At 41.9% G+C, this 114,301-nt stretch overlaps 1 protein-coding gene across 1 annotated transcript; it reads right to left on the minus strand.

The window, feature by feature from the left end:
- Positions 1–20,504: 20,504 nt before the first annotated feature.
- On the minus strand, positions 20,505–66,569 carry NDFIP1 (Nedd4 family interacting protein 1). Its single transcript, XM_008014784.3, has 8 exons — positions 66,206–66,569; positions 40,982–41,069; positions 40,530–40,660; positions 37,056–37,143; positions 35,046–35,170; positions 32,274–32,340; positions 28,245–28,350; positions 20,505–21,548 (listed from the first exon to the last, which is right to left on the minus strand). The coding sequence occupies exons 1-7, from the start codon at positions 66,266–66,268 to the stop codon at positions 28,247–28,249; spliced, it is 666 nt and encodes a 221-aa protein (XP_008012975.1). The 5' UTR covers positions 66,269–66,569; the 3' UTR covers positions 20,505–21,548; positions 28,245–28,246.
- Between the last annotated feature and the right edge of the window lie 47,732 nt (positions 66,570–114,301).

A 114,301-nucleotide genomic window follows, 5' to 3' on the forward strand; every position in this document is an offset into this window, starting at 1 on the left:
TGAGCCACCGCACCCGGCCCCCAGTCTCAGGTACTTCTTTTTTTTTTTTTTTTTTGAGACGGAGTCTCGCTCCGTCGCCCAGGCTGGAGTGCAGTGGCCGGATCTCAGCTCACCGCAAGCTCCGCCTCCCGGGTTTACGCCATTCTCCTGCCTCAGCCTCCCGAGTAGCTGGGACTACAGGCGCCCGCCACCTCGCCCGGGTAGTTTTTTGTAGTTTTTAGTAGAGACGGGGTTTCACCATGTTAGCCAGGATGGTTTCGATCTCCTGACCTCGTGATCTGCCCATCTCGGCCTCCCAAAGTGCTGGGATTACAGGCTTGAGCCACCGCGCCCGGCCAGGTATTTCTTTATAGCAATGCGAAAATGGACTAATATATATGAGGTTACACATTTATATTGATGGGGGTGTAGGAAATACTACCCCAAAATATGGCACTTTGGCATACTGAGTATTTGAAGCTGAAAGAAATTGAGAAAATCTCAGAAGCAGAAGTCTTTCTGACCTTTTCTCTCTCTCTCTTTTTTTTGTTTGTTGAGACGGGGTCTTGCCCTGTCACCCAGGCTGGAGTGCAGTGGCGCTATCTCGGCTCACTGCAAGCTCTGCCTCCCGGGTTCACGTCATTCTCCTGCCTCAGCCTCCAGAGTACTTGGGACTACAGGCACCTGCCACTGTGCCCGGCTAATTCTTTGTATTTTTAGTAGAGATGAGGTTTCACCGTGTTAGCCAGGATGGTCTCCATCTCCTGACCTCATGATCTGCCCGCCTCGGCCTCCCAGAGTGCTGGGATTACAGGCGTGAGCCACCGCACCCGACCTCTGACCTTTTCTCTTGAAGAGCCTTATTTGACAAGTGTTCTGCCCTACACCTGGAAGAAAGGACTATTACACAGACAGGCCAAGAGAAATCTGAACCAACAGGCCAGTTTGTTACCTTTAGATCATACCCTTTTGACCTCCAATCCTATTTCTGCATAACTGTCCATAAAAATACAGTCAACCAGGTGTGGTGGCTCACACCTATAATCCCAGTACTTTGGGAGGCCAAGATGGGTGTGTCAATTGAAGTCAGGAGTTTGAGACCAGCCTGGTCTCAAAGTGAAACCCCATTTCTACAAAAAATACAAAACTTAGCTAGGTGTGGTGGTGCACACCTGTGATCCCGGCTACTCGGGAGGCTGAGGCAGGAGAATGGCTTCAACCCTGGAGGTGGAGGTTGCAGTGAGCCAAGATCATGCCACTGCACTCCAGACCAGGCGACAGAGAAACTCCATCTCAAAAATAAAATAAAAAATAATAAAATAAAATAAAAATACAGTTTTCCCTGGGTCTTTGGGTCTTCATTTCTTTCTTTCTTTTTTTTTTTTCCTTTTTTTTTTTTTTGAGATGGAGTTTCACTCTTGTTGCCCAGGCTGGAGTACAATGGTGCAATCTTGGCTCACTGCAACCTCTTCCTCCCAGGTTCAAGTGATTCTCCTGCCTCAGCCTCCTGAGTAGCTGGGACTACAGGCACCCGCCACCACGCCCGGCTAATTTTGTATTTTTAGTAGATACGGGGTTTCTCCATGTTGGTCAGGTTGGTCTCAAATTCCCGACCTCAGGTGATCTGACCACCTCGGCCTCCCGAAGTGCTGGGATTACAGGCATGAGCCACTGTTCCTGGCCGGGTCTTCATATTTGAATGCTCCTGTGTCACGTAAAACTTGGGTTAAACACATTCGTTGTTTTTCTATTGTTAATCTGTCTTTTGTTATAGGGGTGTTGGCCATAAACCTTGAGATAGGTGAGGAATATATATCTCTTTTCTTTCCTTATTCCTTTTCTTTCCTACAATATTCATTCAAGATACTCAAAATAAGAAAGTCCGTTCAAAATAATAAACTTTTGAAGTTGTGTCTTACCCCAAGATATAAACAGTTAATGTACCCCATTAGTTCTATTTTTTATTGTATGAATTCATACAAAACTATTCTGACAATGATCAAGGATGCTTCCAGGACCTGCTCTCACACGTTCCCTCACCCCCACCAGCTTTTGGCAAAGATAGTCATCTAAATAACACTAAATAGTGGCTTTTTTTTTTTTATATACGATGATCTTATTTTATCTTTTAACTTTATCTGAGTCTTATATACAGACCTGCACAACTGGAAAGCTTTTACACATGCTTCAGAATGCGGCAGTATTGCACAATGGTTTAGAGCAGGTTCTGTGGTTAAACATGGGATGGAATCCCAGCTCCACCTGGCTCAGTTGTACGGCCCTGAGCAAGTGACTCAACATTCCTGCACATGGGGATCCCCACTGGAAAATGGAGATGGTAACAGGTACCAGCCTCATACCTAGGAGGCACTCACTTCATGCTCACTGCTAGGTTTCTTCTGTTTGTCCTGACCTTGCAGCTTTCCCTAATTGCAATTCCCTGCTACAAACATCACAGATGGAGAACACATGGAGGGAACAAATGTTAGGTAGCCTGCTGAAACCTAGGGCCAAGTTCACCAGTAATCCTGCTAGATTTTAGCCTCATAACCCCTCTATCTGGCATGGCCCCACCATCAAGGCCCAGATGACCAAAGACACCCAGGAAGGGAATGAAGACTTCTGTTCTTTAAAGCTGTCCTTCTGTCTGTACTTCACTGCCCTCAGCAAACTGCCACTCCACAGCCATATAATCCTGACCCACTTCCTCTGCTTCCACAGTCAACATCTTCTGAGCACCACAGAGGAACCGAATTTGCCCTTACTTCTGGGTTGCTTTCCATGTTGTCCTCGAGGTGCCTCGGGCATGGGCCACCAGTAAGGATTCACCCAGTGAGGATTCAGCTGTCACCTGGAAGCTCAAAGTCTTCTCCCCATCGAAAGCTGTTGAGCTCACCTGAGCGGGATCAAGCCAGCTGACATCTGCCCTTTCAGCTAAAAGCCAGCTTGCTGCAATAATCAAGATATTTCCACAACATAACTTAATGGGGAGGGGAGGGGATATTAATCACAGATTATTAAATTATGGTACAGTCATGTGATGGAATATGACTCAGCCACTTGAAATGATGTGACTAGAGATTATGAAAAAAGATGTTCAAGACAAGTGGAGTGAAACAAAAAGCAGAGTCAAAAGAGTTTGCACAGGTGCTCTGGACTGAATTGTATACCCCCAAATTCATGTGTTGAAGCCCAGGCCCCCTCAACGTGACTGTAATTGGAGACAGGGCCTGTGAGAAGGTGATAAAAGTTAAACAAGCTGGGATCCAAATCCCATAGGGTTAGTGGCCTTATAAGGAGAGGAAGACACATTGGAGCTCTCTCTCTGCCATGTGAGAAGGCCGCCATTTGCAAGCCAGGAAGAGAGGCCTCACCAGGAGCCAAATCAGCTGGCCCCTTGATCTTGGACTTCCAACCTACAGAACGGTGAGAAAAGAACTTTCTGTTGCTTAAGGCACCCAGTCTGTGGTATTTTGTTATGGCAGCCCAAATTGACTAATGAAACAGTGAAATGCAACTTAAAAGTTAAAAAAAAAAAAGTCCCCTGCATGCGTGTTTATCTGTTTTCTACCTGTACATATATGCAGGCACTGAAAACAGACTAGAAGTAGACACCAAAATGTTCACGGGGTAATCAGCGCATGGTGGAGTTAGGGATAATTCTTTTATTCTTCATTTTGCCTATCAGTATTTTCAATAATGGCTACACATTACTTTTAGAGATGGGGGAAATTAACTCTAGAAGAACGTTAAGCCTTGCCTCACCCCCCGTGTCCTCTTTGGCTTGAGTCACATCTCACAGAGAGAAAGACCAAGGCACGCTGCACCAATGAGCTCCCCCAAGTCATGCTTGTTGTGAGTCCCTCCCATGTTGTGCTGGCATTCTTTCTCCGAGGAAGAGAATGAGTTTCTAGACAGCAGAGCCGGCCCTTCTCAGGGCCAGGATGGTCCTGGCAGGAGTCTTTCTCTAACACGTCACAACATGTGTTTCCAGTAACTGTGTTTGTGGCTGCTTTCTTCTCTTATCACTCCTCCTCCCATGACCTTTGCTGGTTGCAGACGTACCGACTGGAGCCAGGCGGATTGGTTTGATTTTTGTTGATGGTTATTAGGAAGAGGAAGTGCCAGAAGGGATTACCTCAAGTTTAAACCTATTTCCAGCAGAGTCCCAGGGCCTTTAATTACACAGCTTGGGTCTGTTTGGTAAAGAAGTGGTCAAAGATGTGCTTTTTATCTCCCTAGGAATCTCCTGCAACTGGCAGCATTCCATTTGTGCCTGATGTTCCTGTAAACTCCAGCCACAACTCCTGCGGGGAGGAGGGGCTGTTGTGGAGAATGGGATATGAAGTTGAAGCTGGCGAGAGACCTTTTTTTTTTTTTTTTGAGACGGAGTTTCTCTCTTGTCACTCAGGCTAGAGTGCGTGGCGCAATCTTGGCTCACTGCAACCTCTGCTTCCCGGGTTCAAGCAATTCTCCTGCCTCAGCCTCCCGAGTAGCTGGGATTATAGGCGTGAGCCATCACACCTGACTAATTTTGTATTTTTAGTGGAGATGGGTTTTATCCATGTTGGTCAGGCTGGTCTTGAACTCCCGACCTCAGGTGATCCGCCTGCCTCGGCCTCTCAAAGTGCTGGGATTACAGGCGTGAGCCACCGTGCCTGGCCACATATCTGGGAGTTAAAAGCACCATATCTGGGAGTTCTTGGCTAGGCCATGTCATTTTGGGTACTGACAATACAGGAAGATTAGAGCTGCACCAGAGAGAGTTGGAATTTTGTTTTCTGGACCACACTATTGCAGTCCCCAGAAGAGTGTCACGGGTCAGACACTGCTGGACACAAGGATGAGGACAGTCAAAATGCTAAATGCACAGCCCAGTCCACCCAGCCCAGTCCACCCAGCCCAGTCCAAAAGCAGACTGTTTTTCCTTTTCCTTTTTTCCATTTTTTTCCTTAGTGAAATAGTAACAGACTATAGGGAGGCAATAGCTGTGTCTGGGACTAGCAAGACACCAGCTCAGCTGCGCAGCAGACAAATGTCACTTTTCTGATACAGGTGGCCCTAATCAGAGAGATCCTACTACAGCTGGTGCTCAAAATAACCTTTCCCACTCTCTAATTTACCCAGGCAGGTGAAAGAAGACGGACTCCAGCATTCTGTTCCCCAGAGCATCAGTATGTTGCTCTTCTTTATCTAACTTGCTGGTTAGAGGGATTGCCAAATTATAAAGTTGGTTAAGGTCCAAAATTAAAAAGTTTAACATGTAAAATGCAATTTTATTGGGGAGGGTAATGAGGATGCTTTGTTACTGAGGGTCTTAGCCTATTTTGGAATAACAGTGAGGTTAAGAAATTAGGAACGATTCCTCAGCTGCTTTTATTAAAGACATAGCAAGGTAGGTCAAATGCACATACAATTTCAGACAATCAGACTCGAAATTTTCCTTCAGCTTATGCCCCAGAGGGTATGGAATTTAGAGAGGAACACTGAGTTAAAATGGAAATATGAATAAGTGGGCTTTTCGTTAGAGACCTTTTTTATCCTAGGCTGTTATCCTGCCCCTGAAAGGTTATTTCTTCCATAACCCTCAATATCCTAGCAATATCCTTTCAGCAAAAGCACACAGAGTACAGATTCTTGCCCCAGTCCCTGAAATCCTTCAACCCCCTCCAGGAGAGCTAAGCAACATTCTTTTTCTTGGCATCATTGCCTCATTAGAGCAACTAAAACAGGTCCTGAAAGATACAGGGCATGGCCTCCACCGTAAGAGTGCCTTCCCTGGAGTCAAACCCAGCCTCCTCTCTGATGCTCTTAGCACCACTCTTCATGACCCTAGCCTGTCCCTGTGCCAGAAGGGCTGCCTGGGGTGGGTGGCATGAGGGGGTATTTTAGTTTACCCACAGGTCTGCTGCAATATAGATATGTAGTCTTTAAATCATACATTAGGGTTTTTTAAAGCATGGCACCAATACACTGATGACACTCTACATGATATGAAGCAGTATTAATACATAGTTGTTTTTTTTTTTTTGAGATGGAGTCTCCCTCTGTTGCCCAGCCTGGAGTACAGCAGTGCACTCTTGGCTCACTACAACCTCCACCTTCCGTGTTCAAGCGATTCTTCTCCTCCACAGGCACACACCACCACACCTGGCTAATCTTCATAAGATTTTCTGAGAATTAAGTGTGATAATATTTATAAAGTATTTAGCACAGCACCTGGCATATAGCAAGTGCTTAGAAAGTAGGAGTGATTATAATTGCAAAGGCCTCATTTCTAAGGTAGGCTACCCATGTATCTGCCCTGAAGATTACCCTCAAAGAAGATGCAGCCCAAAAAGTACAAGAATATTTAGTCCTTTGATTCATAGGCCAGCTCCCAGAGAAATAGGAATGTAGAGACATTTGCAAACCCCAAAATTGCATACAATTTTAAGACATTAACAGGCCCCCAATTGACACCTCCTTTAACCATAACTATAGACCTGGTAAACTAAGTTGGAGAACCAGGGTAACAAGAGGTATCTCCAACTACTTCCACCATAGGGAGGCCTGGACTCATCCTACCTTCTGGTTGCATTCCTAAGCCAGACTGGTTCTCTCTGGGTGCCTCTTAGTACACAGGCTATCACAGCTTTATTCTCTATGTGGGGCAGAATGCAAATAAGGTCTCGAGGGCCCCCGACACCCTCATCCCCAGTAACTGGCTTGTTCTCCCTGCCCTGGCTCAGTGTCGTACAGCCCAGCCTTGCAATTTAACTCAGTGCTGATGGAGTTGGGTAAACTCGAGTGCCTAGCAAATGTACCTGGAAAACCATGGTCCCTGATAAGCTGTTGATATGGTGTGCTTGTGCTTCCGCCAGTTCTATTTAAACACTGATAGACCCTTGGGGAAACAAGACGCCTTTTGTGCTCTGAGCATCCACAGCTGCCATCCTGAGCCCAATCTGGACATGAGCAAGGCTCACAGTGGGTGGAAGTGAAGGTGGGGAAGAGACAAACTTTTCCTGCATTTTATCAAATATATGCACACAGGCAAAACCAAGCTGATCTTCAACCCTGGGGGTCCGAATCTTTCCCCACACTCCCTACCCTACCTCACAGTGATCTCTCAACAATGGAGATTTAGAAAACATTTTCTAGAAAATGCACTGTAGATCAAGATCATTCAAGCAGGACATGTGGGCTAACCAAAGCCATGATCCACCTGTCACACTAGTAGGAGACAGAAGACTCAACTCACAAAGGAAGGGAAAGCTAATGTGTTTTCCTGCATGCACTGATGCCATCAGAAAGGAAGTTAAGATCAAGCCCAAAGAAACTCCAAGAAAATAAGGCTGCTTTGGAGCCTGAGGACAAGGTTTTTTTATTTTTATTTTTACATGACAATTTGAGTTTTGGCTTACTCTGTAAGTAGCGTTTGTAAAGTTATACTTTTTTTTTTTTTTTTTTGAGATGGAGTCTCACTTTGGAGTGCAGTGGTGTGATCTCTACTCACTGCAACCTCCACCTCCTGGGTTCAAGTTTCTCCTGCCTGAGCCTCCCGAGTAGCTGGGACTACAGGCGTGTGCCACCATGCCCAGCTAATTTTTGTATTTTTAGTAGAGATGGGGTTTCACCATGTTGGCCGGGCTGGTTTCAAACTCCTGACCTCAGGTGATCAGCCCACCTCGGCCTCCCAAAGTGCTGGGATTACAGATGTGAGCCATCAGGCCCAGCCTGTAAAGTTGCACTTTTGAATTTAATTTTTTTCTTGAATATTAATGGGGATTAGAGACTTGCTCATGAAAGTTTAGTTCTGGCCAAGCAGTTTGGTCATCACCTGGGAGGTTGTTACAAACGCAGAATCACAAGCCCCAGCCTAGACCTCCTAAACTAGAACCTGAATTTTATCAAGCTCCCCAGGTAGTTTGTATGCATATTAAAGTGTGAGAAGGACTAGATTCGAGCATTTATCTATAAAGCTACTAAAAAGGTATACTGAATAACAATAACAGTAAATGATTATAGCTTCCTTTCAGATTTGCAACAGATTTTGATCTAAATATTGAGTATAAAAAATAAAAGTTCAATTTAAAGGATGAGACTAATAACAATCATGACTCCTCAAATCTAAATGAATATTTCCTACAGATAACTCAATATATATGACCTCAACTGGGTAGCCTTAGTCACTCTTTGCTAACATAAACACATGCTCTTCCCATGAAGGTTCACATCTGTATACATTATAATTGCTGGCATTTTAAGAGGCTAATGAAACACTCTATTTTGCGCTATTGACAGAAGGCAGATTTCTAAAAATCAGAGTTAAGATGTTCCATAATAAATATGGGTTAACTTTGTAAAATAAAAAGGAGGGGGCAGGGGTGATGGTAGGGGGAGAAGTATTGGTTAGTGGTCAAGAGTGCCTTGATTTGGATTCTTGCTCTATCCACCGTGTGACCTGACCTGTTACTGTACCTCTCTGGGAGCCAGCTCCTTTAGTGTAAAATAGGGATAATAGCGCTGTTGCTGTTCAATTCTGGAGGGTTAAGAGATTCTGCATGAAAAGGACTGTAGCAGCACTTGAACACAATAAATGTTGAATACATGTAAGCTATTAATATGAAATTAGAATTGAAATCCTGTCTCGAGATACATTTTGCTTAATTGAGAGAACTTGCCCTGTCTCTGTCCAGCACTTGATCTGACTCTTAGCTAGAAAGATGAATACTATCAGCTGTGCCTATCTCACTGGCTTAGAGAAAGGATAAAAAAACGCTGCAGTGCAAGCTGGGAGTGGCGGTGGGGGCACTGAAGCCATGCTCCAGGTGAGGTGGGGAGGCACACTGACGGAGGGGTATGAGCCCACTTCATGGGGAACACGCACAAAGAAGAAAACATCTCAGGCTGCTGTGGGAAGGCAGACGTCCTGTGTCTGCAGTCCAGAATCCCCCCCCAATTCCCACCCTCAATAAAGGGAACCCTGTGGGAAGAGAAAGGAATGTGTTAAAGCGTAGATCAAGAAGGGACAGGAGAATAAAAAGAAATGGAAGCAGGTGCACACACAGGAAAGATGATGAGTGTTCTATTGTTAAGAATTCATGCTCTAACAACACAAACCAAATTAATCCCAGCCTCCCCACTTAAGAACGGTAAGGGGCAAGTCAGTTAACATGAGTCTCCATTTTTTTAAAGTATAAAACAAGGATCATAGTTTTATGTCCTACCTCCAAGGATTGGGGAGATGATTAAATGTACCTGTGAAGAATAAAGCAGAGTACTTCGCACATGATAAATGCTCAATAAATGGTATTCATTACTGTCCATCTATGATATGCATCTGCAACACAAAAATATACATGTTTACCGTAGGTTTAATCCCAGGATCAAGGAATTTGATGTGAACTTCCAATCAACAGAGAAACCAGGTCTCTTTTGGATGCCCTATGGATGAAAGAAGACCAAAGGTATAGGAAGCCTTTGTCATAATTGTTGCAAAAGTCTAATTAGTCCTCTTAGCAATGAAGCAATGGAAAAAAGAGGTATTAGACGTTGGCTTTAAAAATACCATCATCGAGGCCGGTTGTGGTGGCTCACACCTGTAATCCTAGCATTTTGGGAGGCTGGGGGTGGGGGTGGGGGCAGATCACTTGAGGTCAGGAGTTCGAGACCAACCTGGCCAAAATAGTGAAGCTCCATCTCTACTAAAAATACAAAAATTAGCCGAGTGTGGTGATGGGCGCCTATAATCCCATCTACATGGGAGACTGAGGCAGAAGAATCACTTGAATCCAGGAAGTGGAGGTTGCAGTGAGCTGAGAAGGCAGCGTAGCACTCCAGCCTGGGTGACAAGAGGGAAAGTCTGTCTCAAAAAAAACAAAAACAAAAACAAAAACATCACGCGGCATTTGTCAGAACGAGCTGAAAAGCAGAAAAAGACAAGATAATCTACAGTGCAACAAAAGACTATTTACAAAATTTAACATCTGACATAAACAGAATGGCTTAAGGGCCTCATCTCACTGGGCTGTGCCAGTATGCTAGTACTACCTATGTAAAAATAAATTCACAAAAACAAGTCTGAAAAAGAACAAACAGTTATTTTCAGAGCTAGTAGGATTAGAAAGTGACTTTTTAGATGTGCTTATAACTTTTGCAAAACAGGGCATTTTGAAACCCCTGTAAGATTGAGGGAGGAAAAAAAATGTATAATGGTCTAACAGTTTTAGGCAAAGTAAGAGATGAGTTGAGTGTTTACCGAAGGCAGTGGTTTTCAAGCCATTTTTTTCAGCTGCAGAATGCTTTTTGTAAAACAAAACCTGAGATCCCAAATAAAGTACTGTGAGTAAATTCATTTATATATTGTTTTAGTATTTGTTCATGTCTGTAAATGAGAGCACAAATAACCACACAATTGAACACACATTTGAAAATATATTTTATTACATGATTAAGGCTGTTTTTTAAAGATAAAATTCCAAATAAAAGCTTACAGAATCCTAGTGTTTTGTGGAAGGTAATTCAGAAGCATCAAAAGGATTATGAAATTTGGGACTAGCCAGGTGCTTCTCCATGGAGGCCCGAGGGTTGTCACAGATTCATGCAGATGCCATTGGAAGTGATCTGGGTAGTAAGAGAGAGCAAAGAGCAGAGGATACCCCAGTGCTTTCTGTTTAATGGCCAAGCCAAACTAGTACTGAAGGGGCATGAAGTGGTGAGCCTGTGAACACTGTGACAAATGCCACAACTATGAAAAGCTCCCCAGACCCCCCAATAAAGGGGAAAACAGGCAGGCCCTATCTGGACAGGCTTGGATTGGCAGGGCTGGGGTCGGGGGCACAGACACAGGCTGGAACCATCTATCCAGGGGCATTCAGGAGCATTCCCTGGAGAGCTTCAGGAAGAGAAAGCAGGTATGTGGTTTTCTTGTTGGATATGGCTAGATGGGATGCGAAGATAGAAACTAACTAGGGTTAGGCCGGACGCGGTAGCTCACGCCCGTAATCCTAGCACTTTAGGAGGCAGAGGTGGGCAGATCACCTGAGGTCAGGAGTTAGAGACCAGCCTGACCAACATGGTGAAACCCCGTCTCTACTAAAAATACAAGTTAGCCAGGCGTGGTGGCGGGTGCCTGTAATCCCAGCAACTTGGGAGGCTGAGGCAGGAGAATCACTTGAACCCAGGAGGCGGAGGTTGCAGTGAGCCAAGATCGCGCCATTGTACTCCAGCCTGGGTGACAAGAGTGAGATTTCGTCTCAAAACAAACAAACAAAAAAACTAAAACAAAACAAAAGAAGTAACTAAGGATCAAATGGCCCATGGCAAGATTTAGAGATGAGAAAGGGAAAGTGGCCACTGAGAAAATGGCCCTGTCTACAGCTGTGTAGGGATTTATGACGGAGAAGTAACAAGAGTGATCTAAGCAGCACTGGAAACAGGGGGATGGGGAGGTGTGGAGAGGCCAGCAAAGAAGACACGGAAAGGGCAAGGAAAGTAGCAGAGAATGTAAGGCCAGTGCAGAAAGAAACAAAGCAAAGGCTAAGAAGTTCAAAGGCTGCTTTGAAGACCTAAATCCATACAAAGATAGTATATGGCAAGTCTTGTAATGTAATACAAATGGACTAAGCAAAAAAGAGGCCAGAGTTTCAGCCTATAGAACTCAGGAAAGGAAATGAGAATCAAAGTTTATTGAATTTATAGAGTGTTATGATGTTGCTGAGTGTTGAAAAATTATTTGCCAGGGGAGGGAGGCTTTGGTTGCTTGGTGGTAAAGAACGCAAAATAATCCCTTTTATAGTAGTATGTGAAGATGAAATGAACATGTATATAAGTTCGTACATAAACATATGATAGTATTACCAGAAAAGCAAGAGTAAACCGCATTCTCATCTGGGCTGCAGGAATTTAGGAGGATAAGAACGGTCTGATTTATCAGGGATGGCCTAATGACATTTAGGAAAGAAGGAATGAGGAAAGGCAGGGTTTATGACAGCTATATGGTCCTGAGAAGGAAATGAATTCCCTTGATTTGAATTATAGGTTTGGGCTTTTCATGTCCTGCCCTTAGACCCAATACTCTAGCTGATCAGCTGTGAAGAGCTATTAGCTAGATGCTGGGCACTTTACCTCCCTAAAAATGGCCCTGTGAGAAAATATTCCAGCACATGGATTAGAAAATCAAAGCTTGGATGCGGCATGCAAATGACCCAAGATTACACAGCCAGTAAATGGGGAGCGAGGGCTCAAGCCCTAGGCTAACAGTCGCAAGTCCCCTTGGCAGCTGGTTTTCTAGGTCCTGGCTGCATAGAACCCTGAGATGTTCCCCCTCCATCCTTCTGGCCCTTTTGGGGGTGGCCTCTTCAAGTGGTAATAGTCTCTCCTTTGAGGGCATTTGGTTTTGCAAACATCTTTAAAAGTGCCCTTCTGGTGAAAATTAAGTTAGCAGCAAGCTTGAAAAGTGTAAAAAGCTTCTTCCATCACTATGCAAACAAAGCAGAAAAACATTACATATTAAGATTTCTTGGACAGGAAAGAACTTTGTCTCCTACCAGTCTCCTCCCAGACTAGAACCTCCTTGTGTTCAGGGGTTGTCTTGTACAAACCTTTGTATATACTACATCCAGCATAAGGTCATGTATGTCATAACTGGCTAATAAGATAGTTTTTATCAAACAAAGGCCCAAAACAACTATATGCAAGAAGGCAGAGCACAATTATTTATAATATATAGAAACTATATTTTTCAAAGTAGAGCATCACTTCTAACACAGGTGATTATACAAATTCTAACTGCAATTCTTTCTGAGGGGAATAAAATACTATGGATGGAGGCAAAGCCAAGGATACATAGAATTTGAAGATGTAGGGAACGTTTCTTGGCTTCTCTTCAGCTGTCTGATGTCACCAAAGAAGTGGGCTGGCTTGGATAAACTAATGACCTCTGTTTGGCCCTGTGTTCCTAAAAATTTTATGGGAAGGTCACTAATAAACTAAGTGTGTAAATGCTCCACCATCTAGTTAAAAAATAACTGCTACTGGAGCTGACTTATACTACACATTTTCTGCAAAACACATTTACTTACCTTTCCTTCTAATAAAATACACCCAGCAATAAATAAAAGGCAGTAAAAAGTATCCATGGCTTGCTATTAAACTTGAAATATTTTTAATGACAGGTTTTAGTATACTGTTTTTGGAAGGATCAGGTACTTGAAAATAAGCACCCAATGAGGACATGATTAAGATTGGCACCAAGGTACAAATATAATAATTTGTCCCAAGTACAGTGTCTGTACTCAGAGAATTTAAATGTCTACCCATGAAAGATCAGATTGCACTTTAAAATGGTCAATACACTTCTAGCAATGAGTCACTTGTATAAAAATGCCACTATAAAGCATATTATAGTCTTTTTGGGTTTTTTGGTTTTTGTTTTTTCAAGTTTAAACTACAGTCTAGTGGATTTAGTTCTTCATGTTTTTGCCTAAGTGCTACAATGGCAGGGAAAGAGGCTTTGGAATTTCAGAATTTTTTTTTTCTTTTTTATAAAGAAAACCTCTCAAGAGGGTATCCAACCACTGTTTGGAGACATAAACATAGGTAAAGCAAAGTGACCCAAATAAAGGAAGAATGAATATATATATATATATTCATTCTTAAATATATTCTTCAATTTAGGCCAATTCTCTTTTATGGGCTCCTTGCAATTAGCTGGCAATCTTATCCTGTGGGTCTGAAGGATTAAAGCAGGAGCAAAGAACAAAAGGAACTGATCTGCTCCACTCCTCCATCGGTCCTTTCTGAACAAATCAGACTTCATCTCCTCCAGCGCCTCCTTACCACCTCATCTTCTTTCCCCTACCCATAGTCCCTTAGGGGAAGGACTGTTAACATGAGAAAATGCTACATAAATGAAATTCCTTCAGAATCAACACAGGTTTGAAAATGGTTCCAGAAACTAGAGGTGTTTTATTTTATGTTATTTTTTTGAGACGGAGCCTTGCTCTGCCGCCCAGGCTGGAGTGCAGTGGCCAGATCTCAGCTCACTGCAAGCTCCGCCTCCTGGGTTTATGCCATTCTCTTGCCTCAGCCTCCTAAGTAGCTGGGACTACAGGCACCCGCCACCTCTCCCGGCTAGTTTTTTGTATTTTTTAGTAGAGATGGGGTTTCACTGTGTTAGCCAGGATGGTCTCGATCTCCTGACCTCGTGATCCGCCCATCTCGGCCTCCCAAAATGCTGGGATTACAGGCTTGAGCCACCGCGCCCGGCCCTAGAGGTGGTTTTTATGGTTTTCTCATTTTGGAATTCTGGGCAAAGCATAGCTTTTTTGGATCACTGAATCTTTAAAAAATATGTAGCAGTAGGTAATAAGCCACCCAAATTAAGTTTACAAGAAGTTTAGATGTACTCCTTTCCCTCTTGCAGACAATTGAGGACAATGCTCCCAGTAGGTCACTACATTAAAGGAAGCATAGCCTGGGAATGGCACACATGACATCTATTGAACTTACTGTTCCATCTGTCACTGACATGGGCCACATACAAATCTCTAGAGCTCTTGGGGTCTTTAAGGGGCCTGCTAATCCATTGCTTTTCCTTTACCCTTAAGTCATTCCAAATAGGAGGATCTATTCTGTGTTTAAAGACTTCCAAGGAAGAGTCCACAATCACTTAACCAAATACTTAGAAATTAATTTCCCTGTGGCCTTTCCCTATTGCTCTGAATGCACATTCCTTCCTATAGTCCTGCCGTTCTGAAGAGGAACATATTGTGGCCATGAGCTTTGAGACCTATATAAAGACAAAATAATTCTCAATCTCACCCAACCATCAATTCCATGATTTTTTTTTTTTTTTTTTTAAGATGGAGTCTCACTCTGTTGCCCAGGCTGGAGTGCAGAGGCGCAATCTTGGCTCACTGCAACCTCCGCCTCTGGGTTCAAGCGATTCTTCTGTCTCAGCCTCCCAAGTAGCTGGGGACTATAGGTGGGCACCACCATATCCGGCTAATTTCTGTATTTTTAGCAGAGACAAGGTTTTGCCATGTTGGCCAGGTCTCAAACTCCTGACCTCAGGTGATCCTCTCACCTTGGCCTCCTAAAGTATTGGGGTTACAGGCGAGAGCCACCGCACTCAGCATTCATCAAATTTTTTTTTTTTTGAGACGGAGTCTCACTCTGTCGCTGAGGCTGGAGTGCCATGGCACGATCTTGGTTCACTGCAAGCTCCGCCTCCTGGGTTCACGCCATTCTCCTGCCTCAGCCTCCCAAGTAGCTGGGACTACAGGTGCCTGCCACCATGCCTGGCTAATTTTTTTTGTATCTTTAGTAGAGACGGGGTTTCACCATGTTAGCCAGGATGGTCTCAATCTCCTGATCTTGTGATCCACCAGCCTCGGCCTCCCAAAGTGCTGGGATTACAGGCATGAGCCACCGTGCCCGGCAAAATTTTTTAATGAAAAATTTCTTCATAATTTATAAAGTGTAGATACAAATGTACTGCACTCAACCTTCTATGGAAGTGAAGATGAGAGGTAAGTACTTACTTACCCATTATCCTTGCCCTCATTTGGAAGCTCTGTGGAATTGCTATAGAAACTAAGTCTATCTATAATTCAATGAGGTGGACATTGGAGAAGAAGAAGAAGAAGAAGAAAAAAAAAAAAAAAATATATATATATATATATATATATATATATTTCCAATACCTAAATCTAGAGAACTGCTAAATCAGAGAAGAGCTTACGGACAAAAACAGGTTATACAGATTCAACTCACTTCACACACAGTCTCAGGGACAAAATATATAATTAACCAAAAAGAGGAAAAAAAGATGATTTTTGTCCTACAGACAACCATGCGTATACAGATCTAGGGCTTGAGAGTCAGAGTCAAACCTAGAAAAATATGTACTACTAATTTTGCTTCTTCAGGTCACCAGTGCCCACTATTTTCATCAACTATACAGTATCAAAGCATACTAGTAATAAATAAAAATACATAAAAAGTAATAAATAGTTGGTGAAAATGTTGATCCATCTGATTTCTCTGCAATCACTGATTTATCTGCAGTCTGTTAAAATATAAACTGGAAATAAATCAAATACATGAAAATCTTCAGTGTTGATAATCAGAGAAAAAAGCAACATATTAAAATGACATCCAAACAGAGGAACTGCCAAATATGGCCTATGAAATGTTCTGTCAAAATAAAGATGTGGAATCAGGAAGCAGATGGCAAAATTCTTTCTAAAACCCCACTTAAGTAGCATTTTAGGCATTTCTGACGGTTCTGCAAATGAAAAGAGGGAAGTTTCATCAAGAATAACTCTAGCCCAGTTATGATGATAGGTTGCTCCAATCCTCTCCAACTTGGCACAGAAGTATCTGGCTTAAATGGGGGAGGGGAAGTGAGAGGCAAAGTAGCTCTCAGCACAGGACACGAATGCAAACCCAGCTATGCAAGGTGAAAATCACTCTAGCTTTGGCATTTTGGATGAATTTCATTAGAATCAGGCTGGGTTTCATAACCAGAAGGCAGAACTTCCTTAGTTTTATGCTTTTTCTAATAATGCTTTGTCAGGGAAATCTTCTTCTCTATTTTAGAGATTTCTTTTAGATTTTTGACCGATTTTCTTGTTTCCCAGGCTACGTATATCACTCGCGAACCTTCCAGACAACTGAAGAATGACAATGAATACTGCCATCTTCCCAGAGCTCCAGCACTAATCTTTGTTAAGACTTAGAGGAAACCACTTTTCTCAGTTTCGATGTCTATGAATCTGCAATCACTAACGAATGGGGAAAAAGTCTGTGAAACATTTCCTACATAAATGATTAAAATTAGCTGCTTTTAGAGCAGAATGAACAACATACAAAGCAGGTTGGACGACTTCTATTTCACACAATTGTATCTCAGTTTCTGACCTAGGTAAAATCCTGCATAAATGCAAGAGAATCCTCTATATTCATATGTTCTGTATTCAGGTTTAAGAGATGTGAATTTACATTTACATTTTATTAATTCATCAATTGATAAACTGAAGAATTAAAACTCTCAAAATCAGAAGACAATGCTTTTTGGTAAAGAAAAAAAGAAACAGGCTTTAGTAAAAACAGGTATAAAAATTAACCCAAAACCTTTGAGTAATGTATTTATCCTACAAGTAGAAAATTCCGAGAATAACTGGAGGACTGAGGGGATTAAAATGCCATGCAGTAGATGGACTATTTCAGATTTTATAGTCAGGGAAACTGGCCTTGGGAGGACAGCTCTCAATTCATATACTTTACATAAGAGCAGTTCTTTCCATAGGCCATAAAGTTGTAGGTGATACAATAAACTGGGTTATAAAATAGCTTCTTTTTAGAATGGAGATGATACAAAATCAATTTCTACAACCATCATTTCCTCCTGAAAACCTCTTTTACATTCAACCTAAACTTACTCTCCCTTTTGGGAATTCCCAGTGTATTTCTATGAGATGTCTTCCACATTAATAGCAGGGCCTACAAAGAACCAACATGCAGACGCTACTTGTCAAAGAGCGCTTTCTGTAGGTAGTCTAAAAGAACATAACTATACACATACACAAACGTGTACAGGTAAATGCAAAAGGAAAAAGGAGATGCAAGAGTACTGTACTACTGCTTTAACAAATGCTCTCACCCAATCCACCTTATCCATCTTATAGGCTAGAAATACTATTTAGGCTTTAAAATATGCAGAAAAAAATTTTTTTAAATATACAAACCATCTGTGGAAGCATATTTTGCCTTCTGCTATGACCCTCATCATCCCTCAAATCATATTCTAAAAGCCTGAGAGGTGAAAATATTCTAAATAGCTGAACCACCCACAGAACCTGAAAATTATTATACATTTTGCACATGATTAACCTATATTCACCACTGAGGTTTAACCAAGAACCAGATTCAGGTAGGTAGTAGGGGTCACAATTACTTTTTCATAAAATATACCCTCCTACTGGCCAGGTGAGGTGGCTCACGCCTGTAATTCCAACAGGCCGAGGCAGGCGGATTCCTTGAGCCCAGGAGTTCAAGACCAGTCTGGGCAACACGGCAAAACCCTGTCTCTACTAAAAATACAAAAATTAGCTGGGTGTGGTGGCACATGCCTGTAGTCCCAGCTACTTGGGAGGCTGAGGTGGGATGACTTGAGCCTGGAAGGTGGAAGTTGCAGTGAGCTGAGATCACGACACTGTACTTAAGCCTGGGCTACAGAGTGAAATCCTGTCTCAAAAAAAAAAAAAAAAAATCTATTCATCCATCTCTACAAACACACATACACACACCCTCCTACTTTACATAAATGTACAATTCTATGTCTATTCTTAGTATGTTTTAAGTTAAAATTAGATTACTGATGTTTACAAGAAGCACGGCCAAATGATCTTTTTCATTTTATGTCAATGTTTACACACCAACCCTTCAGAAGGTTGGGACAATGGGAAGAGGGCATTGGACTGGATGTAAAGCCTGAGGCCAGGGGTTTAGTTTTGCTGGGGTCTAGTTTTGTCGATTCTCACCTCAGAATCTTGCCCCCTCAGGCAATCACTCAAATTGAAGTATCACTTCTATTGGTCCTGATACTCCACTCCAGTAATTTATTTCTTCCTTTGAATGTAAACCATTTATAGCTAAGTACAGTATATTTTAGTAAAAGAACACAGTGAAGACCAAGCAAAACTTCATCTGTACTAATAATGACTCACGGTGGGCCACAGCTCAAGTCAGATTTGTAGTAAGAAAGCAAAGGGGAAAAAAAATCATTTACTTCACTAAAAATTTTGTTGTTTCTTTAAAACTCTAAACAAAATCGATCCTATTAGTAAAGATATTCATTCTTATCGTTTTTTTAACAAGCAAATTTTAATAATGCCTTTTATTTCTATACAAAGCAATGTAACTTTCTGAAAAAAAAAAAACGACTATACAGAACCCTTTAAACATAGGAGTACAGAGTTTCAAATGGCAACAAGAAGTTAAGAAACACAGGCCACTGTGTCATTACGGGTGAATCCTAGTTGTCCTGTAGCCCAAGGTCCAAGCTAGTTTACTCCATAACCTTAATAACCACGGTTCCTATGAATACCTTTCTAAAACCATTTATTATAAAATATCACCCTTTATCCATTATCAGTATTAACGTATCCAAGTGAGAAAGAAAATGGGAGAGAAAAATGAGAATCAACAATGCAGCATGAACATTTTCATCCTGAATACCAGTAAGGACTCCAGATGATATATGGTGCCAACTTTATGTGCCTCAAAAGATTTTAACTTTCAGAACATTTAAACGATTAAAGAGAAATCATCCTCTTGACTAGGTATTTTAAAGCACATCAAACTGTAGGTTTACATTTGACAAAGTCTTATGGACTACCAAATATGTAGAAATAGGAATTCCAAATATTTCAGTTCGTTGAATATACAAAACCAAATAAGGCACAAGGACCTGAAGAATAAACACAAAGCTAGTCTACAATGTTTGAATTAATGTGATTTAGGACCCTTCTATTTTGTTCTGCAAGATAATTTACATAGTTCTCTCTGCTATATGTGTCCACATCTATTCAGATTGTTATGGACCTTTTCATTCTGGAACTTAAAACATTATAGGCCATACAAAATTCCAGACTCCATTGTTGATACAATCTGATTCAAAACGAAAAAAAAAATCTTCAAAGAAGCTTTCATAAAACTCCCTCCTTCTCTATTATCAAATATAACTTCTGAACAAGAACACACTATACTATTATTCATAATAATCCATAAACTGGTTGGAAGGATCATTGAAATGTCAATCCAGGAGGCTCCTAATTTTCCTGTTTGGCTTTCAAACAACCCACAATTCTGTGCATTACATACTGACATCCTAAATGACTTCCTATGCTGATTCTGGATATTCACACACAGCAGATGAATGGACATTTGCAGCTATCAGACTGTGCTGGTGCTGATTTGTGTAGTAATTTGACCATCTTGGTGTATTTTTTCTTTATATTTCTTAAATAGAAAATAAAAATCAAATGGCTGATATCATAAAAACCACTGGTCTCTAAATGTAACATGGAGACAAGAATAGAAATCAGGAGAAATGAGGAATCTTTAATTTCAACTGACTGAATGCTCACAGGACTCAAACCAGTTGGTGCATTCAACTGAGAAAAAGAACAAATGAGAACATGCAGAAAACACTGGAAATAAATCATCTAAAATTATGTCTAAAAATTGAAGCATAATTAGGAATTCCAGAAGGATTTAAGATCTCTACAACTCCTCTCTACTTTTTTAGTCCATTATCTTTTACAGAACCAATGTTCATATACATTTTTAGGAATGTATTTAGTAGGATATGAAAGAAGAGGACTTCTTGTGCTGAAAATGAAGAAAAAAAACCTGATCCAACATTAGCTTTTTAATCACATCTACTGAATTATTCCCTACGATTAGAAAAAATTGCCTTAGCAATCAACAAATGCAAGCCAAGAAATTAAGCACTAATCTACAGTAAAAGGTGCTACACAAGAGATATTTATTAATGTTCTGTTGTATTTACAGTTTTAACATAGCAAACCAAGATGAATTACCACTTGGGCAGAAAGCACATCATTCTACATTATAACCCACTGGTTTCTGCTAACACATTGTAAAAGCAAGTAGTACAGTATGTTAGGGATCATCTCAAAAGTTCCAAGCTACTTCTTTGCTCCTAAGTACCTAATCCTCTCCTTACTCCCAGCCTTTGGCCTAACCATCAGGAGATAAAAGGAAAATAAGGGGGGGTGGGGATGGGGATGGGGGTGAGGGACTCTAATTATAGAAAGAGTGTCAAGAATTACATTTTAGTAATTAAGTTTCATTTGTATCCTAGTCCTTTCTATTTTATACAGTGACAACACCTTTAGAATCCCTTAGGTACAATAAAGTATTGCAAAATTGTGAATACAGGCTATAAAAAATTAACGCTTATTATTTACCAATTAAAGACATATTTTTGACCACACCTTAAATGTATTTTTGCACTATGATTTTGCTTCCAGGTGTTCACACAGAATTGAATAAATTTCTAGATAAATTTGAACAGCAAATATGGATTATGTGCAAAAACACAGTAACAAAAGTTTAACTTTTGAGAAAACCCCTTTAAAATGGCCAGCATTATACATATCTTACAATAAAATATTTAATTCCAAGTTCACTTTGAGATGGAGGATGAATAAAGCAAGACTGCCCCCTACTGACTACAGGGACATGGCTCATGCTACTTAAAATGACTACAAACAATATATAAGGCATTATTAATACATCACAGACTTGATTGCAAGAGCTTTTTCAAACATTAACCACTAATGATTCAATGATTACAGAATTCTGCATTAACTATTAAAATTTTACACCTAGGAACAAATAGAGAGAAATGATCTTTTCAACAGTACTTTATTTTTTTAAAGCAGGTGATTATTCCTCTGTGTTCTGCATCTTGATTCACTTCCTGCAGGTGTTCTCTTGCTTCTTGAGAGAGAATTCATAAATGCAGGAAGGCCTTTGCCAGAAAACATCTGCCAGAGAAGGATATTGAATATTGAAACTCTAGTTAGCTTGTTATTTTGGCTAAGAGAAGGATGTAGTCACAAAAGAAGGCAGGATGTTTGGAGACACAAGTGCATTTTAACATAGTTTTAAGATTACTGTATACTGACATCATGGTATTCAATAAACATTAAAATTTCAGTTCTTAAAGTTATCAAGGCCTCTAGAACTAGAAAAAACTGGAATGCTTTTTCTAAAAACTCCTGAAGTCAGGGGTCACTCTTTCCAAACCTCTTAACAAAAGAATAGAATGGAAACAGTGCTACTGCATCCCACACTTAACCCTGACTGTAACTTGGGACAGAGAGCATAATCCAAGTGCACAGGTAATTTTCCTAATATACCTGAAGCTACTGTTTACCCTAACAATTCCACTAGATATTGCACAAGGAAGATTTCCAGTAAGGATGTCAACAATGCCATGCTATACCTCAATTGAGCATGGCAAAATTAGAAAACAAGGATAAACTCACAGGTACCACAAATACTTTTAAAAAACAAGTTTTCCAAAAAAGTCATTGTATTTTGGGGGCATGTTTCTCTTAAAATAATATATGTAGTTTCAAACTAATTTTAAGAAAGGAATGTATCCGACTGAAATAAATGCTCTCAAAATAATGCCTATGCATTTTACTAAATGCAGTTTTCATCTAATACTTTGAGGCATTTCTGTACTAGTACATTGTTTTGGTTCTCATGAAAACAACTTGCGAAAAACTACAAGTAATTCCCTATATTAATAATAAAAGAAGAAATATTAACAACAAAAGAAACACTAAAGAGATACATTTACTGCTTAATAAATATTTATTGAGAAACTATTTTGTGGTACTCAGGAACAAGTAAGAGTTGGATCGGCTCACATATGGGTCCATAACTTACTTTTCTATCCCCCAGATTACTGTAAAAGCCACAAGAAACTCTTCTGTGTCTTTTCTTTCTTTTTTTTTTTTTTGGAGACAAGAGTCTGTCACTCAGGCCGGAGTGCAGTGGCGCAAGCTTGGCTCACTGCAACCTACACCTCCGGGGCTCAAGCCATACTTCTGCCTCAGCTCCCCAAGTAACTGGGACTAACAGGTGTGCGCTACTATGCCTGACGTCTTCTGTATCTTTTCTGATTAATTACTGCATAAATATTTAAAAGGCTGCCAAAATGGAGAGACACTACAAACACACTGGAGGAAATTAACATATTTTAATATTATCAACATTTTTCCAAACTATAAATTCACTTGTATTGTGATTTGAAGTAAACCACTGAAACTGATACAAGGACATCTTTTCTTTAGATTGAGATATAAGAGACGGAAAGACCTCGGAAAGCACAGAGACAGAGACACAAGAATATAAGGAATTCTAAAGCCAAGTAGAAGCAAAAAGAAAATTGGCAGATGAATATTAAATGAACATTTTTGCAATGAGGCCAGACTCATTATAAACATAAGTAATTTCTGTTTTATCAGTTTAATAGATGAAAACTGATGAAACAGTGACTAGTAGGTCAAAACAGAGTTTGCAAGAATATGCAATATGGTACAATTACCTGGTCACTTCCTTAGTTTATGATGCTTTAGCATAGGTAAACAGCTTTAATAGATTCCTCAAAGTCAAAGTCTGCCACCCAACAAACATTAAAAATCCCTTTGCTTGTTCAGTAAGAAAAGTAAAAATTAAATTAAATTAAATTAAAATCTCTCAAGAGGACCTAGATAGGTGACCAGTGGGTAATCTCAATCACCACACAATTTCCAAATGAAAGACTGCTAGCAGGCACTGCTGTCTGAGACTTGGAGGCTTGAATGGCAGTGTTACACAAATGCTGGCAGTACGCAAACTGAAGGACAAACAGATCTTAGGGACTCTGGACCACATTACTAAATTGTAGATCAGATCACTTTGTAAAAAAAAGGAATCCAATAGCTTACAGATCATTTAATTCCAACAGGAAGACAACCAGTTCTTCTTGGAGATATTATGTAAATTTTGTTCAGCAAAAATTCTACTGGAAACACCATTTCTACTATCTTGCTATCTTATAACACAGTCCAATAAGTAAACCTTTACCTTGAGATGAATTTCCTTTAATAAAAGAGATATTAAGGAATAGGAGAAAAATTACAGAAAAGGAGAAATGAAAGTGTCTGTTATCACATGGAAAAAAATTAAAATATTTGATGCCTAATAGGTACAGGTCACTAGGTCACTTTTTAAATTATGAAGGCCCTAGTTCATTAATGCTAGGGCTCAAAAACCTCCTCTTTTTCCTTCTATTTCAGATGTAGTTAAAATAAATAATTTTAAAATACATTATGCTTCGTATGTACAAGTGCTTTTGGTACCACACAAATAGTGTTATAAGACACTATTATAACCAATATATAACCAATCAACTGTGTTACCACCTTATTACTGTAGTTAACTCCTCATTCACTTGGCAGCATCAGAGGAGGCAGTAATCCATAAAAATGTATTTTCCAGTGAACTGGTAAATAGGAACAAGTATGAACACTTTACATTTTTTACCATTTCAGGTACAGATGTTTATAACAGGTTATCTGTTTCTTCTGCTTCCTCGGTCACATACTTTTTTTTTTTTTGAGACAGAGTCTTGCTCAGTTGCCCAGGCTGGAGTGTAGTGACATGATCTTGGCTCAATGCAACCTCCACCTCCTGGGTTCAAGTTATTCTTCTGCCTCAGCCTCCCAAGTAGCTGGGATTAGAGGTGCACATCACCACGCCCAGCTAATTTTTGTATTTTTAGTAGAGATGGGGTTTTATCATGTTGGCCAGGCTGGTCTCAAACTTCTAACCTCAGGTGACCTGCCCACCTCGGCCTCCCCAAGTGCTGGGATTACAGTCGAGAGCCACCGCGCCCAGCCCAGTCACATACTTCTTGATGGCCACTGTGCACACCTTTAGCAGTTCCTTCTGGCATTTTGTTATGAAGTAGGAAAACAGATAACAGCTTATTAATACATTTTCCCTCCCTTAAGCTTAAACGGACTCTGAAAGGGAACCTGAGAGCTGCCCCTATGATAGTAGTACACGAGCTCTAATGTTTAGCTTTTGTAACATCTACCTTGGCTGATTAGAAAGAGGTGTTTCGGGATCACTTTAAGATTGGTTTATTTGTACTATATTTTAGGTAGCCTGACTAGAAAAGTCACTATTCTTACACCCTTTTGTAGTAAATTGCCAAATCTTAGTACAATACGGAAAGTATTATTTTTCTGTTATGGTGAAGTTATTTTAAAAATTCTGTATCTGTATCTTTCCGGCAAAGTTATTTTAAAAATTCCCTACCTGTGTCTTTCTTCAGCTACCTTTTAACTGGTGAGATCTCCATCAAAGAAGTAGAAGTCCATAAAAGAAAATAAAGCTTTTGGGAACACTGACCCCATCTTCTAAAGTTTGTGTTCTCTGATTGGCCATTCCCAGCTTTCTACTTGCATAAATTCTGTATTCTGATCCTTTTGATGACTTCAGGTTGACAATGTCGAGACAGGGAATTTAGCAGAGGAGTCACTAATTTATCAGTGATTTTCCTCAGCAGGAGTTAGCCTAGGTTTTTTTAAACTACATTTTCCCTCTCCCCTACCCCTATCTCCCTAGAAGAATCACTATACATGACAGTTAGAAAGAAGATCAAAGTTATCCTTTAGTAATCTGACTGCCTGCTAGGCAAAAACTCAACAACCTTCTGATAAAATTCAGAGCTCACAATCTCTACAACATGATAACCGACAATGCTGCAACAAAGAAATGACTGGCCAGGTATGTAAAAACAGGAAAATGTAACCCAGAGTCAAGAGAAAAAATCCATCAATACAAATAGACTTATCTATCTTGATGTTGGAATTAGCAGATAATGACTTTTTAAAAACTGTGATAAACATAATAAAGAATCCATAGAGAGGAAAAAAAATAAAGCTTTCATACTTCACATGACAATTTCCTAATATGTCTTCTAACAAAATTAAACTAAATGTCCTCTGAACTAGAGAAAGAAAGGATTCTACATCTGGATCTGGACATAGTTCTTACCCTTTCAATGGACAAAGGGAACTCAGTCCCATAGGATATTATGGTTTTTCAGGTTCCCTCTGGGGACCCCTGGAAAATTAGTGAAGTCATTAGAATTCTAAAGTCTGCTGTAAGTTCCTCAAACCCTTAATTTAGAGCTCTGAATTCTCTGGGTGTGTCAGGAATTATTTCAAACAAACCAGGGTATCACAGTTAAACAGAAAAGCAAATAAACTCTATTATGCCCTCCAATGGAGTGCATCCATTTACCTGAGTAAGTTTCTGACAACTCTTAATGTATACTCCTGAAGCACCAGCAGGTTCATCACTTCAATCTCCCTTAGCAGTTCCTACAACATTATTATTACTAAGGACTGCCTACTTCAAATCACAACCCCACATGCATAGTTTTAAATTTAGAACATCAAAAAACATTTCAAAAATTTTAGAAAATCCAAACAATAATAACAAAATTTTCAGTAAAGTACCAAACAACACAGGAAAACTGAGACGTTCAGGCTTTCTGTCAACTGGACTGCTATTTCTTATGCTTAGAACCAAGATGAAGAAGGTATGCAATCCCCTAATAAAGATGCAAATTTCCTTCTAACTGAAGGATGAAGAGAATAGGCAGAGGTGTGATCTCAGTCCATTTAGAAATTCAGAGCTAACATTAAACTACACCTACAGAATCGATGACTTTTTTTAAAAACAGAAAGAAATCTGTCCCCTCAGTATATTTTGGGTGTCAATGTATCAGGGGGAAAATATTAGGTGATTTCAGCACCCTTCATAAGGAGGACTTGTAGCAATCCAATAGTACTAACTTTTGAATCCTTGATAGGTAAAAGTTAAACCTAAGGCTAACTATAAATTCCAATCAGATATATAGATGAAAGATGACAATGGTAACTAAATAAAACTGCAAAGAATATTTAATAAGCCTCTTATGTTCCAGACATAAACAAAGACACATCGTAAGCATTAAGGCCCAGGCCAGTGGTGTGAATGTTCATCTACATCCAGACTGTGTGGCTGAATTCAAATTCATGACATGCTACACATTTTTAAACATGCAAAGATTCCTGTTTTTTAGTAATGAATACTAGTATATATTTAATACTAGTATATATTTCTTTGAGAAACTAACTTTAAAAGCAGTTTAAGCCTTCTTTACTTACATACATTTAATTATCCATGTAAAATGCTTATTATCTGACACATGGAAAACTCCATGAATGTTAATTTTAGTTTACTATATATACTATGCTTGAAAAAATGTTTGTTATATTCAAGATGGTCTCATTATATTATTCTGTTGCCTAAAGTTGCCAATGCTGTTCTATCACTTGGAAAATGAACTATGGTAGATGCCTTATTTTCTTGAAACATACCTCCTGAGACCACCACAAATCTTCAAAATTGAGAACCTGATTATTAGCGTATGATTGCCTATATAAACTGATACTCTAAGAGTACAGAACAAATTCGTGTTCCACGTGGGCTTAGTCTTGCATTGACCCAACATGTCATGGGCTCCATCAATTTGATGGTTCTACTAAATTGACTTGGTGCTCAAGGTTATTTCAGAAACCTGTTTCAACCTGACTTTTTAGCCTTGACCCTCAATACTCCTTTATGCCCCAAATCAAGCTACTGTCCTTTGAACAAGCTCCATACTTCCCTATTTTTGCTCTTCACTCTGCCTCAGATGATTCTGAAATTCCTCCCCACACTCTCCACTATCGTGTAAAGTTATCTGAACTACTACACCTACCCTTTACAAAGCTTTGCCTAAGACCTTCAACTGGACTGGCCTCTAGGTGGTGCTCAAGGTTCTACTCTATGATCAATACAGTCCCCAAAAGTCCCAAGGAACAGCCAAGTCCAAGAAAGTCTATTAGAACTTGTTACCAAAGAGAGCTCTCTCTGGTGACTCTTTCTCAAGATTCTCTACCTCTTCCTTTAGGCAGCCACTGATGTAAGATGGAATGTCAGCCTCTGGGGAAAATCATGTGTGAATCAAAGAGCCTTGCCAGGGCTTAGTCCTCCTGTTCTAGGCAAGGGAAAAGGTCCTTTCTCTTGTTTTCTTGGGTTTGACCTTCCTTAGAGCAGTATCACAATGTCCACCTCAAGAAAGCCATCAGGAAAGCCTCAATGACAATTTTAAGAGATGGAAGACTTGGTGGGCTTGTCAGCAGCCCAGATAAACGGAGTTCTTAAAGTATTACACAGTCTCTCCAGGTTCTGGGATTTAGGGGCAGAGACAAGTGATTAGGCCTGAAGGTTTCCTTCTGAATGTCATCCTCTGGAACTGGTACAACAGTAAGCAGGGGATTCAGGATGCTGGATTCAGTCAAGCAGCCAAATATCCTAGCTTTCTGATGACTGCTAAGTCCCCTGCCTCTTTCACACTGTCAAAGCACAAAGTAACAATTTCTCCTATGGCAATTTTTCTAATTTGACTTTGTCAATAGCTTTTTGTAAAAATCCCTGTCACTAGACAAGAAACTGCTAAAAGGCAGGGACTGTGCCTTCCTTACCTTCTCTATATCCCCCTACCACAGATACTTACTCTAAAACTGAACAGAAATCTACAATGTAGCACATGGTTACACTGGGACTAGAATAAATTTTAATACCTTTAATAAATAAAGAGAACTCTGGTCCTGGGGAGATTTGAGAAAGTTTCTGGCATCTTCCGAACTTTTGCATAATTGATAAATCCTCTGAGAAACAGGAGAAAGCCTAATTTAAAAAAGAAAAGTCATGAATGAATTTATAATTTCCGTGGCAAGTCCCCTCCCCAGAAATCCCTCTCCTGATAGCAATACATTGTTATTTTTCTGCTAAAGGTAATCAAAGCATGAGCAATTTCCTCCAGAATCTGCAAAGGATTTTCATACCAAATTATCCATCCTTCAATGAGAAGGTATAATGCAAGAGTCAATAGTGTCTTTTGCACATTCAGAATTGAATTGGTCTAAAAAGGAAATAAAAGATGTGGCCAAACATTTACATATGAAAGCCTCATTGAGAAACATATCAAAATCTACCTACTGAGCTCCAAAAAAGCATGCCAATATAATTAACTCCAAACAACAACAACAAAAGAGATTATAACTGTGATTTTCTCAAGTAAAAAGAAAAAATGTAACCTTCCTTGTCATGAGCTGTTTTTTCTGTGGACAGTATATAATGTTGTCCACTAGATGTCAGGATCCCCTTATCTATTACAGCAATTCTCATCGTCTCAACTTGAAACTCTAGTTCTCTATTTTTTTTTTCCCCCAACAGACAGGGTCTTGCTCTGTTGCCCAGGCTGGAGTGCAGTTGTACGATCACAGCTCTGTAAGCTTGAACTCCTGGGCCCAGATGATCCTCCTGCCTCTGCCTCCCAAGTAGCTAGGATAACAGGTTCACACCACCATGCCCAGCTAGCTAATTTTTAAATTTTCTGTAGAGATAGGCGTCTCGCTATGTTGCCCAGGCTGGCCTCGAACTCCTAGGCTCAACTGATTCTCCTGTCTCAGCCTCCCAAAGAGTTGGGATTATAGGTGTGAACCACTGCACCCAGCCTATTTTTCTCTTCTTAGTAATACTCTTTTTTGTGTGACGACACCAGAATCTGTAACATTCACAAAACTTTGTACCTCTTAAAACTGTCAGCAGAGAGGTGATATGCACCTCCAGTGGAAACTCGGATACTCTTCTTGGCCGCCTTCTTTCAGAGATGGTCTCTGAGCCCTTACCACATTTTTTTAAAAAACACTTTTACTGGGATACTCAGTGGCAGAAAACTGTACTTGGACAGCTGAACTGATTTTTAGCAGTAACCAAGAGCTGTCAGCTCTGAGCTTGGGGAACATCATTCTGTTTGGCACCCAAAGCAGCAAGTGAGTATCGAGCAGGGGTTACCCCTTCAAATACTAAGTTGGGGTACGGTGGTGGGATCTTACTGAACTGGAAGGCACATGACCTATATAGAGGAGACAGCAACAACTCAGCTTTAGCCAAAGGGTGCCATGGGGAATGTAGGCTAGCTTTGCTTGATATTCCAACTTGTAAGAAAAGTAAAAACATTCAGATATTTTATGTGAAATAATTTTGATTTTTAAAATGTTGGCAACCAATTAAGAAAAACTTTAAAAGTAACTGTGGAACAAATAAACTATAGGCTAACTGTAGCTCAAGAGCGGCCAGCTTAGGAGCTCTGCATATAGCTCTGCAAGAGCCATGAAACTGGTTCTCTTCAAAAGGGAAGTTCCGAAAATGACCCGAATATTGGGTATAAATGCTCATAAGTGTATCCAAACTCTTATTACTATATATATGTATTTTGAGATGGAATCTTGCTCTGTCGCCCAGGCTGGAGTGCAGTGGCACGATCTTAGCTCACTGCAACCTCCGTCTCTCAGGTTCAAGCCATTCTCCTCCCAAGTAGCTGGGATCACAGGCATGAGCAACTGCACCCAGCTAATTTTTGTAGTTTTAGTAGAGACGGGGTTTCACCATGGTGGCCATGCTGGTCTCGAACTCCTGACCTCAAGTGATCTGCCTGCCTCAGCCTCCCAAAGTGCTGGGATTACAGGCATGAGCCACCATGCCCGGCCAAACTCTTATTTTTCACATACAAGCAAATGGTACATAGCAAGAATGATCACTGATAAAGTATTATAAAACCACCTCCCATGAAACTTTAATATAGAAAGAGAATCAATCCATTAAATTTCCTTAAATCATTTATGCCATAAGCAATCAATCTGAACATATGCTTAAGGGCTCTTCTTTGGTCCATTCAGGATTTGACTTGGGGAAACAGGAGTGGTCAGCCTTTCTCTTAAAGGTACAGTTTAGAAAATAAGCAAGCCAAGGAACTATTTCTTCTAAATTATTCTCCTGTTGGTCATTTTTATTATTAAAGTTCTCAATAATCAAGAGAGGAAAAAAAATTACTATTTCTCTTTCCTTAGAATTCTAATGACCAATCATAGAGTAGATTATGCTGTTGAGGAAGTGGTAGACGGTGTAATGAATGATTTATATTTTCTAAGTAAAATGTAGGGTCAGCAATGCAAGGCTCTGTTAGTCTTGGCAAAACAGGTCCTGAACTGTTTTGTTTTTAGGGATACACTGTCTTGCTGTCACCCAAGCTGAAGTGCAGTGGTGCCATCATAGTTCATTGCAGGCTCCAACTCCTGGGTTCAAGGGGTCCTCCTGCCTCAGTCTCCTGAGTAGCTAGGACTACAGGCACAAACCACCATGCTTTGCTAATTTTAAAAAATTTTTTGTAGAGATGAGGTCTTACTATGTTGCCCAGGCTGGTCTTGAAATCCTGGCCTCAAGGTGAAATCCTCCTGACTCAGCCTCCCAAAATGCTGAGATTACAGGTGTGAGCCACCATGCCTGGCCCAGGTCCTCAATTTATTAAGCACCTGTCAGGCATGGGTGCCAGGATATGCTAGCCAGACCCATTAGCAGCACCACCAACAAGAATCTTAATTAAGGAGGCAATAAGAAGCAAAACAGGAGACAGGAGAAACTGATGTCACAGAAGCACAGTGAGGCAATCGCATCGTCTTTAACAGCCACAAGATGGCCCTGTTATTCTTTTGTAGAAATGATAGAAGTGATGGTGATCTCTCTTACTGTATCATATATATTTTCTTTACAAATAATCAAGAAGCCAACATTGAAATAATTTACTCCAATGTTCATCTCTTTGTTTTAATGTCTAGGAAAAAAATATTTAAAAATAGATGTTTAGAGTAAAAAAAAAAATCCAAAGACCAGAAACCTGAAATACCTGGTATATATATTAAAAAAAAAAAATTCCGGCCGGACATGGTGGCTCACACCTGTAACCCCAGCACTTTGGGAGGCTGAGGCGCGTGGATCACCTGAGGTCAGAAGTTCGAGACTAGCCTGGCCAACATGGCGAAACACCGTCTCTACTAAAAATACAAAAAATTAGCTAGGTGCGGTTGCGGACACCTATAATCCCAGCTACTTGGGAGGCTGGGGAAGGAAAATTGCTTGAACCCGGGAGGTGGAGATTGCAGTGAGCCGAAATCATGCCATTACACTCCAGCCTGTGCAACAGAGCAAGACTCTGTCAAAAAAAAAAAAAGAGTCCTCTTGCCTATTGTAAAATAATTCTTATTCCCACCAATAGTAAACTAAAGAATTCTGGAAATCCAATAGTGGTTCTTTCAGAAGTTATATCTAGTGAGGTTATATATTTTCTGTTTTCTACTGACAGACCCACCAAAGATGGGCCACCTGCACTTACAAGTTAGTTCAACTGGCTGCAGTAAGCCTATAAGCAATTCTGGTTTGAGTTTGTGAATGCTGTGTGGCAATAGCTCACAAGGGGAAAAAACTGACTGACTACAGAGTCATCAGTACACCCCACTGATCACATGGAGGAGAAGAATGTATGTATAGGTTAGGAAAAACCTACAACCACAAAGAAACTGTTTATTACTCTGCACGTTACTCTGACGGTAACGAAAGACTATTCTTTAAGAAAGCAACATTTTAAAAATGTTTATTAACAATTATTAACATATTACTATACAGTAATCAAGATGAACGTTTACTAAAAGTAATTTTACTTATAAAATTTAATGTAATGTTTTCTTGCCTTTTCTTACATTAAAAACACTTACCTAAAACCAGGAACACCCACCAGAGCCAGTACTGACCATCAAAATATCCAGGGAAATAGGTGGAAAACTAAAAAATAAGGCAAAACACTTTATAGCAGCTTAACAGACACAATTTCTCATTTTAACTTAAGGGTACACAAAATCACAAAATGCAAGACTGATTTTTTTTTTTTTTTGAGACAGAATTTCCCTCTTGTTGCCCAGGCAGGAGTGCAATGGCGCGATCTCGGCTCACTGCAACCTCTGCCTCCCGGGTTCAAGCGATTCTCCTGTCTTAGCCTCCTGAGTAGCTGGGATTACAGGTATGCATCACCATGCCTGGCTAATTTTGTATTTTTAGTAGAGATGGGGTTTCTCCATGTTGGTCAGGCTGGTCTCAGACTCCCTACCTCAGGTGATCCACCTACCTTGGCCTCCCAAAGTTCTGGGATTACAGGCATGAGCTACTGTGCCCGGCAAGACTTATTTGTTCTACCAATGCCATCGCTTAGCCTTTAGAATAATTTTAAAATATAAGTGAAAGTATTTTACATATTACTTGCTTGAAATGGTTACAATAAATGCAAATCTATTTCCTTTCAGAGAAAAGCAATTGTTAAATATGATAGCTTTTAGCTTTATGAACTTATTTTGAAAGTATACAAAAATTTGTTTTTTAGAAAACATTTTTTCCCCACATAATATTTGCTCTTCTAGAAATGTGTTTCAATAATGATCGTTTTACCTTGCTTATTCAGTGCCAAAAGCAATTTCATTATTATTAATTTTAAGAGACAGGATCTCACTATGTTGTCCAGGCTGGATTTGAACTCCTGAGCTCAAGTAATCCTCCCACCTCAGCCTCCTAAGTAGCTGATATCATTGCCTTCTTTCTAATGAGGCCTGACTTTGTTCCTACTCCTCCAGCCTTGTCTTGACTTTGGAAGCTTTATCATGTATACCAGGGTAATCCCCTTCCCTTGCTGGCAACTGGTTTAGGAATGGGCACAGGATGCCATTCTGACCAATGGAAGTTGAGGGCTTCTGAGAAGCTTTCCTGGCTCTTAGAGAAAAAACAGTTCTTTCTAAAGGTGGTAGAAAAAAATTTTTTTAAATAGTTCTTTTTCTTCTCTTGAGCACTGCTGTGTTTCAATGTAATGCTGATACATGAAACTGCCATCTTTTAACCCTGAGGGCAGGGGGCATCTGTGCCAATATGCTGATAGGTCAGCTGACCTTGATGATGTCAAATAGCCACTGACTTAACTAACCTCCTTGTCAGGGACTTGTTTTCAGGGGAAATAAACTTTCCCCATTTAAAATAACAATTAAAATTTTTTTTCTAGGCCATTTTGAGCTAGGTTTTTGTTACTCACAGTCAAAAGCATCCTAACTGATACAAGTTAATTCATTTGATCAATTGTTGTTTTTTTTGAGACGGAATCTCACTCTGTCGCCCAGACTGGAGTGCAGTGGCACGATCTTGGCTCACTGCAAGCTCCCCCTCCTGGGTTCACGCCATTCTCCTTCCTTAGCCTCACAAGCACCTGGGACTACAGGGCCCCGCCACCACGTCCCACTATTTTTTTTTGTATTTTTTTAGTAGAGATGGGGTTTCACCGTGTTAGCCAGGATGGTCTTGATCTCCTGATCTTGTGATCTGTCCACCTCAGCCTCCCAAAGTGCTGGGATTACAGGCGTGAGCCACAGCGCGCGGCCCATTTAATTCACTTTTTAAATGCAGTTGAAAATTTAATTTGAAAAAAAAAAAAAAGACTGGAATTAATTTTATTTCTCTTTTCCTTGGAGGCTTTGGTGTCCAAGAGTTTAATGTAGTTTGAAAATTAAAATATAGCATTTTATTTGTTAATAAAGTAACAATTAAGAGTTAGGGAAGGAATGAAAACCTCTTTAGGGCTTGAGTTCTTAACCTAAAGTCCATTATTATAGATAAGTACATATTAGCTATGCGGGGGAAAAGTTTATAACTTTCATCAGATTCTCAAAGGATTCTAGAACCCTAACAACGTTAACAAATGTTTTTATAATAAATAAGATGGCACTACTTAGAAAAACTACAGTGGTCAAGCAACACCCATTAGTTAAGTATGCCAATTTATGATGGATAAATTGTTTTTGTTTATAAGGTTGACGATAGCAATAAATGTATCTGAAATCAGAGGATACTTTAAAAGCCTAGATCTTTTACAACTTTAAATTACTTCATGCAAATTTAACTAACTGGTAACTCTTAAGTCACTAAAGACATACATCTCTATAATTTACTTCAGAGGTAGGCTCCTAATGGAGCAATACTTGTTAAACAGTTTTGGCTCCCCAAACATTTTGGCATAAGCAATCCTGGAAGGGAGAGGGGAAGAGAAGGAGAAAAGAAAAGAAGGAAGAAGAGAGCTAGATTAAAACTGTAACAGAAATGAGAGGAATGGCTGCTTTTGATGAGACATCAAAGGGGTAAATATCCTTCCTTTTATTATAAAAACAACTAATTTCAGAACATATACATTATCATATTATAAACATTAAAAACAAAGAAAGCAGATGGTGAACAATATTAATGATAGACCAATATTCAATAGCTTTGACAACAAAACTTGTGTGCATGAACCATTTGCAAATGATTTTGGTTCGGCTTCATCATGAAACCACAGACAAACCAAAAATCATTTAACACGTTGAAATAACTTTTAAAAAAGCAAATGAAAAATCAAATGTTCAAAAATATTCTAATTATTGTCCCTCTGTAGAGCCCACCTTTTCTGTTGTACAACTTACCCTGACAATCAGGATCCACTTAATTAGAGAGAGACCAAATCCCGAAATGGCCCCATACCTTCCTGCAGCTGAAGTGGTCAGGCAAAAAGACAGGAAAAACCCAATCCAGTTAAAGAGGAATGCCACTGCAAAAGCAGAGGAGGGGAAAGATGTTAGACATGTCCTGTTACCCAAGAACAAGAGTGCCTTACACCTGCCTCTGTTTTAATGACTTTCCAAAGGATAAAAGCCTGTCCTCCACAACCCTCACCATACCTCCTCTAAAAGAACCATTCTTCTGTCTTTCCCCAAAAAGCAAACAAGAAAAATTCCTCCCTATCAGGTTTTACACAATTATGTCTACTGTTAGTTACTTTCAAAAACGCCTTAACAGGCTGAGCACAGTAGCTCACACCTGTAATCCTAGCACTTTGGGAGGCCAATGTGAGAGGATCCCCTGAGCCCAGCAGTTTGAGACCAGCCTGAGCACCACAGTAAGACCCATCTCTACAAAAACTGAAAGAAAAAAAAAAATTAGCTGGGCACAGTGGTGCACACCTGCAGTCCCAGTTACTTGGGAGGCTGAGGTGGGGGGAGCACTTGAGCCCAGGAGGTCAAGGGTACAGTGAGAAGTGACCAGACCACGGCATTCCAAATTCAGCCTGGGCAACAGAGCAAGACCTTGTCTCAAAAGGAAAAAAAACAAAAAACAAAAAACAGCAAAAAACAAAAAGCAAACCTTAACAGTCTCCAAACTATACACTTACAACCTCCGCTTTTTCTTTTTTTGAGACCGAGTCTCACTCTATCACCCAAGTTGGAGTGCAGTTGCACAATCTTGGCTCACTGCAACCTCTGCCTCCCAGGTTCAAGCGATTCTCCTGCCTCAGCCTCCCGAGTGGCTGGGACTACAGGTGTGCACAGTCATACCCGGCTAATTTTTGTTTTTAGTAGAGACGGGGTTTCTCCGTGTTGGCCAGGCTGGTCTTGAACTCCTAGCCTCAGGTGATCCGCCCACCTCAGCCTTCTAAAGTGCTGGGATTACAGGCATGAGCCACTGTGCCCTGGCTTTGACCTCTGCTTTTTTTTTTTTTTGAGACGAAGTCTCGCTCTTGTCACCCAGGCTGGAGTGCAATGGCACGATCTCAGCTCACTGCAATCTCTACCTCCCGGATTCAATCGATTCTCCTGCCTCAGCCTCCCGAGTAGCTGGGATTACAGGCGCCTGCCACCACACCCAGCTAATTTTTGTATTTTTAGTAGAGATAGGGTTTCACCATGGTGGCCAGTCTGGTCTCAAATTCCTGACCTCAGGTGATCCACCCACCTCAGCCTCCCAAAGTGCTGGGATTATAGGCGTGAGCCCCCATGCCCAGCCTGACCTCTGCTTTTTACTGTGTGTGTTATATATATAGTCCAGTAAATAAAATAAATGCATTCAACATTAAATAAGTGCCCCCAAATAATCTGATTCAAGTCACTCGTCCTCCTGTTCTCTGAATTTTGACAACTTATATAACATCACCTCTAAAAGCATTGCATTTTCTTATCTTTCTAATACAACAAATAAAGGAAATGGTTGCTCACTTATATGTGAGGCACACAAAAAGATAAATGCAAAATAACATGAAGGGAGAAAATCAGGCTGACTTTGATCTGTCAGAAAAAAGAAGCTTTCAGAGCAAAATTCATCAAAGGCATTTAATTCCTATTCTACAGATTAAGGATGAGTAGAAGCAATGCAAAAGGGCCCCGTAGACCTGGAAGATGAGGCTTAGCTCATGTAAAAATGCAGCATCCTCATAACTGCTTTAATTATATTTTCCACAGATATTCATGAAAATGGAAGGCAAAGAGAAGGGATATTAAAACAAAGGTATATTAAGCTTTGAACATTCCAGTAAAAGGCACCAAATAAATATAATGTATTAATACATTAGATCAACTAGTTATTTTAATTCAGTCAGATTCACCCATAATCCAAAGCACTCTGGTTTGGAGGGGGTGGTTCTGCTATGCATACATACTTACTGAAAAAAGTTAACATGAAAATCCCATCATTTCCTATCCTCAGCTGGTCAGCATCATCAAAATCATCCCGACCCACAAAATCCTCATCCTAAATGAAAAGAAAAAGAATTATTTCTAGGCAAAGGGAGATACAAAGAAAAATGAAAGTGTAAGTTTGAGTAGCAAGGAAAAAAGTTATTGCTTTGGCTCAGTTCAAAATTATGAGCATTAAAGGCTCAATGTGTGTTTAGAATTCCATTTTGCATTATTAATATATAATTAGAAAAGAAGCAAATCTTTTTTCTATCCCCAGTGTTCAAAATGAAATTTTCATCTGATAACCCAAGTTCTTTAATAATACACTTCAAACATTTAAAAGTTCACAAGAACTATTTACTCTTCCTTTAAAAAAATATACCTCAAGAAAAGACAAAAGACAAAATTTACTTACACATTTGGTTTAAATTCTAGAATATCAGTAATCGAGGACCTGTTTAGGACCTAAAATATTAGTAATCCAGGGACTATTAAAGAGATAAAATCAGCCAAGTGCGGTGGTGGCTCATGCCTATAATCCCAGCACTTTGGGAGGCGGAGGTGGACGGATCATGAGGTCAGGAGATCGAAACCATCCTGGCTAACATGGTGAAACCCCGTCTCTACTAAAAATACAAAAAAATTAGCCAGGAGTGGTGGCGGGCACCTGCAGTCCCAGCTACTCAGGAGGCTGAGGCAGCAGAATGGCATGAACCCGGGAGGCACAACATGCAGTGAGCCGATATCATACCACTACACTCCAGCCTGGGCGACAGAGTGAGACTCCGTCTCAAAAAATAAAAAAAATTAAAAAAATAAAAAAAATAAGTGCTTTACGAGGCTGATATGGGGAAAAAAGAATAGTACGATCATATACGAATAGTCCACAGAACTGCCCACTGCTCAACTCCATAATCATGTATTTGTATTGGCATACAGATCTAAAACAATCTCACTTCTAACTTTATCAGCAGATAAGACCTCTTCCATCCTAACTTGATAACATAATATTGCAGATCTAGAAATAACATGATCCTGAACAATACCAACACATGTGTGCTATCTTTTTAACTGATGTAGGTATGTGTTGAGATATTTAAAAATAATTGAATATATACTTAAAAGTGATAGATCTGTACACAGTTCAATGAGGGCTCCTCAAATGAAAAACATTTTAGGGAATATCAAAACTTGTTATACACAGAAAAGAGTCTCGAAGATCCAAATTGTTAACAGTGGTTTCCCTGGGGAGTGGGAACTAGAGAAAGGGAGGTCGGTGGCAATGGCAGCTTCCTTTTCTAACTTAACATACTTCCACTATTGTTTGAAAATTTCTATTAAAATGAACTGTTTTATAATTAATTTTTTAAAACATTAAATATCTAGTATTCTTACTTCATATTAGCAGAATAAGATTTTGCCAAAATTAAAAGCTAATTCTGTTTTTTGCATAACTACTCAAAGATATACTCCAAAAAACACATGGAAGTAACATCTAATAATATTACAAATGCATCTTCCTGTCCTCTTGGTATCTCTTCTACCATGACTCCTCCTAGAAATTGTTGCCAAGTTAATGTTTCCAGAACACCACACAAGTCCTCTCATACTGCTGCTCAAAAACTCTGAAGGATTCTCTAAAAGTTGCATATAGAAGTTTAAATACCCCCATCTAACATTCCAAGGATTCTATAAACAACAGTTCTAGTCACAACTTTGTATCTCCCTTCACAAACTCTGTGCTTATACAAAGCCAATTACTACATACACAGAACTGCCCTCACCTGGCTGGATTCACACCTGCTTTCTGTGTTCTTTCCCTCTGGAATGTTCTTACCCATCAAAACTCCGGGCCCACATCAAATCATATCTTCCCCTATGATCACCCAGTAAAAAGTTTCAGTTCGTGATGCCCACTGCTCTTAAGTGTCTTAGTTATCAGTATTTGTGGGCCCTTTACCCTAGTTGGATTTTAGGCTTTTGAGTAACAATGAGGAACAGTGCCTTATACAAAGCTTTTTGCCTATCCACTGTAAAATACACTGCATCTTAGATTTTAAAAGTGCTTTATACATGTCTGCTGAATACTAGACCCCTTTAAGAAGTTCCTAAATATGTACCTGTATCAAATGAAAGTATTCTGAAGAGTTTTGTGATTTATCAGACTAATTTCCATACTGATCTATTTACCATATATTGCAACAGGTCTGCAGAGTACAGTGAAACAAATAAGGACTTTGGGTTCTAGAATATCTGGGTTTGGCTTTCACTTCTGCCACTTACCAGTCGTATGACTTTGGGAAAATTACTTTATCTCTCTGGACCTAAATTTTCACATCTGTAAAATGGAGATAATATAATCTCTACCTTTCAAGGTTACTATGAAGACTGGAAACAATATACAAAATACATAAAAGCATCAAGCACAGTACCAAGCATGTTGTTTGCTTCCAATATAAGGCAGTTACCTTATGATTGTCTTGCCTTTAGACACTAGGGTTCTTAGTTTCTCCCTGGCACCTATAAGAACTGAATGCACATCATCACCATTTAGGATCATCCTAGATTGCGCTCATAAATTATTTCTGCTAAGCAATGATTTTAGGAGCTCCACTCCTCACAGTAGGTGTGGTCTGTAAACAGTCTACTATCTTCAAGCCAAGAGGGGAACTTCTGGGCCTATGACATCACACTGCCTAGACTAGGTTTCTGTTCTTGCTCATCACTCACTCCAGTTTCTTGCTAGAATAGAGCCTAGAGGCTTGATGGTCCCTACATTACTGGGGACTTATACTGCTTCCATTCTCCCAACATCTGATCCAATGCCCTACCTGCATCAACCTCAATCTGGATAAATATTTACAAAATGACAAATACAGCACTTACATATCTGACATCGAGAACCAAGAGTGCCCAATAATCTCCACTGGTTTATATGGCATCCCAATCTCCACCTCCATGAATCTACGTCAAGCTAGATGGAATCTGAACTCACTATGTCCCCACAAATGACATGATCTGGACTGCTGTAAGAATGGAGTTCATCTAAATCAATGTGAAGATCTCTTTTATGAGTTTAATTCTATAAATTTGCACACATTTATTATCTTCCTAGACCTCCTTAGCAGCTATCCACCCAACAGCAAAATATTAAGTGTGCAGAATCAAGGAAACGTTACTGTGCTCCTGCTTCAAGATACTTCAGCCATCCCAGGAGACTTGAAAAAGTAGTGGTAATAGGAGAGATAAAGGAAAAATGAGCAGGTTTGACTAGTAATTTACCTTGTCATTTTTAGGAAGAGATAAGTTTATTATCCCAAAAGCAAATATACCTGATTTTTAAAATTAGCTCTACTTTCACTAATCAATACAATCATAAGTAATGAATCAAAATTGGACAATGAAAATAACTTAATTCCCATAGAGCAGCCATCAAGTAACATGGCAAATTATACTCACTCTCCCAGGAACCAAAGGGATAGTAGCTTCAGCCTTGGTCCGCTCCGCTTCATCATAACTGGGCAGTGTTGTAGCTACATTGTAAGATGGGGGCTTTGGAAACCCAGACTCATCCTTGTAGTCAAAATATGCTGCAGAATTTTAACAGTCACAATTTTTTGATGATTAGCTGAATTGAAATAAAAGGAGTTCCACTAACTCTAGCAGACAAAACCCAGCCATTCCCTTAAGAGTACATATATAACAATTGAACCAAAAGACATTTCTAGATGAATGTCTAAGAGACTGGGGGTGATTTTAAATGTATCCACTTCTCAATTATTTAAAATCCAGACTCGCTTTGTAACCTTTCTTCCGACTGCTTCTGAAACGTTTTTTTTTTTTTTTAAACTGTAATGTCAAAGCGCAGAGTGTTTTTAAGGATTCTGTAATCACCTTGCCCTGTTACCTACCTGCGCTCTCTGCAGAAATGCTGCTGTAAGGTGGAGGAGCATCACCAGCAGCCTGTTCAGGTTCTCCAGACTCTTCTTCATTCTGTAACTAAATAAAAATTTCATATTTTAATGCAAGCATAAAGGCAATTAGAAAGATAAGAACCCAAAAACTGAAATAAATAGCCTTTCTAGAAAGCTATTTAGCAATGTATTATGAAAGCCTTGATACACAAATCCTTTAAGAATTCTACTCCCAAGGCCGGGCGCGGTGGCTCAAGCCTGTAATCCCAGCACTTTGGGAGGCCGAGACGGGTGGATCACGAGGTCAGGAGATCGAGACCATCCTGGCTAATATGGTGAAACCCCGTCTCTACTAAAAAATACAAAAAAACTAGCCGGGCGAGGTGGCGGCGCCTGTGGTCCCAGCTACTCGGGAGGCTGAGGCAGGAGAATGGCGTGAACCCGGGAGGCGGAGCTTGCAGTGAGCTGAGATCCGGCCACTGCACTCCAGCCTGGGCGACAAAGCGAGACTCCGTCTCAAAAAAAAAAAAAAAAAAAAAAAAAAAAAAAGAATTCTACTCCCAGGAAGTTATTCTATGAAAATATTCAAAGAGGCAAAAAGGGTACATATAAGTGTTGTGTCAGCAAAAATTAGAAACAACCTAAATTCCAATCACAGGAGACAAATAAATTATAGTACATCTCACAAAGGACTACTAAACAGCCATTAAAAATTAAATTTCGCCATCCTGACCAACATGGCAAAACCCCATCTCTACTAAAAATACAAAAATTAGCCAAGCATGGTGGCACACTCCTATAGTCCCAGCTGCTCAGGAGGCGGAGGCACAAGAATCATTTTAACCCGGGAGGCGGAGGTTGCAGTGAGCTGAGATGGTGCCACTACACTCCAGCCTGGGCAACAGAGCGAAACTCTGTGTCAAAAAAATACACATTAAATTTCAGCCAGGTATGGTGGCTCATACCTGTAATCCTAGCACTCTGGGAGGCCTAGGCAGGTGGGATCGCTTGAAATTAGGGGAGCTTAGGAGTTCAAGATTAGCCTGGGCAACATGGCAAAACCCTGTTTCTAAAAAAATACAAAAATCACCTGGGAGTGGTGGCATGCACCTGTGGTCCTAGCTACTCAGGAGGCTGAGGCAGCAGGACGGCTCGAGCCCAGGAGGTCGTGGCTGCAGTGAGCCGAGATTGTGCCATTGCCCTCCAGCCTGGGTGACAGAGTGAGACCATGTCTTTAAAAAAAAAAAATTAAATTTCATTACTCAAATAGGTATTTATGGTGTACTATTATTACATGAAAATAGCTAAATTTGCCAAACAATATGCATCACATATTCCTTTTTAAAAAGGCAGACATATAATGGAAAAGAGGCCTAGAATGAGACATTTACAGTTCAACACTGTTATTTCTAGGTAATAGGAGTACAGGGGAATGTTTCCTTTTTGTTGTGTATCTGCATGTTCAAATTTTTTGTAGTGAATATTTATCACTTGTATACTTTTTTTTGGAGAGACAAGATCTCATTCTTGCTGCCCAGGCAGGAGTGCGGTGGCACAATTATACCCTGGCTTTTTTTAAATTTATTTTTTGTAGAGATGGGGTCTCCCTGTGTTGCCCAGGCTGGTTTCCAACTCCTGGCCTCAAATGACATATACTATTTTAAAGTTAGAAAAATAATCTGTTAAGACAAAAGACAAATCACAGACAAACCATGTTACCGTTATATTTAGCATGCACACCAAATTAAATCTTAAATAACTGAGACATTTATGAAAACATAAAATTCTCCCTAATTCTACATATATCTGTCAATCAATATCCCTTTTCCCTATCTCAGCAACTTTTCTGCCAGTCAAATCTTCAATTTATTTATTTATTTTTTATTTTTTTGAGACGGAGTCTCGCTGTCTCGCCCAGGCTGGAGTGCAGTGGCACGATCTCGGCTCACTGCAAGCTCCGCCTCGCAGGTTCACGCCATTCTCCTGCCTCAGCCTCCCCAGTAGCTGGGACTACAGGCACCCGCCACCACGCCCGGCTAATTTTTTTTGTATTTTTTAGTAGAGACGAGGTTTCACCGAGTTAGCCAGGATGGTCTCGATCTCCTGACCTTGTGATCCGCCTGCCCCGGCCTCCCAAAGTGCTGGGATTACAGGACTTAGCCACCGCGCCCGGCCTTCTTCAATTTTTTAAAATAACTCACACCGAAAGTGTCTGCTGTTGCTAGTCTGTATAGCCTACACAAGTCATCTTCATAGAATAAAGACATTTCATTTGGTTTTTTGAGTCCAGTGTGACAATGAACTATATTAATTTAAAAGATGAGCTGACTGGGACTAGGAGTCAATCTGGAAATTAGTAACAGAATATTTAGTGATATAACTGATGTAGGGGTCTAGTCCTGGCTTTAGTATCATCAGGATATACAGAGCCAACTGACATACTTGTAAAATACATACCACCTCTAAACCATACTGCTACAAAGAACTCTATCTTGAATTGAGACAGAAAAACAGAGAGGCTAAGGTGTACTAACATGAAGTAGGGCTCCATAATCCATTAATTTTTTTTTTTTTTTTTTTTTTTTTTTTTGAGAAGGAGTTTCACTTTTGTTGCCCAGGCTGGAGAGCAATGGCGGGATCTCGGCTCACTGAAACTTCCACCTCCCAGGTTCAAGTGATTCTGTTGCCTCAGCCTTCGAGTAGCTGGGACTACAGGTGTGTGCCACCAGGCCTGGCTAATTTTTGTATTTTTAGTAGATGTTGGTCAGGCTGGTCTCAAACTCCCAACCTCAGGTGATCCGCTTGCCTTGGCCTGTCAAAGTGCTGGAATTACAGGTGTGAGCCATTGTGCCCAGCCATAATCCATTAAATTTTAAGTGATCATCTCAATCTCAAATACTATTCAAAAACAGATGTCAATAAATTTTTCTGACTAACACTACAAAAGCTTCAATTTCAAATGAATTCCTGTGTCAAATTCTCATCAGCATCTACCATCTGGGTACATTTTTTCGAATCCTAGTAATCTAATGTTAAACTTAAGGTACGCCCAAAATAACTGTATTGTAACCTAAGATAATTTTTCCTTTTAAACAAATACATGTGGTCAAAATAACTGCAGTAAAGCCACATGCTCCTGGGACACTGAACTGGTGAATTATTTAAAGAGAGTTCTTGGGACCACAGTTCACCTAAAATACTGGTTTTAACATTATTTGAAGCTCTTGGCAAGGTATTCTTAGCCTCCTTACACCTAACCACTCTTGTGCTGTGGGAAGGTCACCAAAAGAAGCAGAAGAGTCAGCAGCAAGAACAGAGGCGAATACGGACTTTTCGAAAATGTTCCCTTAATACACTGTAGCCAGTAATGAACTTCATTTAAATCTAGCTTGGTTTATATCTAACCCGTTTTATATTTCCTGAGCTTGGTGTCAAAGTAATCACATTACCTCTGCATAATTTAGGTCTCAGAAAGGAAGCATGACAATTCTAAGAAATACAGAAATCCAAAGAACAAAGAGGTTAAGAGGTCTTCTATGACAATATTTATAAGATAGGCTGCCTGTCTCCTGGCAACTTGGAAACGTTAAATTCGATCATCCCCCACCACAGTAAAAGATGACAGTGCAAATAAATTCCAGCCTTCTTAGAAACGCCAATTTTCACTCTGATAAGGAAAAAAGAAACACTTGTATGTGAAGAGTTTGCTCCATTAAAATTCACTACTTTAGAATAGTGTACTTTTTTCAATTAAAAAAAAGAAAAAGAAAAACAATTTAAAACACCATTATGACTATGGCATAATCCCAAGACCTCACTATACAGGCTTCCCACTCTGCCTTATTTCTATAATGCCGGTGTTAAGATTAGGCTCCATCAAGAAAGCTGTTTAAAACAAAACACTGCAAGGTAGGGTGATTGGGGGGAGAGGAAATCACCTTCAAAAAGAGGTATTTAGTGACCACCATCTGCATGAATAATAACTTGCTGAACAATGGAATTCTTAAATATACATCTTTTTACACTTCGGGGGCAACAAGTCAGGCATTCACTAACAAGTGGAGGAACACGTGCTCTAGAACTAGAGTGTACTATAAAATTCATTACTTGGTTCCAAAACTTATTTTTAAGATTCCCCGTCTCTGTCCCTGGGAACTCTTCTGTGCAGCCTCCCTGCCATGTCCCTGGAGCTCAGGTATCTTTGGGCTCTTTCCTGACACTTTCTGAAAGAATACGTAGCATTGTCACTTTGGGGTTAGAGGTGGAAAGATACTCAGTCTCTTCTATCAACTGGGCAGTGGAAGCCTGAGTCCAATTTAACTGTCACAGAATCTGGGTTGTAGGGGATACTCAGAGAGACAGATCTGGGAACCTCTGCTCTCAGTACACAGAGATGTTGGGCAAGGATAGGAGGGATATCCTTTGAGAGACTGTGATAGATAATAAACAGCTGTTGGACACTAGACTTTTTTTTCCTGTCATATAATTTCTGTTAAAATTCTGATCGATTTTACTAACCTTCAAATATGAATTTTATCTTTAATTTTTTAAATTTTTTTTTTTTTGAGACAGAGTTTCACTCTGTCACCTAGGCTGGAGTGCAGTGATACGATCTCACTCACTGCAACCTCTGCCTCCTGGGTTCGAGTGATTCTTCTGCCTTAGCCTCCCAAGTAGTTGGGATCACGGGCATGTGCCACCATACCTGGCTAATTTTTGTATTTTTAGTAGAGATGGGGTTGTGCCATGTTGGCCAGGATGGTATCAAACTCCTGACCTCAAGTGATCTGCCTGCCTCCACCTCCCAAAGTGATGGGATTACAGGTGTGAGCCACCACACACGGCTGAAATATGATTTAAATGGCATTTTTTCCAAATAGAGCTATACAATTACCTACACAGGCCATATAAAGTAGAGTTTAATACACAACTACCTATAACTACCTATGCCTCCATCACTAAGAAATAAATAATCCAATCACCTGAGAATTCAGATGACCTTTCACTTTCTCACACCCAGAGTGTGCCCTTACTCTTGTCCTGATTACCTTTGCTCCTCTCTATATGCTGAGCAGACTAGAATGGCTCCCCAGAAGAACCCTAAAACTCTTCCATTGTTCCCACTTCAGATATATCACAATCTGCCATGGTACCTTTGGCCTTGATGACCTTCAATTTTAAAAAAACATTTATTTACAAATAGGTGCTACTAAGGTTTTGTTCTCAAGTCACACCTGTAATCCCAGCACTTTGGTAGGCCGAAGTGGGCGGATCACTTGAGGTCAGCAGTTTGAGACCAGCCTGGCCAACATGGTAAAACCTCGTCTCTACTAAAAATACAAAAATCAATCAGGTGTGGTGGCGTACACCTGTAGTCCCAACTACTCGGGAGGCTTATGCACAAGAATTGCTTGATCCTGGGAGGTGGAGGTTACAGTAAGCCAAGAGCGGACCACTGCACTCCAGCCTCGGAGACAGAGCGAGATTCTGTCTCAAAAATAAATAAATAAATAAATAAATAAATAAATAAATAAAATAAGAGAGTTGTTTCCCCTCCTTATCACCTTCCTCTGTATCTAGGTACTATTGTTATTAAAAATAAATATGATATTTTTATGAATCTCCAACACAGAAATCACATATAGTTCTAATTATAATAGAAACAAACTTGAATTTAACAAGTTTAAGACATTATACCCTACAGATTTAAACTATTATTTGAGTCCAAGAAAGCTTCATCACTGCCCTCCTCGCTAAGTAGTTCTAAAATGAGTTGTTTTTCAGCAATAGCAGAACTGGGGCTAGGATTAGGGATAAGCAAAGGGCAACATTTATAACTGTAGCAAATGGCAGGACCTAAAGGCACTTAAAAGTCATTCTTGGATTCTCTATATTTACTAAGAATGGGAGAACAACAAAAAACCCTACACTAAACAAAACCCATAAATCCTTATGTATGAGAAAAGGTATCAACATATACCTCAGAATTCATACAAACAAACAAAGCACATGAAAAACAATGCTGGAACTATCCAGTAAATCCATAAAGTTGCAAGTATTTTCATTACTTCACTTTTTTTTGGTTTGGTCCTACTTAAATAGCAAGAAAATTCTTATAAGTTTCAAGTCCCTTCTTTAAGTTATTAAAAATAAGTATCAGAAAGTTCTGGGTCAATGCCTGAACTCTAGCTTTAAATGGTATTTACCACTTCTATCTTAGAGTTAATTTCTAAAACTTTTACCTTAAAATGCAATTTTTAAAGCTCTCATTACCAGCCCACTACTTCTGCATAGTCCCTAAATCCTACCAAAACAAGACGGTATAATTACAAAGCACATTTCTTTTGGTAAATAGCTGAGTATGCTATTTTACTGTTGTTCAGAAATAATCATTAAGTTTGTGTGGCCTGTACATTTACTTTATATATTGTAAACATAAACTCTGTCATTCTAACATCACCAAATTATTTACATTCAAGAAAAATTCTCTATTTAATTATTAATTAGGAGAAGATATTTTAAATAATTCTGACAAGAGAAACTAAACAATAAAAAGGCAACTCAATTATAAAATGGGCAAATGATTTGAATAGACATTTCTCCAAAGAAGATATACAAAAGGCCAGCAGACACAAAATGCTCAACATCATTAAGTCAGCAGGAAAACGCAAATCAAAACCAAGACTCAATACCACTTCATGCTTACTAGGATGGCTATAATCAAAAAGACAGACAATAGCAAGTGCTGAGTATGTGGAGAAACGGGAACTCTAATACCCTGCTGGTGGGAATGCAAAATGATGCAGCTGCTGTGGAAAAGTTTGGCAGTTCCTCAAAATAAGTTAAACACAGGCTGAAAACACACTGGCTCAGCCTGCAATTCCAGCACTTTCAAGAGGCTGAGGCAGGAGGATCACTTGAGGCCAGGAGTTTGAGACCAGCCTGGGCAACACAGCAAGATCCTGTCTCTACTAAAAATTTAAAAATTAGCTGGGCATGGTGGCACACCTGTCATCCACCACTCAAGAGGCTGAGACAGGAGGATCACTTAAGCTGAGGAGTTCAACGCTTCAGTGAGTCCAGTCCAGTCTGTTGCTCAGTCTGAGCAACAGAGTGAGAGCCTGTCTCAAACAAAAACAACAACATAAATTTATATTAACATCAAGCAATTCCACTCCAAGGTATATACCAAGAGAACCGAAAACAAGTTCACACAAAAACTTGTACATGAATCTTCACAGTAGCATTATCCATAATTGCCAACAACGTTCATCAGCTTACGAATAGATCAACAAAATGTGGCATACCTGTACAATGAAATATTATTCATCCAAAAAAAATGAGGTACTGACACATGCTGAAACATGAATGAACCTTAAAAACATTATAGTACAAGAGGCCGGGTGGAGGTAAACCCAGCATTTTGGGAGGTCGAGGCAGGCGGATCATGAGGTTAGGAGATTGAGACCATCCTGGTTAACACGGTGAAACCTTGTCTTTACTGAAAATACAAAAAAATTAGCTGGGTGTGGTGGGGGGCACCTGTAGTCTCAGCTACTTGGGAAGCTGAGGCAGGAGAATGGCGTGAACCCAGGAGGCAGAGCTTGCAGTGAGCTGAGATTGCACCACTGCACTCCAGCCTGAGCGACAGAGTGAGACTCCATCTCAAAAAAAAGAAAAAAAAAATTAAAGTACAACAAAGAAGCCAGTCACAAAAGGCCATATATTGAATGCTTGCATTTATTATAAAATGTCCAGAAAAGGCAAAATCCATAGAGACAAAGTATATCAGTGGTTGCCAGGGGCTAGAGAAGGGGGAGCAACTGACTGCAAATGGGTCCAGGTTTCTTTCTGGGGTGACAAAAAAATGTTTTAGAATTAGGCAGTGACAATGGTTTCACACCTTGTGAATATAATAAAAACCACTGAATCGGATGGGCGTGGTGACTCACGCCTGTAATCCCAGCACCTTGGGAGGCTGAGGCGGGTGGATCACGAGGTTGGAAGTTAGAGACCAGACTGGCCAAGATGGTGAAATTGCGTCTCTACTAAAAATACAAAAAAAATTAGCTGGGCGTGGTGGCACGCACCTGTAATCCCAGCTATTTGGGAGGCTGAAGCAGAGAATTTCTTAAACCTGGGAGGTGGAGGTTGCAGTGAGCTAAGATCACGCCACTGCACTCCAGTCTGGGTGAAAAGCAAGACTCCATCTCAAAAAAAAAACCAAAAAAAACAAAAAACAACACTGAATCATACACTTTAAAAGTATTTTCTAATTTTTAAAAGCAAACCTATATAAACATAAATTTTATTTAAAACAAAACATTCCTCCAAGTATTATTCTCTGGCTAAATAAATGTCCATGCCCCTCAATGGGAAGGAATGGGTCCTGATCATACCAATATACCCAGAACTTAACACAGAACACACATTTGTGAATGAATGAAAACAAAAAAGAGGAAGAGCACACTGAATTATAAACTACTTATAGTAAAAAAAAAAAAAAAAAAAAATCCTTAATGTTCTCTTTTCCTGAAGAGAAGAATTATTAGGATCAAGAGATCAAAGAAAAGTCCAGTTAACATCCTATTTTAAGAGCTGAGGAAAAACATCACTTTTTTCCTACTTTAAGAGTTTGAAAAAGATGACTTTTTTTGTTGCTCTTGTTTTTTATGAGATGAAGTCTCGCTTTGTCACCGAGGCTAGGGTACAGTAGTATGATCTTGGCTCACTACAACCTCCACCTCCCAGATTCAAGCGATTCTCTTGCCTAGCCTCCCGAGTAGCTGGGATTATAGGCCCCTGCCACCACACCCGGCTAATTTTTGTATTTTTAGTAGAGACGGGTTTCGTCATGTTGGTCAGGCTGGTCTTGAACTCCTGACCTCAAGCTATCCACCCGCATTTGCCTCCCAAAGTGCTAGGATTACAGGCGTGAGCCACCGCACCCAACCAAGATAACTTTTAAAAACCAAATCTTCGGCCGGGTACAGTGGCTCACACCTGTAATACCAGCACTTTGGGAGGCCGAGGCAGGCAGATCACAAGGTCAGGGGATTGAGACCACCCTGGCTAATACGGTGAAACCTCATCTCTACTAAAAATACAAAAAATTAGCCGGGCGTGGTGGGATACCTGTAGTCCCAGCTACTCGGAAGGCTGAGGCAGGAGAATGGCGTGAACCCGGGAGGTGGAGCTTGCAGTGAGCCGAGATCGTGCCACTGCACTCCAGCCTGGGCGACAGAGCAAGACTCCATCTCAAAATAAAGAAAAAACATAAAACAGAAAAACTTCAAGTTGCTCATGCAGAACCAAAAAAAAAAAAAAAAAACGGAAAAAACCCACCAAACCAATCACCAGATTTAGACTATCCTCAATATCTCTCATGGAAAAGATAAACGCAAATCCTCTGAATAGCAAAATGAAAACACATTTAAAAATCAAAATTTGCCAAAAGAAAAGTGAAGTAATCAGAATAATGCTTTAAAAAGTCAATACAATAACAGATGAAAAGAATAAAGAATACCCTGATTTTGCAGTAAATCCCCTCAGAAAGGCTAACCGTTTGTAAAGCTTTCTATTTAAAATTTTTGTGGTTATCATCACTGTTAATATGTATCAATATAACTGATGAGTGCAACTTGGTTTGGAAAGAGAAAATGATTTATGTTAGAATGAGTCCTTAGAAATGAAAGCACAAATACTGTGACCTACGATCATCAATTTTGTGGGGTTTTTTTCTGATCTTTCTATTCTTGACGTAGGTCCAAGTAACAAGTGAAGGCATGCCATCCAAAGAGAAAGGCAAGGAACTAGGAGAAATCAACCCTCATCCCTGAAGGCACTAATTAGCCAACCACAGCTATGGTAGTAGCGAGGTTTTGGGGGGGGCACCAGAAAATTATCATCAACCTGCCAACCCCTGGGATCTGTGTCTGACATCCAAGTATTTCTAGTACTGATGGTTCCACCAATATATCGCCAAGCAAATAATCCTCAGTGTTTTCTGACACCCAGCTTGAGAAAAACCTACAGCCAAGAGCCTTTGAGGTTAATGGCAGGCCCGCGATGGGTCATGATCTTACAAAGACTAGGGAAATAAGGAGGGACAATTGTTCAATATTTCCAAATAGTATTTTAATAGCAAGTCTCTCTGCTCATGAACACACAGCATTTTAAATTAAGAAGCAGCATCTACACTATTTATAACCAGTTCATATCCTCAGTAATGTGAGTTCTTCCTTTTCTCCACTTCTTGGTTCCATAAGAAAATTCAGGCTTAGTTCAGAGCTCCAGGGCCCATTTGAGAAGGATTTAAAGCCCTAGAGAAAGACAAGTTGAAGAGGAGACTAAGCACCTGGCTCCCTGACTTTGACAGAATAGCAGGAATCAGTCATCTTTTGTTTACAGAGTAAACAATACTAAAAATAGTGGCTGTATCAGACTCATTTTAAAATAATTTATATAAAATCTAGTCCATAATTTAAACGCAAAGGTGGTAAACACATTGTTTTAACCCCCCACCACCCCACATGTAAATTTCATCTAAGATATGTTAAAGCTCTAAAATAGAAACATAGAAGCAGAAACAAGCTCCTAATTATTTGTCATTTAAAATGATACATTAATGATACATTAAGTAGCCCCTTCCAAAGGGGAAAAAAAAGTCACAACAGACCATGAACTACAACTGGCATCTATTCAAGAATTATTTTATGGCTGTACGTGGTGGATCACACCTATAATCCCAGCATTTTGGGAGGCTGAGGTGGAAGGACTGCTTGAGCCCAGTTCAAGATCAGCCTGGGCAACGTAGCAAGACCCTGCCTCTCAAAAAAAAAAAAAAAAAGAATTCTAGATTTCAAGAACAATTTTTAAAAATCATTTGTTTGGGCCAGGCACAGTGGCTCATGCCTGTGATACCAGCACTTTGGGAGGCCAAAGTGGGAGGATTACTTGAGGTCAGGAGTTTGAGACCAGCCTGGCCAACATGGTGAAACCCCATCTCTACTAAAAATAGAAAAATTAGCTGGGTGTGGTGGCATGCCCCTGTAGTCCTAGCTACTTGGGAGGCTGAGGCACGAGAATCACTTGAACCTGGGAGGTAGAGATTGCAGTGACCTGAGATTACCCCACTGCACTCTAGTCTGGGCAACAGACAAAGACTCTGCCTAAAAAACAAAACAAAACCAAAACACACGCACAAGAACTCTACTATTCATTCAGAAGACACCACCAGGAAAATGAAAAGAAAATCCATAGCCGGGCGCGGTGGCTCACGCCTGTAATCCTAGCACTTTGGGTGGCCAAGGCGGGCGGATCACAAGGTCAGGACATTGAGACCACGGTGAAACCCCGTCTCTGCTAAAAATACAAAAAATTAGCCGGGCGCGGTTGCGGGCACCTGTAGTCCCAGCTACTCGGGAGGCTGAGGCAGGAGAATGGCGGGAACCCGGGAGGCGGAGCTTGCAGTGAGCCGAGATCGGGCCACTGCACTCCAGCCTGGGCGACAGAGCAAGACTCCGTCTCAAAAAAAAAAAAAAGAAAGAAAATCCAAAGAGTGGGAGGATATATTTTTCAGACTTATATCCAAAATACATAAAGAACTTCTTAAAATCAATAAGGAAGCCATTCAATAAAAAAAGGGACAAGACTTGAATAGACATTTCACCAAAAAAGATATCTAAATGGCCAATAAACTTACAAAACGGTGCTCTATTTCACTAGTCATTATAGAAATGAAAATTAAAACCACAGATGATGACCAAAATAAAAAGCAGAAAATACCAAATGTTATTGAGGATATATAATAAACAGAACTCTCACACTACACTACTGATGGGAGTATAAACCGGTACAAGTACTTTAGAAAACTGTTTGCCAATATCAACAAAAGATGCATTTACACATATCCAGCAATTCCACTCCTAGTTATATGTCCAACAGAAACATTTACATATGATACCAAAAGACATATAAGGAGGGGCAAAGCAACAGTATTCATAAAACTGGAAATTACTGAAATGCCTATCTACAGTAGAACAGGTAACTAAATTGTGGTATTTTCACAAAATGAGACAGCAGTGTGCATGAATAAACTGTAACCCACATGGGTAAATTTTGCAAAATCATGTTGAGCAAAAGAAGTCAGACTCAAAACAGTATTTACTGTATGATCAGGTTCATATAAAAGATTTTTTTAAAGAACAGGCAAACTAAACATACCAGTGAGTATGCCCTGGGAGGAGAGTGACTGGAAAGGCCCTGAAGGGACCTTTTGGAGTGCTGGTAATTCTGTTTCTGGATTTAGTATGCTAGAGTAGAGCATACTAGTTAGCTGTGCAAGTTCAGTTTGTGAAAATTCATTGAGCTGCACATTTATGATTGTACATGTTTTTATACATAAACCATACTTCACTAACAATTCAGAAATAGGAATAGAAAAACACTGTATGAGGAATAGTGATGATGCAGGCTGTGAGCCCTCTGTGGACTAAGACCTTTGCATGGTTTATCAATGCATTCACCCCAGCACTTACCAGTGAGTGGCACAGCATGGATACATTAGTGAATGTTGGCCAAAATAGGCATGGAGGTGGATTTCTAACAGAAACTTACCTGAAGAAATAGCAGCTATTCTTAATACCATCTTAACTTACCAGTTCACATCTATGAAAAGTATTCATATTACTTTACAAATCTCCAAATAAATTCACAGGCTATGCATGTAGCCATACACAGATGACTGCTATAACTGTAGAGAGGACAGTGATGATGGTTTCAGGAATGGAGAGTGGCAGTTATGGTATCCCCATCACTACTTAGCACAAGGAGTGCATTTTAAACATGGAAGAATTGAGGAGAAACGTGGCCTTACAAAGCAACTAAGGCAAAAGCTGCTCTCTCCTACTGACTGGTCTAAAAGAACACATGTGAAACAAACTAACTTTCAAAAAAGATGGCTATGATTTGGATGGTAGTCACAGGTCTCTGATTTATTATTATTTTGCATAAGGTACATATATACTCTGTATCCTTTCATATGCATCCATAATTTCACAATAAAAATGAAAAGAATAGTATGGCTCTATAGTTACCAATTTTAAAAAGAAATAACAGAAAAGAAACACCAAGGGAGAAACAGACATCTCCAACCTTTATCTCTTTAGAAATGAGCAGTGTTTAACATTTAGTATTCAATCTACAGCACTTAGCAACAAGTGCTCAGATGTTCAATTAAAGTTTATATATGAAGGAAAACTTATCTTGATCACAATGTAATTCCTAAAATATTGTTTCTTCTAAAAATAACCAATTGGCATACCCCAAAAATGGAATATTCCACATTGAAAAGGCAGTGAAATCAAATGTAGACACTGAAAGACAGTGACAGAGCCATGCCTAGAACCCAGGCTTGCATGTTGACTGCAGCCTGCTCAGCTCTGATAGTGAGAAGTTCCAAAAGTTATGCTTGCTTATTAGCCTAGAGTAGGGCATACTCAGGCAGACATTATGGGTGGGAAAAGGTATTCTATTCAGGAGAGTCCACCTTGATTCAGGCCTGGTCATGAGGTCCTCTCTTCCTGCAAGAACAATGAGAGCCAAAAAGTAGGTACATCGAGCATTTAATACCTTTCCTATTAAACTATCATCACAGAATGTTTCATTCTACAAGTATTCAACTGCTGGGTTAATTTAACAACACTCATTAAATGTGTCAGGCCACAACTGATGTGGGGTCTGGGGACAGAACAGTGACTTGGCTGGTGTTTTTGGCCTCACTAAGTCTGCAGGTTTAGCAAATGAAACACAAAGAATTACAATTACTGTATAATGTCCAATTAAAGATTAGACACTTGAATCTTATTCCTCCTGAAACCCTCTTAAGTATAAATGTTAGTAAAATGTTGCTTGTTCAAAGGCAAAAAACTTACAAGCAACAGAAAAGGAAGCAGCAATTAATTTCTGAAAGCTAGAAGCAGGATGACAAGTGGTAACCGACTCAGCAGACCCAAGAAAGCTGAATCCTAAACCAGAAAGCCAAAAAACAACTGTTTTGTATCCCTCAAAAGCTCAAGAACGGTGGCACCAGGTACTGGTAGAAGTAGAAGTGAAAACGAGATTTATAAACAGACGAGATTGGGCACGTTCAGGGTGGTATGGCTGTAGACAAGATTTATAAACATAAAGTTAGTTTGGGCCGGGTGCAGCGGCTCATGCCTATAATCCCAGCACTTTGGGAGGCCAAGGCGGGCAGATCGCCTGAGGTCAGGAGTTTGAGCCTGACCAACAGAGTGAAACCCCGTCTCTACTAAAAATACAAGAATTAGCAGGGCATGATGGTGCATGCCTGTAATCCCAATTACTCGGGAGGCTGAGGCAGGAGAATTTCTTCAACCCGGGAGGCAGAGATTGCAGTGAGCTGAGATCGCACCACTGCACTCCAGCCTAGGCAACAGAGCAAGATTCCATCTCAAAAATAATAATAATAATAATTATTTGATAACAAATAGCTAAATAAACACTGAATTCTATAGAGAAAGGACTGCGATGATTAAAGGGACCTGGGTTCTATCTGTAGTGCTTTCAATTTTTATAGGATTGTATTTCATAGTTAATCAAAATTTAACAATGAGTCTAAGATGAATTCGGTAATAGATAATGAGCGTTATACTATTCTTGCAACCTTCTCTAAGTTTAAAATTATTTCTAAAAAAAATTTTCTTTAAAGGTACTTTAAAAAGAAAGCAAACATGATCATTAGAAAATCTGGAAAATAAAGAGAAATCAGTCCTACCATTTTTCATAAAATGCGTTGTTTAAAAGGAAAAAATAAGACAGTATGCATTTGTGAAAATTTATAGAACTTGATAGCACAAAGAAAGAATCTTAAGGCATGCAAATTTTTAAAATCCACTTAGGTGGCTGGAGGATGTATGCAAAATGTGACAAAACAAGATAACTGTATTATAAATGTTTGAAACAACCTCACTCAAGTGGGTGGAGGAACAGGTGCTGACCTAAGGAACATTTGGAAATAAGTAGAGTTTTTAAAGACTAAAGGCAAAAGAAACTGTACATATGCTTTGTCCTGCAGTGGTTATAATACTATTTCCCACAGGGGTGTGGGTTAACAATTCTGATACAACTTACACATGTATATCAGAACTGAAGAATTATGTAAATGGATGGTGGAAGTGAGCCAGGTTTCTCAATGTTGGAGTGGGAGTTTATAGATAAGGGGAGTAGGCTAGAGCAACCCATATGGTAATGAATTAGAGGTGGAGATACTAGTATGAACTTATGTTCAGCTTAATATAGATAGATGGTACACACAGAAATAGTTACAGATGTGTGTACCCACAGATTAATATACAGACATATATAGTTCCTTGCTCTGTCAGCTTAGAAGGCCTAAAAGCAATGACACCCTAGTAGCAAGGAGCACAGATCTTGGTTTGTAGTAGTATTTTTCAATAAAAGGAATCTCGGCTCCTTGGGAAAATGCCTGATTCTAGGACAGTGCAGGAAATATATAAGATGAGCCTAGTGCCAAAATGTATGGAAGTGGTTAAAAAAAAAAAATCCACAATGATGGAGGTATGCAATTTAAGCAATAAAATAAAGCAGTTACTGGATTATAATTAGAAGAATAAAATATTTATGAGTCTATACAGATATAAACACTAAACAAATTATCAGAGAAGAGACAAATGTCCCATGCAGGAAAATTCCAAATAATTCATGTCAATGCTTTGCCCTCAGCGAGATGTTATATAACTTCCCACTCCTTATGTGTGGACTATGTATAGTGACTTCCTTCCCAAGAGTAAGTATGGAAAGAGGGGTAACAAGTATCTTTACAGAAGAGAAAACTGACAAACACTACCTCAGCCAGGTGATCAAGGTCAATGTCAACAATGATAAGTCATGCTGACGGTGTACATTCTTGATATGATGTGATGAGAAGAGCACTTTACTTGCGGTCTGCCCCCAAATCCACAACCCCAGTCTAATCATGAGAAAAACATCAAACAAACCCCAATTGAGGAACATTATACAAAGACCTGACCAGTACTCCTCAAAACTGCCAAGCTCATCAAAAACAAGGAAAGTTTGAGAAACTCACAGCCAAGAGGAGCCTAAGGAGACAGGACGACTAAATGTAACGTTACCACATTATATCATCCTGGATCCTGGATGGGATCCTGGAACAGAAAAAGGACATTAGGTAAAAACTTAGAAAATCTGAATAAAGTACAGACTTTAGTTGATAACAATGTACTAATATTTGTTCAATAATTGTGAAAAATGTACCACACTGATACAAGATGCTAATAGGGAAAGGTGGGCATAGGGCATATAGAAACTCTCTACTGTCTTCTGTGTTTCCGAAAAATTCAAAATGTTTCAGAGCTGGGCGTGGTGGTGTACGCCTGTGGTCCCTGCTACTCGGGAGGCTGGGAGGGAAAGATCGCTTGAGGCAAGGAGCTTGAGGCCAGCCTGGGTAGCAACACAGCAGGAACTCATCTTAGGGGAAAAAAGTTCCAAAAAGTAAAGTCAAGGCCAATGTAAACAATGATAAGTCATGTTGACAGTGTGCATTCTTGATATGATGTGATGAGAGCGGCACTTGTGTCTATTTGAAAGTACAGTTTTATTTAAAAAACATTTAAAGCGAAGGAAAAGTTAAGAAGAAAGCCTGAAGATGCAGGGCTGCAGTGAGTCGAGATTGCGCCGCTGCACTCCAGCCTGGGTGACAGAGTGAGGCCCTGTCTCAAAAAAAAAAAAAGCCTGTAGAACGCACACCAAATTTGAGGAGCAGTTACAGCTCTGGGAAGAGATAGGAAGGAAAGGGAAATCAAGTTTTTCTTTAGAAAGTTACTGTCTGAATCTAGCACATGAAGAATGTATTACTGTATAATACAAAATGTTTAATTTTAAATACCATATTTAAGCACTGAATGATAAAGAAAATGAAATCATTATTAAACAGGCACCACTCCCTAAGCCCTTATATCTCTATTCATAAACTGTCCAGTCTCCAGACAGACTTCCAACTTGTATTCAAGCCTCTGATTACAGTAACTACTAATTGATATGGCTGAGATAAACTAATTTAAAAGACAAAAACAGAAAAACTATCAAAGATTATGCTAAATTGCTCAGGTATAAGAAATATATTATACATATGGGCTGGGCACGGTGGCTCATGCCTGTAATCCCAGCATTTTGGGAGGCAGAGACAGGCAGATCACTTAAAGCCAGGAGTTCGAGACCAGCCTGGACAACATGGTGAAATCCCATCTCTACTAAAAATATAAAAATTAGCCGGGCATGGTGGAATACACCTGTAATACCAGCTACTCGGGAAGCTGAGGCACAAGAACCTCTTGAACTCGAGAGGCGGAGATTGCATTGAGCCGAGATCTCACCACTGCACTACAGCCTAGGTGACAGAGCCAGACCTGTCTCAGAAAAAAAAAAGAAGAGAAAAGAAAAGAAAAATACATATGAAAGTAGGCTGGGCATGGTGGTTCACACCTGTAATCCCAGCACTTCGGGAGGCCGAGGTGGGCAGATCATTTGAGATCAGGAGTTCAAGACTAGACTGGCCAACATGGTGAAACCCCGCGCCTACTAAAAAAACAAAAATTAGCCGGGCATGGTGGCGGGTGCCTATAGTCCCAGCTAATAAGGAGGCTGAGGCAGGAGAATTGCTTCAACCTGGAAGGCAGAGGTTGCAGTGTGCTGAGATTGCACCACTGCACTCCAGCCTGGGCAACAGAGGAAGACTCTGCCTCAAAAAAAAAAAAAAAAAAAAAAAAAGAGAAAGAAAAGAAAAGAAAAGAAAAGAAAAGAAAAGAAAGAAAGAAAGAAAAGAAAAGAAAAGAAAAGAAAGAAAGAAAGAAAGAAAAGAAATATATATATGAAGGGAACTGCATTAATCAATATGAAAATATTTCACTAGGAATGTTCTTAAACTTGATCAGTGCTAGTATTTAGGACATTTAATATAAATTATGTTATTCAGAAAAATAATGAGTAAGCCTTATTGTAAGAGTAGGATGTGCTAAGTGTTATCAGGTTATACTTGCTTTACTACCATACTTGATCAAGTTAATAAGACATATCATACAGTCATCCGTCAGTATTTGCTGGGAACTATTTCCAGGACTCCCCACAAATACCAAAATCTGAGGATGCACAAGCCTCTGACATAAAATGGTATAGTATTTACATATAACCTACCTCATGTACTTTAAATCACCTTATAACACTTAATACAATGTAAATACTATGTTAAATAGCTGTTATAGTGTATATTTTACTTGTATTATTATTTATTATTGTATTGTTATTTTCCCCATTTTCAATCCACAGTTGGTCGAATCTGCAAATGTGCAACCTATGGATACCCAGAGCCTACTCTGACTCATACCCCCACCTAGTCAACCACTAGAAGCAATTACCACTGGAAAGTATGTCAAACCCAAAAACTTTCATACATGATATTTGCCAGTTGCCTAGCTTATTGGCAACAATGACTTGAGAAAAAGATAAACCATCAAGCCAATTTTCAGTACGAATGGAACAGAAGTATTAAAGTTGCTTTATCTAAATTGTCCATTATTATAAGAATATAGGCTAGGCGCAGTGGCTCACACACGTAATCCCAGCACTTTGGGAGACCGAGGCAGGCTGATCACTTGAGGTCAGGAGTTCAAGACCAGCCTGGCCAACATGGTGAAACCCCATCTCTACTAAAAATACAAAAAATCAGCTGGGCGTGGTGGCGGGCACCTGTAATCCCAGCTACTCGGGAGGCTGAGGCAGGAGAATCGCTTGAACCTGGGAGGCAGAGGTTGCAGTCAGCCAAGATCGTGCCACTGCCCTCCAGCCTGGGCAAGAAGAGCGAAACTCTGCCTCAAAAAAAAAAAAAAAAGAAAAGAAAAAAGAATATAATTCTTCTAAGCTATTGTACTTGCTCAAAGATAAAATAAGAACATTTTAAGAAACCAAAATGATTATTTCAAAGCCCTAAAAACAAATAAATCTGAGGATGTCACTTGAATCTCTTCGAGCCTTTTTTTCTTTCTTAATAAAAATAGGAAGTTACTCTCATGGTAGGATTTACTTTATACCCTAGCATAAAATAATGAAATATAATTGATGTCTAGGATAAAACAATTTGAAGTTATGTGCAGTCAAACTACTGGTGGCATCAGCTTAGAGCAAAATTCCCTAGAGCAGTTCAACTGGGCCTTGGTTTCTGCCCAAACCAGGAAGTGCTGCCCTGTTTTCAGGACATAGTATGATTAAGCCAAACAAATCTTGCCTAACAAGTGGTCACCCATGGGATCAGGTAAGAAAACAAGGATAGATTAACAGGAATCTATCACTGCTACAAAAAAAAGGATGAGGCTTGGTAAGAGTGAGACCAATCAATACAAACGACAGTTAGTTATGGATCCACAGTCCGACACTGACAAATCCTGTTTCCATACTCCTCACAGATTACAAGAGAGCTCTCATGATATATTCCTCAAGTGATATCTTCTTGAAATATCATACCATTTGTTTTCTTTTAGAGTTACACATATAAACATTTATCAATATATGATTTCTAGGATTTGTTTCAAAATAATGTGGTGAGTATAAATGAAATAATATTGGCCATTCATTCACAATTGCTGAAGCTAGGTGATGGTGCAGAACCTTTCTTATACTACTCTATTATTGTATGTGTTTGAAATTTCCATAGTAAAAGTTGAAAATGTAAACATCATGAAGAAATTACTCCTACAACTCAACAATGAAACAAAAAACTCAATTCGAAAATAAGCAAAGAACTTGAATACTCATTTTCTCTAAAGAAAATATCAATGGCCAATAAGCACATGAAAAGATGCTCAACATCACTAACTATTAGGGAAATAGGGATTAATACTGCAAGGAGATACCACTTCACACCCATTAGACGGCTACTATCAAAAAACCAAAAACAAGAGAACAAGTATGTTGAGGATATGGAGAAATTGGAATCCTTATACATTGCTGGTGGGAATATAAAATGGTGAAGCTGCTATGGAAAACAGTATGGGAGTTCCTCGAAAACTTAAAAATAGAATTGCTGTATAACCAACCCAGCAATTCCATTTCTGGGTATATCCAAAAGAACTGAAAGCAGGGACTTGAAAGATATTTGTAGACTCATGTTTTTTATAGCAGCATTACTCACAATGACCAAAAGGTAGAAGCAAACCAAGCATCCATCAACAAATGAATGCATAAACAAAATGTGGTACATATATAAAATGGACTATTACTCAGCCTTAAAGAGGCAGGAAATTCTGACACATGCTACAACATGGAGGAACTCTGAAGATATTATGCTAAGTGATATATGCCAGTCACAAAAGGACAAATGCTATCTAATTCCACTTATGAGAAGTACCTAGAGTAGTCAAATTCACAGAAAGTAGAATGGCGGTTTCCAGGGGCTGGAGGAGGGGGGAAAGGAGAGTTATTGTTTAATGAATATGGAGTTTCAGTTTTGCAAGGTGAAAAAGTTCTGGAGATGCACTGGTTCCACAACAATGTGAATGTACTTAATGCCACTAAACTATATACTTAAAAACGGTTAACATGGTAAATTTTATATGTATTTTACCACAATTAAAAGTTTTCAAAGGAATAATTTATCCATCTTCCTAATATTTTTATAAATTTTCTTTGATCACTGACCATGTAGGCCACAAATACAGCATATAACTTAAGAAACTTTGACATAACCTAAGAGGCATTCTGTGATATAATTATAACTTCTTTTGAAACTGAAAAATAAGCAAAAAAGCCACATGAGCACTATTCATTCCTTCCTCCAGGATCATTACTTCATCTAATAATTTAACATGAATATGGTTTGACCTATCAGAGATGAAATTCTTATGCTCATCAAAATATTCCTCCATAATCCTAAGAGAATTTATCCAAAACTATACCATTTCAAAAGCTGCTCTACAATGTCATCAAACTATAATACAGAGTATTGGTGATGCTTACAAATGGGCAACTTTCTTTAGCAGGTAATGAGGCAAGTCCAGAACTAAGCATTCTGTAATCTGTTTGAACCTACATGGCAGTGTCATTATCACCCACTTACACTGAATTGAAATCCAAGTATCCTAAAATACTTGGAATGAACTGGCAAAATTCATGCACAGATCTACTGCAGAAGATCTGCGTTCATCTACGGATGAACGGGAGTTAACGTCCTCAGAGAGAGAAACACGCAACAGGTTTCTCAGCACTCAGTATGGGCCTACTTAGGTCTTTCTAAAATAGTGCTTCCATACTGTCTGAGACACAGTCTCAGTTTCAAAATGAAAAAAACAAAACAAAACAAAACAAAATAATGCCACAGGGAACCTATAAACCTAGTCTCTTTTTTTTGGGGGGAGGGGGTGAGGTGGGCAGAGTCTCGCTCTGTCGCCTAGCCTGGAGTGCAGTGGTGCAATCTTGGCTCACTGCAACCTTTGCCTCCCAGGTTTCTCCTGCCTCAGCCTCCCGAGTAGCTGGGACTACAGGCACCCGCCACCACACCCAGCTAATTTTTTGTATTTTTAGTAGAGACAGGGTTTCACCATGTTAACCAGGATGGTCTTGATCTCCTGACCTCATGATCCACCCACCTTGGCACCTTTGTTTTTTTTAAGACAGAGTCTTGCTCACCCAAGCTGGAGTACAGTGGCGCGATCCCGACTCACTGCAACCTCTGCATCCTGAGTTCAAGTGATTTTCCTGCCTCAGCCTTCCAAGTTGCTGGGACTACAGGTGCACACCACCACACCGTGCTTTTTTTTTTTAGACAGAGTCTTGCTCTGTTGTCAGGCTGGAGTGCAGTGGCACGATCTTAGTCCACTGCAACATCTGCCTCCTGGGTTCAAGTGATTCTCCTGCCTCAGCCTCCTAAGAAGCTAGGACTACCGGTGCACGCCACCACTCCCAGCTAATTTTTGTATTTTTAATAGAGATGGGGTTTCACCATGTTGGCCACGATGGTCTCAATCTCTTGACCTCGTGATCTTTGTGATCTGCCCACCTCGGCCTCCCAAAAAGAGCTGGGATTACAAGCATGAGTCACCTTGCCTGGCCGTTTTTCGTTTTGTTTTGTTTTGCTTTTTTGAGACAGAGTCTCACTGTGTCGCCCAGGCTGGAGTGCAGTGCACAATCTCGGCTCACTGCAACCTCTGCCTCCCAGGTTCAAGCAATTCTCCTGCCTCAGCCTCCCAAGTAGCTGGGATTACAGGCGAGTGCCATCACACCTGGCTAGTTCTTATATTTTTAGTAGAGACAGGATTTTGCCATGTTGGCCAGGCTGGTCTCGAACTCCTGACTTCAAGTGATCCGCCTGCTTTAGCCTCCCAAAGTGCTGTGACTACAGGTGTGAGCCACCGCACCTGGCTGAGCCTAGCCTTTCTGCATAGTCTGTCACTACTATGCTAAATTCAAGTTGTCCACATATTACGCTACCAATAAAAAGGCTATAAAGACAAAACTGTGTTTGCATTTATGAATCATACAGTTTTCCATTACATTTACTTGGTGAGAAAACTAGCTCAATTTGATTAACCAGATCAAATAGAAGTCAGAACAGCCCTGTGTGACAACCAGAATATCATGCTCCTATCAAGTTGCCTGGACAATTCACCATCATTCTATAATTCAAAAGCCTTTTAAATATGTATATTCTCTGACCAGGCATTTCCATGTCTAGTAATTTATGCTAAGGAAACGGCTGAAGATGTATGTAAAATAAGTTTCAGTCAACGAAAAAAACTATAAACATTCTTAGTGACCAAAGATAGGCAATTAGTTAAATTACGATTCATCCATACAATTACATGCCATGCAGACATTAAAAATATTTTATATAGAAAATGTTAATAACATTGTGTGAAGAACATTACAAAATAGAAATATGAACCCATTTCATTATTTATCTAGTATGCCTTTGTAGATACATGTGCATGATACACACATGCAAATGTATGAATGCACATGTCTGAGAACAAGATACACATGGACACGTGCAAAAGTATGTGCAAGTATGATCAGGGGCTCATAAAACTGCACACGAATGTATAAGATATGTCTGTACATGTATATATGGGTACATAAGAGAATACATATGCATGTGCATATATCTGCTAATGCATACACCTATATTTGGACTGTGAGCCTGTGTTTTAAGTAGGTGAGTGTGTGTATATCCTTGTAATCACTACTTAGCAGCTTGTGACCTTGAGGCAAGTTACTGAGCCACTTTCAGTCTTTGACAATGAGAACAAACCCTGGTTCATAAGGGTTTGGTATGGATTAAATTTTTTTAAAAAATGGACGTAAATCACTTAGTACGGTGATTGTTGCATAAAAAAATCAATATTAGCCTTCCTGCATTCCTTATCTGTACACACATACACTGATCTATAACATAGCTATAAACCCACAAGAATGCACATTAAAATATTACCTTCAGTTATCTAGTTGGTTTTTGTTTAGGGAAGGTATTGCAGTTTTTTGGGCTTTCATCTTCTACAATTTTTCTAGGAAGATTTTTTTTTTCGTTTTTTTGATACTTCAATTCTGCATAACTAAAAAATATTAAATGCCACACTAAGGGATATATGATTTTGATACTCCAGCAAATTTTTTGTACTCTAACAGTATATCGGCATTACCTAATAGCTCAAGAAGATGGCAGTACAAAGAAAAACCACAGTTCTTCCGCTTGTTCGCCTTATCCAAGTCAGGATGAAAAGGATGAAATCAGATGACAGCATACAGTATGGGTGATTTGCAAACACTGTTTGCAAGTCACTTTGCAAAGATGTCACAGTTAAGTGACATCTGTTATTCCCATTTTATTAAAGCAGTAAGGAACCCACAGGCTGCCCAAGGTCATACAAAAAAAAAGCATGTGCTAGATCCATGTGCTCTGAAAAGATCTAAGGATTAACTGCATTGCCACAATTTGGGCCGTGTTTATAAAACCAAGAAGCGAAATTCTTAACTAGTCATTTTAGGAGTCCAATTCTGAGTGGGGGCGGACTGCAACACATGGCTGATGATAGCAAAACAAATCAGTAACCAGCCGCACCAGGGTTAATCTACGTTTTCATCGTACTGGCTTTCCTTATTTCTAAAATATAAAATTGTAGATCGTCTAAGACAGGACATTTTATTTGATAAAAGCAGGATTGACATCTGTATGCACCGAAACCATGTGAAACATGACAAACACAAGCCGTTATTTGCGGTTCCAAGCAACATCAGTTTACCACCTGGCTCAATTCCCACAATTACGATATGTTAGATTAACATTTCTAAAAATCCTGCAGAAGGTCTCTACATTTCCTGGGGGAACTTAGCTACAGATGGGGAGTGAAACAAGCAGCTCTTTTCCCTGGGGCCTCAATTTATAAATCAGACCCGAGAAAATGATCCAATCATTCCCTATACATTTCCTCCCCAGCTATGCCATCAAATCTCTTCAAACGTCACTTCCAAGCATTTAAAATACACCCGGCACACGCCCTGCAGACTTCATCGTAGCTCTCCCTTTTGGGGCATCACCACAGCCAAACATCGCCTCTTCCAAATCTACTGCAAACTGCGGGTTTGTCTCTTGCTTCATTTTTCACTTTTGTCTTAAAACGGAGGCGAGGGGGAAGGGTTTCGACAAACTAGGCTCTGAAACCCTGAGCAATAGCATCTTGCTGTGGGGAGCTATCGGCAGCAGCAGAGATTTTAATCTTTTCTCACCACCCAGTTTCCGTTTCTTGCTTTTTTCTTTCTTTCTTTTCCAATGACATCAAACCAAAGGTGGAAAAATGAAAAAACGAATGCCTCAGATCGATGCCGCCTGTGGGTCTCGGGTTCTGACTCAGGGACCCGCCCGCCCTGGGTAATGCGGGAAACGAGGCCAGGAGGAGGGCTTTCCACCGCCGGAGTCCCACCCGGGGTCGCAGAGGGGCAGGCCGGGCCCGCGGCAGCCTCGAATCCGAGCCCGGGGCCCGACCCGCCCCTCCAGGCCCAGCGCGGCCTGCCAAGCCCCGGCGTCGAGTTAGCCGCGGCCGGCCAGAGAGGCCTGAGGCGGCCAGCGGGCAGGGCAGAGCCGGGGGACGGAGTCCGGGGCGGGACTCGGGCGCCGCTTACCTGCTGGTACCGGCTGCCACAGGCCGGCTCGACCGCCGCCAGCGCCGCCAACGCCAACGCCATGGCGCAGCCGGCAGCAGGGAAGGAGAGCGAGCGAGCAAGCTAGCTGAATGGGCGCGGCTGCTGCGGCCTGGGAGCGCTGGGAGGCCGAGGGGGACGCTCCTTGGGTGGGTCTCGATGGCCGCCGCTGCTCCCGGGCGAGACGCTCCTCTCAGGCTGTAAGCGTCCCCGCCGCCGCCGCCGCCGAGGCTCAGACGCGGCCCCTGGGGAAGAGGCGGGGACTACGACGGCGACGCTACGCCGCCGCCCCGCCCCCGACTCGCGCCGCCCGGCCCGGCCCGGCCCGGCCCGGCCTACCCTAGCCCTGAGCCGCCGCCCCGAGGTGCCCCGGCCCGGGTGTAGTTGCTCCGACGACCTGAGCCTCCGAGGCTCAAGTGTTGTATTCGATTCCACTAAAAACGAATTACTAACAGGCCAGCCCAAAGAAAGGGAGATGCTGCTGATGAGCACCTCGAGCCAAGCACTGAGCTTCACCTACGTGCCCTCATCCAGCCTATAGCACGACTACCCTGACACAGGAACCACAGCACCATTCTCCAGGTCGTTGGCAACCAGAGAGGTTGACAATCTTCACAGCAGCGACCTGATCCCTGGTGTCTGGCAGCAGAATCGTGGTTCTTATTCACTCCCTTCTTTTATCTGCCATACTCATAAACCAGGGGTCAGCCAGCGACAGGGAGGGGGCCGGTCTGTCATCGTGACTGTGAAAAGTACGTGAAATTCAAGTTTCAGTGTCCATAAATAAAGTTTTATTGGAACACAGCAGCACCCTTTTGTTTATTATGGCCTGCAAACCCTAGAATACCTGCTATCTGACATTTTACAGTAAATGTTTGCTAACCCTAAATCCTTGAGAACTGCTTGGATCTCAAATCCTACTTAGGGTGGATGATTATAATAACATCCTCATGTTTATGCAGTTCTTTAGTATTTTAACAGCCTCATCTGCGGAATCAGAAACCATATTTTCCAAAAAAGCTCCCTGAGTCGGTGACATGGAAGTCAAAACTTCAAGGGTTTGGCCATGCTAAAGGCTTTCCCGGCCACAGGAACAGGTGCAAAGGGTGGTCCAGAGAGAGATTGGCTTGTGGAAGAACAGAAAGGATGCTGGCATAGCTGCCATATAGGAGATACAATTATCAGTGTTTCACAGATGAGGAAGTTATGCCCAAAGAAGTTAAATATCTCACCCAATGATACAGAGCTACTAAGCGGTGACGCTGGAATACAACTCCATTAAGCCAGCTTTCTTAACCAGTATTGCACAACTAAATTATAAGCTTTGTGAAGACAAGAGTATTTGTCTTTTAAATCTTATTACCTCCCAATGGCATCTAGCACAGTATAGTTATATAGCATGCTTGCAAGCTCTGTTTCTTTCACACCCAGCCATCTGCAATTGCTTCTACCCACATGTCCTACAGAGAAAAAAAAATCTTCCTTCTCTGAAGCTTGTTGCAATTCCCATTTCTTCTTCATTGCCTTTCCAAGTTGGCAGTGTAGAGGTTGTATTAATATGATTATTGTCTTAGCTTCTAATTTTGAAGTTTAGTTAATTATGTATTTTAAAAGAGAGCAGTGTTTCGAACACACCCTGAGGTTTCTGTATATATGAGAAAATTGTAATCAATAAAAACTCTAGATGTTTACCATCTTCACTTTGAGTTCTCTCTCAGTATCCAAACTTCTCCATATCTGTCGCTGTTTCCAAATATTAGTTTCACATATGAACATGCTGAAAGAGTGAACAAATGTAGCAACATTCCAAGCTCTGAAGTCTATTTAGAGGCTCCTTACTCTGTCCCTCAGTTGTTGTTTTTAATCCAGAAAAACAACCTTTAAATGTAATCAGGTACAGTGAATCAAAAACATAATGTCCTGCCATGTAGTCTTGTATAAAGGGTGCAAAAATCTAATTTGAAATTTTTAAAAATTTCAGCAGTGGAAAGTAGAAATCCAGACTTCTTTGTCCAGATTGTCTAAATTTACATGTAAGAAAGAATAAAAAAGAATTTGTCCACTGGGCACAATGGCTCACATCTGTAATCCCAGCACTTTGAGAGGCTGAGACTCGAGGATCACGTGAGCCTAGGAGCCAGGAGTTTGAGACCAACCTGGGCAACATAATGAGACACAATCTCTGAAAAAAAAAAAAGAAAGAAGAATTTGTCAGCCTGCCACATATGGCTATTGGAGCAACAACTGCAATCTTTATGGATGTCTGCAGTGCTGTGGCTTTTGTGGAAAAGATGTTGCCATCCTTCTATTTCTTTCCTAAATTACTTTCTCCCTCAATATCTATATGCTCCCTGCATGCGGACACAAATATTTATCATAATATAAATAACAGGCTTTATCATAGAAATATTTTCCATTGAAAGTAAAAGAAAACTGATCTCCAACTTCCAATCTCTTTTTCCTATGTCCTCAACCAAAATGTTTTGTAGTCACGGTAAGGATTTTGTTTTTTTTTTCTTGAGTTCCCCAAAGCCTCTAATAAGTAAATTGAGATTATTTGCCTTGATTCGATGGGTGGATAAATTGGAGAATTGAGAAATTGAGTCACTGCTATATTAGGCCTCCAGCTGGCAGGCAAATTGTACAACGAAGGGGAAAACTGAATTTCTGGCTCACAGATCCATGCCTAGTGCAAGCCAAGCAGACAGAGAAGATAATCCAAGGCCATAAAAATTGTGCTCTTTGGCTTCATCTCGAGATGTTGTCAAGAGAGTTTCCACAGAGAAAGTTATTAATTTCAGATTGCTGCACTTAGAAACTTATTTCCCCACAGAGTAACAGTAATACTTTCCATGTGCAGTACTGCATATGTGAGTTGCTGACTCTGAATCATCCCTCCTGAGAGAGAAGAGAAACATGGACAAGTATGAGGATAGCTCACGTCCGTATGCCTTTCCTCCCGTAATATAGATACAAATCTCCAGGATAAATGTGGCCTTCTGTCTTTCATGTCCACATGAGGCTTTACCTAGGTAGTGCAGAGCTCAGTAAGTAACCAAGAAGGGTTTGTTAAATGTGTTAAATTCAGACAAAAGCCTCATTAGTCTAATCTCTCATTTGAGGCCTTGAACTTCTCCAGCTAGTCTTTACAGGGCTCCAATTAAACCACGAAGTTTTATTTCTAATGACTTACTACTTCTTTTAATTCTCACTACATTACCATAATGTCCATTAAGAGCAAAAGGTAATATCTTCATATTGCAAATAAAGAAATTATCCACTGATAATTACTACTGTTATGGAGCACTTCCAGAATCTTGGACCCGATGGTACATCATCTGCTTAATCTTCATAACAAACCCATTCTGCAGATGAAGAGACTCAGGAAATTCACATAACCTACTCAGCTTTGTGAGTGGTGGAGTCGAAACACAAACTGGGATATGTCTGACTCCAAAACGTGAGCACTGCTTTGGATGTGGAGAGAAATACCGGATATAAATAGACAGGAGATAGAAAGTTCTAATCTTTGGAGTCTTCATGATGAAACAGAGATGATAGTAAACACGTATTCAAGATATTTATAAAATATAAAACTTATAAGTTAATTACAACTGTGTTGAGCTGTATTAACTAATGCTGAGAGATAGTGAAGAGGATTATGTGGCCACCTGGGATAATCAGGTAAGGATTGGGAAGAAAGGGTTTTGAACGAGAAAAGGGCTTTGTTGGTCAGGAGCAGTGGCTCACACCTGTAATCCCAGCACTTTGGGAGGCCGAGGCAGGAGGATCACCTGAGGTTAGGAGTTCAAGACCAGCCTGACCAACATGGAGAAATCCCATCTGCATTAAAAATACAAAAAAAAAATTAGCCAGGCATGGTGGCACGTGCCTGTAATCCCAGCTACTTGGGAGGCTAAGGCAGGAGAATTGCTTGAACCTGAGAGGTAGAGGTTGCAGTGAGCCGAGATTACGCCATTGCACTCCAGCCTGGGCAACAAGGGTGAAACTTCATCTAAAAAAAAAAAAATACCAGAAAGAAAGAAAAGGGCTTTACTGTCATGGGAAGAGAGAAAGTTGTCAACCTAAAATAACAACAGAGAGATTCTCCAAAGACAATGAGTTTATTTGGGAATCCTCAAGATTGCAATATGGGATATGTGTGCACCTCATGAAGGGCCATGGATGTACCCAGAGAGGGAAAGGAAGGCAAAGTTTTTAAAGGCAAAATGAGCAAGGTTACATAAGTTGTTTTGAAACTATTAACCTTGGCTACAAGGATCAATAACAAGGGTGGCATCACTCCAAGGCTGAACAGAGAGTTGCTAGGCAGATGTCCTTGTAGTATTCTGTGTGTAAGGTTGTAGTGGCCTTGTTCAAGGTTGTGGTTTTCAGAAAGTGTAATTTAAAAATAGATTTTAACATAGACATGTGTGCATGAGAGCCCCTCCTTTATGGCCTCCCGACTCCTATTTGTTGGGCTATGGCATAAGCGACTCCATTTTGATTCTTACAAGTTTCACAAAGTCATGAGTATAATTGTACAAAAGCATAGAACTTACAGCAAAAGCTTAGAACTTAGCAAACTTTTAATGTTAAGGAATAGATAGAAATATTTCAGGCTTTGTGGACCATAAGCTCTGTTGCAGCTACTCCACTTTGCCATTGTATTGTGAACACAGCCATAAACAATGCCAAACTGGCATGACTGTGTTCCAATAAAATCTTATTTATATCATTGAAATGTGAATTACATATGATTTTTTATTTTTTATTTTTCTATTTTTGAGATGGAGTCTCACTTTGTCACCCAGGCTGGATGGAATGCAATGGCACTTTCTTGGCTCACCGCAATCTTCACCTCCTGGGTTCAAGCAATTCTCTGCCTTAACCTCCAGAGTGGCTGGGATTACAGGCACCTGCCACCATGCCCAGCTAATTTTTGTATCTTTAGCAGAGACAGGGTTTCACTATGTTGGCCAGGCTAGTCTCGAACTCCTGACCTCAAGCAATCTGCCCGCCTCAGCCCCCCAGAGTGCTGGGATTACAGCCGTGAGCCACCGTGCCCAGCTTCAACGTATGATTTTTATGTGTCAAGAAATAGTATTCTTCCTTTGAATTTTTTTCCAATTAATTAACAATTTTAAAACTGGGCTGGGCACGGTGGCGCACGCCTGTAATCCCAGCACTTTGGGAGGTAGAGGTGGGCAGATCATGAGGTCATGCCAAGAGATCGAGACCATCCTGGCAAACATGGTGAAACCCCATCTCTACTAAAATTACAAAAATTAGCTAGTGTAGTGGCACAAGCCTGTAGTCCCAGCTACTCAGGAGGTTGAGGCAGTGGGATCACTTGAACACAGGAGTTTGAGGCTGCAGTGAGTTGTGATCACATCACTGCACACCAGTTCTACACAATAGAATTTAAAAAAAAAAAAAAAAGTAAAAACTCTTCTCAACTCTCAGGTCAACTGTAGGCTGGACTTGGCTCCTGGGCAGTAGTTTGCCAACCCTTAGTTTAGCAGCAAGACAAAAGGAGTTATTTGCTAAGAGATTAAGTAGAGAGTTTAAACCAGAAACTAATGTAGAACACCTACTGGAAAGGGAAAGGAAAGAGAGAGGAAGATAAGAATTTACAAAAGATCCTAAAATATAAACAGGTAAGTGGCTTTTATGAAAAAGTGAGTCAGAGGCTGGATGCTTTGGCCCACACCTGTAATCCCAACACTTTGGGAGGCCAAGGCGGGCAGATCACCTGAGGCCAGGAGTTCCAGACCAGCCTGGCCAACATGATGAAACCCTGTCTCTACTAAAAATACAAAAATTAACTGGGTGTGGTGGCACAAGCCTGCAATCCCAGCTACTTGGGAGGCTGAGGCAGGAGAATTGCTTGAACCTGGGAGGCAAAGGTTGCAGTGAGCCAAGATCACGCCACTGCACTCCAGCCTGGGGGATAGAGCAAGACACCATCTCGAAAAAAAGAAAAGAAAAGGTGAGTCAGAGGAAAGGGGTTCATCAAATAAGAATCCAACATGGGACTCCTGATTCCTTGGTTTACCTTCTTGCCACTGGAATTCCACAGATTCATTTATTCAGCAAACATTAATTTAGCACCACTATAGATAAACACTGTGACTTTATGCCTAGAACCTGAAACTATTTAAAAAATGGTCTCTCATTTCTTCTACAAAATGAAATGAAGAAATGCTGAAAGTGGTTATTTATGTATTCTAGCTACATATGCGTAAGCTTCAGTATGTTATGTCTTTCTTTTTTTGTGTGAGGCAGAGTCTTGCTCTGTCACCCAGTCTGCTGGCACGATCTTGGCGCACCGCAACCTCCGCCTCCTGCGTTCAATTGATTTTCCTGTCTCAGCCTCCCAAATAGCTGGAATTATAGGCATGTGTCATCACACCTGGCTAGTTTTTGTATTTTTAGTAGAGATGGAGTTTCATCATGTTGGTCAGGCTGGTATCAAACTCCTGACCTCAAGCAATCCACCCGCCTTGACCTCCCAAATTACTGGGATTACAGGCATGAGCCACAGTGCCCAACCATGTATGTTGTATCTTTATCTAATTTCATCTCAAAGTATTTTCTTTTTCTTTTTCTTTTTTTTTTTTTTTTTTTTTTGAGAGGGAGTCTCGCTCTGTCACCCAGGCTGCAGTGCCGTGGTGCAATATTGGCTCACGGTAACCTCTGCCTCCCAGGTTCAAATGATTCCCCCACCTCAGCCTCCTGAGTAGCTGGGATTGCAGGTGTGCATCACCACACCCAGCTAATTTTTGTATTTTAGTAGAGAAGGGGTTTCACCATGTTGGCCAGGCTGGTCTTGAACTCCTGACCTCAAGTGATCCACCCACCTTGGCCTCCCAAAGTGCTGGGACTACAGGCATGAGCCACCATGCCTGGCCTCAAAGTATTCTCTAATTTCTCTTGTGATATCTTCTTTTACCCATTGGTTATTTAAGATTGATTTCCATATATCTGCAAATCCCCCAAATTTCTGTTATTTATTTCTAATTTTATCCCATTGTATTTGGAGAACATACTTTGCATTATTTCAATCCTTTTAAATTTATTGATGTTTGCTTTATTGCCTAGAATATCAGGTCTACCCTGGAGAATGTTCCACATACACTAGAGAAGAATATATATTTTGCTGTTGTTGGGTGGAGTGTTTGTTAGGGAAGTTTAAACTTTCCCTCTGAGGGTTCAATAATTGAGTCTGTTGAAATAAACAGACAAAAGACAGATTAACAGGAGAAGAGGCTATTAACTTGCAAGCCAATGGGAGTCACACCAAGTATGAAACTCAAAGAAGGACCTGACAGATGAAGTTTAAACACCCTCTTCACAAGGGAGATAGATGCAATTTTAGAGGAAGAGTGATATGGTTAGGTTTTGTGTCCCCACCCAAATCTCATCTTGAATTCTAATCCCCACGTGTCAAGGGAGAGACCAAGTGGAGGTAATTGAATCATGGGGGCAGTTTCCCCCAGGCTGTTCTCATGACAGTGAATAAGATCTCGTGAGATCTGATGGTTTTATAAGGGGTTCTTCCCCCTTCACTCAGCACTTCTCCTTCCTGCTGCCTTGTGGAGAAGCATTGCCTTGCTTCCCCTTTGCCGCCACGCCACGACTGTAAGTTTCCTGAGGCCTTCCCAACTATACTGAACTGTGTGTCAATTAAGCCTCTTTCTTTTACAAAGTACCCAGTCATGGGCAATTCTTTATAGCAGTGTGAAAATCGACTAATACAAAGAATAAGTAATTTTTAGGGGAGATAGATGGGCCCAAAGAACAGACAATAGCCTGGGACAAAGGTCCTCTGAGTTCTGGGGAAGGTGGTGACAAGTTATGGGAAGGTGAGGGAGCAGAACTGCAATACAAAGATTGTCTTAGTATGCAAATAAGTTCTCTCAGGCAATATGAAAAGTCTGCTTGGGTGGGTGTAGTGACAACCTTTTGTTTCTTTTTCCTGATTAATCTTCTCTAGGCAATGAGATTTTATTTATCTATTTATTTTTATTTTTATTTTTTTGAGACACAGTTTCACTCTGTCACCCACTGCTGGAGTGCAGTGGCACGATCTTGGCTCACTGCAACCTCTGCCTCCCGAGTTCAAGTGATTCTTATGCCTCAGCCTCCCGAGTAGCTGGGATTACAGGCACCCAACACCATGCCTGGTGAATTTTTGTATTATTAGTAGAGATGGGGTTTTGCCATGTTGGCAGGCTGGTCTTGAACTCCTGACCTCAAGTGATCCACCCACCTCAGCCTTCCAAAGTGCTGGAATTACAGGCATAAGCCATTGTGCCCGGCAGGCAAAGAGATTTTAAACAGTGGATTGAAGGCAATTGTGTTTCTTTTGAAAGAACTTCCTTCAGTGAGATAAGGGACCTTCAGAGAGAGCCTGTCCCCACCCTTGTGGGGAGAAACAAGAGAAGGTCAGAGAGACCCTGATTCTGAGGTTGCTTCTAAGGCTTTCGATTTCCTTTAATTCAAAGTGCTCAGTATTCAAATAATATGCCATACTTTGGTGTATTATTTTCTGAGCCCCAACAGTTCTATAAATATCTATTAGCTTTAGCTGGCTTATAGTACGGTTTAAGACTTCTATTTCCTTGGGAGTCTGAGGCGGGCAGATCATGAGGTCAAGAGTTTGAGACTAGCCTGGCCAGAATGGTGAAACATCGTCTGTACTAAAAACACAAAAATTAGCTGAGTGTGGTGGCACGCATGTGTAGTCCCAGCTGCTCGGGAGGCTGAGACAGAAGAATTGCTTGAACCCGGGAGGCAGAGGTTGCAGTGAGCCGAGATCGTGCCACTGCACTCCAGCCTGGGTGACAGAGCGAGACTCTGTCTTAAAAAAAAAAAAAAAAAAAAAGACTTCTGTCTTTTTATTGATCTTCTACTTAGTTGTTCTCACCGTTTTTGAAAGTAGGTTGTTGAAGTCTCCAACTGTTGCTGTTGATCGTCTATTTGTCCCTTCAATTGTGTCAGTTTTGCTTTGTGTGTTTTGCTTTGTGTATTTTGCTGCTCTATTTTTAGGTGCATATATATTTATAATATCCACTTATTTTATGCACTTGATCCTGAAAGGATTTAGGAGGTTACCGTAGAGCAAGAAATCACAGATTAGAAGTAGATGAGAAAGAAAAAGCAAAACAAGAGTAGCAACATAAAATAGACTTTGTCTTGTTCACTTTTGTTGCCATGTGAACAGAGCCTGTCACATCACAGGTCTTTATAGAATTAAAATAACACCAAGAATAAGGTTAACACAAAAATGAAGTTATACACTACAAGTGTACTGTAAACTTGGCATTCAATTAAAGTGGAGACCTGATTGGTTATACAATTGATAGTGATCCAGAGCTAAATAAAACAAGAGATGATACCAAGAACAATAGAGAAATTCCTTCCAAGAGTTGTCACTAACATTCAATTACAAATATGCCAAAACAGACTCTTCCATCCTAAACAGAATATATGCTTTAAGTTTGGGAATTTCCCCTTCTCGGGAGTGATGCAATAGTTAGTCCACATGGGCTGCCACATCTGATTGTGCAAATTGTGTACTGCCCAACTCCAGGGTATCCATCACATTGCAGTCTATGCAAACAACACCCTCTCCCCAACCACACACACTCTGCATTGGGTAATATACAACCTAGGCTCCTACAAGAGTGACTCCATAAAATCATTGAGTGATTCCTCCTCTGACAAATGGCTTAGTGTTCACTGTATATTTAGGGATTGTAAAAGAACAGAATATGCTACCCCAAAATATACCTCTTTGGCATAAGGATTATTTTGAGCCGATTATTTTAGGAAATAGCAGACATGGGAGAATCTCTGAAAACAGAGAAGTTTCCCATTTGAAAGGGAAATTTACGTTTATAAAGGAAACCTCCATGTGTAGGGATGTCTATCTCTGTACTAGGAAGAGAAAGATATTCTAAATCACAAGAAATTCTTATCAATGGAGAAGGCAGCAACTTATATCTGCATGACAAAGCTTATCCTTGTTTACTGTACATTTCCTGGTTCCTTCTCATAATTTACCTCCACCACACAATTCTCTCGTTGACTTAGCTGAAGATGGTATTTAAGCCTGAATTCTAACCCACTTCTCTGAGAGTTACTCATTTCCCTGACCTCCCATGTTTATATGAGATATACCTGTTAGTAAACTTCTGTTTCGTTTTTCTAATATTTCTTTCTCTTCTTTTTTTTTGGAGATGGAGTTTCGCTGCGTTGCCTAGGCTGGTTTCAAATTCCTGGACTTAAGTGATTTACCCGCCTTGGCTTTCCAAAGTGCTGAGATTACAGGAATGAGCCAAGATACACGTTAGTAAACTTCCGTTTGTTTTTTCTCTTTTTAATCTGTCTTTTGTTACAGGAGCCCCAGCAGATAACTTAGAAGGGTGGAAGGAAAATTATTTTTTCCTCCCCTACAAGTGCTGTCGGTGGCCCAGAAATGAGGAATAGCGTCGTGTTCATCTACAAGGAAATTAAGTCTCATCTTTGGGCACAATGTTCCAACAAGTTGTCTTAACCAAGTGCCTTGAAAAAAGAACAAGGTGAGTAGAGAAGGTGCTTCACTTCTCCAAGCTCCCACACTGATTCATAAGATAAGTCAAGGGCTTCTCACATTTCCTAGGATGGTAGTTTTCTCACTGCATTTAGGGACTATCAGAAGAAACACAATTACACACGGGAAATGCTAAAGCTAGGAGCTCTGCAGTGTGTCAGGGAGATGCGTTAATTATGACGCAGAAGAGAAGTGACCCTCGGGGCCTTAGTGGAAGAAGCCGTGTTGGCTTGCACTCCGCAGCAGCTTGTGGGCATGCACGCTGGTTACTACAAGTCTTCAGGGAGCTCTGTTCAGGTGACTCAGCAGGCCTCAGGCAAAGTACAAGAGAATCTCTAGTTCTAAATAAGATTACACCAGGACCAGAAAATAATACCTGAGTTTTTGGGTTTTTTTAGATAGAGTCTTGCTCTGTTGCCCAGACTGGAAGCGCAGTGGCACAGTCTCGGCTCACTGCAACCTCTGCCTCCCAAGTTCAAGCAATTCCGCCTCAGCCTCCAGAGTAGCTGGGATTACAGGCGTAAGCCACAATGCCTGGCTGATTTTTTGTATTTTTGTATTTTTTGTATTTTTAGTAGAGACAAGGGTTTCATCATGTTGGCCAGCCTGGTCTCAAGCTCCTGACCTCAGGTGATCCACCTGCCTCGGCCTCCCAAAGTGCTGGAATTAGAGGCGTGAGGCACCATGCCTGGCTGCTGAGTTTTTTAAAGTAGTATAGAAATCCTGGCCCAGTTATTCATAACTTCTCTCTAACCTTATCGCCAAGTTGGCACAGTCCTTTGTCACATCTTCAGTAACTAAAGCCTGCAGAGAGCAGCAAAGACAAGCCCCCTTCTGTGTCAACTTCCTCCCCTGGAGTGAGCCCTGTTATGATAGAATCGGGGTACAAAGTAGGTGAGCGCAGTGGCTCACACCTGTAATCCCAGCACTTTGGGAGGCTGAGGCAGGCGGATCACCTGAGGTCAGGTGTTTGAGACCAGTCTAACCAACATGGAGAAACCCCATCTCTACTAAAAATACAAAATTAGCTGGGCATGGTGGCACATGCCTGTAATCCCAGCTACTCAGGAGGCTGAGGCAGGAGAATCGCTTGAACCCAGGAGGCAGAGGTTGCAGTGAGCCGAGATCGAGCCACTGCACTCCAGCCTGGGCAACAAGAGCGAAACTCCACCTCAAAAAAAAAAAAAGAAAAAAAGGATCAGGATACAAGGTAAGATACCACCTGGCAATGAGGCCTTCCCCAAGTTCCTTATGACAAAACAGGCCATGAAACTTCGGATTTCCATTTCTAACAGAATAATAGGCCACCTGCTTCGCGGCTGAAGGAGGCTGTGTTTTTGGCTCTTGACACACCAAACACCCTCTTGCCTTTACTTAGTGAGCCAGTGTCACTCCATCAGCAAGCATGGCCAGATTAGTTTACGGCTGCTCCAGAACACCAGCTTACATTCTCCTTGATGTATTTCACCATAAAAAGTTGTAAGGCACATTTTTTATTGTTCAATGCCCTAACAAAGGGGCCTCTGACATCATGGACCCCAAGAATGCTGTTTGAATAACATATGACTTGAGTACTTACTTTAAGTGAGGGACTGTGCCAAACAATTTATATTTATCATCTTTTTTTATTACAATAAACACATGAGGCAGTGTCTTTCTATCTCTATTCTATGAGTGAAAGAACAGGTCATATGGAGATTAATTATTTTGTGTGTGTTATTATTATGTTTTATCATTTTTTTTGAGATGGAGTCTCACTCTGTCACCCAGGCTGGAGGGCAGTGGCACAATCTTGGCTCACTCACTGCAACCTCCGCCTCTCAGGTTCAAGTGATTCTCCTGCCTCAGCCTCTTGAGTAACTGGGATTACAGGTGTCCACCACCACACCCAGCTAAATTTTGTAGTTTTAGTAGACATGGGGTTTCACTATGTTGGCCAGGATGGTCTTGAACTCCTGACCTCAGGTGATCCACCCACCTGGGCCTCCCAAAGTGCTAGGATTACAGGCATGAGTCACTATACCTGGCCTGTGTGTGTGTTGTTAGAAGATTAGGGCTAAGAGGACTTTATTTGGTTTGAGTCTTCATTTTACAGATGAGGAAACTGAGCTCAAAGGAGTTAAGTCACTTGCCCATAATCACACAGCCAGGAAGTGGCTTTAGGGTGGCACACATCATCCGCTCTCTGTGAGTCTGCGGCCTAGCCTTTCATGATTTGAGGGTTTGTGCCACCCCCAAGTATTTTGTCATCCTGCAACCAAACTGTGCTAAAAGGCGGGCAGGCACCACACCGCATCAGATTGAAGTCAAACTTTGTGCCTCAGAACATACAGAGTCCCTCTAGCCCGTAACAACTTTCTCTTCAGGAAACCTGCCAAGTGCTTGGTTACCTTTTGAGTTCTTCCTGGGTGTCAGGGAACATATCTAAAAATAGATCTGTCCCCAGCTCTCCCAGAAGAGGCTTGTAACTTAAAAATGTCACTCCCTCCTCCCTTCCAAAACACAGATTTCACTGTTCCTTCCTTCCAACCCAGTAGCTGCCTAAGAATATACCTTCCTCTTACCTGAAGACTAGACTTCCTTCTTCAGGAAGGGACAGTAGTGTCTCTTGCTAGGAAGGAAAGACCTTTCATATTAGCTTTGGCAAAAATTGCTTTCTCTAAAGCAGAATGACTTCAGGGAAAAGGGTGTGGATCTTGGCCTGGTCTTTCACCTCCTAAAGATCGGCGAAATGGGACAATGTATTTTATAAATTACAGATACCGGGAACTATCATGTGTCTCTGCGTGTGTTCCTTGATTCTTCAAAATTGCAGTGGGTGGAAGGGAGACTTCTCTAGTGATACCTCTGGTGACACAGATTTTCCAGCCACAGAAACCCGGGGAAGTTTTTCCTGGTGTGGGCTTTCCGTGGGTAACTCCTTGTGTGCTGAGATGACATTAGAATGACTGCAGAGAGCAAGCCTGAGGCTGGGCTGGGCTCACACAAGCTAAAATTGAGTTTGAAGCAAGCCAGCAGAATTGAGGAGACAAAGAAAAAGAGCCTGTTCACTCATGAGAGTCTCTCCCAGTTGATTCTGTACCTTGTTAATCTGGAGTTGATCTCAACACTAAGATAAGACGTGTTTGCTAGCGTCTTGCCAGTGCCATGCAATACTTGAGCTCCACTGAACACTTTGTCATGTTAGAGGTGTTTTCAGTTATCTTTATTTTATTCACGTATTCACTCATTCAGTAAATAGATATTTAATTCTTACTCCATTGGCAGCTTTCTCTGTTTAAAAGACTCCATTTGCTGTCCACATATAGTGAATATAGTTTAAAAGTAAACAAATTTTGTTTAAATACAAAAGGTAAAGATGTGCCCATTTCTATTGTGCTCACTGTCTGCCACCCTCCTTTCCCCCAGCCATAAAGTAGAGGTCACTTTGGTGATAGTTTCTGTTCCTGGGAATCACTGTGCTCCTGAAAAGCACTATTTTTCGAAGGCCAGAGTACTCTTGGTTTTTTTTTTTTTTTTTTTTTTTTTTTTGAGACAGACAGAGTCTCACTCCCATGGTCCAGTTTGGAGTGAGTGGTGAGCCACAGCTCACCGCAGCCCTGACTTTCCTGGGCTCATCAGGTGATCCTTCCACCTCAGCCTGCTGAGTAGCTGGGACTGCAGCTGCACACCACCACAGCCGATTCATTTTGTGCATTTTTAGTAGAGACAGGGTTTTGCCAAGTTGCCCAGGCTGTTCTCAAACTCCTGGGCTCAAACCATCTGCCCACCTCAGCTTCCCAAAGTGCTGGTATTACAGGCACGAACCACTGCACCCGGCCTCCTTATATATAACTTTTTTTGTCCATCTTTGATGATTTCCTTAAAATGGATATCTATAAATGAAATTACTGTTTTTCAGATATAGTACTTTTTTAGATTTTTTTTTTTTTTTTTTTTTTTTTTTTTTTGAGACGGAGTCTTGCTCTGTCACCCGGGCTGGAGTGCAGTGGCCGAATGTCAGCTCACTGCAAGCTCCGCCTCCCGGGTTTACGCCATTCTCTTGCCTCAGCCTCCCGAGTAGCTGGGACTACAGGCGCCCGCCACCTCGCCCGGCTAATTTTTTGTATTTTTAGTAGAGACGGGGTTTCACCGTGTTAGCCAGGATGGTCTCGATCTCCTGACCTTGTGATCCGCCCATCTCGGCCTCCCAAAGTGCTGGGATTACAGGCTTGAGCCACCGCGCCCGGCCCTTTTTTAGATTCTTGATCTACATTGCTAACATGCTCTCCAGGGAGATTGTACTGATTAATATTCCCACCATCAGGGCACACCAGTACTCATTTTTCCACACTCTTACCAACGTTGGTTATTGGCAATTTTTAAAAAGTCTTTGCTAATCTGATCAAGTGTGGTGGCTCACGCCTATAATCCCAGCACTTTGGGAGGCCAACATGGGAGAATTATTTGAGCTCAGGAGTTTGAGATGAGCCAGGACAACATAGACCCTGTCTCTATTTTAAAGAAAAGAAAAGGGCTGGGCGTGGTGGCTCATGCCTGTAATCCCAGCACTTTGGGAGGCCAAGGAGGGTGGATCACAAGGTCAGGAGATTGAGACTATCCTGGCTAACACAGTGAAACTCTGTCTCTACTAAAAATGTTTTTTAAATTAGCTGGGCATGGTGGCATGCCCCTGTAGTTCCAGCTACTTGGGAGGCTGAGGCAGGAGAATCCCTTGAACCCGGGAGGCAGAGCTTGCAGTGAGCCGAGATCGCGCCACTGCACTCTAGCCTGGGTGACAGAGTGAGACTCCATCTCAAAAAAAAAAAAAAAAGAAAAGAAAAAAGAAAGAAAAATCTTTGCTAATCGAATGCACACACATATTTATATGTTTTTAGAATTAGTCTTTTATCTATAAGCATTCTTTATATATATATTAGGAATATTACCCTTTGTTGATTTCAAATATTTTTCACAGCTTATCCTTTGTCTTTCAGTCTACTCAGCAGCATTATTTGCCATACTGAAGTTTTTTCGCTTTTTTTTTTTTTTTTTTTTTTTTTGAGACAGAGTCTCGCTTTGTGGCCCAGGCTGGAGTGCAGTGGCCAGATCTCAGCTCACTGCAAGCTCCGCCTCCTGGGTTTACGCCATTCTCCTGCCTCAGCCTCCCGAGTACCTGGGACTACAGGCGCCCGCCACCTCGCCCGGCTAGTTTTTTGTATTTTTAGTAGAGACGGGGTTTCACCGTGTTAGCCAGGATGGTCTCGATCTCCTGACCTCGTGATCCGCCCGTCTCGGCCTCCCAAAGTGCTGGGATTACAGGCTTGAGCCACCGCGCCCGGCCCTTTTTTTTTTTTTTTTTTTTTGAGATAGAGTCTCACTCTGTCACCCAGGCTAGAGTGCAGTGGCACAATCTCAGCTCACAGCAACCTCCACCTCCTGGGTTCAAGCAATTCTCCTGCCTGAGCCTCCCAAGTGGCTGGGATTACAGGCATGTGCCACAATGCCTGACTGATTTTTGTATTTTTAATAAAAACAGGGTTTCACCATGTTGGCCAGGCTGGTCTCGAACTCCTGACCTCAAGTGATCCACCCGCCTTGGCCTTGCAAAGTGCTGGGATAACAGGCATGAGCCACCGCGCCTGGTCACATTTTTAAAATGTAGTCAAATGTATCCCTCCTTTTTCTTTTTTTCTTTTTTAGGCTTAGGAAGGTCTTCTTCACTCCCAAAATCACAAAAATACTTAGCTATATTTTCCTTAGTGCTTTTATGGTTTCTTTTTTACATGGACATACCTGATCAAGTAATTTATTTAGGGGTAAGGAAGCTAGTAATCCAGATTTTTTTTTTTTTTAAAGGTTAGCTAGATTCCATACAATTTGGTAAATAACCATTTAAAAAGTCTCTTTTATTTCTGGAACCCCACCCTTTTTCTTTTCTTCTGTTTTTTTTTTTTTTTTTTTTGAGAAGTCTTGCTCTGTCGCCCAGGCTGGAGGGCAGTGGCACAATCTCAGCTCACTGCAACCTCTGCCTTCCAGGTTCAAGTGATTCCCCTGCCTCAACCTCCTGAGCAGCTGGAATTACAGGCATGTGCCACCATGCCTGGCTAATTTTTTTGTACTTTTAGTAAAGATGGCGTTTCACCGTGTTGGCCATGGCTGGTCTTGAACTCCTGACCTCAAGTGATCCACACACCTCAGCCTCCCAAAGTGCTGGGATTACCAGCGTGAACCACCAAGCCGGGCCACAACCTTGTTTCTTTAAAGCCAAATGTAATTTCATTTGTGAAGACCTTAATCCTATTAGTCTATGCTAATTTAAACCAAGGAGAAAACTAAATTAAGAAATTTAAGCTGGGCATGGTGGCTTATGCCTATAATCCTAGCACTTTGGGAGATTGAGGCAGGAGGATCTTTTGAGTCCAAAAGTTCAAGACCAGCCTGGGCAACATAGTGAGACCCTGTCTCTATAAAAAAGGGGGGAAAAAAAGAAATTTAGGAATTTAGTTAAAACTGTAATCTGGGGGAATTATGTCTAGGTGGGTGCTCAGAAGGACCCAGTGACAATGGAAGTGATGCTCAAGTAACTCTATTCGTGTCTTTATGTACTAGGGGCAACTCCATTCATTTATTTATGTACTTGAGGTTCAGTTTTAATATTAACGTAAACATCTAATAGATTTTGCCAATGAATCCTGTCATTAACAGGATTGCAACATATGTGGTTCAGTAAAATCAAAGAAGCAAAACACAGGGCAAAGTTTTTTAATGGAGTCAGTCCACCACTAGATTCTAAGTTCCTGAGAGCAAAGATTGCATCTTGTTTGTGGTGGGCACACCAGAAATATTTGTTCAATAAAAAGATAAGGAAAGCTGTGTCCAGAATCAGATTTCCTAGCCTTTGCCCCACCCACCCACTCCCACCCTATTGTTTGCTCTTTCCCCAGACCCCAGTTCCATCTAATTCCAAGGGACAAGGTAGAGTCTCAAATCACAATGTATCGAAGGCAGGTGTAGTTGGAAGATTGTATTTATCTTTGTGGGGAAGGGAAGGAGTAACATCAACAATGGAAAACCAGGGGCCAAGCGTGGTGGCTCATGCCTGTAATCCCAGCACTTTGGGAGGCCAAAGCGGGCGGATCACGAGGTCAGGAGATGGAGACCATCCTGGCTGACACGGTAAAACCCTGTCTCTACTAAAAATACAAAAAGTTAGCCCTGTGTGGTGGCGGGCACTTGTAGTCCCAGCTACTGAGGAGGCTGAGGCAGGAGAATGGCGTGAACCCAGGAGGTGGAGCCACAGTGAGCTGAGATCATGCCACTGCACTCCAGCCTGGGTGACAGAGCAAGACTCCATCTTGTTCCCTCTTGTGCCCCTCATTTGCCAGTTTCGGAGAAATAGCAATTTTTTTTTTTTTGAGATGGAGTCTCGCTCTGTTGCCCAGGCTAGAGTGCAGTGGCGCGATCTCAGCTCACTGCAACCTCCGCCCCCCCAGACTTAAGCAATTCTCTGCCTCAGCCTCCAGAGTGGCTGGGATTACAGGCGCGTGCCACCACGCCCTGCTAATTTTTTTGGTTTTTTAGTAAAGATGGGATTTCACCATCTTGGCCAGGCTGGTCTTGAACTCCCCACCTCATGATCCACCCACCTCGGCCTCCCAAAGTGCTGGGATTACAGGCGTGAGCCACTGCGCTCAGCCGAGACAGCAATTTTTAATACCTTGAAATGCTGGAGTTTGTATTGAGAAACAAAACAAAAAAGCCCAAAGGTGGCTATGGAGGTCTCTCCTTCCAAGGCTCCCTGACCCCTCAGTGACCTGTAACTGTAGCTCTGGGAGAAACAGAATAAGCAGGCGGTTCAATGCTGCTATTTTAGGCACCCAGTCTGGTTAGTCGATGTGGGCGGCAGACACTGGGGTTGGTGTGTTGGGAGAAGAGCTTGTGGGGTGCTTGTATAAACTGGCCATAAAAATATGGGACAATAAGCTGTGGAAAGCCACAAGAGGCCCCTGAGAAGGAAAGCCTCCTAATTGCCATCATGTTCCCATGCTCAGAGCGAGACCTGCTCTCTTATCTGTAAACACTGTGTTCAAGGAGAAAGACACTCCTTTGAAGCACTGGAATGTGGACAGACATGCAGGCTCCTAGTTAAGCCCGTTCCCACTAGCTACTCTCCGATAAGTTAGAGATACGCTGTTTGAACACAAAGGAGACTCATTTAAACCGCTATTGCTATAGATTACGCCTATGAACATCTGCTTCTTAGAGCTAAGTGACTGTACTCAATAAATAGTGTGAAGACCAGAACTCTGGGCCTTCGCAGCCACTGATTTGCTCTGGCACCCTGGCTCCCATCTTTATGAACTCTTAACCTGTCTCTTCTCATTCCTTTGTAGCCACCAGACTTTGGGAACCATATGGGTGGTGTTGAGGCTGGTCACCAACATTGGTGGAAGAAGCACCTTTATGGAACAGACAGCCATGTACTCGGTCAGCCCTACTGCAGATGCGCCAGAGGGAGGTCCAAAAACCCTTTTCAGGGAAAGGCCTCTTTGCCCCTTGTTAGTTAAACCTTGGCAGACATGCTGGGCAGGAATGACATATCCTGTGTGTAAGTAACTGGAAAACCCCACGGTGCTCCCACACACTCACCTTAACCGGAAGCAGCGTTTTCAGATCTGCTCATGCTGGTTCTTTTGCATTAGTTGATAGTCAGTTCAGATTTCAGATGTCACTGTCCCAGAAGGGCCTTCCCTGGTGCCTCATAAAGGCCAAGAGAACCCAAAAGTTGAATAGCCAAGCCAGGCTGGCACGAGGCAGTGTCCTAGCTGTCTCCTTTTCTGTTGCAGAAGCACACTACTGGTGATGGGCAGTAGTGAATGGGAGGGCCACCATCTGAAATGTGCTGGTCCTTTTGATTAGTTGGTACTGTGTTTTTCACAGAAATGATTGTGATTTTCACCCCATGCCCGATCAAACAGGACTGTGACTTATGTTTCCCAGTGTTCATTGCTCATTTCCTGCACCATTAAGTTTTGTAGTCTCCCATGTCCATTAGACCTTGCTTCTCCCTCTGGGATGTTGGGACATTGTGGGGAGCATATTGTGACATGTTGGCATGCTGGGGTCGGAAAGGCCACGGCTGACTTGGGAGAACTCGTTCCTTGGTGACACCTACCTGAAGGGGTGGCCTACCCCTCCACACCTGTGGGCGTTTCTTGTTAGGTGGAACGAGAGACTTGAGAAAAGAAATGAGACACAGAGACAAAGTATAGAGAAAGAAAAAGTGGGCCCAGGGCACCGGCGCTCAGCATACAGAGGACCCACGCCGGCACCGGTCTCTGAGTTGCCTTAGTATTTATTGATAATTATCTTTACCATCTTAAAGAAAAGGAAGTGGCAGGATAATAGGATCATTATAGGGAAAAAGTCAGCAGGAAGACATATGAATAAAGTTCTCTGTGACATGAATAAGTTTAAGGAAAAGTGCTGTGCCTTGATATGCATATGTAAACATCTCCATAAACCTTTTTAGTGCATAAAGAGCAGCATTGCCCTAGCAAGTCCCGCCTTTCGCCCTAAGGCGGTTTTCTCCTTTCTCAGTAAACAGAACATACAATCAGGTTTTATACCGAGATGTTCCATTGCCCAGGGACAGGCAGGATACAGATGCTTTTCTCTATCTCAACTGCCAACAACTGCCAAGAGGCCTTCTTTCCTCTTGTACTGGTCCTCCTCAGCACAGACCCTTCACGGGTGTCAGGCTGGGGGACCATCAGGTCTTTCCCTTCCCACGAGGCCATATTTCAGACTATCACATGGGGAGAAACCTTGGACAATACCTAGCTTTCCTAGGCAGAGGTCCCTGCAACCTTTAGCAGTGTGCGTGTCCCTGGGTACTTGAGATTAAGAGAATGGTGATGACTTTTAACCAGCAAGCTGCCTTCAGGCACTTGTTTAACAAAGCACACCCTGCACAGCCCAAAATCCTTTAAACCTTGAGTCACCATAGCACATGTCTCTTGCAAAGACAAGGTTGGGGGTAGGGTCACAGATTAACAGCATCTCAAATACAGAACAAAATGGAGTCTCTTATGTCTACTTCTTTCTATATAGACACAGTAACAGTCTGATCTTTCTTTCTTATCCCCACACCCACCCACGCTGAGCTTGAGCTTCAGACAAGGGAAACTGACTCTTACTCCACTCCCCACCCTCACCCCACAGCAGCCTGGCTCACCAACCACCGCGAAGCCGGACATGGCCTCTTGGTTCTTCTCAACACAGCTCCCCGGGCAGCCACCACCAATTGAACTGAATTGGCACTATTTGGTAGTCTGACCTGACTTATAATAACAATTGAAAAATAAAAGATAAATCTGTCCTCCAAACTGGATTCACTTATCACACTATTGCTCGGATCTATTGTATCACTTGGAACCCTGCACTTACAGTGCTATTCTGTGAATTTCTTCTAACAGCAAGAGTTTATAAGGTGAGAGGATCCCTTGTTCTTTCAAAGAGAAAGAAAGTGTCTCTAAAAGAATCATTTAAACTTAAATTTTAATGTTGTTTAAGCATGGAGAAGTACAGAGAAGAAAACACTTGATGGCCCACATTCTTATTGCCCAGCTCACCCCTGTCTGTGTTAGATAATAATTATGACATTACAATAGTAATACATGCATAGGAGTAGAAATTTTAAACATGAAAGTATAACATGACAAGTGCTACCTTCTATTCCTTCCTTCCTAATGATAACAGCTATTGATTATTAATAGTTTTTTATGGGTTCTACCAGAAAAAATATATGTATGTATATATTCTTTTCTAAAAGTTACCAAAAAAGGGGAAAAGGGTGAAGCATACTCTACAATATGTTCTGCAGCTTGGTTTTTTTTCTTCTTACTGAATTATACATCTGGCATTCTTTCCTGATCTACCTCATTCATTCATTCACATGGTTTTCCAGCATATGGATGTGCCATAACTTAATCAGTACTCTGTTAATGGTAAAATATCTTTTGAAGACTTCAAGGGGCTCATTGCCCCACTTGAACTGTTATTCATCAACAAAGGAGGAAGGACACCTATTTCATTCATTCACTCAAAATCCTGCAGCTCCAAAGATTATTCAACTTGGTCCACAACTTCAGGCAAATACAACTACAAAGGAAAGCATCTGCAGAGCTGGGGCTGGGGTGTGGTGTGAATCAAGTCATTTCATTCTGGTGCAATGCACCAGAATAAAGATCCCTTGCAGTGATCACGAGCCATAAACACTGACAATCCTAGAAGACTTGCTCATGTGATAGACCAGGTGGCATTGCCTGGAGTAACATGAAGGCAGCATTGCTTCACACAGAGACTTCAAACTAACAGTGTCTCCCAGGAGCCTTACAGCACTGAAAATGCTTCACTGTGTTTTCTTCATAATGGATATATTCATTATAGCTGCTGAGTCTGCTAAGCCAGCTATGTTTTCCTATCACCAAGATGCCTTGATGGTACAGCCATCTTAATATACACATATTTAAAAATTATCCATGGAAGAACACCTTTACTTTGTCTAACTCTAATTGTGCCAGGGAATTGAAGTGGTCAGTTCAGATAATACTGAAACTTACTGACTACTTGTTAGTTCTGTGTCCCGGAGCATGTCATCTAACCATCCTAAGCCTATAAAATGAAGGTAATGATGCCTACCACATAGGGTTGATGGGATGATTAACTAGGATAATTTATATCTACAGAAAAACATATATGGTGTGCCCCCACTTATATATTTAAACAGGTATCTCTGTTTATTTACAAAGAGAGATGTCTGGAAAGATGTTTATCAAAATGTTAAGCTTGGTTTTCTCTGGGTGTGAGATTTCTGAAGATTTTACTTTTTTCTTAGTTCTTTTCCATGTCGATCGGATTTGTTTGTTTTGTTTATACAATGATTAGGAGGGATTTTTATACTTTTTTAAAAAGCCATTTTCAAAATGAGATAATGTTTATAAGGAAAATCACACATAAGTGCTCAATGAATGTTGTTAATGTTAAAAGCTATCAGGAGGCCGGGCGCGGTGGCTCAAGCCTGTAATCCCAGCACTTTGGGAGGCCGAGACGGGTGGATCACGAGGTCAGGAGATCGAGAACATCCTGGCTAACACAGTGAAACCCCGTCTCTACTAAAAAATACAAAAAACTAGCCGGGCGAGGTGGCGGGCGCCTGTAGTCCCAGCTACTCAGGAGGCTGAGGCAGGAGAATGGCGTGAACCTGGGAGGCGGAGCTTGCAGTGAGCTGAGATCCGGCCACTGCACTCCAGCCTGGGCGACAGAGCGAGACTCTGTCTCAAAAAAAAAAAAAAAAAAAGCTATCAGGAAAAGATCACTCACTCTATACCAGAAAAAACATGATTTAACTATATTTAAGACCCACCAAAGCCCAGTTCTTTGGGGTTTTTTTGTTTGTTTTTAGAGACAGGATCTCACTCTGTCACTCAGGCTGTAGTGCAATGGCATGATCTTGGCTCACTGTAATCTCAACTCCTGGGCTCCAGCAATCCTCCCATATCAGTCTCTCAAGTATCTAGGACTATAGGTGCATACCACCATTCACCACACCCTGCTAATTTAAAAAAAAAATGTTTTTGTAGAGATGATGTCTTGGTATATTACCCAAGCTGCTCCTGAACTCCTGGCCTCAAGTAATCCTCCTACCTCGGCCTCCTAAAATGCTGGTATTACAGTTGTGAGCCACCATGCCTGGCCCCTAAGAATATGGGCTTTGGAATCAAGTAGTACTGGCTTTGAATTACAGTTCTTAATCTTTGTTTTCCCCCGCTACATCTTTTTTTTTTTTTTTTTCTCAAGATGGAGTCTTGCTCTGTTGCCCAGGCTGGAGGGCAGTGGCACAAGCTCAGCTCACTGCAACCTCCGCCTCCAAGGTTCAAATGATTCTCCTGCCTCAGCCTCCCGAGCAGCTGGGATTACAGGTGCACACCACCATGCCCAGCTAACTTTTGTATTTTTAGTAGAGATGGGGTTTCACATGTTGGCCAGGCTGGTGTTGAACTCCTGATCTTGTGATCTGCCCTTCTCGGCCTCCCAAAGTGCTGAGATTACACCTGTAATCTCAGCACTGTTTGTTTGTTTGTTTGTTTTGTTTTTGAGATAGGGTCTCCCTCTGTTACCCAGGCTGGAGTACAGTGGTGTGATCTCGGCCCTCTGGGCTCAAGCAAGCCTTGAACCTCAGCTTTCTGAGTAGCTAGGACTACAGGCGTACCTCCACACCTGACAACTTTTTTTTGTACTTTTGGTAGAGATGGGGTCTCACCATGTTGCCCAGGTTGGGTCTGAAACTCCTGAGCTCAAACGATCTGTGCACCTCAGCCTCCCAAAGTGCTGGGATTACAGGCATGAGCCACCGTGCTCAGCCATGCTACGTCTTTTTAGATGCTACACTTTGAGGAAAACACTTCACCATTTGTAGCCTTGGTTCTTCCTCTGTAAAATAAAATGCTTTTCTCCTCTATCCAATAGCCCAAATCCTACACAACCTTCAAACCTTTCAGTGTTTCCAGCTGTCCCAAACACTTGGAATTCCTAGAGTACTTGCAAGCCTGGTTACTCTTCAGGGTCCTGGATATAATAACAAAACCAAGTCATGGCCAACACAGCTAATTCTCTATGCAATATCTACTCTCTCTTTCTCTTTACCAACAGAACTTGGATTTTATGCAGGGCAGCAATGTGCCCAGTTAAAAATACTCACTTAGCTAGGTGTGGTGGCTCCTGCCTGCAATCCCAGCTACTAGGGGATCTAAGGCAGGAGGATTGCTTAAGGCCAGGAGTTTAAGACCAGCCCGGCAGACCCCATACCTGCAATAAATAAAAGTTAAGATACTCACCTTCCAGACTTACTTGTCACTCAGAGTGGCTCAGTTTGACCACTGGGAAGTATACAAGCAGTATGAAGTATGTATTAGTCTGTTTTCACATTGCTGTAAAGAACTGCCCGAGACTGGGTAATTTATAAAGGCTTAATTGACTCACAGTTCAGCATGGCTGAGGAGGCTCAGGAAACTTACAATCATGGCAGAAGATGAAGGGGAAGCAAGGCACCTTCACAAGACGGCAGGAAAGAAAAGTGCTGAGTGAAGGGGGAAGAGCCCCTTATAAAACCATCAGATCTTGTGAGGACTCACTATCAGGAGAACAGCATGGAGAAAACTGATTTTCCCCATGATTCAGTTACCTACACCTGGTCTTTCCCTTGACACCTGGGGATTATGGGGATTACAATTCATGATGAGATTTGGGTGGGGACACAAAGCCAAACCATATCAAGGTATAAGCAGTATTATCATATAAGGGGCTTCTAAGACAATTGTATCCCTCATCAGAAGGGAGCGATTCAGCTGATACATACTCTTTGAACTTTATTCTTCCCCTGTTCCTGCCTGAAGAAAGAAAATGACACCTAGAGTGGTTGCAATCATCTTGTAAGAGCCACACTCTAAGAATGACAGAGCAGGAAAACAAGAAACCCAGGCCTTGGTGGGTTCATAATAAATCCTGGACCATATGCCCCAGACTTCTTGTTACATGATAAAATTAACTCTTAGTGGGTTAAGCCACTGTTGTCAGGATTCGGTTACATGCAGCCAAATGCAGTCCCAAGTGAATATCCTACCTTAAAAGGTTGCTGTGAGGATTCGTTTGAGATAATGTTGGTGAAACACTTAGCCCAGTACCTGGAACACAGGCATAGCCTAATAAATATTTGCTGATGAGTTGCAGTTTTCTTCCTTACAAAAAAGAATTAGGGGCTGGGCACAGTGGCTCACGCCTATAATCCCAGCACTTTGGGAGGCTGAGGTGGGCAGATCGCTTGAGGTCAAGAGTTCAAGACCAGCCTGGCCAACATGGTGAAACCCCATCTCTACTAAAAATACAAAAATTAGCCAGGTGTGGTGGCTGTAATCCCAGCTACTAGGGAGGCTGAGGCAGGAGAATTGCTGGAACCCAGGAGGCAGAGGTTGCAGTGAAGCGAGATTGTGCCACTGCACTCTAGCCTGAGTGACAGAGCAAGACTCTGTCTCAAAAAAAAAAAAAAAAAAAAGGAATTGAAAATCTGATCCAGAGTATGGACAATAATAGAAACTTGGGAACTTTATTTGTTAAGGTCTTAGAATAATGCCCAGCACATAAGAAACACTTTATAAGTATTTAATAAATACAATTCTAACAGATTTTTTTTTTCTTTCTTTCTTTCTTTTTTTTTTTTTTTTTTGAGACAGAGTCTCGCTCTGTCGCCCAGGCTGGAATGCAGTGGCCGGATCTCAGCTCACTGCAAGCTCCGCCTCCTGGGTTTACGCCATTCTCCTGCCTCAGCCTCCTGAGTAGCTGGGACTACAGGTGCCCGCCACCTCGCCCAGCTAGTTTTTTGTATTTTTTAGTGGAAACAGGGTTTCACCATGTTAGCCAGGATGGTCTCGATCTCCTGACCTCGTGATCCACCCGTCTCGGCCTCCCAAAGTGCTGGGATTACAGGCTTGAGCCACCGCGCCCGGCCCAAGAGATGTTTATTGAATGCCTATTATGTGCCAGGCACTGTTCTCGATGCTGGGGCTACAGCAGTGAGCAAGACAGTGTTCCTGCTCTTATGGTACTTTCATTTTAGAAAAAGTAGGAGGTGGTATATAGTAAGAAAATAATGGTCAAGAAATTGTCAAGAAAACAAGATGATGTGAAGGAGCTCCTTGGTTGCGTTATAGAGGGAATGCCTTCTGAAGGTGGCGACATTTGAGAACTACAAAACCCTTGGCACAAATGACTCCATCCAATACCACTGACCACCCTCCCACCCTTGCTGCACTAAGAGACTTGACTAAACTCTAGCACGACTTCTGGCCCCAGCCCCACTTTAAGTGCCTGCTTGAGAAAGCTCAACACTGTCAAAAGAATTTACTGTTCCCACCAAGACTTGACAACAGGCTCCTGATTTCTTTACTCTTAGAGCATTTACTTTAGAAAGCTTGCCATTATGAATCCTTTCCCTGCCCCTTTAAGATGTAAATACGTTACCATTCAGAAATGTTTCCTCAAGGACATAAGAGCCATCTCTTTGAAAGGCAGAAATTCAGGGAGGTAGTGCTTCTGTCTCTCAGTTCCTTTGGGAGAGTAAGAGCCTAACTTCTGTGGGTGCCTTGTTCCAATTTACAAAACTACCTCCTGTCCTAATGATAGGAGCAGTTTGTTTCTCCTCCACAAAAGTTCCAGTTAACAAATCCAGATAGCCCAATCGGGTAGACTAATCCCCCTTAATGTTCTTTAGTATCTTTCCTTTAATACACCCCAGGATTTAAAAGGCCTTCAAGCTTTTGTTTTGGTGGAGTTGAGCTGCCTTTACACTGAAGTCTCTCTCCCTTACCACAGTAGTACTGAATCAATTTTGTCTTACCACCTGTAACAAGTGTCTGGCTCTGCTGCCCTTTGACACATTGAAAGTAAGACCTGATTTGTAAGAAGGAGCCAACTCCTGGAAGCTCTGGAGGAGGAACATTGCAGGCAGAGGGAGGCTCGTCAAAGGACCTAAAGAAGTTATGAGTTTGGAGTTATGGAGGAATAGTCTTTCTGAAATTACCAAAAGTTTGTATTTGTAACCACAGAGAGGAATGGGTATACAGGGAAAATTCACATTTTGTGCAGCCTGAGGTTTATACAATTTGGATAACCCTCTTTAAGAAAAAGAATACAGCTGGGCGCGGTGGCTCACACCTGTAATCCCAGCACTTTGGGAGACCGAGGCAGGAGAATCACAAGGTCAGGAGTTCCAGACAAGCCTAACCAACATGGTGAAACCCCGTCTCTACTAAAAATACAAAAATTAGCCGAGCGTGGTGGCATGCACCTGTAATCCCAGCTACTCAGGAGGCTGAGGCAGGAGAATCGCTTGAACCAGGGAGGCGGAGGTTGCAGTGAGCCCAGATTGTACCACTGCACTCCAGCCTGGGCGACAGAGTGACACCCCATCTAAAAAAAAAGAAAAAGAAAAAGAATACAAAATTGCAAATACAAAATGGAGTTTTGGAAGGGACCTTTACAAGTGAATGGCCCTGAAGCTTAAACTTCAGCTTTATGAACTTCCTGGAAAATCTATTTAGACCTGATCTGATGACGAAAACTAGATTTGAAGTATGAATTATTCAGAATTATTCAGACTCTTTTAGCAGCGAGAAACCCATTTGTGCTAGATTAAGTGAAAAAATGTTGACATGTATAATAAGAATCCAGGGTATCTCACAGGACAAAGCACGATAATTTAGCTGGGGCAAATATATGTTGCAACCAGAGACTCAAACACCAACAGCACTCCCCATCTTTCACTTCTACCTCTCTAAACCTACACATGTGCTTTGTCTTTATCTTTGCAGATAAGCTCCATCTGCTTTCCTGACCCATGGGATAGAAAATCATGGCCGTCTAGAGCAGCAGTCCCCAAACGTTTTGGCACCAGGGACTGGTTTCGCGGAAGACAATTTCCGTGGACAGGAGATGGATGGATGCTTTGGGATGAAACTGTTCCACCTCAGATCATCAGGCATTAGTTAGATTCTCATAAGCGGTGCTGAGTGAGTACCCTAGATCCCTCACATGCACAGTTCACAATAGAGTTCTTGCTCCTATGAGAATCTAATGCCGCTGCTGATCTGACAGCAGGTGGAGCTCAGGCAGTAATGTTTGTTCACCTGCTACTCACCTCCTGCTGTACAGCCCAGTTCCTAACAGGCCATGGACTGGTACAGGTCCATGACCTAGGGGTTAGGGACCCCTGGTCTAGATCACTTCACTTTACACTTTACGGCTTCAAGCGCCATGTTACAGTTTCCAACGTTCTCCCGGAAGCACTCTGACAGGTTTGAGTCACATTCCATCCTCTGGTCAAAAACCAGCACCTCAGAAATAGGAGACCACTCAACCCTGGAATCAAGACAAAGGCTGTCATCTGAAAAAGAGGAATCATTGTGCGCCAAGAAGCAAACTCAAGAGGTGTCTGCCTCACCTGTTAATGTCTGACTGTAGAACAGCTCTGCCCAAAAGAAATATAATACAAGCCACAAATGTGGGTCGCACCTCATTTTCAATTTTCTAGCAGACACATTAAAGTACAAAGAAACATATGAGATGAATTTTAGTAATATATTTTATTTAGTCAATATTATAAATTTAGCATGTACTCAATACAAAAATTAGATATGCTTTTTTTTTTTTTTTTTTTTTTTTTTTTTGAGACAGAGTCTTCCTCTGTTACCTAGGCTGGAGTGCAGTGGCACAATCTCAGCTCACTGCAACCCCCACCTCCCAGGTTCAGCAATTCTCCTGCCTCAGCCTCCCTAGTAGCTGGGATTACAGGTGCAAACCACCATGCCCAGCTAAATTTTTGTAGTTTTAGTAGAGATGGGGTTTCACCATGTTGGCCAGGCTGGTCTTGAACTCCTGACCTCAAGTGATTTGCCCACCTCGACCTCCCAAAGTGCTGGGGTTACAGGCATAAGCCACCGTGCCCAGCCTGCTATGTTCTTTTTTACATACTGTCTTCAAAATCCATTATATGTTTTACACTTACAGCACATCTCAATTTGGGCTAGCCACATTTCAGGTGCTCAGTAGCCACTCACGGCAGGCGGCTACCACAGTGGACATGCAGGTTTTCATTTCTTGGCTGAGATCTGGTTGACGCTACCACCCCTGTACATCACAGCAGGCCCAAGTCTGTAGTGATCAAATGCAACCATTATCTTGCCTGATGCAGTTTGTCATTAATTGTGTCTCTACTCTTGGGTTCTGATAAATGTGCAGGATTAATCATCATTGGCTTTCACAGTGCACACAGCAGAAGCACACTCACTGCCAAATTGCAATTACAGAGTTCTTTCTTTGATGGATTCAGAGTTAATGTCTTTGTACTTCCTTTATTCCAGAAATGAAATAAAAGCCACACACACACACACACACACACACACACACACCCCACACGCCCACAGAAACCTGCAGCTCCATCAGCAAATTGTTCAGGCGCAGTAACGAGGTCATTAGACTGGTTTTATATGGAGGCTATAAAGCATCAGGACAGCAGATAAATTTCAAAATACTGGTTACTCAGCTGTACTTCAGCTCAGTCTCCCAAGGGTACTAAATGCATTTCTCCAAAGTGTGTCTGCTTTCTCTTCAATTTGCTGTATACAGGTGCATAAGTTCTATGAGGCATAGTCCTTTCTCATTATATATGTATATACCAAGCTTGACAACATGGATATTTACAGGTCAGACCTGCTCCATCTTACTTTGAGAGCCTTGTTTCTAGTCTGTCTATAGATTTTTCAGGTGAGTTTTGTTCAGGAGACCAGATGTAATGTTTTAGAAGTGTCTTATTTTTCCTTCTGGAGGCAATCTGTAACAACAGCCTACTAATTTGATAGCTACAATAAATTGAGCACTTATTATGTGCCAGCATCATGCCAAGTGATTACAGACATGGATGTCATTAAATTCTTGCAACCATGCCATCGATAAGTATTGTGAACCTCCATATTACAGAGAAGGAAATGGAGGTTCAAGAAGGATTGAATTATTTGCGCAAAGTCACAGCTACTAAGCATCATAAGCAAGATTCGAACCCAAGCTTTAATTGCTGACTCCAAAGCCTTAATTGACTCCAAAGCCTTAATTGCTGAGGTCGGCATACAAGTTGGGATAATTTCCGAAATATAAGATCATCAAGCTTCAAAGGGCTAGCACTTCCATCAGATGGCTTCTTAGAGCGGGGTGTCTGAGAAGAGAGGGTAGTGGAAATAAGGTCACTTGTAAGTAGGACTGGAAGGCAGCAAAATGGGGTTCCTCTTATGTCAGAAAAAATGCAGACAGATGTGCGAGTGCCTGGGAGAGAAGCAGTTGACCAATCCTAGCGAAGAAGGGCTGGCCTCCAGTTGGCAGCCATTGTAAACCAGCTCTGACCTCACTTAGCGGCCATGAGCAGGCCACCTGGCTTTCAGTAATGTATAGATAATAGCTCCACCAGGCCTCCCTAAGGGGCTATTTGGATTAACTATAAGTATATAACTAATTGTTATATACTAGTTTGAATAGGCAAAGGGCCCAATAAATTCTCTACTCAGGCCTCTTTAGCACAGAACTGAGCCCCTGTTGATTATAAATGTTAAAGGAAGATCAAGCCCTCTTGAGTTCTATTGCATGAATCGAGCCACTTGGCAGTACTAGGCCAGACAGGAAAATAATAGCATGCCTACCTTAATTAGCTAACTTGACTCTGACAGACAATGTGTCATGTTCTTAGGTCCTGAATTTAATCTTGCCAACCTCAGGTGGAAGGCAGGCCTTATGTAAATATTTGGTGAAAAACTAAATGCAAGAATTTGGGGCCGGGCGTGGTGGCTCATGCCTGTAACACCAGCACTTTGGGAGGCTGAGGTGGGCAGATCACCTGAGGTCAGGAGTTCGAGACCAGCCTGTCCAACGTGGCAAAACCCCATCTCTACTAGAAATGCAAAAATTAGCTGGGCATGGTGGCAGGTGCCTATAATCCCAGCTACTGAGGAGGCTGAGGTAGGAAAATCGCTTGAACCAAGGAGACGGAGGTTGCAGTGAGCTGAGATTGCACCACTGTACTCCAGCCTGGGTGACAGAGCGGGACTCTGTCTCAAAACAAACAAACAAAAAAAAGAATTTGACGTTTGCTTAAGCACTTATTATGCACCAGACAGTGGATTACAAATACTAAGCTTTTTTTTTGAGAGAGAGTCTTGCTGTGTCACCCAGGCTGGAGTGCAGTGGTGCTGTCTCAGCTCACTGTAACCTCTGCCTCCTGGGTTCAAATGATTCTCCTGGCTCAGCCTCCTGAGTAGCTGGGACTACAGGTGCCTGCCACCACGCCTGGCTAATTTTTGTAGTTTTTGTAGAGACAGGGTTTCACCGTGTTGGCCAAGCTGGTCTCGAACTCCTGACCTGAAATGATCCACCCGCCTCAGCCTCCCAAAGTGCTATGATTATAGGTGTGAGCCACCACACTTGGCCACAAATATCAAGCTTTAAAAGCTAACCCTCTAATGTGAATATTTTGTCTGGAGATTGGGAATGTTATCACAGAATCTGAATGCGGATCTCTCCATCAGCCAGTGCGCAACCAACAATACAGCAAAGTATCAAATTATCGAACAATCCAGCTTGGTAGCAAACTGTCAAATAGTTGCTCATAACAAAGACAAACTGAAACTCTGACAATAGCTCTCTTGGCAGGATGACCCTGGAAGATAGCAATATTCATTTGCCAGATTCTGCATAAAAAACACAATTTCAGGAGTTGTTTTGACAAATGAAAACAGAAAAATCATGCAGAGTATTTTCATCTTTAAAGGATCAAATCTATTCAAATTTCTACAAGGCAAGGATAAGTAAACTCCGAATTAGAGGTGCAAGTCATACCTCGATCACATACCACGCCCTCAACTCTTAACTGTTTGGGAAAATGTGAATGTGCAGGTTTCCACAGAAATAACCAGTCAATTGTCCAGCAGGTTTTAAAAATGGCTAAACTCTGCTAGTCATTTAATGCCTTAACTTCACACGGGATAAACACAAGACAAATCATTGCCAGGCTGAAGTATTCTCTCCAACCATAATTTATTCATTCATTTTTCCATTCATTCAACTAAGATAAATAAAGGGCCTACTGTATGCCAGGCACTGTTCTAGGCATCAGCGAAGCAGGAACCAAACGAAGATTACTTGCTGTCCTAGAATTTACATTTTAGCAACTACTTTCCATTTGCCAACAGAACCAACAGAACTGATTACACTTCAGGGCATAGTTTAACAAAATGAAACAGCCTTTTGGGCTAGTACTCAGATTTGCTTATGTTGATTCATTCTTTCCACAAATATTTACTGAGTAGCTACTGAGCTACTTTGTAGCAATACAAATGTGTATGAAGATGGGTATCATGCTTTCCCAGAGCTGTCTCCTTGGAGATGTAGGAAAGGAAAAAGCCTTTTCCCTCCACCCACCTAGGTCCAATGACTGGGACCCCTAAATCAAACTGATGAAATGTTAACAAGAGGAGAAGAAACAGAAATTTATTTACACGTGTATCAACATAGACACATGCGCAATGAATGATGAGTAATTCAAAGAGGGGTTAGAATTGGGGCTTACATGGCATCTTTTTTTTTTTTTTTTTTTTGAGACGGAGTCTCGCTGAGTCGCCCAGGCTGGGGTACAGTGGCGCGATCTCGGCTCACTGCAAGCTCCGTCTCCCAGGTTCACACCATTCTCCTGCCTCAGCCTCCGAGTAGCTGGGACTACAGGCACTCGCCACCTCGCCTGGCTAGTTTCTTGTATTTTTAGTAGAGACAGGGTTTCACCATGTTAGCCAGGATGGTCTCGATCTCCTGACCACCTGCCTCGGCCTCCCAAAGTGCTGGGATTACAGGCTTGAGCCACCACGCCCGGCTTACATGGCATCTTAACGAAGATTAGACTTAGAGAAGTGACAAGATGAAGGAAAAGGGCTTTCAGTTTCTAGGGCAGCAAATTGTGGGAAGGTAAATATATGGGTTAACTAATGGCAGATAAGGGCTAGTTAGTAAGGTTTGCTATACAGATTCTTCTGGTTTAGTCTCCAGGCTGGTAAAGGTCTAGAATTGTCTCTGGTGATTAACTTCTTCCCTTCCTGGTAGAGAAGGGATGGAGGATACCTTTATAAATTTATGTCCATAGCTGGGTACCATAGTGTGTGCCTGTAATCCTAGCTACTCCAGACACTGAGAGGAAGAGGATCACTTGAGCACAGGAGTTTGAGACCAGCCTGGGCAACATAGGGAGAGCTTACCTAAAAATAAATAAAAAGAAAACATATGTCCTGCTTTTAGGCAAACAGGGTGTTGTAGTCTGGTTTGTGCTGCTTTAACAGAGTATCTGAGACTGGATAATTCACATATGAACAGAAATGTATTGACTTACGTTTTTGGAGGCTGGGAAGGCCAATATCAAGGTACTGGCATCTGGCAAGAGCCTTCTTGCTGTGTCATCACATCCAGGAAGACAAGAGGGCAAGAGAGGGTCAAACTCATCTTTGTATTAATGGCACCAATCCCAACTATGAGGGAGGAGCCTTTATGACTAATACGGTTTATATTTGTGTCCCTGCCCAAATCTCATGTTCAGTTGAAGGAAGGGTCTGGTAGGAGGTGATTGGATCATGGGGGCAGATTTCCACCTTGCTGTTCTCATAATAGTGAGTGAGATCTCACGAGATCTGCTGATTTAAAAGTGTGTGGCACTTCCCCCTTCACGTGCACTCTCTCTCTCCTGCTCTGCCACGGGACTAATGTGCCTTACTTCCTCTTCACCTTCTGCCATGATTGTAAGTCTCCCCAGCCATGTGGAACTCTGAGTCAATTAAACCTTTTCTTCATAAACTATGCAGTCTCAGGTAGTTATTTATAGCAAAGTGAAAACAATAATACAATAATCGAATCACCTCTTAAAGGTCTCACCTCTTAATACTATTACAATGGCAATTAAATTTCAACATAAGTTTTGGAGGGGATAAACTTTCAAATCATAGCATAGAGCGGGGATGGAGAGCTTTTCTTGTATCTACTTCTTCTCAATTGTCTTCAGCTCAAAATAATTCTTAGGCCTAAAGTAGCATATTGTGGGGTGGCATATTCTGCTACCCTTCAGAAACATATAGCATTTATTAAGACAAGAAAACAGGCCAGGCCCATGGCTCACACCTGTAATCCCAGTACTTTGGGAGGCTGAGGTGGGTGGCTCACCTGAGGTCGGGAGTTCGAGACCAGCCTGTCCAACATGATAAAACCCCGTCACTAAAAAAAAAAAAAAAAAATACAAAAAATTAGCCAGGCGCTGGGCGCGGTGGCTCAAGCCTGTAATCCCAGCACTTTGGGAGGCCGAGAAGGGCGGATCACGAGGTCAGGAGATCGAGACCATCCTGGCTAACATGGTGAAACCCCGTCTCCACTAAAAAATACAAAAACTAGCCGGGCGAGGTGGCGGGCGCCTGTAGTCCCAGCTACTCGGGAGGCTGAGGCAGGAGAATGGCGTAAACCCGGGAGGCGGAGCTTGCAGTGAGCTGAAATCCGGCCACTGCACTCCAGCCTGGGTGACAGAGCGAGACTCCGTCTCAAAAAAAAAAAAAAAAGAAAAAAAAATTAGCCAGGCATGGTGGCAGGTAACTGTAATCCCAGCTACTCAGGAGGCTGAGGCAGGAGAATCACCTGAACTCAGGAGGCGGAGTTTGCAGTGAGTCGAGATCATACAAGAAAACAATAATACAAAGCATTAGGTGCCATAAGCAGGCCTGGCTCAGTGACTCACGCCTGTAATCCTAGCACTTTGGGAGACTGAGGTGGGCAGATCACGAGGTCAGGAGTTCAAGAACAGCCTGGCCAACATAATGAAACCCCATCGCTACTAAAAATACAAAATTAGCCAGGCGTGGTGGCATGCGCCTGTAGTCCCAGCTACTTGGGGGGCTGAGGCAGAAGAATTGCTGCAACCAGGGAGGCAGAGGTTGCAGCGAGCCGAGATCTCGCCACTGCACTCCAGCCTGGGTGGCAGAGTGAGACTCCGTGTTGGAAAAAATAATAATAAATAAAATAAAATAAAATAAGCCATGAGCAAAGTAGATAAAGCTGTGAAAATTCAGAGAAGAACATTTAGCTTCATGGAGGAAGTAGCTAGGTGGTGCTGGAGTTGGGATTTAAAGGATGAGTATGATTTGCATATGTAAGATGGAGGCAGGTGGGGCATATTAGCACAAAGGGCAATCTGTAACTGATCAAAAGTAATCAATCTTGCTTTATAATATATATGTTAGTAAAACAAGTTGAAAACAGACTGGAATCTTGCCTTAAAACTTATTTATCCAAATGAAGTTTTAAAGCAGCTGTTGTTCTCAATTCAACTGAACTCTCAAGGTCTATCTACAATCAAAAGAGTTAAAAATTGAGCCCCTGCTGGTGGCGTAAACCTGTAGTAACAGCTACTGGGAAGGCTGAGACAGGAGGATCGCTTGAGCCCAGGAGTTGGAGGCTGTAGGGTGCCATGATCACATTTAGGAATAGCCATTGCACTATAGCCTGTGCAACATAGGGAGACCCCATTTCTTAAAAATAAATAAATACGAAGAGTGGAAAATTGGTTTTATTTCATATGCCCTCTGAGGAACAGACTCTAGAAGTATTGTGTGTTGCAAATAATTCTGAAGCTTTACTAAAAAGGGTCTGTGATTGATTCCTAATGTCAGAAACAGGCACAGGATGTGGCAGTGGCTCTATTTGTCATCCTTGGATTAAGGTCAGATGTCTGAATTGCCTAGTGAAAAGTGCTCTGTAACAGTGGTTTTCAAATTGTTTTTGCTTTTGTTCTTTGCAGCAGAACCCATTGTTTCAATGAAATCTTACTCAGAATCCCAATCTATTAGAGTGGAGCTGTCCTCCTTGAAGCAGAGAATTGAAGGGTTGAGGGTCTCACCACTGACCCTCCTCATCATTCACCATAGGGCACCCAGAGCACTCCCTGAAAAAGTGCTGCTTTATGAGATTGTTGCTTTTCATGCGACAAGAAGAAAAGCATATAATAATTTGTTTATGTTGATTTCTACAAGAGGGATGATAATCACCATTTTACAGATGCAGAAACTGAGGTCCAAAGAGGTGAAGTGAGAAGCCCCGAGCCCATGAAAGATGGTTAGTGAAGAAGTCAAAGACTAGAAGCCAGGTCTTCTCCCTCTTACACGAGCTAGCAGGCTACTGGTCTCTGGCCCTGCAGCTCCATCAGAGCTTGTCTTGGGGCTCAACACCAGGGACTTTCGAAGAGAGCTGAGTTAGGGTTGAAATAAATGCAGTGAAGAAGCAGATAGTCCTGCCCTTCTGTCTGACACTCTGCCTCACTCTGCCTCACTCTGCCTTCAACTACATATCATTTTCAAAAGCTCCTTTGTCATTGACACATTAGAGATATGCTGTCTTGAGCAGCTCCAGACTCCCGCACAGGCTGAAGTTTCCGCCACACTCCATGTGACTTGCAGGAACTGTGGCAACCTGAGCATCAGCCTCCACCTCTTTCCTCAGCTGTTTTAAGGAGAACCTGTCACCTCTGCCTGGACTGGAGAATGGGGTAGAACTGCAAAGGGTGGTTCCAGGGACAGGGTGGTCACAGTGAGTCCATAGTAAGGCATTTTACAAATTATAAAGCGCATTTATTACCCCACCAACCCACTCTCGCATCCTCACCACCGTCATATGTAGCCTGGACCACTGCAGCAGCCTCTGGTCTTCTCTCCTTACCCACTCTGGCCTCACTATGATCCCTTCCATTTTCTGCATGGCAGGCAGGGAGGTCATTTAATAATGCAGATCTGACTGGGTCACTGCCTTGCTTAAAACCCTTCAAGAGCTTCCTATTTTCCTTAGTACCCGGCTGGAAGAGCAGTTGCTTGTGAAAAATCATGTGTGGGTATGTGTGTGTATGCATGTACACTCTCTCAAAGCAGGGTGGTTTATGATATTTAAACTGGAACATGACATTAGTATAAGCTTCATTTGATACACAGTAGGGTATATTTATTTATTCATGTATATTTATTTAGGTCCTGGCTCATCCACAAAAGAATTGGAGTGGCTGGGTATATAATACTATTTCCACCGGGCATGGTGGCTCACTACTGTAATCCCAGCACTTTGGTAAACTGAGTGGGAAGGATTGCTTGAGCCCAGGAGATTGAGATTAACCTGGGCAACATAGTCACATCCTGTCTCTAAAAAAAAAAAAAGAAAAGAAAAGAAAAAAATAGGTGGGTGTGGCCTGAGCCTGGGAAGTTGAGGCTGTAGAGAACCATGATTGTACCTCTGCACTCCAGCCTGGGCAACAGAGCGAGACCCCATCTCTAAATAATAATAATAATAATATAATGATAATGATGATATTATGTTTCCTGGGCAGGCGACGACAAGAAGCTTTCTCAGCTACATTTTGGAAATGTCAATCCCGTTGTATGAATCAACTACAGTCTAAAATAATAATATATTAATATTCCATTATCCTAGAAGTCCTGAAGGGAAAATAAGGGATGAGATGACTGCAGAGGTGCTCTCCCACAGTATCACGGCTATTTCTGGATCACTGAAAGGGCATTCAAATGTGCATTGGGAGAAACTGTCATTACCTAAGATAGTATCCTCTTGTTTTTTTGTTTTTTGAGACAGAGTCTCTCTCTTTTGCCCAGGCTGGAGTGCACTGGTGCAATCTTGGCTCACTGCAACCTCCACCTCCTGGGTTCAAGTGATTCTCCTGCCTCAGCCTCCTGAGTAGCTGGGATTACAGGCACCTGCCACCACACCTGGCTAATTTTTGTACTTTTAGTAGAGATGGGGTTTCACCATTTTGGCCAAGCTTGTCTTGAACTCCTGACCTCAAGTGATCCGTCTGCCTCGGCCTCCCAATGTGTTGGGATTACAGGCGTGAGCCACTGCGCCCAGGCTCCTCTGGTATTAATATCATCCTAGCAGTGGCCCCGGGCCCATAACTCATGGGGGCCATTCCCTCAACCATGTCTCTCACAATTTATTAATAGAAAAGGGTGGACCAATTTTTTAAACATTTTCTTTGAAGTTACTTATTTTGAATTAGGTAACACAAAATATTTCAAAATACCAAAGGTACAAGAGTGCTTAAGATAAAGCTGCTCCTTCCCACTCATCTTCCAGCCAGAGCAATCACTGTTACTAGTTTCTAGAAATAGTCTGTGCATATACAAGTCTGCATGTTTGTGGTTTTTATTTTCATTCAAATAGTGGAATTCTATTCACAATGTCTTGTGCCTTGTTTGTTTCCCCACCTTGCTTTTTCACTCAACAGTTTATCTTGAAGCCCAGCTTCACTATGTGACTGTTCTGAATTATGACATTCAAATAGTGGAATTCTATTTCACTCAAATAGTGGAATTCTATTCACAATGTCTTGTGCCTTGTTTGTTTCCCCACCTTGCTTTTTCACTCAACAGTTTATCTTGAAGCCCAGCTTCACTATGTGACTGTTCTGAATTATGACATTCAAATAGTGGAATTCTATTTCACTCAAATAGTGGAATTCTATTCACAATGTCTTGTGCCTTGTTTGTTTCCCCACCTTGCTTTTTCACTCAACAGTTTATCTTGAAGCCCAGCTTCACTATGTGACTGTTCTGAATTATGACGGACCTGTGTGCTTGAAATCCTTAAAGGGCAGGAGGGATTTGGATCCCGCTAAATTGAAACTGTCTGACTTGGGGTGGGAGAGCTTCGGCCCATGTCTACTCAGGCTGATTTGGAAGCTCATCACCTGCAGGAAGGGCAGGTCTGGGGTCAATCAGTGCCAGCCTTCTTCTGCATATCACGTGGGGATGCATTTATTTTTAGAGCTTTTAAATTACATAGGAAACACACAAATGTATTCCTGCTGGAAGAAAAACGTCAAACAATACAATTAAAGTAAAAACCCAATTTGAATTCCCAAACCCAAGTTTACTCTCTCTGTTCAGAATTATTCACGGTAAGCCTGGTGCAGTGGCCTACGCCTGTAATCCCAGCACTTTGGGAGGTTGAAGTGGGTGGATTACCTGAGGTCAGGAGTTCAAGACCAGCCTTGCCAACATGGTGAAACTCCATCTCTACTAAAAATACAAAAATTAGCCAGGAGTGGTGGCGCATGCCTGTAATCCCAGCTACTTGAGAGACCGAGGCAGGAGAATCGCTTGAACCTGGGTGGCAGAGGTTGCAGTGAGCGGAGATAGCACCACTGCACTCCAGCCGGGGCGACTCAAAAAAGAAAAAACAAAAGTATGCACTGTAGCCATTTGATATTTTATGTGTTTTGAGACTGTTTTATTTTAAATTTTTATTTACTTATTTATTTTTGAGAAGCAGTCTGTCACCCAGGCTGCAGTGCAAGCTCACTGCAACCTTTGCTTTTCAGGCTCAAGCAATCCTCCTGCCACAACCTCCCAAGCACTTGGGATCATAGGTGCATGCTACCATGCCCAGCTAATATTTTTTAGAGATAGGGCTCCCATTAGCTCAAACAATCCACCTGCCTTGACCTCCCAAAGTGCTGGGAGGCCGAGGCGGGCGGATCACAAGGTCAGGAGATCGAGACCACGGTGAAACCCTGTCTCTACTAAAAATACAAAAAACTAGCCGGGCGAGGTGGCGGGCGCCTGTAGTCCCAGCTACTCAGGAGGCTGAGGCAGGAGAATGGCGGGAACCCGGGAGGCGGAGCTTGCAGTGAGCCGAGATCGCGCCACTGCACTCCAGCCTGGGTGACAGAGCGAGACTCCATCTCAAAAAAAAAAAACAAACAAAAAAATAACATTTTGTCTTAGCCATAATCCCACTTAATGTACATAGATGTATTTCATTCTTTACAATGACCACATTACTATTTTATTGTATGGACATGCTATAATTTATTTAGAAATTTTCCTCTTGGCTGGGTGCAGTGTCTCACACTGTGAGAGGTTAAAAAAACAGTGGTTAAATTAGAACGTATTGAAAACAGTGAACACAGAGATTGGCAGGTAGTAAGTTAGTTCACATCATATCCAAGAGGATCTCACCTTTTACACTGGAAAATGATCCTTCAAGGTGTTTATCTTACAAAAGAGCAGGTATTGCCCTAAGTGAGTTGTGCCACCAACCTAGGACATCCAACAGTTCGCTTTTAACATAATTATTTTCTTCCCTGTTAGTGTGTTGTAAGGAAGCTTCCTTTCGACTTAACACCTTAGAAATGTTGCTTATAAAATGCTTCAGTTCTCAGGAGTTTCATGGTGAAAATGAAAGGGGCTCTTGTATAACTCGAATGTGTCATCCTGGCCAACAGAGCTGAGATGCAGTGCAATTTCTCCCCCTGCCTCTGCTATCATCCCTCCCTTCACACATGGCACCTCCACTCATCCAAGGTTCAATCAGACCCTGAGAGTCATCCTTGAGTCCCCTTTCCCTTGTCCTCCACCCTCGGTCCCCCAGCAAGTCCTGCTGGGCTTACCTGCAAATCCTCTATCTCCACCCACACCAGCACAGGCAGGGGGCCTTCAGCTCTTACCTGGGCCAGGGCAGGGGTTTCCTCATGGATCCCCTGCTTCAACTCTTGCCTTCCTGCAGGAAGTCCACTGTCTCCCAGGTTAACAAAGACAGCATTTAAAAGCATCAGTGGGATCACTACCCTCTTGTGCTTAAAGGCTACCAGTGCTTCCTGTTGCCTTCAGAGTGAAAACCAGACTCCAAGACAAGGTTCTGCTTATCCCAGCCCACCTCCCTCCAGCCCTGGCTTCTGCCGCTGCCTTCCACCGACCCCCCTCATTCCTCCACCCTTAATGCCATGGCCCGCTGCTCTGAGCCTTTGCACTTGCTCTTCCCTGGACTACTCCCAACACCTGTAGCTCCTTCTCAACTTCAGAAAGACCTTTCCTGACCGTTCATTCTAAATTAGCCCAGCCTTAATTTCTCTGGATCATGTCGCCTGTTTATTCGCATCTGAGTCGCTCTCTCTCTTTCTACTTATTTGTGTGCTGTGTTCTCCCCAACTAAACCAGAGGCTCCCTGAAGGCAGGAGCCTCATCTGTCTTTGTCACTGCTCTGGCCCAGCATCTTGTGCGGTATATACTTGTTGAATGAATGAACAAATGAATGAATGAATCAATGAGGAAAATGAAGAGGAAATCCCAGGGGAATATATGGTCTGAGGAGATACTCCAAGGTAGGGGTCCCAAGGGAATTACCGCTCCATACAGGAGCCTGGTTCCTGTCTGTGAGGGAGTTTGGGTGGGTGCTGATCTGAGCCAGCATTGACCCTGGAGTCCAGGGGTCTCCTGTGTGGCTTCCTGAGATGGCAGAGGGAGCAACCCCACCCTGCCCCCATCAGAAATACCCAGACTGCTGGAGCAAAAGGGCAGAGCTGCTGTCTCCAATGCCGATTTCCACACAGCCACTGCCGTCTTCCACCCATCAGAGAGCCCCTGAGTTGCCATAGCAACAGAGGACTGCACCAGAGTCCAAATAGGGATGTCTGCATCTCCCGGCACTTCCGGCTGGGGAGGCAGGGCGTTGTCAGTCCACAGCTGTGCCTGTGCCCTGTCTCTGACCTGTCCTGGTCTCTAAGCAAAGCACCCTCTTCTGCCTTTCCACCCTCATTTCACTTCCTCACTTGAAAATCTTAAGACGAGGATCTGGAAAAATAACTAATGAGTACTAGGCTTAATACCTGGGTGATGAAATAATCTGTACAACAAACCCCCATGACACAAGTTTACCCATGTAACAAACCAGCACATGTACCTTTGAACTTAAAAGTTAAAAAAATAGGCCAGGCGCAGTGACTCACGCCTGTAATCCCAGCACTTTGGAAGGCCAAGGCAGGTGGATCACGAGGTCAGGAGATCGAGATCATCCTGCCTAACACAGTGAAACCCCATCTCTACTAAAAATACAAAAAAATTAGCTGGGCATGGTGGCGGGTGCCTATAGTCCCCAGCTACTCGGGAGGCTGAGGCAGGAGAATGGTGTGAACCCAGGAGGCGGAGCTTGCAGTGAGCCGAGATAATGCCACTACACTCCAGCCTGGGCAACAGAGCGAGACTCCATCTCAAAAAAAAAAAAAAAAAGAAAAAAGGTTAAAAAAATACAAATAATTTTTAAAAATTAAAAAAAATAAAAAAGACCAGGCATGGTGGCTTACGCCTGTAATCCCAGCACTTTGGGAGGCCAAGGCGGGTGTGGATCACCTGAGGTCAGGAGTTCAAGACTGGCCTGGCCAACATAGTGAAATCCCACCTTTACTAAAAATACAAAAAATTAGCTGGGAGTAGCAGCACGCACCTGTAATCCCAGCTACCTGGGAGGCTGAGGCAGGAGAATTGCTTAAACCCAGGAGGTAAGGTTGCAGTGAGCCAAGATTGCGCCACTGCACTCCAGCGTAGGGGACACAGAGAGGCTCTGTCTTAAAAATAAATAAAATAAATAAATAAATAAATAAATAAATAAATAAGTCTCAGGAAGCACTCATTTCAGGATCTTCTCTGCTTTCTCTCCCCACTGTGGAAGGGATGGCCTTATCTTTGTGTCCTGTCCAGGCCCACAAATTGGACAAAAGAACAAAGGAGCAGGATTCTCTGATCACTCACAGCTCTCAAGCCTGCCTGAAGAACGTTTTCTTTTCAAATACTACTTGGTTAGTCTAGCTGGTCACCTGCTGGAATTTTTTAGTTTCTATTAGCTGCCTTTTTGGTACCCCTAAAGAGACCCCTGAAGAAGCAAAACCTGCTTTTTACTCCCCAGAAGCTAAGAGCCTTTTGGAGGAGCTGCTGTTGTCTGTCAAAATAACAACAGCATCTACCACTCACTAAGTGAATGTGTGACATGCATCACTTCTCTCCATCCTTACAACCGCCCTGCGAGAAAGATAATAGTAGTCCTATTTTGTATGGAAGGAAACTGAGGTCACATAGCTGCTAAGAGGCCATGCTGTGATCTGAGCCCTGGACTCTCAGACTCTGAAACCCAAGCCACTGGCCGCTGCTCTATGTTGGGAGGCACAGCCAGCTCCATGGAATGACATATTTAGCTTCCCCAGCCCCAGCCAGTCCCCCGGGTCCTCACGTAGCTCCCTCCCAGCCATGGTTGTTGGCTCTGTCCCCATGCCGCGTCACCCCCGCAGGGATCTGATGGCAACTCGCTCAAAGTGGGAACAAAGGCAGCATTTTTAGCCCCTTCTTTAGAAACCTTGACTCCTTGCCACATACTCGGCCACTCGGATTGGCTGCTACCATGGTAACTGGCTGCCGCTCTCTGTCCAATTATGTCAGCCCTGAACTGCAGGGCTTCCATGCCCATTTCCTGCCCGATCTCCCCAGCCCGCCAGCCCAGCCCCTCTGACCTCCAGGCAGCTTTGAATGCCTATGCTTTCTAATTACAGCTGTCTTTCAATTCCCCGGTCCTTTCTGAACCCTTTGTAATCTGCATGGAACTTCTCCTCCCAACAGCCCATTGTCACACTCAGCCCTTTATCTGTGGTTTCTGTAGCATTGATTGTGTATCTGGCCTTGTACCCAGCATACACACACGCCCCAATGTGCACACAGCTTGGGCACAGAAATTTCAAACATCCCAGGCTCAGTGCCTGGCACTGAGATGTTTCTTCTGCAATTGTGACCTCGCTGGGGGTCTCAGTGGTCTGATTTCAAGCCAGCTTCTTTGTACATTCATTTATTCATTCAGTGACTCATGAACACCTATGATGTGCCAGGCACTAGGGATACCAAGTTAAACAAGACAAAATGGAACTTTACATTCTTGGGGGGTACAGGGGTGATAAAGGTAAACAGGTAAGCAATTAAATAAATACATGTAATTTTGGATCATGTCAAGCATGGTGAAGAGAAAGAAATGAGGGACCCCAATTCTGGAATGGACATTTGCCTCTGTCCTCACTTAAGCTCCCCACTTCCAGCCAGAGGGGCTCACCAGATGAAGGGGGTGAGGAGGAGATGCTTGGTGTCCATTGGGCACTTTGGATGCATGTGGCAGAGACCAAAGTTCAGCACTTAGGGAAAAAGGTGCTCTGGGCAGAGCTGCAGCTGGAGCTCTGAGGCCTGAAAGTCACCAAGACTCACTTATCGTCTCTTCTGTCTGCATCCCTCTCGGATGTCAGCTTCCTTTCCGCTCCTTGCAGTAGCTTTTCTTTTATTTTAATTTTTTAATTTTATTATTATTATTATTATTATTATTGAGACGGAGTCTTACTCTGTCACCCAGGCTGGAGTGCAACAGCATGATTTCAGCTCACTGCAACCTCCACCTCCCAGGTTCAAATGATTCTCCTGCCTCAGTCTCCCAAGTAGCTGGGACTATAGGCACCTGCCACCATGCCTGGCTAATTTTTATATTTTTGGCAGAGATGGGGTTTCACCATGTTGGATGGGTTGGTCTCGAATTCCTGACCTCAGGTGATCCACCCACCTCAGCCTCCCAAAGTGCTGGGATTACAGGCTTGAGCCACCACGCCTGGCTAGCTTTTCTCAGATGACAGAAAGCATGGCTGCGGACAGATCCTATGAATTTTACCTTTCACTGCCTCAGTCATGGGAGACAGCCTGACCTCAAGCATTCTTGAAATCTAAGAGACAGAAACCAAGGGAAGAGGCTTAATGGCCCAGGTCAGAGGTTCCCATACCTGGATAATCAGCTAAGGCCAAGGATGGGATCAGAGTACAGACAAGGAGGCTCCCTGGTTCCTGGCTAGCCCTCTGTGGTTGCAGAAGGCCGACAATCCCAGCATCTAGAACACCCTTATGAAGTGAAACTCCCCTAGGTATGCGTGTCCACTCCCTCACCTCATCCCACTCAGCCCTACACCCCTGCTTTCTCACTTTCACAGTCTCACTTCTGCTCCTGAGAGGCAATCTGTCGCCCAGGCTGGAGTGCAGTGGCGCTATCTCGGCTCACTGCAAGCTCTGCCTCCCATGTTCACACCATTCTCCTGCCTCAGCCTCCCATGTAGTTGGGATTACAGGCGCCCGCCACCACGCCCGGCTAATTTTTTGTATTTTGTTTAGCAGAGACGGAGTTTCACCGTGTTGGCCAGGATGGTCTCGATCTCATGACCCCGTGATCCGCCTGCCTCGGCCTCCCAAAGTACTGGGATTACACGCATGAGCCACCAAAGCCGGCCCTTGAGAGGCAATCTTATGGCCTATGCTTCAGCTCAGTCCCAACTCTTCTAAATATATATATATATAATTTTTAAAAATTCACATTATTGATTAGAGTCACCTTGTTGTGCTATGAAATAGTATGTCTTATTCATTCTTTCTATTTTTGTACCCATTACCCAACCCCCACCTTCCCCTACTACCTATTATGTCCATGAGTTTGTTTTGAATTTTAGATCCCACAAATAAGTGAGAACATATAAAAAATTAAAATTAAAAATTAAAAAAAAATTTTGTGGAGATAGAGTCTTTCTCTGTTGCCCAGGCTGGAGTGCAGTGGCAGGATCATAGCTCATTGCAGCCTTTGATCCTCTTACCTCAGTTTCCTGAGTAGCTGCGACTATAGGCATGCACCACCATGCCTGGCTTTTTTTTTCTTTTTGTAGAAACAGGGTCACATCATCTTGTCCAGCCTGGTCTTGAACTCCTGGGCTCAAGCCATCCTCCCACCTTAGCTTCCCAAAGTGTTGGAATTACAGGCGTGAGCCACTGTACCCAGCCTCAGTCCCAACTCTTAAGGTCAGTCTTTGAGGTTGACCTCAAGTGAGTCCCACTCACTTCATGCATGACCCCAAGTCACCAACACCAACAAGTCACCCAAGTCACCCCAACACTAGGCTACTGTGTACAGCAGGTTTTACTGAAGGTCTGGGGGTGACAGATGGGGAACATCCCATAGCTCACTGATGCACTGATAGAATCGTTTCTCAGTCTTCCAGGGCTCAGACTAAGGATGTTGTATTGTTTGCTCCTTGACTTCTCCCCCAGGGTGCACTCTGAATTCCTTGTTACTTTCTAATGCAGAAGTATTCAGTTTTCAGCTTACATCCAAATCAAACTCCTAAGCCTACCTTGGCATATTCTCAGAATACATTAAGTGCTTTGCTAAACAAAGGAATCTTCATTGTGAGCCTCCAAAGGACAGGAGAACCTTTGGAGCTGTAGTTTGTTTTTTTTTTAACTCCTGCTCTCAAATTCTTAGGGGTCCTATTCCCAACGACTACAGCAAACACAGGCGGTGGGATGGAGCAGGGTTCACTCATGCACTCTGGTGTGGCCCCAGGATAAACTGCTATCCCCCTCAATATTCAATAAAGTGCTTCCCCCTCTTGTAAGATTGATTGGAGAAACTTATATGTGTTGTATTTTACTGTATCTCCTATCTTGGTCTGTTGTGTGCTGCTATAATAGAACACTTAGGAGTGAGTAATTTATAAAGAACATAGGTTTATCTCTACTATTCCGGGAAGTCCAAGGTCAAGGGTCCTGCATGTGGCAAAGGCCTTCTTGTTCCCATGGCAAAAGGTGGAAAGCAAGAAAGTGTGGGAGAGAGCCAAAGAGCAAGAGATGGAACTCGCAGCCTTAAGCCCTTTTATAATTGGCATTCATTCATTCATGAGGATGGAGCCTTCATGACCTACACATCTCCCTTTAGGCCCCATCTCCCAACACCGTGGCATCGTGGATTAAGCTTCCAATACATGCTTTTTGGGGAGACACATGCAAACCACGGCAAGGACAGGAGTGGGAGTGGGAGAGTTCATATATCTTGATGTGGCCCCAGGATAAAGGGCTGCTTCCCTCAATGCTGAGCTCTTGTAAGGTTGATTGGGAAAAACTTGTATGTGGTATAACTTACTATGTATCCTTTGGGGTTAGATTGAGGCTGCAGGCTCGGATCCCTTAACCTTTCTTTGAGGGATGGGTTCAACAAGCTACACACCAGCCCAAACCCTGACAGTAACACAGGGGAAGAATGAATGGCTCCCAAACTGTAGAGGTGAGGGACACCTCAGCAAGAGACACAGATTGGAGAAGAGAAAGACTCATGAAACGTGAGGGGAGTCACTCCTGCTGTCAGTTCTATTTTCTAGCTGAAGAAGTTCAAGTGCACACTTGCATTTCCGGAGCCTACCCTTTTCCCTCTCAGAGCTATGGGATCTGCAAACGCTAACATTCTAAGAGTCATCTCCTCTAAATCTCCCTATTGGATCCATAAAGATTCAAAGATGACAGGCATCTGAGGCTGGGCATGATGGTTCACGCCTATAAGCCCAGCACTTTGGGAGGCCAAGGTGGAAGGATCACTTGAGCCCAGGAGTTTAAGACCAGCCTAGCCAACATAGTAAGACCCCAACTCTAAAAAAAATAATAATTTTTAAAAAAAAGAAAAGAAAAAGAATTTGAGACAGGCATCTGAGAAGGTGTGCCCTTACACTTTTCCAGCTGCTTGAAATTGTTTCTATGAACAGTCAGGGCCCTCTCTGTGGCCTCCCAGGGCCTATGCTGGGGTAGCCGCTCTACCCAGGGCACTCAAGCATGGGTCTGCTGCTTTGTCTGAGGGGCCCTTTGCAGTCTTCTGGAGGGATGGGAGGCAGCAGTAGGAACCCAGATGTACACTTTGCTCCCCCAGGGAATTCACATGAAGAGAATTACCAAGATCTTGATGTTCATTCCTTAGAAATCTGCTTCCACCTTATTAACTCTAAGTAAACTGCAGGCTATTTCTGAAAATGCATTTGACTTTGAATCTAGGGGCTAGGCCGCATGCTTGTTGAGATCTCTTCCCCTTCTCACAAGAGGGAAGTAGCAGGCATATTGGAGTAAGCACTGGGCCAGGAACCAGGGAATTTTGTCATCTGGTTTTAGCCTTGA

This window comes from Chlorocebus sabaeus, chromosome 23 (genome assembly GCF_047675955.1).
Source record: "Chlorocebus sabaeus isolate Y175 chromosome 23, mChlSab1.0.hap1, whole genome shotgun sequence".
Lineage (NCBI taxonomy): Eukaryota > Metazoa > Chordata > Mammalia > Primates > Cercopithecidae > Chlorocebus > Chlorocebus sabaeus.

Bases quoted from the DNA above. Each gene is read 5' to 3' on its own strand.
- NDFIP1 (XM_008014784.3), bottom strand. From the start codon at position 66,268: ATGGCGTTGGCGTTGGCGGCGCTGGCGGCGGTCGAGCCGGCCTGTGGC. The intron at 40,661-40,981 runs GTAGGTAACAGG...AAAATTCTGCAG, and splicing joins CATTTCTGCAGAGAGCGCAG to CATATTTTGACTACAAGGAT. The intron at 37,144-40,529 runs GTGAGTATAATT...CTTTTCATTTAG, and splicing joins TCCCTTTGGTTCCTGGGAGA to GATGAGGATTTTGTGGGTCG.